This window comes from Neomonachus schauinslandi, chromosome 9 (genome assembly GCF_002201575.2).
Source record: "Neomonachus schauinslandi chromosome 9, ASM220157v2, whole genome shotgun sequence".
Taxonomy (NCBI): Eukaryota; Metazoa; Chordata; class Mammalia; order Carnivora; family Phocidae; genus Neomonachus; species Neomonachus schauinslandi.
The window spans coordinates 20,707,342-20,851,520 of record NC_058411.1 but is presented as its reverse complement, the minus strand read 5'-3'; the positions used below and the strand labels follow the sequence as shown (position 1 = coordinate 20,851,520).

The window sequence follows — 144,179 nt, the reverse complement described above, 5'->3', positions numbered from 1 at the left end:
GAAGTAATGCTTACAGTCATAAGAATCCTTGAGCTTATTCTTCATTCAACAGAACAAAAGAAACCACAGCTAAAGGAAATACAATGACGCCTGGGTGATCAGGGGGACGGCAGCCGAACTGAGGGCAGAGACGGGGGGGAAATATCCTAAGGAAAGGAGGAGCGTGGAGTTAATTGGGAGTGGAGGTGGGCAGTGAGTTTTAATTGGGGATATCCTGACATTCAAGGACTGTGAAACAAAAGGTTGGATATAGGAAATGCAGATCTGGGGCCTAGAGAAAAATCAGGGGTAGAAAGTTAGATTTGAGACACATACACACACACACACACACACACATCCAAAAGATGATACATGAAGCCAAGGGAAGGAACAGGTTATCAACGAAGGAAGAAAAAGACAGACAAAAGAAGATGGCTGAGTCCTGTAGCGTGCCTACCTATGGGGAAACAAAGAAGTGAGAAGGAAAAATGGGGACGCCCAAAGGGACAGAGCTAGACGGCGAGAGAATTAAGAGGAAAACCAGAGGCCTCTGGGGTCATGAAAGCAAGAGAACTCTCAAGAAGGTATGTTTCTCTAGTGTCCAATGTTGTGGAGAGACATTACGGGACTTGCATGGTCACTGCTGACCCTTAAGAAGATTAACTGGAGTGTTAGCTCCTTGAGGGATGGTCTATGCCCTTTGTCACCATATTCCCAAAGCTCAGGGCCAATGACACAGAAGGAAAGCAACAAGCATTTGTGGAACAGAGTAAAGCAGCTAGACTCGAAGCCCCATTGTAAAGAGTTAATAATGTACTGTGATTACAGTTTAAAGTTTAATGACTCTTAATACAACTTTGTACAGGAAGGCAAAAAATCACCAGTGCACACATTGTTAATCCCCATTACAAGTTTCTATGGAGGAAGCACTTTTCTTTTCACCTGGCACAAACTGAAACTCACCTCAGAGAAGGAACAAGAGGCTATTTCCTGGGATCTCCCCTGCCACAAATTCTCTGAATGACCACAGCAAAGTTGTAAAACCTTTCCATTTTTGTTTCCACATATTTATTAATTTGGAATTAATATAAATTCATTTGCAACCTTGAAAATACTTGAAAGACGGGAAATAGATTTAACTAGTCTCAAACCGTATGTGACTCTCACATGTCCAACAAAATTAAATGCCCAGCAGGTAAACACTGCTTCTGTGGAAGGGTTTATTCAGCATGCCTTCCCCCCTGTTTTAGCAAGATTAAAACTGGCCTGACATTTACCAAAAAAGCACCTCTTGGAAACCCAATCAAACCTTTAAGGGCTAAAAAATATCACCTTACATTTGTTTCCCATACAGAGATTAACTCTCTATCACTCTCAAGTTGTACTTTAAAGACAGAATAGTAATAACTCAGCAAATAGCTTTTGCCAGCTTACTCTGTACGGCCCTGTGCTGACGGCCTTCTGTGCATTATCTCAGCTGATCTTTGCAACCGCTCCGTGAGAGTGCTATTGTTAACACCCACTTCCAGAGGAAGAAACTGAAGCTTGGATCAGCTAACTTTCTCAAAGCTACACAGGCAGTAAGTGGTGAAGCTCGGCTTTAAACCCAGAATATATCACACATCCTCACAGGATCAATTTTCTCAGCTGTATAATATTCTGCTACATAAATGACATACAAAGACACATGATTTTTTTTTTTTAATTAGAAAGATTTTTAAAAATAGGAAATCATGAAACAGATAGCCAGCCTAGACAGGGACCAGATCCACAGGTTCCAAATGATGGACCTTTTACTACTAATGGACCCATCTGCCCTGTTCCCCTAAATGAGGGCAGTCAGTGCTGCGTGGGAAGAGAGGGCAGGGGGTACATGGCTGAAGGCTTAGACTCCCAGCTAAGGCCTGTCAGATCCATACACTAGAGACCACCTGTCCTATAGTGCTCCTCCCTCTTCTTCCACCTTTATTGGCCCCTATTTCTCTAAGGAAATAGTGGTAGGTTTGAATGTCTTAGGCTGGGTTCCTTAGACATCACAGCCTGAGACCAAGCTTCTAGGCCAGCGCTCTATGGCAATCCCAGGGAAGCTAGAGTTAGAAAAAGAAATGAGACAGTGAAATCAAATATAAAATGGCACAGGACCAGTCATGCCTTCACAAGAAACAAAACTTCTCACTGGTCATATTAGACACCCCCAGAGAGGCTGGTAGAGACTGCAGCCTCCCAAAAGTTTCCATCAAAGGGAGCAGTGCTCTGAGAGAAAGTATCTGCCACGTCCTGCCTGTTTCTTGTTCCCCACTGGGCCAAAGTTCATTCCATGGTGACCCAACTTCCCCCATACTTTTGGGGTGTACTGTCTGGCTCCTTCAGCAGCAGATGGGAAAGCCAGATCCCACGCCCTACAGGGTGATGCTCCGACTGAGTCCAAAAGTGGTGGGAGTAAGCCCAACATGGCCTTGGATGGTAGGATGGTATAGTCCAGCAGAGCCCGTCACCAAGGAAACCCAGAGGCAAGTGGGGCTAAGAGGATTTGAGGTGGTGCCCAAGAGGTGACCAACAAAGGAAGGTTAAATCTCGCCAGGAACCAGTACTGGTATGCAATCCCACATACACAGAAAATGGAAGAGATGACCTAATAAATGTTGGACTGTGGGTTATTTGTGCTCATGGAGCTTCTGCAGGTTCTTAGAATTCTCACTGCCACAGGACATCATCCGTTCACACATTTTTCGTTCATTCAGTAAGATTTCTTCAGCATCTGCTGTCGCTAGGCATGTTCTAGTGAAATTCTAGAGACAGAGGAGTGAGACTCAGACCTTGCCTTGAAGAGGGAGATAGGCAAACTAAACAGATAATCACAGTACGGTGTGATCAGGGTACCCCAGGAGAATCCAACAGTGCCATGAGCACACAGAGGAGTGGCACCTAGCCCGTCTTGGGGTCAGTGAAGAAAAACTGAGGGAAGGTGGTACCTGGGCAGGGGCTTGAAAGATGAACAGAAATTAGCTGGGGGCAGCGAAAAAGGAGATTCCAAGCAGTATGGCATCGATAACAACAGAACAAGACAATGCATCATGGTTAACTAGAGGGTGACATTCGACTTAGCCATGTTTAAACAGTGACATTACCATACAAAACCAGTTTGGGTACTGAAAAGTATGTGCAACAGACATCCTTGTCTCTTATATTCATCCCCAGAACTTCCCCCTCAGCTCCATTCTTGAACATCACTCATTACTGACCCCAACCCCTGGAGTATGTATGTATCAGAGATGGGGTAGGATCTGAAGATAAGAATAAGACATGGCATGAGGCGCAGATGAGTCTAAGAAATGAATTTTATGTTCAGGGATTGCCTGAGATTCAGGAGCGGTATTAGGAATGGGGCAGGAAGCCAGGATGGGGGTGATGCAGAGCTAGAATGTTTTGTACATGACTTAAAAACTTGAAGTGTAACAGTTTTTAATAAGTTCCCCCATGTAAAATGGCTATAATAAAATGTGATAGGTTCATACAAAGTCTACGAGATGAATGAAAGCATGTTGTATTTTCTAAACTATAAGCAGCTCAGTCTGACTGAAGAAATAAGCCTGGAGAATAGTAAGGCAAAAGGCTGGAAAGATGAGGCATCAGGTCAGACAGGGCCTTGTGAGCCATGCCAAGAAGGTTGGGTTTTGTCATAGGGTAATGGAGATCAATTAAACAATTTTAAACGAGGAAATGATATGATTCAATCGTATTTTAGAAAGATCATTCTGGAAGCAATGAGGAAGACAGACAGGAGGGTGGGAAGACCAGCTTGTAATCACAGTGATGAGGCATGGCAAGATGAGGGATAAAAAGGAAAGATGTTTTTTATGAGTCATTGAAAATGAAAGATCATCAAGACATGGGGATAAAGTCTATTTGAAGCTCATTTAGGTTGAGGGAGTAGTGATGTAGTAGGTGGATGAAAAAGATTAGTGGGGCGCCTGGGTGGCTCAGTCAGTTAAGCGTCTGCCTTCAGCTCGAGTCATGATCCCAGAGTCCCCGGATCGCGTCCTGCATTGGGCTCCCTGCTCAGTGGGGAGTCTGCTTCTCCCTCTGCCCTTCACCCTGCTTGTGCTCTCTCTCTCTCAAATAAATAAAATCTTCAAAAAAAGAAATGGAAAAGAAAAAGATCTTTAGAAAACTGGATACTTTTCTGGCCATTCACCATCCTTCAGAAGGACTTCATGGGGAGGAATGATTGAGGGGTGGTAGGATATGAGGAGTTCAGTTTTAAACCCAGTGAGTTTGATGGGCCTGTGGGACAACCACACTGAGATGTCTTAGGGTCTGTTAAACAGATCAAGAACTCAGAAGAAGAAAAATAAGTATTCATAACACAGATTGAAAGGTCACTGGAGCCATGGGTTTGGAGTAGGTCACCTAGAGAGAATGTACAACGGGAGGAGAAACAAGAAGCAAGGGTGTGAAGGTCAACATACACACACAGGGCATGAGATAAACGGACATTGGAGAGGTCACTGAGCATGCCTCCTCTGTCACCATCATGAAGGCCTGCACCAAATCCAACCTTCCATTGCAAAATCAACCTGGTTTACTTAGAACCCAGAGGAAGACCAGGTAAAAGAGATACTGTGTTCACTTCAACAAGCAAAGTCTTCAGGTGACACAGAGTTAGGGCAGCTGTACATGAGCTCAAGGACAGCTGAAAAGGGGAATGGGAGGCATTAGATAGAAATGCAGGGAGCATGCATTTCTGGACTTCAGCTCTCCAGCACTTGAAGAAGTGAAACCTTCCTCACCTTGCTGTAGTGTGGGCTTCTGTGGGTGCGCCTAAATTGTTTTCACACTGACACCAATACTCCCACTACATACACATGTCATACACATGTTAGAAACAGTTCTCTAGTTTGGGTCAAGGCCAAGATGTACAATTAAAACTTGAATGTCTCCCCCTAGAACTGCTCTTAATTTAAATGTAAAAGAAAAAAAAAAAAAGTATGGATCTCTGGATGTGTTTAAAGTATCATTTAAGCCAGAGACCCTCATGTCCAAGTAAATACACATACATGCAACATATTTACAATTTCGGGTGCTTCACAGACACCTTTGCCCAAGTTCCCTCCACGAATCCCCTAGGGGGTTCTTGGGCTCCCTGTGGAAAGCTCCACCCTAGAAAAATTTATCTAGCTCCTGTCACTTTCAGACTGTTCAAAACAAAACCAAATCATTCCAGAAGAGCAGAGCAGAAGGAAGCCAGGCGCTGTGGCTTCCACTGACCCTGAACTGATAATTCCTTATTTCCGTTTTCAGTAATGCAGAGGATATCTCCTTCCCTTTTCTAAGAATCCCTCCCCTCCAACTCCCCACCCCCAACAAAACAGACCACAGGCACATAAACCAAAACAACCCAGCCCAACGCTAAAAGTCAGGCCTCTCGGGGAGCAGCTACGGCAGGGCCCCAGGCTGACTGTGACATGATCCTCACGCAGCGGGCCCCCTTACAAACGAGAAACATCCCTAGTTCATGACTGCTGACGGGGGCAGGGGACAGGAAGGTGGCCACCCTGGGTGGGCTTGGCACGGTGCAAGAGGCGAGTAACTGTCTGCTGACTGAGGGCTGGCTCTGCTTTCCTAGTGAGGGTCTTGGGTTTCGATGGGTGACAGGTACTGTCGACACCCAGTACTTTTTTGGAGATTGTAAATTTAGAGAGCAGATAAGTTAGGACGTGTTACAACTTCTAGGACAAAATAATCTTCATTATAAAAATGCAACCCACTGGGCACATTTAAATGGTGACAACTCACCCACCTCCATGCTCCTGGTGAATTTCCCTTTTTTGCATCTATTTTTCTAATGTATATTTTATTATGAAAGGAATACACTCTCACTAAAGAAAACTTGGGAAATATAAAAAAAGTATAACTACTGCTGAACTTATGAAATGATGTGATTTATAAAAATTCCCTTTGCATGTACCTTTTTCAGCTTCCCAGGGACACTTCATTGTTTAAGGTGAGGCGTTCCTTTTTTTGGGGGGGTGCTTGTCACCACAGACAAATGGGACAGGATCTTTGACCTTGTGACTCTCTGAGCTCTCACCTCGTGGCCAAGAATTATTTATTCTATTGTTTTTTCCAAGTTGATGGAAATTTCCCACCGTTTATGCCTATTCTCTTCACTTCCTCAACCTGAAAGACCAGAAAGAAAAATTTAATCACTGGAAGCTCTTTCCTATTACTTTTTCTGCTTCAGTCCTCATACCACCCACCTCCATCTGGAGAAGTTTTCTCAAAAATTCTAGCAGGGATTTAGAAACCAACCACACCGTTACGTGTATTTGGTCCTGCCACCACTAATAGTTATATGTCTTCTGGTGGATGTCTCACTGACGGTAACTCTTGCAAAACAGAAAAGCCACAAGTTCAAAGCATATAAACCCATAAATGCAAACACAGCAGACATGCTAATTAGAGAATCCAGAGGAAGACTTCAGAATTTGATTCTCCCTGCCTCTGGATTCTTATTTCGCTCTGAGAGGGAGACTTTTTAAAAAGCAGATCCAGAATCATATTATTTGCTGAGTGAAATCAAGGCCTTGGGTGCATTTTCCAATCAAGTATAAAACTGGAATCTAAAACAGTAAGGAAGGGTCAGTTTAGTAGAGAAAAGCGAGAGCCTTCTCACCTGGCTCGCAGTGGCAAAGAGCACACATGAGGTTAGCATATACGATACTGAAAGGCTGTCATTGCCAGGATATCCATTTTTTCTGTGTTTCAGTTTTCGGGTCTCTGAATGCTTGTGTATCTGTGATTCACATACCAACTGCCGCATCCACGGGCCAGACTTGATTTCTGGATGAGGTGTTACAATTACAGAGAAAGCATACAAGGCTGACATATGTGTGCAGAATTTATTGCAGTATCTTCTTGACCTCTTTTGCTTTTAATAAGAACAAAAAAAAATAGCAGTATGGGTTAAATTGAAATGTGGTTTTCAGTTCAGGGGAAATGCAAAGGGCTTTAAAAATGCGTGAGCTGTCACCACTCCTCACATCCAACACGATGGACGAACAGTGAGAATTTTACTGTGATAAAACGATTAACAGCTTCATCACATTGATACAGCTGCACTCACTGAGCCCCCAAACCTCTGAAATGGGCATTTTTACTACCATTTCCCATCTCCAGATAAGGAAACTGAGACTCAGATGATAAGGCGCTTGCCCAAGGGCACAAGGGGAGGAAGGGGTCAAGTTGTATCTGACCCTAGTCTATTGACACTGAAGTCCAAGCATGACAGAGCTCAAGCAATAAACTCTCCAAAGGAAAACGCCAGCATCATAGTTCATTTCACACTAGAGAACGAAGAAAAGAACAAACCGGAAAAGGAGAGCTGGCTTGACTTTTCCACTGGAGCTAGAATGCCCCCAGGTTCAGCCCCACGGCCCCATCTCCCCTTAGGTCTGCTTTAATCCTTTCGCGGCTTTAGCTCCCATTTCCAGCCAGGGACCCCCACACAGATGTTTCCAGCCCTGACTTCTCCCCTGACTCTGATGCCCACTGAGCACCTTCACTTCCATGTTTAATAGGCCTCTCAAAAGTCACATATCCGTAACTGAATAGCTACTTTCCCTCCAAAGCTGCTCATCCAGAAGCCTTCCCCATCCAACACGATGGCAGCTCCATCTTTGCCATGGCCCTGGGTGACAGAAACATCAAGTCATCCTGGACCTCCCTCTTCCTCCTACACGGTTTCTCTCATGTTCATTTTACAAAAAGACACTGTGCAAACAGATTTCTCCCATGCTTAAGATGGCAAGCTCCCCTAATACATGAGATAAGACACCGTTTGTGTACGACCTGCCAGGAGCATCTCTCCTAAAGCAGTTAGGTGAACTTCATCCATCACAGCGCGGGCTACCAATGTACAATGATGTTCACCTACCACTTTTTATGGGCTACTTGATAAAACACTTATGTAACACTTCCTATCTCCCAGACATTGCTCTCAAAGTGCTTTACAACTAATGAATTCATCTAATCCTCCTAAGAACTCTCTGAAGCAAGCACCGTTATTATCTCCTTTCCATAGATAAGGAAACTAAGACACTGGGAAGTTAAACAGCTTGCCCAAGACCACACAGTTCAAACCTGGACAGTCTGGCTCTGGAGTCTGTCCTCTCAACCACTCACCACGCTCCATCCATGAAACAGACTTGTCCCCCTGGAAGTGCAGAAATGAACCTACTTTGCTTTCTTAGGGCTGGGGCCCACCTCTGCCAAGTTCCTGGCATTCTCTGTCCTCTTCAATGGAAAGTGGTAACCAAATGACAAGGGACCAAAGCCCCCCCCCCCCCCCCCCAGCACTGTGCTGTGACCAGCCAGGTCACCCAGCGGAGTCTACTATGTGACAGCAAATGACTCTGTCTCCTTGGAACTGCCTCCCCAAGGCCTGCTCAGGGTCAGGGACTGAACACTGACCAACAGCAGAGCAGGAGGGCTCCAGGAGTGTGATGGATGGTGCAGCTGAGACAGGGGGCCTGCTGTGGAGGCTACTGGGCCAATTAGGCTGCTGGTGAGTGCCTGGGATGTGCTGAATTTACTCAAATGGATCCTCCCAACACTCCCCACCCCCCTTTTAGATGTGACTCTCATACCAAATATATTAAGGAGAAAGAATTAGGTAGAAGAGAAGCAAGTGTGTGCCAACAGCCCTGCTGACAATGTGAACTGACAGCAAAAACAAGGATGGTTTTCCTTCTAGCAGGATCTCTGTGGGTGTGCTCAGAGTGCATGGACTGCCCCTGTTAACTCTTTAGAGCACTTTTCCTTTAGTTTCCAGATACAACAGTGACGAAGGGCACAGCTTCTAGAATTAGGAGGTTGCGGTGGGGTCAAAGCCCTATCTTCACGACAACCTCTGACAGGTTACTTAACCCCCGGTACTACTAATTCCCGACCTCACAGAGTTGAGGCGGAAATTAAGTGAGATAATGTGGAGTAAAACGCTAGCAGAAGACAGGGAACATAGCAAAACTCGATGAATGGTGGCTACTGAGAGTGATTTTGATAATTTCACTAATAAAAGTTGTTCATACCCTTCGACTATTTAGAGTCTTAAGTGGAAGGAAATGTAAGGACAAGGAGTGATGTAGAAAAAAATTAATACTTTATGTTTGGCCAAGGGTGGGAAAATACACAAATAAAACTGTATTTCTGACAGCTCTGGTTCACACGTTTAAATAACGTACAAACGAAAAAGCTCACCGGCTGTGGATCACCCTAGCCTTATCCACTTAACTATGGTATTATAATCTTTCTCCTTTAAAAATTCAAGTCAAGAAAGACAAATATATTTAGTTTCTAAAGCAAACAGAGGAATAAAATCTGTTTTCATTTAAAGCATCTCACTTTATTTTTTTTTTTTAAGCAATTAGCTAACTTCAAAGGGTAACCAACGGAGTGATTTTTTATCAGGCTGGCAAGGGTCTGGTGTCTCACTTCAAAGTTCGGGCAGATTGTAAGCCACTGATAGTCCTGCTATACTGGCTGGCATTTGGCCCAGAAAGTGCTGAGAAGGCCAGTTTGTTCAGATGGTGTGTGTGCACAGACCCACAGCACGAAAATGGCACCCCTTTCGGTGAGAGCCGGGGTTCAGCCTGCAAGAGAAGGGTGTGTAATTATCCCATCCCCAAATTAAAATCAACGAGGGTCTTTTGGGGTGCCAGCCGAGAGCCCCCATGGGACATAAGAGTAGATGGAGAAAGTCCTAATTAGGTGGAAGGGGCTCCGAGTGCTTAGTGCCCCCATTCTTATGAATATCTGTGAAGCAACTTAAACGGGACACCACCAAAAATCCGGGGAGGTGGGTCCAGTGCACACAGACGTGCCAGGGGATTCCTGCATGACTTGAAACAAGTTGCTTGACCTTCCCAGGTCATTTTGCAAGCAGAGTGAGACCAACCAACTGCGTGCCAGTCTGACAGAGTTTATGACGGGATTAGATTTTATTTATAAAGAGGTTTGACATCCTTAGCTCCATAGTGCTCTCCTATTAATAAAATGAACATGTTAAGAGCTCAAAGTAGAGTCCAGAGTTACTCATCTGCTCACAAATCACCAAATGGCTTCATTTTTCAGGATGTAATATGAGCCATCAGAACATTAGAATTAGATGATCACATGGCAGTCAAGAAAGGAAGACTTTAAGAAGTGGTCTACCTCAGACCTCCCTGTCCTCTCCTACTTGACTCCATCACTCCAGACACAGAAGTCTAGCCACAGACCTGGACAAGCTTGTACAGACTATCAGAGCCACAGTTCACCGGGGCCCATTCCCTAAAACCCACTGTGCCCACCGAAACCTTATTTCTACCTCCAATCAAGCGTGACTGCTCCTCTATGAACCTTCCCAGCCCAGCACAACCTCAGAAAGATTCCTCGTCTCTGAGTTCACAGCATGTGGTGCCCCCTTTGATTATACTATTGATCTCACTGTTATCTGACTACTAATTCTGTATAAACATTATGCCCTTTCTCCCTCAGATTAGAGGCTGTGTCGAAAGAATAAGCATTACACTTCTCTGAATTCCTAACATCTTCCCCAGAGCCTTGTACCCAGAAGATGCCCAATGCCATTCCCATGAAGCTGCCTTCAAAAGATTTTACTGGGCCATTAGCAATCTGCAAAGTAGCTTCACACTCATTATGAGGACACTGCACAAAGAACATTAACCTTCCCTTACCTGTTAGCAAAGCCACCTCAGAGCACAAGTCGGGGTTAGTCTGAGGCCAGCTGAGGCCATGGAGGTGTGCACAATGAACAAAAAAACTCAAGGAACTTTGAGTTTTCAATCCTGCCCTTCTATTATCTGTCTATAGATTTTTGGCCACTGTTTCTCATTAATCGCATTTCAGAAAACCAGCGATAGCACAAGAAATCTACCTCTTGACACTGCTAGAGATGTGAGAAAATATATATGACACATTAAATTTATTCAACATAAACAGAGAGAGGATACTATTTATGTAGTGGTTTAATGTGTATTTTTCTTAAATATCAAATTGCCAGATAAATGCTATTCCATGGGGGAAAGTAACACTTTCTAATGAATATGCTCAGCATTTTAGATCCCTCCTGGCTAGTTTAAGTGTCCCTTTCCCTCACTGACTCTCCTGCGGGCCTGGGGTTTGGTCTGCTACATATTTTGCAACTTTAGACCAAGCCTCCTGGAGACCTGAGATCGAGGGAGCTACAGAGTTTCACTGCAGAGCTGACCAAGGGGAGGCCAAGTCCACAGGAGGAAGTGGAACAACTGGCTTTTCCAAAATTACCTGGCGAGGAAACAGGCCAGCAGAGATGGCCTCAGGCCTCCTGGCTATAGGTCATGGCTCCAAACTTTCTCATCCACCTCTGGAGGTGTGCAGAATCCTCGGGCATTCTGCTGTTTCAGAAAGCACACCTTGTAAGTGTGGTTTGTCAAATCACAATTAGGGAAAGGGTCTTTTCAAATATTATTCACATCTCATTTTATAGTCCAGGGCCACCCTGACATTTCTTACTTGATACAAATTTCATGCTCATGTACTTCCTAGTACAGTCTATCCACAACCCAATGGACCGTTTTACTCTCATACCACCTCGAAACAAATACTGTAACCTGCTGGCCAGCACTCAAAATGCTGACTCTGAAAGTATGCCATGTATTCACATAGTGTGGGCAGGCATGTCACTGATTATCAGGACCCCGGCAGAGGTAACACTTCTTCCACATCCAGAATTGAGAAAAATAGAGTGACAAAGAAAACAAACCCTCACTGTGTTTTATTTCTTGTGTCATGTTGTACATGCCAACATATTTTCTCCTTCACGTCCACTCTTGGAATACTCTCTCATTACAGGAGCGGTGAGTCATTGTTGCGACCTGCTCCACCCATGAGTATAAGCTAAACTATGGACATCTTGAGTTCTCAGGGGGTTATTTATCTTGGGAAGGTTGATCACACTTTGCATGATCATATGGTACAGATGTTTATTCATGAAGATGACCTCAAGTGAAGCAAGAAATTTCTTGGTCTGACTATTTAAAAATTCAGCCAAATGTCCACCCAGTGGGCAAACCCCAGTTCCAGAAGAAATTAAAGCTGAGATGAGCAGAAGTGTGATGGATCAGGACTGATGTACGCTGACAGACTTGAGTGAGAGGTCTCGAGACAGACAAAATGGTCTGTGCTCACTGATGGTGGGTGGGGGGGCCAGGGAGTAATCAGGGCAGAATTACAAAGGGAGGGGATAAAGTAGCACTTATATGCTTCTTCTGTGAATCCAAGCTTCTTTCATTTCCTCTGAGTGAGAATTACATCCGCCATGTAATAAAAACCTAGAGACTCAGTCACTCTTACAGACCCCACTGTCACTGCCATCCTTCAGCAAATCTGCCAAATGGAGAATGCTGGGACCTTCCAGACTCCTCCTCCTTCCATTAGGCCCTGCTATTCAGGCCTTTCCCTCAACCACATCTTAATTTCTCCCTTTAGCACTGTGGTTTTCCAAGTGTGGACTCTGGACTGGCAGCATCAGCATCACCTGAGCGCTTGTCAGAAATGCTAATTCCCAGGTGCCACCCCAGACCTAATGATTAAGGAACTCTAGGGGTGGGATCCACAAATCTGTGTTTTCTCAAGGGCTCCGGGTGATTCTGAGGCACACTAGAGTTTGAGAACCGCAGCTTTAGATTACATTAAGATGAGAGAGCATGGGGGCACCTGGGTGGCTCAGTCGGTTAAGCGTCTGCCTTCGGCTCAGGTCATGATCCCAGAGTCCTGGGATCGAGCCTCACATCAGGCTCCCTGCTCAGTGGGGAGGCTGCTTCTCCCTCTCCCTCTGCCTGCTGCTCCCCTACTTGTGCTCTCTCTCTGTTAAATAAATAAATAAAATCTTAAAAAAAAAAAAGATGAGAGAGCATGTGCATTTTAGGAGAGGACTTACAAAGAAGGGAGTAATTTTCTAGCAGTGGAATCTCAAGTCATGTGACAGATAGTGAGAGATATTTAAGGCTGCTGAATTCATTCGGGCCCTTACCATCTCTCACTTTTAATCTCACCTATTTCAGTCTTCTCCCCACATTGCCACTAGAGACATGTGCTTGGCCTGAAAAATCTGACCATGTCAAACCCCAACTTAAAAACCCTTCAGTGGCTGCTCCATGCCCATAAGATAAAGTTCCAAACCCCTGGCACAGGACCCAGGGCCCTTCATCATCTGCCTCTGGGCCACCTCCCTGGCTGTTTCCTTCTGCACTTTCCCTCCTACTCAGCCATACCTCACTGTCTGCAGGAGGTTCGTATTTCCCCATCCCACTGACATGGGGTTTGGCTATGTGACTTACCTTGGCCAAGAGCATAAGAGTTGAAGTGATGTCTGCTGCTACTTCTGAGCAGATATTAAGTGCCATACTTTTGTTTTATCATGTTCTCTTTTTTCCCATTCCCATAAATAAGATCAGTATTGTCCCAAAAAGAGGCTGTTTCTTAAGCCTCAGTGGGGGGTGTGTGTGTCTCAGAATGAAAACAGATAAGGAGCAGAACCATAACTGACCTGCACTGGACTTGCAGCATAAGTGAGAAATAAGCCCTGTAAGTCACTGAGATTTGGGGGTTATTTGTTATTTTACTTAAGCTGACCATTACGGCACATTTGATCCCCCACATTCCCTCTGTCTGGAATGTCTTTCTCCTCTGTTCTACCCTTCCTTCCAATCCCACCTCAATCCTATCTGCACAAGAGATCTGCTCATCAATCTACACTCAGCTCAGGTGTTATCCCCTCAATCAAGTCTTTTTTCGTTCCTAAGTATAACTGATCAACTCCTACCTGTAGGATCCCCTTTGGATGCTACAGACCTGTAATTATGTCCTTGGAACTTTGCATTCATTAGCACCATCTTTAGAACAACTCCTCTTAAAAAAAAAAAAAAAAAATGAGCCGTCATTTTACAGAGTGGGAGACTTTGGCTCAGAAAAGCAAGGCAACTTGTCTACGTTTCCCAGCCACAGAAACAGTTTTCACCGAGTGTGGGTCTGGCTCTGAGCTCAGCAATCTTTCTCGTGCCCCACACACCTCCCTCCCTCCTCCATCAGCAAGCTTTCAGATCATCCCATTCTGGTGGAGAGAGTAAAAGTCTATTTATCAACATCTTAAAAGGTTGTGGAATTAATTTGACACTTGAAAGACTTGCATCTGGAAGTGGGCTTCTTACCCCCTGAGAAGATAATCACTTCCTCTAAGTGGATGGATTTATTCGAAGGCTCTTGGCAAAAGCACTAGGGTGCTTGCAGAACTGAAGCATTTTGTCTGTACCTTTCCCAGGTAGTGTGGTGTGCTAAGCCAGGCAGACTCCCACTGACACTGCCTTGGGAACCTTAGGAAAGGTCCTTTTGGGTTTGTCACAGGATAGGATGTTAAGGAGCAGAGGGTTCAGAATTCCAAGTAAGTCAGCTACATATTGATATTTTTCGGGAAATGAACAAGGAAAAGAACAAGGATAGAAAAGTGACACAGTGGCAAAGAACTGCACCAGACCACCCCGGTCAGACACCGGCATAACTGCCTAAAGTGGGAAGGGCAATTTTAGGTTTCTATGAGCTGCAGGCTCTTTGTTGTGCGGTTGGGCTTTTTATTTGTTTTTCTCCTCCTTTCCCACTCTTTAAACTTGTCTAAGGGAGGACTGGAAAGTATAAGAACCTTCAAATCCTCCCCCATCAGCCATACCAATCAAAGATGAGCAGTCAACAAAGTACCAAGATATTCTTCTCACACGACACTCATAACAATTTTTTCAAGATTACAAAGCTTTTCTCAGTTACTAATTGGAATCCATTTATCTCTTTCACCATTCCAATGGAGTTTTTTTTAATCCCTCAAAGGATGTATTACCTTTAAATGATACCATCAGAAACATTAATAATAGCATTTTTCCCCTTTGAGTTTAGAAAGCTGTTCAGAGCTCCAAATGGTCACTAGGCCAGTTAGGACACATCTGATTTACTCTTTAAAAGACCATCCACTTCGTATAACAAATAAGAGCCAGCATTTACTGGGTACTTAGCACTGGGCTCTGTGTTTTTCGGGCATTGGTTTATTTAATCCTCGAAAGGAAGCTATCGAGCAGGTGAAATCACTTATCGCCACCTTACAGATGAGGAGAGTGAGGCACATAGAGCATGAAGGATCTGCCTGAGAGAAAGGCTGTCTCTCCCTTTCAGAGGCCAGTAGCTGCACAAGACAACAGTTAATGATTCACCCACAGCCCTTAGGGAGCTCCTTTCAGTAGGGACAACACATGCACTTAACACATTCTCTTTCTCTCTCTCTCTCTTTCCCTCTCTCTCGGTCTCTCTCTATCTCTCATCTTCAACTCTTCTTCACCCAGCAAGAGGCGGGTGTCCAGCAAATTGCTTGGCAACGCGCGTAGGAAACTCCATCCAAAGCCCGGGTCTGCCGGGTCCAGGCCGCCTCTGGGCGCTGTCCAGCGGGCAGCGCGCCTGAGAGGCCAGGCAGGGGTCCTGTCTCCGGACACCCCGAAGGTGGGGCGGAACGCCAAGGCCGGGATTTCAGGGGGGGGGGGGGGGGAGGCACCGTCCCCAGGGACACCTGTTGTCGCCTCCCCACTCGGGCCAATAAAGATGTCGCGGGGACTCACATTTCAGGGAAGACACCCGTCCTCAAATAGTGTCCGCGTAGGGGTGAGGGGTTCGCAGGTGTCTTCCCCGACACCCCCCCACCTCGCCCACCTTGGGCGGGCTCACCTCACCCCCTCCCACCCCTCGACACCGCGGGCTGGTGGAAATGTCGCGCCTCCCCGGGGCTCCGACCGAGGAACGCGCGGAGGTGTGGGGGCCCGCGGGGCGAGGGGCAGGGCCCGAGGGGCGAGGGGCAGCACCCGCGGCGCTAGGACCTCGCGGGCGGCCCGCCCCCGCCCCCACCCCTCGCTCGCTCCACCTGCGGAGCCCCACCGGCCGGGCACGCTCGCCCTCCACCGCGGGACGCGGGCGCTGTTACCTGCGACGCCGCCTGCAGGCTCCCAAGTGTCGGCCGGAACGCCGCCGCGGTACAGCGAGCAGTGCTGGCCGGGGGATCCTCGCCCGGCCCCGCCGCTCTCGCTGCCCTCCCTCGCGGCCGCAGCGCCGCCGCCTGCTCCCGACTCTCTAGGCTAGCTCCGCGCCTGCCGGCTCCTGGCGCCGCTCCCGCCGCTCCTGATTGGCCGCGGCGCGCGCCTAAGCCGCGCCCTGATTGGGTGGCCGAGAGCCGGGGCGGTGGGATGGGCGGGGCGCAGCCTGGACCTGCTCCCGGTCCCCCCGGCGCCGCTGTCTCGCGTCCCTGCTGCACCTCCGGACCGAGACAGACACGAAACCGGGATCCTGCCCCTCTGCGCCGAGTGAGGCCGGTTGTGGAAGCACGCGATGGAGCGGAAAGTAGCACAAGTAGCGTGAGGGTGGCGGGGAGTGGGGATCGCCTTGGAGTCTCTCCCACACCCCATACCAAGGCTGGACGGCGGGGATCCTTGCTTCTCCGGCCTCACTCCTACATGGGGTTTTGACTTCGTGTTCATTTTTATACATTTTACTGAAAAAAAGGCGTAGGACGCAGGACAGTGGCTTGTAAACAGTGGGCGCCAAATTGTGTTTGTGGACTTAGGTTGGACTTGACGCACAAAAGTTCCCAATAGGGAAGCGACTTGTGCGAGGTCCTAATCGCGTTAACAAATTAGTAAGAGCGAGAAAGATGGTGAGATAGATCTTCATTTACAAGGACCTTAATACTTAGCTAGGGAGACAAGGCTAAATGATAATGGTAATTGTAATAATAATAATTATAATAATAATAACCCTAACTTTTCTATGGCACATATTGTTTGCCGGGCACTTTTCTAAGTGCTTTGCATATATTAATACATAAGTACAATAAACAGCTGATCTAAAGATGTCCACATGTCCTGTGAAACGTATGACCAAGTGACATCAGCCTAGAGTGTAAGAGATTTTCACCTGGAAGACACACCAGCAGTCATTCCACACTGCAGTTAAGAGGCGCAAGTTAGAACGGAGAGAGAGCATAGCGAATTAAAATTGTTCCTATCTTCCATTTCTTCTCCCATAGTTCTTTAGCCCTCCCAACATTTTGTCTCACCTGAACTGGGCCTTTCTAAAGAATAAGAAGAACCACTATAAATTCAGCGTTCTGCCAGAACTTTGTTTTACCACTCATAAAAGGAGCCCCCTCTAAGCATCCAGGTAACAGTGAGTAGAAAAAAGTAGCACAGTTTATATTTTAGCATCTTTGACTTTGGTTGCGCTAATACCTTGAAAACAAATATGTAACTATCTTCCTACAAGTATTTCCTCTAGTTCTATTCTCCTATGTTGACAGAACTCTAGAGGGAGAAATTTGGGTTGGTAGAGAAAGACCGGAGTGAAAACCAGCTTGACCGACTCTGAACAGCTTGATTTTTACCCTAGAGTAAGCTTAACGTCATTTACTTTGAGGAGCCCAGGACCCTAGAAGGAAATTAGCTCAGTTTTCCCAGTTTATTTCAATGGATGAGCGATCAGTTCACTCTATATTGAAAAGATGGACTGGCCTGGGTGGAGCCTCACCTGATGGGAACACCATAGCAAAATAGACTGTGTGAGGAAGGTTCTTATACCAGCATCCCTCTCCAAGCTTCAGAAGCACATGGAGACATCAGCCCATCATTCCAGTTGCTCACTTTTCATAGCTGTGGCTTTTGCCAAAGCAGAAGTTCCATTTGGATTGGTCACACTATCACTCCAAAGAAGAAAGGCTATTTTAGGTGGAGAACTATGTTGACCCAAGATAATTTCTTAGATCAACAGCCCTGGTTGCATCACACTAAACTTAGCCTTCTGAAGGATAAGTGAAAGAAGAATCTGGATTCCACTATAACTACCCTGGAATCTTCTCGTGGGCAGGAACTGTTTATGAATCTGTCTGTCCCCTATCTCATCTCGCAAAGTGTTTGCTTAGTTGTGCCTCCTGCATCACATTTCTTCTGTGGTGACTCCTATTTAGCACTCAAGACTCAACAAAAATGTCCTGTCCTCGGTGAGGCTTTCACTAACTGTCCCAGGCAAAGGTAGTGATCCCCTTGCCCCTGTTATATTCTCATTCCAGTACAAAGCAACAATATTCCAACTCGTTACCAATGCCTGGCCTAGTACATGGAACTCAGTAGCAAGTACTCAACAAACTGATTGACTAAAATTCCTTACAGGTAATAGAGTGGCATTAAGGAGACTGGGACCATATCCCTATGCCGTTCAACAGGGCATCCTCCAGTGCCAGGCTGGCTGGATATTTGATGGGAGTCAAAGTGATCATCTGCCCAGTCTAATAGTGAATAGGTAGTTTCTATATGTTAGGCACTGTCAGGTAAAGAGAAGAATAAGGTCTGAAATCTACACAAGATGAAATGATGCAGCTAATTTAGAAAATAGTTTGGTGGTTCTCAAAGAGTTAAACAGTTACCTTAAGACCCAGTAATTCTACTCCTTGGTACATACTCAAGAGAATTTAAAACATATGCCCATGCAGAAACTTGTACGTGAATATTCTTAGCAACATTATTTATAATAGCTATAAAATTGAAACAACCCAAATATCCACTAGCTGATGAATAGGTAAACAAAATGTGGTACATCCACACAATGGAATATTATTCAACCATAAAAAGGAATGAAGACTGATACATGCTACAAAATGGATGAACCTGGGAAATATTATGCTAAGTAAAAGAAGCCAGAAACAAAAGGCCACATATTGTATGTTTCCATTTAGATGAAATATCCAGAATAAGCAAATCTATATAGACTGAAAGCAGATTTGTGGTTGCCAAGGGGTCAGGGGAAGGAGAAATGGAGAGTGACTGCTGAGTGGATATGGGGTTTCCTTTTGGGTTGATGAAAATGTTCTGGAATTAAATAGTGGTTATGGGTGCAAAACTTTGTGAATATACTAAAAACCACCGAGTTGTAAAAAGCAAAACAAAACGTGCACACAGCAGGCATTCAGAGAGTTTGGAAACCATCAATGAAGAAAATGTTAGTTAAATCCTGAAGTGTTAGTAACCGACAGTGTAAAAGTGTAGAAGAACAGAAAAGCCTATAAAACACAGTTAAAAGTTGGCTTGTCTCACCTCCATGCTCCCACCGTCAGCAACCGAGAGGGGATTTACTCCATAGATCCGCATTGTCCAATCAAACATTCTATGCTAATGGAAATGTTCTTTATCTGAACTATCCAATTTGGAAGCCGCTAGCATATGTGGCTATTGGACATGTGAAATGTGGTTAGTACCACTGAAGAACTGAATTTTAATTGCATTTAAATTTAAATAGCCACATGTGGCTATTGGCTACTCTACTCTAAGTGTAGCTTTTGCTGGTTTAGAGGACTGAAGTCATCTTAACTGTCCATATGGAAAAATACTGGAGGGTATCGGAGTGGGAGAGTCAATGTCTTTATGTTCCCTAGCCTGACTCCAGCCTGTATCCACTAGAAATCCTTCAATAAGATCTCACCGCTCCCACCCTTCTCCCTTCTATGAACTCTTAATGAACTTCAGTCAATAATACAGCATTTAGTTTTGTTTTTATGGCAAGGTGCTTCCATTCCACAAATATTTAGGCACCACGCACCCTGTGGAATTCTGGGAAGAGGGACTGTAGACAACGTCAGCCAAATTCCAAAGCGTTGGTCTCAAGAAGGCAGGCAGGGAGAAGACACAAGAGAAATCCCTCATAAGGACCTGGCTCCTTACTTCCTTCCCTCCAGTATCCCCCCCCACACACACACACACACACTCTATTGAGTGGGAAATCTTGCTATTAGGATGCTGAAGTGATGTTGAAGAATCTTTATTTAGATTTCCTGTTTCCAAGCCAAGCCTTGCAACATCCTTAACTCCTTCAATACACCTTCGAGTTCATGTTGATCTTTCTCTTCTTTGAACTTTCACTGAATTTGAAATCGATAGAATGTAATGACTTTCTAAGTGTTCTTCCTTAATGTGGTGTCCCCACAGCAAGATTCATTTGTTGCACAAATGTTTATTGAGCTTCTGCTTATTTTTCTGCCAGAACAGTCCTAGGAGCTGTGGATAAAAAGAAAGATAGGGTCACTGGGAAGTTTAGAGCCTAATGAAGAGGCACACAAAGAAATTATTCTGCAAAGTTTGGCCTAAATGTGTAGGAAGTTTCATTGAAAGCCCAGGGCAAGGAGCAGCTGGGTGTACACAGAGAAATCAGGGAAGGTTTCTCAGAGGAGGTGACATTTAAGCTAAAGGAAATTGAAGGACGAGTAAGTTTTTAAAACATTTTTAAAAATGTAATTCATTTATACTGCCCACCTTCCAAAATTGTATTTGAGGTAGTATATTGGAAGTTTTGAGGACCAATGTTTGAAAGAATGAATTAACATCAAGATCCAGTTCAACATCTGTGACAGTGTTTTGCATTGCTAATAAGGGTACTAACTGGACGGTCATTCTTGCTGCCCTCAAGGCTTATTCCTGAGTGCAAAACAAAATAAATATAAGGCTCTCTGATCTCAAGGAATTCAAAATCTCTCTTCCTCTACTATTGCAATATCCTTCTTACCGGTCTCTTGTGTTTAATCTTATTTTCTTCTTTTCCAGTGTATCCCAAATCTCAGTCATTTGTGTCTCACTGTCACTAGTCTTTCCATATCCATGTATCATCTGCACTATCATGTACTTGTTTCTTTGCATTGGCTCTCCTCTAGCTCAGCTTCATTGAAAAGGAATTTTTATCTCATTATCATCCGTGAAAAACAAGTATCACTTGCCATAAATAGAATGTTAACCACAAAAATAGTACAATGAAAGTAAAACCGCATTATCTAATCTTAGCTGGCTATTGTTGGCTGCAAAAGTTCTGAGTTTGAGGCCCTGCTCTTTCTTTCATAAAGAGAAATATCAAGAGAGGTATTAAAGACATCAGCACCAAAGTGATCATTTCTCCTTAGCTAAATCAAACAGACTGAAAGAGAATTGCAAAAAGAATAACTCTCTCACTACCTGAGCTAATGAAATTTAATGTCCCTTTTCCATTCCACTTACAACCAGCTTCTGCACCAAATAAAGTCTGCTCATGCTGGGTACCACATATTTGTAAACACTGCTCTGATCCATCCTTCTCATAGGTATCAGAATGATCTAACTCAATGTGATTATTTCTCTCCCCTATTCAAAATCCTTCAATAGCTCTTCATTACCTAAGAAATCTTAGTTCCTTACCATGGGTTACAAGATCATCCTGGATCAGGCTTAGCCTACCTCTCTACCTTCAACTCTTATCCTCTTTAACTTTATTCCACCAATACAGAACTATTTGTAGTTCTCAGAGTGCACCATAGACCCTCATGTCTCTGTGCTATTCCCTCTACATGGCATGCTATTCCCCAACTACACCCACCTTATCATCTTTCATTTCCCTTCTGTGCTCATTTCTATTTATCTGCCTAGTACCCTACAAATACATAGACATACACACACGTGCACATAGCAAGACATATCAGCTCCAAATCACAACAGGATTCCTTCTAAAACACCTGCCTCTTTTTTTCTGGGGGATCTTCTTCCACTGCCTCACCCATGTGTCTCTGTCAGGCACCGACAAATTCTCACATGACTCCACGCCTCTTATCACAGCTGGTTGGTCTACAGGTAGTCCACTGAACCAAGGTGAGCCAGCCAAAGTTCCTGAGAATTTCCTATGAAGAGCAGAAAATTGGCATCACTCTTTCTCTGCTTTAAGATGCAGAGAGAAACAGGCAAACAAAGCAGAAAGAGATTCTCCACTCCATTTGTGCTACAGACCAGCTATTTCCTTGCCCCTCCTTCTTTCAGGACATTCACCTTTTCCTTTTATGTTGTGAAAGAGACCCAATATCTTTACAATTCAGTATTTTTCCTAAACTATTTTTAGTTGAGTTTGTTATTTATAACCAAGTATCCTAATACATTCCTAATCATCCTTGAAGTCCCAACACAAATGCTACTCTTTTGTGAAGCCTTCCCTGTCTCTTCCAAGCCAACAAAGGTGCCCCTTCTTTTATGCCTTCCTGCATCTTGTAACACTGGACCCAATTTCCAACAAGTATCTTTGTCATCTTGACATTTTTGTGTGAGAAATGGTGTTCTGTCTTCTTTGCCTGTTTTGATTATTCCATTTACCACCTGATGGGAAGGGAAACTTAGAACATGACAACCTATTGACACTGTGCCCTAAGTAAAGTCGATATTGAGTGAAAAAAGGGCTCTTAAGTTTCAGCTGTTCCACTATGAAGAATTTTTTTAAGCACATTGAATCCTAAGAAGAACTTTAAAAAACTGCCAACTGCAAGAACTCTCTTCCGCTGCTCAACCAGGATGGAACTAGAAATGCACCCCATAAACAGCAACCACCAAGGGGGAGATGGTACCTGGATATGCAGCAGAAAAGACTGAGGAACACACAGAGGGGAGATTCAGAGAAAGAAGGGAGGTCTGCAAGAGAAGGGACTGTAGGATCCTATCTGTCATTGAATCTCTGTGAATGAGAGGCAGGTCCATAAAGGAATGTTTTCCACCATCCATGAATGTCCATCTGTGATCGTACTTGGCCAAATAAGATTGAATTCTCTTAGGTAATTGACTGGACCTATGCACCTTTTCGAATGTTACTAGGCATCATGGGGTCATATCTGTTTGCATATTTATTTCTTTTCTAGACTGGAAGCTCCTTTTCAAAAGAGATTCTTTCAATCTCAGCATGTTGGTCATCAACGTCTAGCCCACTCTTGAGTTGGATGATTATAGCCTATATTTAAGTTAGGAATGCTTCCCAGCTGCAAGTATCAGAATAACCAGTTATAATGGTTCAAGCAGTAAAGACATGTAATTATCTGACATAAACAGTCTGGATGCTGGCAGCCCCAAGGTATGATGTTCCAGGACATCTAAAGGACCTAGGCTCTTTCTGTTCTTCCACCCTTGGCTTTTGGCTTTATCTTAGGCTGCTTGTCTTGTGAATGCAAGATGGTTGCCACAACTCCAGGTATCTCATCTTCAGAAAAGCATATACAAGAAAGGAAGAAAGTGGACTGAGCTGGGAGAGAAGTTTTCCTTTATCAGGGAGGAAAATCTTTCTCAAACACCCCTTCCTCCCCATCTGGTAAACCTCCCTTTATATCCCATTGGCTAGAAGTGAGCTGCATGGCCATCCCTAGCTGCAAGAGAGGCTGGCAAAACTAGTGCAGTCTAGGGCTTTTCCATAACTGTGAAAAGTACTTGTATTGCTCGCAGTATTGCCCTTAGGTAAATGGGGCACTGGCTTTCCCCACAATTTTCCTATTTGTTCTGGAGACTGGCTAGGGCTAACATGCTATCTAGTTGGGGTATCTTGAGCCTAGGCCAGGATCCAAATGTACCTCTTCCCTCATTACATTTCTTGCTTTGGGCACTCTTGGACCCTCTATTCTGCACATGGAATTGATGAGAGGCCCTGAAAAGCTCTTAGATTCATACCTATGGGATCTCTTTAGTAGCCCATGGCTGGATCCTCCATCCAGGAGAGTGACCTGGAGCATAGATTGCCTCACTGGCCTCTTTGTTACTTCCTTTGCAGGACTGCCCAAGATTGGGCTGCCAGAATGGTGCTGGCATGCTGATTTGGGGTGACTCTCACATCATACACAGGATGAATTTAGGGCTCTGGGTTACTGACAGTTCTCTGCCAAATGTTGGCTTAAACCTCATGTGTAGGCCATGCATTGGTCTTGACTGGCCATATTCCAACTGCAGTGCTGCTTCTGGTCTACCTGAGGGCACCTGGGGTGGGGGCAGGCATTCTTCACTCTGTGCTGTCACCCAGGGCAGTTACCCCATCCTCTCCATGGGTTTCCCACCAGGTTTTCAGGGGTGGTGAATCCCTCCCAGGGATTTCCAGCTCCACAATGCCAGCAGGCCCTTCTGATTGGGGTCCTCTCTTGCCTCTGACCGATGCAGTGACATCTTGCCCTCCCTGGTCAGTCTTCAGCCATGTAGATGAGGGATGTATGTTCCTGGTGCTCTTCTCATCCATCCTCTCCTCCCCACTAGGGGCAGTGTGTGCAGGCAGGGGTGTGGTCAACACTGAGAGAGATAGCATTCTAGGAATGCAGTGATTAGATATGTGGCGTTCAAGAGAAGACCTGGCTGGAAGATGTGTTTTCTACCTTGATAAGGTTGCTGTGAGAGTCAAATGAGATTGAACCCCTGAGTATCCTTTGTGATATATACAACTGCACACAGATATTATTTTTATTAGTTTTACTTGAAATATAAGAAAACTAAGAAGGAGGAAACTAAATGACCCCCCAAGATAAAGAGGCACCATGGGAATATTTTTGGGAGGGAAAACTGATTTTAGACAACCTGGGATTGACCCCCAGCTCTGCCTCCTCCCAGCTGTGGGATGCTAGTTTGGTTTCTGAGCCCTGGTTCCATTTTATAAAGTGGGGATAATAATATACCTACGTTGGAGGATTTGGGTGAGCATTGAATAAGGGGATGCTTATAAAGAACTTAGCACTGTTTCTGACATATAGTAGATACTTGATAAATATTAGCTATTATTCTTATTTTACTACACAGATATTTGTAGTAGAGCTACACATCTCCTGGGATACAGCCCTGCTCTGCACTAGAAGTAAATTACAAGAAAGCATTTTCAAAATGAGATTGACAGAGGGGCGCCTGGGTAACTCTCAGTTAAATGTCCACCTCTTGGTTTGATCTCAGGGTCGTGAGATTGAGCCCTGAGGGCTCCGTGCTCAGCATGAAGCCTGCTTGAGATTCTCTCCCCCTGCCCCTCCCCCCACTTGCAAGTGCATACTCTCTCTCTCTCTAAAATAAATAAAATCTTAAAAAAAAAAATGAGTTTGACAGAGGCTGCACCGATATGTTAGGGTATCTGGCATTTGAGAGACAGTATAGCAGGTGGGTGGGAGCACAGATTGAGAGCCAAGAGGCTTGGGTTTGAATCCTGACTCAGTCATGTAATAGTTGTAAGGCAAGTTGCTTAGCCTCTCTGTGTCTCAATTTCTTCACCTGTAAAATGGGAACTTGTGAGGGGTAAATTAAGGTACATTAAGTGTTTAGGATGGTGGGTGGCACATGGTATTAGAAATTATTCAATACTGGGGTGCCTGGGTGGCGCATCTGACTCTTGATTTCAGCTCGCGTCATGAACTCAGGGTCATGAGATGGAGCCCTATGTGGGGCTCACGCTGGGTGAGGAGCCTGCTTAAGATTCTCTGTCTCCTCCCTCCACATCTCCCCTGCCTTGCCCCCTCTCTAAAAAAACCCCAGAAATTATTCAGTACTATTAATATTATAATTCTGAATTCATTTAAAATTCAAAATAAAGTTTGTTCTTAAAAATCCCTATTGGCTATTATTTCAAGGGGCCTTGATTTTAGCAACTGGAAAAAAAGAATAGCACAGAGATACATCCCATGTCTATGTGCCATTGCCTATGCTGTCCCCTTTGCCTGAAATCCCTCCTTTTGACCCGTAAAACCACTATTCTCCCCTCCCCCCAGGGCCAGAGCTCATTCTCTCCTGCTCCCATCTCTCAAGTGGGACTGATGTCTCCTTTTTAGTCATCTATGTATTTCCTGACATTCCTGATAAATGTTTCTTAAATGGAAAGCTGAAAGAGAGTAAGGTGCATCATTTTAAACTCTTGTATTTTGCAGGCGAATGCAGAATTGTGATTCATCGTGGAACTGACATGCTTCCTGTCAGAGGATGAAGGGACTGGCGGAGGCCTTCAGGAGATGGTGCCTCTAAACCCCAGGGGGAAAACACGCGAAGAATAACAAACCATCCCATCTTTAACGAGAAAGAGCTCCAGCTCTCATGGCTGCAACAGTCAGGTAACGTGAACCAGAGTGGGCGGTAAGTCCAGGAAAGTTTTCATCTGAATCCCAGTTCTGCCATTCAGTGGCTGGTGGGCCTTCGAACCAAACATCTGAGCCTATTTTCTTACCTATAGAATGAGGGCAATACCAGCCTCAAGGGGGAACTTTAATGATGAAATGAGATAATGCAATGCCTGGCACGTAGAAAATGCTTAATGAACTGTTAAGTGAACGAATGGTGCTTTAAAACAAAACGGAACAGTACCATTATTGGCTGAAGCTACACGACCCTTAAAAGCACAGGGTTGCTTAACCTTGTACACAACTTGTCCTTCTCAAGCATATCGTTCCGCACATCGTCCAGGGCGGGGCCTTCACATGGCTTCTCAGACACTTAATCTGGGGCTAATCTGCAATCAAGAAGCCCAGGCAGGCGGAGATTTGGCAAACCCTTTCCCCAAGCCCTTCCCTTCTCCAGCTGGCTCAGAAAAGCTTCCATGGCAATGACAAGAACCTACTCCCTTTTATTGTTTTTTTTTTTTCCCAGTGATGGAGCAATCACATGATTTCAACAGGAAAAACAACTCTGGACTCAGAGACTGTTTGGATTGAGCCACAGACCTTCTGGTCTGAGTCCCTGGAGAGAAAAGACATTCAAGGCTGGTGGGATGGGGGACAAGCTGGCCAACACATGCTAATACCAGGCTGGCCAAATGAACAGGTTCTGTCTCAGGATCAAAAGCAATTCTTTTTTTTTTTTTTTAAAGATTTTATTTATTTATTTATTTGACAGAGTAAGAGAGGGAACACAAGCAGGGGGAGTGGGAGAGGGAGAAGCAGGCTTCCTGCAGAGTGGGGAGCCCCATGTGGGGCTCGATTCCAGGGCCCTGCGACCATGACCTGAGCTGAAGGCAGACGCTTAACCGACTGAGCCACCCAGGTGCCCCTCGAAAACAATTCTAACGAGGAGCTCATATTTCCTGAGTGCTGAGGACCAGGCACTTTACAGGTGTTGTCAAATTTAATCATCACAACACTCTAAAAGGAGAGTTCATTATCTTCATTCTATCAGTGAGGAGAATGAGGCTCTGAGAGGGGCCCCTGAGGAGCACACAGGAGTCAAGAGCTTTGCTAGCATTCCACACATTTTACAAGCCCCCAGAGCCTGTGTGTTATCTCCTGGCCCCACCAAACCCTAAAGAGCCCACAGATCTCCTGGGACCTGGGGGGCAGAAAAGCAAGTTCTGAATTACTAGGTCCAGGATGGGGCGTAAGACTCTGCATCTCTAACAGTCTTCCAGGGGATGCTACAGATCCAGGGACTTTAACTGCAGTACCCACTGGTCTTACCCCAGTGGTCTCCCACTTTGGCCGCACATTGGAATCACCTGGGAGCTTTCTAGGATGCCTAGACCTCATCCTAGACATTCCAATTTGATAGGGTACAGCTCTGCGCAGGACTGCCGAAACTCCCCGGTGACTGCTCAACGGCTGGTGGCCTCCGGGGCCCACCAGACCGCCCTTCGTTGAGGGGTCAGGGGGGGTACTTTCTGCAGGCTCCTGAGGCTCGGGGGTCACCCTGCGCTCCCCTTTCCCAGACACAGAGGCTCTAAGGCTGGGCTCTGAGGTCGCCCTTGCAATGGCCTGTCTCAGCAAACTCCCAGCCTAGGACGAGGCCAGAACGGCCACCTGTTTCCTTGAAATAGTTCGCAGCTGTGCTGGTGACCTCACCGCCCTGGCTCCGCCTCTGGCCAAGCTGCGATCCCGAAAGCCCTTTTCCCCAGTCCTGAATTCAGGGCGGCTTCGGGCTCCCCCGCGCGGCCGGGCCGGGGAGGGAGAAGAGCCCCTGGCGAGGCCGGAGCTGCGGCGGAGGACCTGGCCGCGCCGGCACCGGGGAACCCAAGGTGGCCGGGCTGTGAGCGCGGCGGGCAGCCTCGCCCGCGCCTCCCTCCCCAACACTTGGCAACGGATGAAATCACACGTTCTCCTCCCTTTCAATGATGTATAAACAAACAAACGTTGGAGTACCCAGGCGAAAACGGAAAGGATGTCTCCTCTTCCCCTTACGCTTCCCAGAGGCAACCACAGGTTTCGGTGGGGCTCATAGCCATCCAAACCTTTTGCTATGCATAAATATGTATATTTACACAGACACGTAATTACTGTGTTATAAACAAAAGTCACCATGTAATATTTTCCCAAACACTATCTTGGATATCTTTTCCATACATACACATACACACACACACACTCACACCCACATTATTTTAGTGTGTCTCAAACTTGTCTGGGAATCAGAATCTCCTGGGGGCACTTTTTAAACATACAGTCTCACCCCAGACCCGCTGAGTCAGAATTTCTCAGAGGGAGGCCTGAGGAGTTTTTAGGGATTTGTATTTTTAATAAGTGTCTTGGGTAGTTCTTTTTTTTTAAATTTTTAAACTTTTAGGGGCACCTGGCAGGCTCAGTTGGAAGAGCATAGAACTCTTGATCTCAGGGTCATGAGTTTGAGCCCCACGTTGGGTGTAGAGATTACTTAATTTTTTTAATTTTTAGAAGTTGAGATATAATTAACATATAACATTGTATTAATTTTAGGTACAACATTTCAGGTGATTCTTATGGAAAATGTCTTGCCTTTTTAATAGTTGTACATGTCCGATATAAGAATGTACCGTTGTTTAGTTATCAGTCCCCAGTTGTTGAACATTTAAGCTGTTTCCAGTATTTTCTTCAAACTATACACAATACTACAAACACAGGCACTATACAGGTACTCATGAGTGTGTTTCTGAAGGATAGTTTCCAAGGAGCAGAATAGCTAAATTTCAACCTTCCCCTGAAACTTCTTTTCCCATCTCATAGTGTTTATGTTTGAAACATGGAACCTCATAGCAGGACAGAAGTTGAAAACCTGCATGGTCAAGACCACCAAAAATATAATGTGAGTCACAGACATCATTTAAGATTTTTCAGTAACCACATTCATTTTAGTAATATATTTTATTTAATCTGATATATCAGAAGTATTATCCCAACATATAATCGAGTGAGAATTATTAATAAAATATTTTACATCTATTTTTTATGCTAAATCTTTGAAAATTGGTGTGAATTTTACCCTTGACAGCACACCTCACCTCAAACTAGCCACATTTCAAGTATTCAGCAGTCGCATGGGGCAAATGACTATTGTATTGGACAGTGCGGATCTAGATCTTTTATTTTACTGGGGAAATATTTAGGGGGGCAGGAAATGAACAGTTGTGTAGCATCTACAATGTACTCGTCCCTGAAGGGGCACTTAACATTCATTATTGTTAACTGAGGGGTGAGATTTTTGCAGAGGATTAAGCTGAATAATAGTTCAGGTTAAAGACATTCTCTCTTCAGAACAACCCTATGAAGAAGGCAGGGCATGGGTTATTAGGATGTCCATTGTTTCAACTCGAGGTTGATAATTTGTGTAGATCACAGAGCCACAAACACAGAGGAGGAACCAGAATCATGTCTTTAGATTTCAGAGCCTATGCTTTTTTTTTTTAATCCCACAGATATCTCCACGACCGTTGTTCAAAGTCCATTCTTACGTTAATGGTGAAGAGAGACCTAGCAACAAATTAAGAGAATTACGAGAAGTCACATCATCAATCTAAATAGTGTGCCGTTCTGTAGACTCGTGGTTAAAAACATGTATGCTGACGCCTCTTGGTGGAAGTCAGAGTTATTGCAAGCCACTGGTAAATGCGTCTGTGGGCCTTCCTAGTTCACGAACTGAATATACAAAAATATGACAACTATTAGTTAAAGGTTATTGAAATAAAAAAAATGGATTCCTTCTACTGGGAAAAGTTGGGAATCATTGATGTAGATCTTTTGTCTCACTGTCAGAGGGACGGTCACAAACTGAATAGTTTCAGGTTCTGTTTCGGATATCTTCTTTTTAAAAAAATTTTTAAAGTGTGTATGATTGTACTTGGTCATATCTCAGTTTCTAAGTTTACTAGTGGGTGTGTTAGTGTGTCTATTCTCTGGCTAGGGTGTCAGCTCCTCAAGGGAGAAAGACTTGGAACCCTTAATTTAAGGCTCTGGACATTCTGGGCACTTCAATGAATATTATTGATTGCCTGGGGAAAAAATGGGTTAAGAGCACAAAATAAATATGGTGTTTGTAATGGAATCTATTGATTCTGCCCGCCCTAAATCCTTTTCTTTGCCCCTCAAACCACACAGCCCTACTGAGGCTGTCAATCAGTACCCTGCTTCTGGCTGACGGGTGGGCCTAGAGATTTGGCTCTTTATAGAGTGACAGGGCTAATGCTTCATACAGCTGGGCTAACAATTTCAATTAGCTAGACCTTTAGTCTCTCTAATGTTTCAGCTTTTTCTAGTATGATTCTGAGACCTTCCTCCCCCACCCCCAGCCTAATGATAAATTCCTTTTTCATTATTTCCAGAATAAATCTAAAATATAATGTATTACATTTCCATTTAATTCTGCTTCCATTTGGAAATTTGAACAAGTTCTCATAAGCGTCAAAGGAATGGGAGACTTCTAGTTCTCAAACGTACAACCAGCTATTTTCCTCCAGAGATCAAAATGACAACTAACAACTAAATTGATAAGAATTGTCTTTTAAAATGTTATACTATGATTTGGTAATCCCCAAGGGTTTTGGACACCAGCAAGAGCTGTTAGGTGAGGACAAAGAGAAACCCTTTGTGAAGAAAGTGGATTGGCTTCAGACTGGTGCCTACTGAAGCTGGAAGACTAGAAGTTCAGCCTCCTGGTGCTGGAGCCACATTGTACCCCCTTTAGTTATTAACTATGATTGCAGCAGGCTGACATGGGGAATTAGGTCCTCCATTACCCAAGAGAGACCTATTGAGGTCAGCTGCCCCGCTAACCCTACAGGTCCTACCCCTTATGACTTCTCCCTCCCTACCAGCTCCATGCTCCTGACCCATCACAACCCCTCACTAACCCCAACACCACAACAGGAGGGGCTACATCCTGAGTTCCACCCACAGATCCTCAGACTGTGTCCCCATTCTCAGCAAGGATACATTGACTACAGAAAGATCTGGGTCCTTCCACCAAAGCTAAGGTGGCAGAACTGAGTTATTTTTGAAGACTATATTTGCAAGCACTAAAAAATCAAATACTGGGGCACCTGGGTGGCTCAGTCAGTTAAGCATCCGACTCTTAATTCCAACTCAGGTCATGATCTCAGGGTCGTGGGATCAAGCCTCAGATCGGGCTCCTCGCTTAGCAGGGAGTCTGCTGGAGATTCTCTTCCTCTCCCTCTGCCTCCACCCTCCACCCTGTGCTCTCACTCTCTAAAAAAATTTTTTTTAAATCTTTAAAAAAATCGAGTATTGGGGCACCTGGGTGGCTCAGTTGTTAAGCGTCTGCCTTCGGCTCAGGTCATGATCCCAGGGTCCTGGGATCGAGTCCCACATCAGGCTCCCTGCTCTTTGGGAGGCCTGCTTCTCCCTCCCCGCCCCGCCCCCCGCCACTTGTGTTCCCTCTCTTGCTCTCTCTCTCTCTGTCAAAATAAATAAATAAAATCTTATAAATAAATAAATAAATCGAGTATTGACAAATTCAAGGTGATATGACAATACCAACACAATGATGTCACCGCTTTTGACTGTGGAAAAGCTACCATATTCATAGTGATTCCACAACCTATGAAAAGAATGTCAGTGACCTCCATGGTTTTTTGGGTTTTGCTCATGATTTTATACAAGTTAATCATCAACAAAGTGCCCTAGTAGTGACTTTTGGACTAAGCCATGGGTTTTCATCAAGAGTGGAATCAGCGCTGAATGCATGAATCCATACTTAACACTTACTCAATACCTGTTGATGGCAACCTGATGAGTAAATTTAGAAAAGAGCTTAATGAGGCTTTATCCAAATGGGTGGCAACCTTAATGGCAGAAGGGGGAAGAATCCAGCACACTGCACATGTAAAGAGCTCCTCACTGGCTTATGATATTCCATGCCTAGGAAATGAGTCATTGAAGGCAAGAATGTTGGGGGAAGTTTTGGCTGCAGGATATTCACCAAACCAGGCAGGGACTCTTTGCCCAAGAACAGAAGTTACTGTGGCAAGTGTGAAAAGTCATTGTATAAAACCACAGTGGGGATTCACATCTGGCCATGTGGGAATTACCTGTGTGCTTAAGCAGAGAGATGAAAATGGGAAGTCCAGGAAGCTCCATTTTCGAGCTCGTCACAGAGTTTTCTTCCAGTTGGGGAGGTGTTATGGAAAACCCCACGGTGATAAAATCTGACTCCTGTGTTGTAGACACAGACAATGGGGACAAAAGCCACCTGTGGTTCTAGCAGGTCTTAAATCCAACTACTGCGACAACGATCCTTCGATTGGTGATGGATGTAAAAGGGGGACACTACTAGTTTTGCTAGCACTGTTTAAAGAAGATGTACAAAAAGTGTAAATGCTGTTACATTCAGATTTTTTGCTTTTTAAAAAAGATTTATTTATTTATTTGAGAGGGGGAGGGAGAGTGTGTGTGCACGTGCGTGGGAGCTCGAGTTGGAGGAGGGGCAGAAGGAGAGAATCTCAGGCTGACTCCCTGTGCAGTGCCAGTTGACATGGGGCTTCATCCCAGGACCCATGAGATCACGACCTGAGTGGAAACCAAGGGTCTCATGCTTAACCAATGGAACCACCTAGGTGCCCCCAGTTTTTTTTTTTTTTTTTTTTTTTGCTTTTAATGGAATGTTTGTATAAGCAACATAATCACATGGTTCAGGGTATACAGTCCAAAGTTTATCTCCCATCTCTGTCCTGTCATCATTCAGTTTTTTTCCTCTAAGCTCACCAATGTCACTAGGACCACATATATTTTTTCTCTTGTGGTAACTGAGGTACACACGCATGCATATACATTCTTCCTCTCCATTTTTACGAGAATAGCACCATTTTGTAAACATTCTGCTCCTTGCATTTTTCACTTAATATATTTTGGACATCTTGACATATTAATATGCAGAAGGGCTCCTCATTTTTTTGTGGCTACATAGTGTCATGTTCCTTGGGTGTGGCATAATTTGGTCAACCAGTTCTTACTGATGCACATTCACATGATTTCTCATCTTCTGCTGTTACCAGCCGTGCTGCAATCCCTTACACCACACATTCTCAACAGGGACCATATCACCCCTAAAGGGGTGTGAGTTTGTTCTTGGCAGGGGCAAAGAAATCTTCCTCTATTTATAAAGCACAGATATGCATAGTGTACATAAACACGTATTCAGTATATGTGTGGTATTAAAATTTTATGAGGGTGGAGGCAGGTGATTAGAGGAAGAACAAATCTACAATGGTTCCTTATGATACCAGCAACGAAACAAAGTGGAGAAACACTAAGACTGTCTCAGTCCCTGCTGTCAACAGGACATGGCACCTGACTTACACCTGGCATGGCCCATCTTCTGGAACTGAGCACGTTGATGTGGGAGCAAAGATGGGATGCCAGTAGCAGGAGGATGAGGGTGACTGTCTGATTTTAGTCCCCAGGCTGCTGGCATCTGGACCAGGCACATCCTCCTCAGAGCACAAGGACCCTGGGAGCCTCCCTTCGCCTGCCCTCAGGACATGGGATGGATGAATGAACACAGCATTCCAGTGACAACCTTGACTCTTTCTTGACTTATTCAAACATTTGAAATGTTAACATAGTTTTCTCTTGATTTTAGATTATCTAGATTTTAAGAAGTCCTCACAAATGTTGTCCCTCAGTCAAAGTCTATTTATTCCTCCCTGCTGATTTACTCATTCGGCACCAGTAACAGTTTAGGATAACCCTTAACCTCCCTTCGACATTCTTTGAGGAAAAGAGGCATGAAGGGGGAATGAATTTGCTAAGAGAGTAGAACTTAAATGTTCTCGCACACAAAAAGAGAGAGAGAGATCCATTTGTGAGGTGATGGATGTATTAATTAACTAGGTGGGGGATCCATTCCCAACGAATATGAATATCAAACCACCACCATGTACGCTTTAAATATCTTAGAATTGCATATGGCAATTATACGTCAACAAAGCTGAAATTGAAAAAAAAACAACAACCCCACAATTAAAAAAAATTATTGTGGGTCCTTCTCCAGTTCAGATCTGGTTAATACAGGAGAGCATTTCTCCCCTGAAGACATATGGGGCTCACACATAGGCGAACCTCCTTGTTTCCCTTGGATCCCCTTTCTGGGTCACACACAGAGATGAGGGAGCCATTTCCTTCACCACACCCAGCTGTTTCCTTTCTCAGTCTGTCAGACTTGTTTTCCTCCTAGCAAATGATTGCCACCCCTTGCCCAGCCTTCCTGGGGCTGAATCGGCTTCCTGCTTCTGACCTGCGTCTATTCTTTTCGTTCATCAGGAGCAGAGCCAGGTTGGAGGGCTGGCCAGTGGGGCGGATCCCTCAAGTCACAAGGGGCAAGAAAATGTCACCTAGATGCTAAAACCCACCCATAAAATGCAACCAACCGGACGAATGCTGTGTTTCCAAGAATTCCTCTCAAGGAGGGTGTACCCTGGAGCTGGAAGGGCTGCTTCAGGGAGTGTCCGGAGGGAGGGACAGGACCCCTCACCCACCCAGGGCACCTGCTCTGGGAGTCCTGGTGGCCACCAGCTGCCTTCCAGGGAAGAGGGTCCCTCTGACGTAGAGCATGTTTCTTGCATGAATTATGCACATTCAGGGTGAGCTGGACAGCTCAGGATGGTGAGGGGAGGCTGAGCTGCCTCCCACCTCTGCCTTCTCCACCTTCCACCCTGTTCTCTAAATGATTTTGAACAAATATTTATTTATTTATTTATTTATTTATTTATTTATTTATTTATTTAAAATATTTTATTTATTCATTTGAGAGAGACAGAGCGAGAGAGCCCAAGCAAGGGGAAAGGCAGAGGGAGAGGGAGAAGCAGGTTCCCTGCTGAGCAGGGAGCCCGATGTGGGGCCCCATCCCGGGACCTGGAGATCATGACCTGAGCCGAAGGCAGACATCTAACCATCTGAGCCACCCCTTGAGCAAACATTTAAAGAATATTAGTTTGATCTGGGTCCATGATTAGCCTACCCGTGGAGCCTAGGGGTCTCGATCTAGTTGTAATCAGTGTTCATATTTTCTAAGACATCCTTTCTTTGTTTGTTGGAAACATACATTTAAAAAGAGAAAAACGTGGGGCCCCTGAGTGGCTCAATCAGTTAAACGTCTACCTTTGGCTCAGGTCATGATCTGGGGGTCCTGGGATCGAGCCCCTCATTGGGTTCCCTGCTCAGTGGAGCCTGCTTCTCCCTCTCCCTCTGCCCCTCCCCCTGCTTGTGCTCTCTTGCGCTCTCTTTCTCTCTCTGTCAAATAAATAAATACAATCTTAAAAAAAAAAAAAAGAAAAAAAGTTTTCTAATAATCACTCAAGTCCCCGAAGCCATAAAGGAAAAGATTGATACATTTGACTCCACAACCAAAAACATGGTGACCAAAACCACCACGGCCACAGTCAACAAATATCAAAGTGGGGAAACACTGTGATTCATTTTACAGCAAGAGATTAATTACCTTAATATATAGGAAACTCATAAAAAATCAATAAGGATCCATAATCCCAATTGGAAAAGCAAGCAAATGACACGATAAATGGTCCACAGAGAAAGAATTGCATGACTCCTGGTACTCAGAGATGGTCATCTGCCCTCAAAAGAAATGCAAGCTAACAGTGAGAGGCTCTGTAGATTCTTATTGGGAAAATGAGATCATCTTATGTGGTCAACATTCTCCCTACCCATTCTGAGTTAACTGTACTGAGAGACACTTCCTGTGCACAAAGAGGTAAACTGAGGTAAGCTTAAAAATATGAGTTTATTTGAGGATAGCCGAGGAACTGCAATTCGGAACAAGCGAACTGTAGCAAGCTGCAGGTGAGTCCGTTGAGGGTTTGGGGTAGCTGTGTGTGTGGGCAGGGAATGGAAAGAGGGGAGACATCAGTTAAAGTCCGTTAAAATTAAAAAAAAAAAAATGGAGACCAGCTTTGAAAGCTTCCTGAGCAGACAAAACTAGTCCAGTGGCACAAACAAAGCTCAAGTCAGCCCCCTTTGTGGGACGAATCCAACCTAGTCATCTCCTGCTCATGCCTCTGGTAAAGCTTCCCAGGGTTGATATGAGACAATCTCCGATCAACTTCTCATCCAAGAAAATTCCAACATTATCACTTTCCTGTACATCAGGCCCTTCTGGGAAATCTATCTCTTAGTCCTTAAGTTTGGTCTTCCTGAGGGCACATGCGTGAGATTTTCCATTTTGTTTCTTCCCGTTCTGTTTTAGATTGAAATTGTTTCACACCCACAACAAGTGCCGGCTTCGGTCTCAGCTTCTCGTGGGTGTGGAAGGAATAAGACTGGAAGACGGAGGACAAGGAGGCTTCGGGAGGCAGCATACAGATGGACCTCTGGGAGCGGGTCTTTGCTTCCCATGTCCTTGTATCCAACAGCAGGGTAGAGAGGATGATGCATGGGGTTGCTGTCAGACAGCTTCTGTCTTCTGTTGCCTCAGTGTTTTAAAGAACAAAACAGCACAGGGGGGCAAGGAGACTGCATTGATGATGCCAAATAGAGGCCCAGATGATAAACACAGTGAATCTGGAGGGTGGAAAGATGACGGTGGGTGGGGGTGAAGGAGCACACTCAGTGCGCTTGAGGGCCCTATACATAGAGGCAGGTTGGCCTCCGTTTGAGAATCCAAGCTGTATTTGCTGAGGATCCAGCTTTGTCTCAGGATCTTCACAGGGAAGAACTCACTGAGAGCAGTCAAAGCATAAAGATATGTCCCAGGGACAGTGGACTAGAGATGGATGAGTACAGCCTGGGGTACAGCCTGGGGTCTGGACCTTGGTCTGTCCCTGTGTGCCAGCTTCCTGCGAGAGTCTGAGGGGCAGCTATAAATCTGGAGGTGCTGCTTCATGAATGTCTCTCTTCAGGGCAGAGCACATGGTGACGTTTCTTTGGAACCAATGAATGGAATGGGGCTAAGAGACACATTCTCCATGGGGAGTAACTCTGTGCACTTTGGGGCAGGGGCCCACACCATACAAAAGAAATATCACCCACCGAAGAAGACAGGAGACATTACTGGAGTTAGCAGGAGATTCCAAGACCATGTCTGAGTCTGCTTGGAGACTCTTAATAACTAAGTGGAAGGAATTTGAGATGGGTCCAGCGTTCTCACAGAGGGTGAGCTGGAGCCAAAGAAATAGTGTCAATGTGATAATGTTTTTACCTCTGGGGTGACAGTATCTGTAAAAACACAGTATTGGTTAGATAGGAGACCGGTAGAGTAAGAAGGGCCAGGTTGTTGGGATTCTGGCAGCAAGCTTGGGGAGGGCTTTAAACCTGTAATGGTGAGCTATGGAGGGTTCTTGAGCAGAGGAAATGCATGTCTCTTGTAAATTGTTTGAGGAAGATTAGTCTGGTATACGGGGGAGATCGAAGGGGAGGGGAGCAGAGATGACATGGAGATGCTAAATGGTAGGATTGGAAGATCTTAGCCAACATGGTAACAGTAGGAGTGAGAGGGTAGAGGGGGTGGGTCAGAGCACAGAGGAAGCGTCTGTTTTCAGATGGGGGTGTCTCTTCCGCCTCCAGCCCCTGCTTCCCCTTTTCTTGGCTGACTCCAACTTGTCCTCTACACTCCAGCCCTTCTTACAGGAAGTCCTCCCAGCTACCACCTCCCTCCACCACCCAGGAGGGGCAGGGTCACACATCCATCACCACCCACTCAGCCAGGAGGGGCGGGGCCACACGTCCATCACCACCCACTCAGCCAGGAGGGGCGGGGCCACACCTCCATCACCACCCACTCAGCCAGGAGGGGCGGGGCCACACCTCCATCACCACTCACTCAGCCAGGAGGAGTGGGGCCACACGTCCATCATCCCCCCTCCCCCAGGCAGGAGGGGCGGGGCCACACGTCCCCCTCCCCCAGCCAGGAGGGGCGGGGCCACATCTCCGTCACCCCCTCACCCACTGGGTTGAAAGTGTGGCCTGGTCTGTCCCCTCTCTGGACTGTGTGTCTCTCTTAAGGCAGTGAGCTTGATTTTTCAGTGTTACATAGTGTGCCCAACATGCATGTTATGTGTGCTTATGGGGCTAGAAAAGAGGGAAGAGTCTAAAATGCCTCATTGGTTCTAGTTTTTTTACTTTCCTTTTGTTTTTGTTATATCTTAATTTTTTCAGACATTATCTTAACAAGTAAAAGTAGTACTGATGTATGGGCAGCATAGGGATAGGGCAGTGATTCTCAACTTTTCAAAAACTACCATTCCCCAATGGAGCTTTTTTAAGATTATTTTTCTCCTAATTGTCTTCTTCCCAGCTCCCCATGAATAAAATCTTAATGCCACATATCCACTGTGTATCTGTGGAGGGTGACAACCCATCGTAATATCTAAGACTTTTTCACATACTCCTTCCCCCAACAACAAAAATTTTCCCCCTTTGGGGACCCTATTGAGAATACATGGTGTGGGGTGACTGCATTTGTTCCTTTGGGCTGTTGTAACAAGTCACCACAAACATGGTGGCTTAAAACAGCAGAGATTTATTGTCTGACTGTTCTGGAGCCGGGAGGTAGAAAACCAAGGTGTCGGCAGGGCTAGGCTCCCCCCAAGACTCTGGGGGGGGGGTGTGATATTGTTCCTTGGCCTCGTCTAGCTTCTGGTGACTCCGGGCACTTGCTGGCTCATGTCTGCGTCATTCCAATCTCTGTCTCCTCCTCACATGGACGCTCTCCTCTGTCTTCCCCTTTTATGTCAGTGCCAAGTCTCCTTCTGTCTTTCTCTCAGAAGGATTTAGGGCCTGCTCTGAAAATCCAGAATATCTCATCTGGAGATCCGTAACTTTTCCCAGAAAAAGGCCACATACACAGGTACCAGGGTTACGACATGAAAATGTCTTTTTGGAGCCACCATTGAACCTGCCACAGTGACTAAAATATTTTTAGGGGACGCATGCCTTGTGTCAGTGACACAAGCGAAAAAGCTCCGTGAACATTTCACACCTCACAGTGCTGGTCCGGTGTGGTTATTAAGGTTCTGCGGTGCTTCTAGCAGGTACAAGGATTTTGTTGGGGGAAGCAGGGGAGGATAGGCCCCTCACATTTCCCCCATCCCCAGAAAAGACCTCAGTTTTTCCTCCGCCCCCTTTGCTCAGGGGTAGCCCTTTGGTGCCCTCTCGTGGATCTTGTGGTAACTACAGAGTCTTAGTTCTCCGAGGAAAAGATTCAGATTTTAAAAGATTAGCTATGAGAGCCATAGAATAGCAATTAAACAACAGCAGAAGGGACTTGGGGCATCTACATTATAACCCAACACAACTTACGTCCACCCTCGGAGAAGCGGTGCTGGGCAGAGGACGCCGGTTGCGCTGTGGCTTCCGTACTCGTGTTTCCCGCTTTTCCATTTGCAAAGGGCTCTGTCCCTTCAGGGGGCTGCCTTCAGTATAGCGTCCTCCTGCCCTATGTTTGGAGCACAGCCACCCCTCTGGGGGGCCTCCACGGCCCGTGAAAGCACCCACTTGCTCTCCCTCCCCTGAGAGCCGTTTTCTAGCAGGGATTTCTCCTCCCTGTGTGGCAATGGGGAAGAACAGAGAGGGGGTGGGGGTGGGGAGCAGGGGACTCTGACTCCAAGTGGGTAAATCACACAATAATAAACCCTTCACATACATCTGCATTTAAGCAGGTTTTCTCAAGAGCTGACTGGATCTTAACTGTTTTTTAATAATGTTATTTTTAAGTCCATCCACAAATTCAAACATTAACCGAATTGATTTGTGTGTCAGGCATCATGCCAAGCTCGGGGCACACACTGGTGAGTCCGACGGAAATGGTGTCTGTCTACCTCGGATTTACCAACAGGGAGACCAAGATTGAACAACTGCTGTGGATAATCAATGATAAGTGCTGTAAAGGGAAAATACAGAGGGAGACACAGCAGGTGAGGCAGACTTGTGGGGCTAGGCAAGGAATTGAACAAAGCCGGGGATGAACACTGCGCATGCCCAAAGCCAGGGACGAATGCGCATGCACACGCTAACCTGCTGGCGCTATTAATCTTTTTCACCAGTTCAGCTATTTCAGGAAAAGGGATGTGGGAGGTCTAGTGCTAAATTTGGTTGTGAGCTCCTGGGGGCCATTTTTAAATGAAGTCCCCGAGGATGAGCCCGGTGTCTGATTCACCGTGTCACCCTGTCTCCCCACAATTAATAGCTGGAGTTGTATACAGAGAAGTTATCAAAAGCAAGTCAAACACCGACCTTTCCATAACCAACAGACTATTTGTTAAATTCAAAGGTTGCTGATGCCAGGAAGGAGAACAAATGTGTGATGATGGCGGCCCGTCTCCAAGATGGTTGTCATCAATTCCTTCTCACTCTGTCCGCCCATCTGATTCTCCACTGGGGGGGGGGGGGGGGGGGGGGGGGGGTGGCATCTATTCCTCTGCACCACACCCCATGGATCTGGGTTGGCCGAGGTGGCTCATTGACCCGTAGGATGCAGTGCAAATGATGTTGGGGACTTCCAAGGCCAGGTCCTAAGAAGTCTTGCAGCTCCACCCCAGCTCTTGAGGTACTCTGGGCCCCGAGACCCCCCACACGTGATGAGGGTGACACATGATGAGGCCGTCCCAGCCCAGGCACCAGGTGTGAGTGGAGGAGCTGTCTTGGATATTCTGGCCCTGGAAGATAACAAACAGAAGCTATTCAAGCCACCCCAACAGAGGCCCCAGACAGCGTGGAACAGAGATGAGCCAAGCTCCCTCCATGTGCTCTAGATGTTTTTTCATGACTTTAAATTGTAAAGCAGCAGTAGATGCCTGCGAACATGGCTTTAGCAACACATGCTGAAAATAGAACAGCATGTTAGCAGGGCCCAGAGTAAGGCTGACATGTGAACTGAAGAACGCTTCAAAATTTGGTTGTTAACATTTTCCTGTTCCCCACAGCACTGTGTTCACACCTCCACTCTAAACCTCCCCATGCTGCATTGAGGAGATAGCATAGCACACTACTTAAGAACTTGGGTTTTCTAGTGAAGACAGTCTCTTACGTGAATTCCAGTTTTATAACTTAAACTGAGTGGCCTCAAGCAAATGGCTTAGCCTAGACCTGTTTCCTCATCTGTTAAATGGGAATGACACACATAGAATCAACATCATGCAGTACTTCAGATTAAGTTCAATAATGCATGCAAAGCACTCAGTGCCTGTCATCTATTCACATTTGGTGGTCAGTCAATCAAATGGTGGTTGGTGGTGATCCCCAGAGCACAAGAGCCTGATCTTAACTCATCTTTAAATTCAATGTACATTTCAGTACCCGGGACATAGTGATTAATAAAGGCTGTTGCATGCATGACGAAGTGAAACCCTATGTTATAAGCTTTAAGACTGACCTTTTTTTTTTTTAAAGATTTTATTTATTTATTTGACAGAGAGAGAGATAGCGAGAGCAGGAACACAAGCAGGGGGAGTGGGAGAGGGAGAAGCAGGCTTCCCGCGGAGCAGGGAGCCCGACGCGGGGCTCGATCCCAGGACCCTGGGATCATGACCTGAGCCGAAGGCAGACGCTTAACGACTGAGCCACCCAGGTGCCCCAAGACTGACCTTTTTAACATATAGGATAACTTTGCCTGTAAATTATTTGGAGCCAAGCACTTTAGGGCATTTCTCTACCACAAAGTCCTGTAAGAATCAGGTGTCAGTGGAAAAATAACTCAATTCCATTGCTTTTGGCATTTGAGACCATCAAAGGCTGGACAGGACCTTAATGACCACCCCTTGCAACCTGTCTCATGGTGCATATGTAAAGTGAGTGGTTTGCCCTCGGCCACCCACCTGCTGTGGGGACAAGAGCCCAGTGCAGAACTCCTTCCCTGTTATGATGGAGTCCTTACCCTCTTGCTTTGCATTGCAGGGCCATTCGGTGTGGTCAGGACTGATCACTAATCTTTTCTACGAAGGGATGGTGCACCTCTGGAGAGGCAGTGGGAGAATCTGTCGGGAAGGCAAGAACCACCTTGTGGTGCGGGGGCCCTTTATGCATCTGTCCCACTTGTCAACATGACTCTTACACCAGAACAATGACTCATCAGTAAAAAGCCCCTTTTATTAGTAGTAAGTCGGCTGGGATGCAATTTAATTTTTGTGTAATTAAGTTTGGGGTTTCATCCTAGTTCTTGGGGCTTTCTTCTATTTCACTGCTTTCAGGCATAAATGTCCTGTTCCTAACTTATTTTACAGTGTCTGGTGAGACCTAATGATTCTTCTTTGGTTTAGCAAACCCGAAGACACAAAGTATCAGTTAAGTTATATAGTTTTAATTGCTTTTAAGTTTCAAATGAGTGAGACAACACAGATACCAAGTAAACAAACTTAAGGCTTCTTCAATTGCTTTTTTTTCTTGCCTTTGAACTCATAGAGGCTGCTGTTTGCAGCTCCAGTGTGGACAGTCCACTTAGAGCACCTTTTAAATTTAGTGTCAAAACAGGGACTATAGGAAAATCCTGCACTGTTTTCACCTCTGTGTTCTGGCAGCCAATTTCTGTGCATTGCTTAAGATGTCGCTAGCCAAAGAGCATTGTCCAAAGAGTATGGAAAAAGAAAATAACATATTTGTGTAGGTTGGAAAAATTCAAGTAAATTCTTTACTATAAGACCAGCTGGATGATTCCTCTACATTCACCACCACCCCCCCCCCGCCCCTTGCACAATCAGGATTAGTTTCTATTTGTTTTAAAAGATTTCATTTAGAACAAAAAATTCAATTAATGAAATTTTTCTAAGAAAAAAAACTACAGACAAGGGCCTGGGGTGGGTGGGTGAGCGGGGAAACCCAGATGTGCCAACTCTGAAACCCACAGCTGTGCTTTCAGATCTTGAAATAAATCTGTTTCCAAGAATGGAGGTTTCTGTTGTTCACATTTATATCTTGAATCATGCAAAAACATCAATGACGTCTTTAGGTTCCAAGTTCAAATCCTTATTTAGGATACTTGAACCTCATACCTAGCACTTACAAGACTTCTGAGATGTTCTTTTCAATCCTGACAGGCTAGTTCCATTGAGAGGTAGGGAGAAGGCAAAGGGAAACTGCGCTGAGCAACAATAGAAGATAATTATATGAATGTTCTGAAGTCAACTAGCTGACCACATTCTACGAGAAAAAATTATGTGGGGTTTTAAGAGTTTAATACACAATTCAGCATTAACACTAGGTCATGTTTAAAAGAAATTAATCCAGACCAAAAATATTTGGCCACTAGGAAAATCAAGAGTTTGGCTCAAAATGTAATACTAACAATAAATTACAAGGTTGGTAGAAGTTTCAGGATCCAATCATAAGATTAACCTGATGACTTTCTAAGTGGTGGCAGAAATGACATGGGAAGAATGTAAGACCCATAACACAACAGCACCTTCTTTTGAGCTGGTAGATTCTAAAGCTCATTTTTCCTTGCCTAAAAAGTTTTTTTTAATGGTTTCTACTACAGAAATTACTTCTAATTATTTACCTCCATGTATTCACGTATATGCTGTTACATAGTATTAGCAAATGTCAAGGCTAGTATAAGCAATCAAAATTACTATCTTAAAGGAAGTTAAAGGAGAGAGGCTGTTTCTCACCCAGTTGCAGACCGAGAACTTATTTTAGTGACTTCTCAGAAAGAGGCTAAGTGATAAATAGGCATCACACCAACCCCAAGTTGAATGGTCAAACTGCTGATGTTACAGCTCTGATGTCCAATTTCCCCACATTAATTATAGCCAGGGTCAGTCAAGGTCATGTGGGGTGGCTGATTGCACTCCCAGAAGCAAAATTTGAGATCCGATTTCTCACTTGCCACAATTTGCATCATCCAGACATTTTATCCAAGGATCTGATGCTTCAAAGCTGGAACATTTTAGCTCAATTTACCTTTTGAGTTGGCTGCTAGGAAGTTAGGGCCAGATTTGTAGCCTAACATGCATTTTATGTGCCAAGTTCACTCCTGGTTTAATGTTGTTTTTCACTTCTTTACCTAGAATTGTCTTAATCCATGTAAACTTCATCATTGTGGGTGGTTCTGTAAGCCCTCTCTTAAGAATTTTTTGGGACAAGGCAATGAATAAAACAAACTTGAGATTACATTTCACTATATATCACAGGCTAATTCAAGTCAAAGACCTCAGAAACTTAAAAAAGTGGTAATAGAGGGACACCTGGTTGGTTGGCTTTGCCAGTGAGCATGACTTTTGATCTCAGGGTCCTGAGTTTGAGCCCCACAATGGGTGTAGAGATTACTTAAAAAGTGGTAATAGGGTGAAATATGTTAAGGGGATTAAGAGGTACAAACTTCTAGTTTTAAGTCATGAGGATATAACGTACAACTACGGAATATAGCCAATAATATTGTAGTAACTTTTTATAATGACAGATGGTACCTAGACTTATTGTGGGGATTTTTAATGTTAAAAAAAAGGTAACATTTCTTAGCAAATTCATATTGTCCCTAAGGCAAAATTCAACTTATAAAAATCTGAATTTGGAGAGTTAAAAGTAAATGAAAGATGGATTCAAACTGCCCCAAATGAATGCTCCCAGAAGCTTCTAAAATTCCAGAAAGGTCCATCAAAAATGGAATCATTCAGATAAAAAAAAAAAAGTCTGACTGGAAAGGTGCTTGGTCATGGCACATTATGGCATACAGGATAACCAGAGGTGGATTCTTTATTTCACAAGTTTCAAGATACAGTACAAAACGAATCTGTACATCTCTCTATTAACAGGATTTGTTTACACAATTATATTACACTTCACCAGCCTTTATACCGTATTTAATTAAATACAAAATAAATTTACAAAAAAGTCTACCATGGTGTTCCTTCCAATGCCAGCTTATGGTCTTTTTAAACTTCTCCTAAATATTGATAGTGGTTATACCTTGATCGTATTGACATTATGATTTCTTTTTTTAAAATCAAAGAGACTAGTGTCAGCTTATCTGTCATTCCAGATAGGAAAAACAGTGCATGTGAGAGGCTTTCCTGCACATGACCAGGACATCCTTCTCATACACACAGAATTGGAAGTTTTGCTTCTGTAGTCACTTTAAAATACAAATCATTTTTACTTGGGATATTTTAGGTTTTCTTGAAATACGAAGTGAAAGGAGAAATTTAGCTTCAAGGACTACACACATTTAAAAAATCAGGTAGTGGCTCAGACAATATGGTGTTCAGAAACTATATTTTTCATTTATATGGGAGAGCAATGAGTGAGGAAAAAGATTTTCATGAAAACAGAAGTTTCTTTTACTTTATTTCTTGCATTCTTCTAGTCATAATATTGTGCAACACATATTAAATTCACTTCCAGAACAAATACTAGCTGTCATCGGGGCAAAGTAGCCCACATTGCTCTTCTTGGCAGGTAAAGGGGCTGTTTATCTGACACTGTTTGTTTTGTAATGTGCATGTGAAACATTAGTCCAAACCTCTGTAAAGGAAGTTTTTTGCAGATGGAGCTAGACAGTAATACACATGCTACACACATGAAGAGTTGTGGTCTCCATTTACAGGCTTGCATGCATACTTCCAAAACGCTGGCTTGAAGAACAAATGTAAGGAGCAAAGGAAGGAGGGAAAAATGAAGCAAAAAAAAAAAAAAATCCTATACAAAATACTTAAGTTTCCTGGAGGCAACAGCAGCTCCTTAATTAAATAAAGCATCCGATCATGGTCAGATCACAGTAGAAGTTTCTACAACTTCCCAATGGTACAGAGCTAGAAAAGCTTAGCAGTAAAACTTTCACAAATTAACCTTATATGCACAAGGGTAACAAATCCTCAAGCGTATTAAGGTAAATGATTCCAAAGTTAATCTCATTCAAGTGCTAAAATAATGAATTTGGGGGAAAAAAAAAAGGCTTTTACTTTTTCTGTGCCATTGAATATTAACCAAAAATAAGATAAGCCTTACTCAGAAAACAGAAACAAAAATTTCAAATAAAGAAAACAAAAAACCCAAACACCAATGCTACCTTTGTAACATAAAATAGAAGCAAACAGATGGTCTCAAAACTCTGAAAACAGTTGACTAACCACAAACCAAACGCAGGGGAGAATATAAGCCAAGTATTACTGTCGTCACCTTCAAAGGCAGGAAGACAGGCTAAAGGGGTCAGGAGACAGGCTACCACAGAGAAATGAAGCTGCACTTAATCTGCTAACTCTAAATTCTAACATTAAAACTCCTGAATCCCGGAGTTAGTTTAATGTCACTGACATTAACTAGCTTTAGTTACTGTCATTTTATTCAAATGGATGCCATTTGATTATGTAAGTATTGAGCATTATTTTAGGAGAAACACCAAACCCAGTTCCTACTTGCCTAGGTATTATGTCCCATGAACAGAGAAGAAAAAGGGAGCAAAGTATTTTGAGACAGTCGTAAGGACTGAAGTCACAAAGCCATAGAACAAAATTGTTTTAAATACACTGTTCAAATTTCCTGGAGCAAATGACCCAGGGGACAAGCAGGTGGTGGAAACAAGCCAGGAAGAGGCTATGTGGAATATCAGTAATAAAAAGGACAGGGCAGGTAGTGGTAACCTAGCAGGAAGTTTGTTATTGCATGAAGAACACGACTGCGCCTTCCCATCTGGCTTTAGGTAGTGCACGCTGCTTTACGAAATGTCTCTTCAAAGCACAAATGGAGGGAGGTAAAGCTAGAGATAAAAAATGTGGCTAAAGCAGAAATCAGGTGGATGGATGGTAGAGGGAGAGAAAGGGAAGTTCAGTCATCTTGGAGGGTTTTAAAACATTTAAATACATTAAGACAGTTCCTTCGAAATGAAACGTGGCCGCTCCCATGAACTCTACTCATCTTCGAAGGGTGGGGAGAAGTGGCAGTGGTAAAGACCAATATATTGTACCAACTGCACTCAAGTCTCTCTCTGCGTAAGAGGTCAAACTCATCTTTCTATTTAAGAGCTGCCCAAAGCAACAGGACGCTCTGGAGGGTCAAACTTCCTACCTTTCGGATACGCTCTTATACATATGGTTCTGTGGCCACCTCTTCAAATTTGGAAGCAATTATGTGGGAGTAAAGTTTGCTTACCAGGTTTCTCATAATACTCTAAAACACACACAAAGAGTGTACGACTTCACACTGAAAGCCTTCACATTCATTACAGACTCATTAAATCTAGTTCTAAATATAATCCCAACTTCAAAAACCAAAGTCTTACAACTCTACAGGTAATAAGCTCTTCAAGTTTTCTGGCAGATGAGGGATTATGGAAAAAATAGTAGAAAGGTTACTATAAACAGACTGAGGTCAGGAGGCATAGAAAGCCTGCTCAGATACCAACGTAGTCTCAGACTAGACATAGGCTGGTGAATACCACCATCTGACAATAAAAATACAAATTCGGTTTAAGTTTAAGTTCTTCATTTGCAGGATATGTGAAGTCCTTGATTTTCTTTGTATTGTTGCTGTGCTCCACACTATTTAACCAGGCAATTCTCAAGTGTCATAGCCTTGATTTTCCTACATTTACCAGTGGGAGGGTGGTGCATAGGACAGCTAAGGAAGTAGCTGACTTTCTACTGTAATAGAAAACTGCAGAAGTAAAAATCGACCTGAACAGTATAAACAGGCTTTGGCTTTCCTCAACCACTGAGTTTAATGCATCTTAAATTCTCTGAGTTTCAGTTTTATAATGGTAGTCACTGTATGCCACATCCTGGCAATAATATTTCAAATCTAAAGAATTCAGGAGGGTGAGATCTGTTCTTTTGCAGTAAGAAATGCAAAGTAAAATCCTGGGAACAAATGCTTCATCTTTCGGGGAAGTGTGTCTATCATCTCTGTACCCCACCCAGAGTTCTTTAATATGGTTTTCTAATTTCTCCCACTTAGTCCATCCTCTGGCTTCTGGATCAAGGCTCTGTATATTCAAAACAAACAAGCAAATTACACTAAGTGGGGGCAAATTCACATGTTAGCTCAAGAAGTCAGTTCACAATGTTTTATATATTCCATTCCAGAGAAGTGAAGTTCACATCAAACTCTTTAACACGCCTTTCAGTCTTTGAAGGAGAGACGTATGGTAGAAAGTATGACAATCACCAATAATAAGAAACCTCCCAGCCTTCCCTTTTAAAATAACCAATATGTTGAATATGTATACTTGCATGTGGATTGGTAAGTTTCTCAGTTATTGCAGTTCTGAAACGATCTGAAGACTTTTTTTGTTTTTTTTTACTTAAAAGGCAAGTTCTATTTTCAGACTTCCAAACATGTTAAGGTTAAACTTGCAACTAACTGTTTTTTCCTTTTTACAGTGATCAGTTTTTAGTGTTGATGCACAAGACCTTAAAGGTGGTTGATAGAAGAACTTATGCACATTGAGAGAGTGACCGAAAGGACCCAAGAAAGACAGCTGGGTACGGCAGACATTGAGTGTCTCATATGTTTCCAGAAAAAAAAGGGGGGGGGGCACTGAGAGTTGTTATTCCATACGGTACTGAAACAAACATTCAACTCAGTTTAGGTGAGAGTTACTTATCCCTGAAAATAAAGGCATCAGATTCTAAGCAGCTTTAGGAATTCAATGCTTCCTTGTGCCTCTTCCAGGAGGTGACCACTGATCCGAAGTCCTAAATCCAATGCAAGTGTTCTCCACAAACAATTTCCTTGGTTGTCACTGACCAAGGCTGGACACGGTGGCTGTTACTGTGGTGGCTGCTGCTCTGGTGGCCCCTCCTGCTGTGGTGGCACCGGCCGGGGCCCAGGAGGCCTGGGGACAGGCATGTCTTGGTGCTGCCTCTGCCTGTAAGCTATAACTGTTCCCAAGAGCAGTGCGATGATGGTCATGAGGTAAAGGTCCCACTCAGGTCCCAAAAGCTGGTCCATGTCAAGTTGGGTGAACATATCTCGAATCTTAACGAGAATAATATAAAAATCATTATGATCACCAGAATGTCAGAGAAGGAACTAGGAAAAAAGTTACATTGCAAATTAGAGATGAATACAGAACTTATTAAAGTCATTGGTTTTAGGAACACTTCGCAATGCAATTAAAAAAAAAAGTGGCTTTAAAAGCCTTCAACTGAAACTCAAAAAATAACATGTCTCAGGAACCGAATTTTGTAACAGTAGGTGATACAAAGTGTCTAACAGGGTTCCTTTCCATCAGTAATCCAACCCACTCATTTCCTACCATTTTTCACAGAAAATACTTGCAAGGAATACTGGGGACAGTGGAGAGCCAAGGTGGGGAATGATCGTATCTCGGCACGCCTGTCACCTAGTTGTGACGGCACCCTGCTGAGAAGCCCCGTTCTAACGACAGCAGGGGATTTCACGTCTTCTCTCGTGTAACTGATGATGCAAGGAATTCCAACGTTTAATAGCCGAATGACTAATGCTTTTTAATAGGATTTCACTAAATCTTTAACACCTGAATTTGAACTTAAAAGTTATGTTCTTCATCTATGATACTTCGTTTTAGTGTCACTTAAGAGAAGTCATTCCTGATATTTTCGGAGTGCTACCTACCTACGAAGGAAATAAACATGGGGTATAATCCTTTATACTGAAATAAAGTTATATTTAAAATGTCCCCGTAATATATATTTGTAGGTACAGGTGCTAAATTTTTCTGGAAAAAGATTATAAGAAACTATTAACTGTGTTTCCTGGGGTGGGACCTGTGATAGGAGATTTTGTGTTTTCTGTACCGTCTGACTTTCTCACTCCTATCATTCTCTTTTTTAGTTGGAATATCTATGTGGTAGGATTATGGAGCATTTTATTGTCTTCTTTATACTTCTGTATTAAAAAAACAACAAAGATCGAATAATGCATGACCAAATCCTGGACTATAATCAGCAGTTTCTTAGTCCTACAAACTGTGAGAGACAAGGGTCTGCAATAGCCCTGACAGAGAGAAACAGCAGGCTGCCATGCTGTTAGCTTTTCAATTAAAGGAACAAGGACTGTTTCCATTACTGGAGGGTACAGCATGCCTGGTTCATGCTATCAAGCAACTATAAATTTGCTATTACAAATGTATAAGCAATCAGGGGGACGGAGTCCGACACCTCCGGTCCTCCAGAGCACCATGCATGGAGGCCCTCGGCAGCACAGGATAGGGTTGCAAAAAGGAGCAGCATGGACTCCAGTTACATCTGTGTCACACAGGAGGAAAAGCCCGTTCTGGAATCGAATGCTGAAATGGCGTATCAACCTGTCCTAAAAGATCTTAACAAAAGGTTGAAATATCCTATCCTGGTCTGGAGTGAATTCAAGTTAAATAGCCCTTGTTTCTGCGTATGTTTTAGGACTTTTGGGGTTAAATACTTCATCAGGTATTATGAGGAAGTAGAGGTAAAGCAAATGTGAAACAGGAGAGCCCAAGAGCACCTACCCAGAAATACAGGTAACTTAGGTCAGTAGTTTTGAAAGGAATAGGGAACCCACCTCTTATCTGGGTGGGTTAGCTTAATTAAGTAGTTCAAGGTATTTTTACAGAACGAAGTTCTAGTGGTGTTTTAAACATGTTTTACACCAGCAGAAGAACCTGAAGTACAACAGCCTGGGCAGGTTCTCAGGTTCTACTTCTCCCTTTTTTAAAAATTCTCTTTTTAAGGGACTGGGCTGAGTCACTGCTGGGCAGTCATCGGATTTACTGTTTACTGAATTTAGTTAACTACTGTTTCAAATTGCCAAGTGTTGGTCTCAGTTTTCTCTAAACCAGAAGACACTTGCATCAATGAAAACTGCTTTAGCACCTGGAGCCACCATCCAGTGCTACCTGGAAACGTACTGCTCTGTGGCTACCTTCACCCCACACCCGATGCAATCTCCTGGTACTTCACCTGGGGGAAAAAGGGATAGGACCAGACACTGGCAGGACACTCCTCCCCTCTCCCCAAACTTTTTAGATACAAACCTCTGGACTGAGCAGCTTACATCATTTGTATTTTAATTACAAGAGGCATGGAGGGTCGCCTGGGTGGCTCAGTCAGTTGAGTGGCTAACTCTTGATTTCGGCTCAGGTCACAATCTCAGGGTCCTGGGCCTGAGCCCCACATCAGGCTCCACACTCAACGGGGAGTCTGCTTGAGGATTCTCTCCTTCTTCCCCTCTCCCAATTCGTGCATGCTATGCTAAAATAAATAAATCTTAAAAAAAAAAAAAAAAAGAGGCATGGAACACTTACATTTGTTTCCCGTATGTATTGCAAAAAATACACCACACCTAATTTGCATAGTGCTAGGAAGACTGGTACTTGTGCGTCTGGGCTGGCTTCAGCTGCCATGTCATAAAAACGTTTCGCAAGGTGAATATCCTAGAATATAGGCAATAAACCAAAATTCATCTCTTGTTAAAATAAGTAAAATAGTATTATTTAGCTTATACATTCGGGTATCAGTTTATATATTTAGAAGATTTATTTTACCTTTCAAGTTTTCATTTCAAAATTTCCCGTACCTAAAGGAAAAACCCAACCTGTAATTGGGTAGTATTTCTTTAATTATCTAACTGCTTAATTTTGAAAAATTTAACTGAAAAATTTTAAGATTTAGCTCATGTTCCTCCTGCCTGACATCCCATTTGCTGTGATGTGCTGCATACAGCTGCATCCCTATGCATAACACAGGTCAATCTTAAGATTTCCGGGGGCCACCTGTAAGTCTCATTTAATTTTTCTTAAAACTTCAGTCAGTATAAGCAATTTCTGGTTTCAGTTTGGAACAGTAATCTTCAAACCTAGTAACATGCTCATGATTTCTCAGAGGGTACTTGCATGGATAGTAAACCCATTCTGCATTTCCCTGCCTTAGACATATTTCTGTAAAAGGTGAAAGAAGTCATTATGAATTCTGGCCCAGACTGGAGTGTTCTGCATGCAGATAAAAGCAGAACGGCACAGTGGGACGTTGTGAAATTTTCATTTTACAACCTCACTTTTTCTATGCCCTGACTATTGTCAAAGAACAACCAAGCTCCAAGGAAAGAATTCCATAAGACCCAGGAAAGGAAGGTTAACATTAAAAAGGACTTTTTCCACATAGTTCAATATAAGCAGTTACTTTCAGCTGTTCCCTAAACTATCCCTAGGGTGTGTCATTAGTTAAAAAGAAGGTTCTCTTCTGTTACTAACACTAAAAAGTATAGTTAGTCTGGTTTTTAAAAAAGTGTAACAAGTTTTTTTTTGGACTGCCACATTTTTCAAGATCATGGATCAAACTTTATGTGATAACATTGACTTCTGTGCGGATCATTTAATAGGGTAATTAAATCTTATCAATTACATCCTGAATTATTTATTCCATATAATCAATCCTCATTTAATCCTTAATATTTTTCTAACTGTACTAGATGCTGAACTGAATAGTTTTTAGTAGTATGAATGCTTCTTTCTTTAAAAAATGGGAAGAAATAGGAAAAGGTGATCATAATGTCTTACAAAAACTAATGGAATCATTCTGATTTTTATACATGGTTATTCTTAAAAGTTGCATCCCATAGTTCCCTACCCCCATTCTTATCAAAGAAATACTATGCTTTTTATCATAGTCTTTATTCACAAGAATTTATATAAGCTATACATTATATTACAAATTAAATTATGAGAAGGCACACTGATTAATTTTCTCAGCTTCTAATCTATTACAAAAACAGAGTTGTTACTTTAATTTTGATTGCTTTTAGTAAATTATAATGAAGTGTATCCCATAAAAACCATAACTTATGTGCAATCTTTGTGTTAGTCATCAAAAACATATTAATTTCATTTGAATTAAAAAAGTGAAGTCAGACTTGTTGACAGAAGCCAAGTCTGATCTGGCTGACTGGTCTGACAACCAAGAGAGGCTTCAGTAACTTGATAACATGGCAGAATCTTCCCCAAGCTGAATGCACTCTGCCTGCAGTTCTAGAGTCTTGATAAAACTATATTCAAGTACCTAATATTAATATAAATGCAAAATATAAAAATTTACATATGGGAATTAAAAAAATTAATATTCAAATGTGGTAAAATAAAAGGCACTTGGACAAAAAATAGTGCATTAGCAAAATGAAAATGAACAACTTGACCTTAAGCACATTAGGTCAATAAAGTGTCTCTAAGTGACAGAGTAAGGAATATAATTAGTTATTTGATAAATCTTGCTAAAGCCTTTCGGCACTTCACCCAGGAACTGAGAAAGTGAATGACTCCAGTGACCAGGGAATAAATACATCTTTTGCAAGTCTCTAGTTTCCAACTCCTTGCTTTCAACAAGACTGAAGGGGGACCTAACTAAGTTGTCAGTGACAGATCACTGAAAATAATTTTAATGACAGATCACTCTGATTTTTGGCACATGTTATAGACTAAATGTTTGCGTCCCCCCTAAATTTCTTTGTGGAAACTCTACTCCCTCCTGCGATGGTTGGGATTAGGAGGTGAGGTCTCTGAGAGGTTACCAGGATTAGATGAGGTTACAAGGGCAGAGCTCTCATGAATGGGATTAGCATCCTTAAAAGAGTCTCTAAGTGCTTGCTGCTCCTTTCCTGCTCTCTCCTCAGGTTAAGGACAAAAGCCAGAAGACAGCTCTCTCTGGCCCAGGAAGCAGGGCCTCACCAGACACCAAATCCGCTGCCACCGTGTACTGCAACTTCTTGGCCTCTAGAACTGTGAGAAATCCTGTTATTTAAGCCGTCCAATCTATGGCATTCTGTTACAGTAGCCCAAAAGAGACAGCATGTAACTCTAAAGCAGTTTAAAGAATTAAGTGACCTTGCTATAAGATTCCTCCTTTTCGTATATACTTGTTTATATGAACAATATTCCATACATTTATAAAAATGAAAAATGAAATTAATGCTAAATCTACTCAATGATGCTTAAACTAATTTTTAAAAGATGCTGCATTCATCTCATTAAATGATGCATTTTCAGTAATCACAAAAGTAAAATTTTTGTGAAATTTGTAGTATTATGTTGATTTATTCATCACTGTATTGATAATTAACCAACTATGACTAATAATATCTCATGAACTTTTCTTAACACTTAGAGCCTATAATCATAGGAAATAAAATTTAAAATTTGAATTTAACATACTTTGTTTCAGATAAGTATGATCAAATGATCAGTAAAATATCTAAGCACTAAAAACATTACATTAGTATGGGATATATGGGAATAATGGACTGAAAATATGAATTCAGGAAGAAAAGGAAAAGATACCATTTTCATTTAATAAATTTGCTGTGTATTTAAAAAATTAATAATGAGGGTATTATATTAAAATTTTGGTATTTAGAGTAATTTAGTCATTTTTTATAAAGTGTTGGTGCTTAAAATAGCTAGAATTTAGACACTTTGGAGCTTATGATGATAATTTTTAATGTCAAATTAAACATGTACAGGAGAACACACAGCTTTTCAAAATCCTCTTAAGGGCATAGAGGCAAACCAAAGGTCTAAAGAATCTTAGACTGTAGGGGCGCCTGGGTGGCTCAGTTGGTTAAGCGACTGCCTTCGGCTCAGGTCATGATCCTGGAGTCCTGGGATCGAGTCCTGCATCGGGCTCCCTGCTCAGCAGGGAGTCTGCTTCTCCCTCTGACCCTCCTCCCTCTCCTGCTCTCTGTCTCTCATTCTCTCTCTCAAATAAATAAATAAAATCTTAAAAAAAAAAAAAAAGTTATCTTTAAAAAAAAAAAGAATGTTAGACTGTATTAGGAAGGCATTAGACTCAGAAATACATTTATCAGTAGCAAACATCTTAATTTATTTTGAAATAATTTAGAAACAATAGAATTTGGCTGAAGATGGACAGATAGTTTCTCAAGCAAGGAGTTACCGATCGAGGCAGCACTGCATTTCCATTTTAATGAATGTTTTTGGCTTACTATCTTAAATATAGCAGTGTGTGTTTGATGATGAAAGAGATGCAAGGATGGGCTTCTGAAATATTACAAAACTGTCTTATAACTTAGTACCTAAAATGTGAGCACATTCCAAAGAAAGCCTATTTTCTATAAAAATGTAGACGATTCCCCCAAATCAGTTACACCATTCAAACATTTGTTTTGAAGCCACACTCACCTGTTTAATGCCTAGTCCCTTCTCATGCATATATCCCAGATTAAACATAGCCTGGGCACTGTGTTGCTGCTCAGATGCTAGACGATAATGAATAAATGCGGTCTCGTAGTCTACGTCAGTGCCAAAGCCATAGAAATGGTAGTCTCCAAGCTTAATTCTAGCCACGGTATAGCCTTGAACAAAAATTAAATGCAGAACTGCCAGTAAGTCAAGCGTGTTTAAAACAGACCAAACTGTTATTTCTCCTCCTGTTTATATGCTTACATAAAACGGAATTTTAATTTGTAGTACATAAACTTTACAACTAATCCTTCAACCAAGCTATAAAGTCAATAAAGACTTAAACTAGAGGTGTTGCTCTTCTGAGAAAGGCTTTGTAATAGTCAGGGAGAGGTAAAACAAGGTGGGTGGTAATCCCTACTTCATGATAATACTCTTCAAAATGGGCATGTTCTAATCTATCTGCCATTTACACTGTAAAGTAGTAGTTCAACTGGACCACTGTTCGGGTTTGAAGAAGGGACAGCCAGGCAATGTTGAAAGGAGCATGTGTGAGAAAGAAATACTCAAAAAAAGGGGTTTTAGACTAGTATTTTATTATATATTCTATTCGATTCTCATTTTACACAGAATATTGGCCTCACACTAAAAATCAAAGAGTAAACCATAACATGATATAAATGTCCAGTACAAAGACCTCACAATTCAATTTAGAAACCCAGAGACTAGAATTGCCATTTTAAAAATAAATAAATCATGATGCAAACAAGTTAAGCAATATTGTGGGTCTGTCTGCTTAATTTTAAGTTGACGAATGACATTATTTAGTTTTTTGTGGGAGGTAAGAAAACAAAACGGAGACAGTAAAGGAGGTCCCGGGGTGAAACTCTTCCCTAGAAGGTAGCGGTCACTCACCTTGAGAGGCGGCCCTGTTCCAGTGCAGCAAAGCTCTGGGGTAAGTCTCGTTCTCCCCCACAATGGTTGCTTCCCCTATGGGGAAGATGAAGTAAATACAAATCAGGCACTTAAGAAAGACAGGCACTAGACTGTTAGGGTTCATTTATAAGCCAGAGTGGCTATGTAGAACATAATTTAAACAAGAATTGGGATATGGCAAATATTAAATGAAAAAAGCACTGTATTGACATTAAACTAGTATTAGAATAAAATACCGAGTTCAAAGGAATCACTGCCTCTATCCAGGACACACTACTTCCCTGCAACATGTTGTATCCACAGAACTAAGAAGGAGACTAACTACTGAGCTGCTTCTATGGACCTACGTACTGCTGGAAAAACAATGTTGTTATATCTGCTGTATTTTGGAAGATGGATTTGTGAAACGAATGGCAAATCGATTTCTACTGTCAACTCTAACATATAACACCAACTTGGCTGGCTTAGGGAGCTGAGGGAAATTACTCACGTGTTGTTAAGGTCAATTTACAACAATAAAGAAGTTTTTCTTTGTGCCTTTTCGCTTTAAGCATGAACAGGTGACCTGACGTGAGCCTCTGTATTCTAAAGGCAAGGCAGGACGGCAGTGAACCTTACTCTGATCGAGAATGAAGGCTGCATTGCTCTGCGCCACTTCATAGCCCTGTTCGGCCAGCAGGAGGTACTGGATCACGGCAGCGTTGTAGTCGCCGTCTTTATAGCTGTTATAGGCCATCATAAGCCTCTCGGACCAGCGGCCTCGTTCACAGACATTCTTAAACAACTGTGAGAACAGGGGGGAAAAAAACCCGTAACAAAATAAGGAACATATGCCAGAAAATCAGTTTTGCACTTTGGCTATAAGTGACTGTGGGGCTACCTCTCTGCATCACTGGTAGCTTTATTAAATACATACACAAGTCCGGGATTTTATTTGAAGTTTTCAGTTAGTCTTTAGAAGAGGTTTATAAAAATAACAGTAAACAATTATATATCATTACCCTTGCCAGGCACTGTTCTAGTGCTTGCTTTATGTACAGTAGGTACAGAGTTTCCCTTAGAGCTCCCATGAGGTCATGGGGGCCACTCCATGAGATAAGTCCTATTAAGTGCCCCGTTTCACAACCAAGGAAACTGAAGCACAGAGCAGTTTGGAAATTGTGCCAAGCATTCATCAAATGCCACTGTGAAGTGCCAGTTGTGAAAGAGCTAAAAGGAAAAGCTCCCTTTGGGAGACATCAGCATTCCCCTTTACAACATTCATTCAACACAGACTTTTTTGGTGTTGTTTCAGATGCTTTCTAGGTGCTAAAGAAACTGCAGACACCACCACCTGTCCTCATAGATGCAGATTCTAGTGGGGAGAGACACATGAGATAAAGAAGCATGACAGTGACACACAGGCCCTGAGTCTTCCCTCACTGTATCAAAACTAATAGGTTGAGTCTGTTTCTACTTGAGAAAAAATCATGCAAAAAAAGCAGAATTAAAATGACAGATTTTCCTCTTGAGGAAATTAATTTCCTGTGTACAAGTCAGTAGAAAAGCCCTTACCTCCACTGCAGTGTGACACGATCGCATCACACCTGTGCCGCTGGCGTGCATCTGGGCTAGGTTATAGAAAGCCAAGATGTGGCCTCCCTGAGAAGCTAAATTAAAATACTTCAAGGCCTGTTTATAATCCCTCTTGACTCCAATGCCATCTGTAAGGAAAATCACACGAAAGGTCAGAAATAGTCTTAAATTTAGCTGAAGCACCAGAGAAGCCTTAAATAATGAGTAAAATCAAATGAAATTCAGAATTCTTACTCAGGAAAGATGTGAATCCTACTAATGCAGATTAGTATATTATACAGATTAACATAATTTACAATGAAAAACAAGATGCACAATCATTGAATTGGGAGAATATTAATCAGCCAGAATGCGAGAGCTCTCGTTTATCACAGTGGCATCTGGTGGAAAATTAGTAATTTAGCTGTCGGTGTACACAGCATTTAATGCCAACGTTACTTACTATAGTACATAGAGCCAAGCTGCAGTTGCCCATCCACCCAGCCTTGTTCAGCAGCTTTCTGGAAATACTTTAGTGCCAGATCATAATTCTGTAGGAAAAGAGGTCACATGGTCACACGATGAGAAAACTCAAAAGGTTGATATACTCAGAAGTTAGTCATTCATTAAAAAGTTAAAAAAACACATATAAGATATTCTCAAAGAGCCATTAAAAAGACTACCTTCTAATTTTTTTATAATATACAGATGGTAGTCTATGTCACAGAGGAGTTAATATATTTAAGACTGTGAACAATCTGTATGTTCACTCTCAGAAAGCCTACATAACGCTAGTTCTGGTTCTTTGGAGAAACCTTGGAACACAAGACCAGGACTTAAGAAACACTCTTATCTTTCCTATTAACCAACAAATCTTTTTTAAACTTCAATTTTTCTAACATTAAAAAAGGAAAATTATTTTCTCCTTATTCATTCTTTCCCTGTGTAGCTTATCAAGCACTATCTGATTATTAGATTTCAAATATCATAACTATCCTCTGAGAAAAATTAAAACAAAGATCACTACTGAATTCTAGTGTCCTAAAATGACTAGAAGGAATCAACTTGAGAACACACTACTGTCTTCTGTGCCAGGGAACACCTACAGATTGGAATCCTAAACCTAACTCTTCATGGCAGGCCCAAATTAAATACATTTTACTTGGAGAGATCATAGAGAAGAGGGCAGCAATGAGAATCTCGGGGCATCCAACGTGAGGAAGTAGTACAGAAGAATGAGAAGCAATGGCCTAGGAAAACCAAGAGAACTTGCAGAATTCCAGGGAAGAGTTCAAGTGACATAGAATCAAAAAGTCAATAGGAGTTGACATTTGGGAAGTTACTGGTGACCTGCAGAGAGCAGTTACATGAAGCAGAAGCCTGACTGCTGAGACCTGAAGAGTGAGTGGTGGCCACTAATATAGTTCATTGTTTGGAGAAACCTGGCTTTGTAGTGACGGACTGGAGAGAAGAGAGGTAGTAGCTAGAAGGGCAAAGAATAGAACAGAAAGCTTTTGTCCTTTTAAATGGGAGGGACAAGCACTTTCTCAGGCTCGAGTGAAGAAGTAGGGAGGGAGAAGTCTTGGAGAGATGGAAGCATAGGTAGGGCAGACAGCACAGACAGAATGAGAACTAGCTTCACATCTTTAGCGGAAAGTGTCAGAGACAGAGCCATTAGAAGAAGGCAGTTAGTATGGAGGGTGCTGGGTACTCAGAGAACAGGAAAAGGTTCAGCTCTAGACAGAAAGGAAGGATTTCAACCCGGCTGGAAGCTAGCTAGTTATACTTCCCTACCTCACCAGCTGACTGCTTGTTTAAGTCAGAATGTTAAGACTGAAAACTTACAACTTGAACTCCTCTCCCATAGAGGTAAGCCATTCCGAGTCCACTCTGTCCTACTGGGTTTCCCTGCAAACCAGAGACAAAAGAGGGAAAGGACTCATTAAAAAACAAAAAAACCCCCAAAAAACAGCCAAGAATAAATGACTACCAAAGAAATGAGTTACAAGCATATTCAAAAAATGTCTTTGCATTTTTTCAACTCAAAATTCTCCTTCCCAGCAGGCTAAATGTAATAATGACTTTCAGAGTATTGGGGGGTCTTCAGTAATTTGCTGAAAAAGAGGAAACAGTACATTTATCTAGAATTAAATTTTGGTGACTTATCTTATGACCATCTGTTCCATGAGTTTATGATAGAACACATGACTAATGTAGTTCTTCTTCTTAAAATTAAAAGTAGGTCACTTTTTGGGTAGTTTTTCATTGGTAACTTCCCTCCCCAATAAAGAAGGAAGATGCCATGGTGGAAAGTCAACCACCATGTAAAACAGCAATATTGGGATCAGGTGGCAAAATACACTTAAGATTACTGGAGTGTCACAGAACAAAGATAATCATTGTTTTGAGATCTGAAAGAGAAAAATCTAAAATTCAACCTAAACTTGGACGGACAGGGCCATCTTTTAAAAAGTGTCAGAGCACTCCCTTGGGAAATACTCAACTGACATTTGGAACTGAAGTAGTATGTAGCTGGCGAGGAGATAAGCATACACAATGGAGGCATATAGGGTCTTAAATATTCATATGTAGTTTTCTCTGGGCCAAAGAAAGCCTAAGTTTTATATTTATGATTATCGAAAGTACCCAGTTATGTAAGTTTTAAACCTCAAGTTGCAAAACAAATAGGGCAAATTATAATAACTCTCAATTGCATTACTAAAATCAGTATTTCCCTGATGAGGAAACTTCTCAATGAAATTGAAACAGAGGCTTGATACTCAATAATTTGCCCCCCCCCCAATAAATTACTTTTTACTGGAAAGTTTTTTTTTCTAGCCAGTCCATTCCCATGAATCACATTTACATAAGTGCTTTCAATAATTTGAGGCATGAGTTGGTTAACACTAATCTTTCAGTATAATAGACTTATTTATTAAAATAATAATAATATGGCACATATTTCAATACACTGAATCATGAGGTCTTACCATGTCAGCAGCTTTCTTAAAGTAGTGAAGAGCTGTCTCATTACTCTGTGGTACAATATCACTTCCCTCTGAATACATCTGGAAAACAGAGCCTAATTTTATTAAGCACTATACCCCTCTCACCTATAATGTATTTCTCTCTCATCTCATTCTGGTTTTTGTTAGATATCATGAAATCTTTGAACAGTTTAAAATTCGCCATATGACATTTTAGATTTAAAAGCAAAACCTTAAAAGTAAACAATATTATTATATCTTCTTTGCCATAACAAATTTGACTTTTTTACAAATGTGAATATATTAAAATCAGTTCACAGATCAATCTCAGGGGAGAAAACCTTTAACTCAAGGTGAATCTTTTCTCTCACTCTATCCCAGGGCAGTCAAATGGTTGTTGAGTTGCTTGGGGTCAGTGCAAGAGAAAGGGGTGCTGTTGGCAATGCCCACTTCCCTCTCTCTTCCACCATGACTTCCTCAGGGTAAGATACAGGATAGGTCTTAAGTTCAGGAAAAGAAATAACTAAAAGGTTATTTTAAAAGGTTTCAAGCACTGAATGATTAGAGTACCAGGTACAGAACATGATAAAATGGCCAAGAGAAAGAAGAACAGAATGACTGAGACTGTTTTCATCCACGTATACATTAAGAAAACGGAAATGGAAATCTTTTTTTGAGATAGGGTTAATTAGGAATTCAGAGCAAGAATTGAAAGGGCTAGAATGGAAAGTTCTTAAAGGCTTAACAAAAACAGATGGGGAATACTAATTTCGATGCTATAATAGTTGGGATGTCTACATGTACGGTTCTCAGGCCCCAAATAACTGGTTGTGATTATGTGGCAAATACTGATGAGATTTTTTTCTATTTGTAAGAACCTTTGTGACAGATTTATTCTACCTGAGCATCCTAACCTTAGGATTTGGTTATGGATGTAAATATCCACTGATGTATACTGTATTTGTTTTCAAAATAATGAAAAAGGAAGTTCTGAAACGGTGCCATGTCACATGGAATCTACTTGTTAGGTCTCCAGACTTCGGTGTTTCCTCGCTTAGAAAAGAACCACACTGACAGGTGAGTGATGGCTGTCACACTGAGGATGATTAAAGCCTGCAGACAAATGCTGACAAACTCTAGTGGCCTCTACTCAGCACAGAAGAAAACAGGCAATTATGACAGACTTAGCAAAAAAAAAAACTACTGCACAGCAAAAAGAAAAAAATCCCTCATTATTGTGTATGATACACACAAAGTAGGAGCTCAGTGATAGCTAATTTCAACAGAAAATTAACATACTGATGAGGAAATGCTGTTTCCCTTATGTTACCTAAGAAAATGCCTCGAAATCACTTACCTTACCACAAGACACAATATCCTTGTATTGGAAATTTTATTTCCAGTTTATTTTTGGTAAACTGTAGATTGTAACTACAACATGTTTATTTTTTTTTTAAGATTTATGAAAAATAGAAAAAAATTTTATTTTTGTTGTTGTTTTTGTTTTTATTATGTTATGTTAGTCACCATACAGTACATCATTAGTTTTTGATGGAGTGTTCCATGATTCATTGTTTGCGTGTAATACCCAGTACTCCATGCAATATGTGCCCTCATTAATACCCATCCCCCCACCCCTCTCCCTCTAAAACCCTGTTTGTTTCTTGGCGTTCTTATTCTCTCATGATTCATCTCCCCCTCCAATTTCCCCCCTTCATTTTCCCCTTCCTTCTCCTAATGTCCTCCATGCTATTCCTTATATTCCACATATAAGTGGAACCATATGATAATTGACTTTCTCTGCTTGACTTATTTCACTTAGCATAATCTTCCTCTAGTCCCATCCATGTTGATGCAAAAGTTGGGTATTCATCCTTTCTGATGGCTGAGTAATATTCCATTGTATATATGGACCACATCCTCTTTATCCATTCATCTGTTGAAGGGCATCTCGGCTCTTTCCACAGTTTGGTTATTGTGGACATTGCTGCTATGAACACTGCAGTGCATATGTCCCTTCTTTTCACTACATCTATATCCAGTAGTGCAATTGCTGAATCATAGGGTAGCTCTATTTTTAATTTTTTGAGGCACCTCCACACTGTTTTCCAAAGTGGCTGTACCAACTTGCATTCCCACCAACAGTGTAAGAGGGTTCTCCTTTCTCCACAACCTCTCCAACATTTGTTGTTTCTTGCCTTGTCAATTTTTGCCATTCTAACTGGTGTAAGGTGGTATTTCAGTGTGGTTTTGATCTGAATTTTCCTGATGGCTAATGATGATGAATATTTTTTCCTGTGTCTGTTAGCCATTTGTATGTCTTCTTTTAGGAAGTGTCTTCTCCCCATTTTTTGACTTATTTGTTTTTTGGGGGTTGAGTCTGACAACATGTGCTTATTATGCAAACACCTCTTGCGATTATGTAATACATTCACAGAACATACAGTACCTTTCCCAAGAAGGCCATCGCATGTGAATTGCCAGCATTAGCTGCTAAATTGAAGTAGTCAAATGCTCTCTGTGAGAAAAGAATTTATTAAAATAATTAGTTTTTACAGAATCTGCCTTTGGCTTTTAACCAAAATAATCATTTTGGAACATTTAAAAAATCTTGTACTATGGCAGTATCTCAGTTTAAATAGCAGCATGACATCTCTTGGTTGCTCAAGGTACCCATCCCTCTTCACGCCTAATCCACCACTGAATCCTGTAACTTTCACCACCAAATTCTGTTTGAATCCACCCACGATCCTCCACGACCACAATTCTAGGCTAAGTTACATTATCTCCCCCCGAACTTCTGGAACACTCCCCTACTTGGTCTCCTGCCTTTAGTCTTCGGTCACCCAAAGCAACAGTTCAAAACACTTAATATGCTGGTCCTTACAGCCCCTCGAAGTCTTGCAGGGGCTATACTGGCGTGATCAGACACTGTTTACCTCAGTACTGTTCAGCTTGCCCTCTGCACTCTGGTCCTTCCTGCCTCAGGACCTACACACATACCCCTCTTTCTGGCCTGGAATGATCTTACCTCCAGGCTCGACTTAAATGTCATCCATTTCTCCTCAGAGACAACTGCCACCTCCCACTTATTAACCTGTTATGGACCCTTTCATTCTCCTTAATAACAACAATCACAATTTATTACATGTCTTTTGGTGTGATTATTTAAAAAAAATACCTAGGGGCGCCTGGGTGGCTCAGTTGGTTAAGCGACTGCCTTCAGCTCAGGTCATGATCCTGGAGTCCCGGGATCGAGTCCCGCATCGGGCTCCCTGCTCGGCAGGGAGTCTGCTTCTCCCTCTGACCCTCCTCCCTCTCGTGCTCTCTGTCTCTCATTCTCTCTCTCTCTCAAATAAATAAATAAAATCTTTAAAAAAAAAAACAAAAACCTAATATTCTAGTTCTATTAAACTTGACGCTCTGTAAGGACAAAAAGACCAAAGCTATTTTGTCTAGCATTGTATTCTGAATGCCTAGCAGTGAATAGGCACATAGCAGGCACACGAACTATTGATGAATTAATGCAGTTATATACTGGGAACTCCTTTTATTCCTTCTGAGAAGCTGGTGAAAAAATTTATTGTTGTGTAGGCATTTCACAAGTAAGCAGCATACACCAAGGATATCCCAAAACTTGTATAAAAGGTATGCAGCAAACTTGTCATCCGGAATTATCTCACCTGACATTTTTATTAGCCAGTTCATCTGGCCTAATGACATACATTTGAATGACCTAAAGATAATGAAAGCAGTCAAAATGCCATCTGAATTAAAAAAAAACAAACCATGGGTATTTGGTATAGTTTTAAGTGACAAGTGTATTTTATGATCTACTTCTTAAAGCTGATGAGATATGGAAATGAAATAACCTTAATTAGAATGTTTAACTGTTATGGCAGAATAACATTTATCAAGAACTCATTATGTGCTAGGCATCGTCAGGTGCTGGGAATAAAGTGGCAAAGTCCGTGTTCTTTTGCAACTTAAGTTCTAGCAGAGGAAAAAGCTTAATTACATAATTGGCAAATTTACAATGGGTAAGGGCCATAAATACACATTTTCAGAAATTTTAACTGTGGTACATGACCTATTCCTGGAGTGGGGTTAGGAGACTAGAGAAACATTTTAGGGGAAGAGATTGGAGATGAATTCTGGAGGATGAGTAGGAATTAGCTACGTAAAGAAAGGAGGTGGGATAATATTCACTCTAGACAGAGGGACTAGCATTCCAGAAATACTGAGATAGTTTCTTCATATTTTCAAAGACCTGAGAAAAGGTAAATGTGCCTGTGACTCAGAAAGCAAGGGGCTGGGAAGGGAAACAGAGACTGGTACAAATCCTGGAAATCATGTTAAATAAAGGTTTTGGTTTTTAAGCAACTGATAATCATGGACCACTCGAGTTTTAAGCAAGGGAACCACAGAATTAGGTGTGTGGTTTACAAACATAGGCTGCTGCTTAGGAAATGCAAGCAGGAGATGACTACAAGTGGCAGGTGTACTGACGGATACAAGGGAAGAGATGAGCAAGATTTAGTGCATAAAGCACACAAAAGCTGGGTACAGATCTGACTGCTATAGTTGTATACTCCTAATTTCTCACAAACTCAACAATGACTTTTCCTCGGTTCCATGAAATTTTTTTTTTTTCAAAGATTTTATTTATTTATTCATGGGTGGGGAGGGAGAATCAGGCTCCCCAAGGAGCAGGGAGCTGGATGCGAGGCTTGATTCCAGAACCCTGGAATCATGACCTGAGCCAAAGGCAGACATGTAACCAACTGAGCCACCCAGACACCCCTGAAATATTTTCTAATAGGAGTTTTAAGACATACTTCTACTACATAACCATAGGAAACCAAGATACTGTGTATGTATTTTTGGGAATATTGAGAACTAGGTTTCAGAATTTAAAAAACCCTTCCCACAACTATGAGGTATAATCACATTTTTAGTCTTCAGTTTTCTCAGGGGTTAGATGGATCTTGAAAGATCATTTGTGATGACTAAGTAACATGAACTTGATATTGTCATTGATAAAAAATACATCTAGAGCACTGTTTCTTTCTACAACGTGAAGTACAAAGCCCTGGGAACAAGAAAGTTACCTGATGATTTTGTTCTACTCCACGCCCTCCGTGCAGATGCAGTTGTCCCAGACCAACCTGAATATTAACAAAAATGAGCAAAAGTAAATGGTAGCATCTGGTGTGTCATTAAATTAGACCAGTAAGAAATCATTTGGTCATAAAAACACTTCTCTTCAGAATTCAAAAAAGTGAAGACTTAAGTCTTAACTCCTGAAGATATTACTCTACTTAAACCTACATTTTTTAAAAACTGAAAATGCCTGCTTTTAATTACAAGGTATCTTTCTGAAATAAAGATGAAATAAAGGCAATTTCAGGCAAACCAAAACTGAATTTGTCACCAATGAACTCACTCTGAAGGAAATACTAAAGGATTTTTTTTTTTTTAAGATTTTATTTATTCACTTAAAAGAGAGAGAGACAGCGAGAGAGGGAACACAAGCAGGGGGAGTGGGAGGGGGAGAAGCAGGCTTCCCGCCAAGCAGGGAGCCCAATGCGGGGCTCGGTCCCAGGACCCTGGGATCATGACCTGAGCCGAAGGCAGACGCTTAACGACTGAGCCACCCAGGCCCCCCTTAAAGGATGTTCTTTAGAAGGAAGGAAAATTATCCTGGGAAGCCTTTCAGTAAGAAATAAAGAGGAATGGAAAGTTAAACTTATAGGGGGAGCCTGGGTGGCTTAGTCGTTAAGCATCTGCCTTTGGCTCAGGTCATGATCCCAGGGTCCTGGGATCGAGCCCCACATCGGGCTCCCTGCTCCGCAGGAAGCCTGCTTATCCCCCTCCCACTCCCCCTGCTTGTGTTCCCTCTCTCGCTGTCTCTCTCTCTCTGTCAAATAAATAAATAAAATCTTTAAAAAAAGAAAGTTAAACTTATGAATAAATCTAATTATATGGACTGTATACAAGAATAATATCTTGCAGGATCCAAAAATATATAGAATTATAACACATACAGAGTACTCTAAAGTTTGCATTGTCCAAGAAATGGTAAAAGTGCTCATTCATACTAGACTTTGATAAAAGAGTAGTAAAACAAAGTCCAACTATCACCTTAGTAGAGGGGAGGAGGTACAACACCAAAACACTGAAACCAAGAGAATGTAAGAAAAGACACATAAAGAAGCATGGAAAAGCAAAATGAAAGAAAGCAAGCAACATAGAAAATGTAAACACAAATATTCATTACTTTCAATTAAAAGACTGTCAGAATGGATAAAAAAAAAGTAAAAGTAGTCCGATGATGCTTCCAAGAGACATACCTTAAACATGAGATGAATACAAAAGATAGAAAAGATATTCCATGTAAATACTAACCAAAAGAAAGTGGCATAGCTGGCTAGTACCAGACAAAGTACAATTTAAAGCAAAAAACATTTCTGGAGATAAAAGAGGACATTTCATGATATACAAGCTAGTTTAACAAAAAGATAACAGTATTAAGTCTATATGCAATCTACATGGCCTAACATACATAAATCAAAATTGATAGAAATACAAGAAGACACAGACATATGCACACCAAGGGGGCAATTTAAACAATACTGTCTCAGCACTGGACAGAAAAAGCAGACAAATTCAGTAAGGATTCACAAGATTTGAACAACAGGATTAAGAAACATAACTCAATTGACACATAAAGAACACTATACCCAAAGACTGTAAAATTTATATTCTCTTGGGCGCCTGGGTGGCTCAGTTGGTTAAGCGACTGCCTTCGGCTCAGGTCATGATCCTGGAGTCCCGGGATCGAGTCCCGCATCCGGCTCCCTGCTCAGCAGGGAGTCTGCTTCTCCCTCTGACCCTCCCCCCTCTCATGCTGTCTCTCATTCTCTCTCTCTCAAATAAATAAATAAAAATTAAAAAAAAAATTTATATTCTCTTTAGCACACGAAATTTGCCCAAACAATGGATCATAAAGCAAGTCTCAGGAAATCCCACACAAATGAAATCATACATAGCAGATTCTTATTTTATTTAGATGCAGGCTCCCCGCTGAGCAGGGAGCCCAACATGGGGTTCGATCCCAGCACCCTGGGATCATGCCCTGAGCTGAAGGCAGACGCTTAACCAACTGAGCCACCCAGGCGCCCCAGGGAGAGGGAATCTTAAGGAGATTCTGCAATGAGCATGAAGCCCGACACAGTGCTTGATCTCACAACCTGAGCAAAAACCAGGAGTCAGATGCTTAACTGACTGTGCCTCCCAGGTGCCCCATACAGAGAATATTCTGACCACAGTGGATTAAGCTAGAAATCAACACAAAGGGTAAGTAATAAATCTCCCATTTATATGAAAACTAAGCAATGCACTTCTAAAATTACACATGGGTCAGAAGAATCACAATGAATATTAGAGCTAAATATCATGAAAACTATGACAGCAGGGAAATGTATTCTATCACATATCAAGATCTATAAAGTTATAGAAATTTAAGACAGTACTGATGCACAAGACATGCAAGAGAATATGCACAGAGCATTATTTGCAATCGCCCAGATCTGGGAAGAGTAAAATGGGTAAATAAGCTGTGGGATTTTTATACAATGAAATACTACAGGGCAACGTAAATGAATGAATTTCAGCTACATGAAAACACATGGATTGATTTCATAAACATAATGCTGAGCAAAAGAAGCTGATACCAAAAAATGCTGTATGATTTTTTTTTTTAACGTAAAATTCAAAACCAGGACAAACTGATCCATAGTGGTAGAAGTCAGCTCAGAGGGCAACCCACCGGGCGGGCGGGGGCCGCTGCTGGGATGCTAGCTATGCTTCACAGGAGGCTCACCTGGTGCTCAATCAGGGGGCTGCAGGCTTCCGATTTATATACTTTTCTGTATTAAGGTTGCAATTCAAGTAGTAAAAAGAACAAAATGATATACTATACCACATATGGATTTTTTTAGCTTGAGTTTTCCACTGAATACACTAAAGTCAGCTTTCCATAGTAAGTAGTATTCTACATAATTTTTAATGGTTGCATAAAATTCCATACATGGAAGTGTCATAATTGAGCTAAATAATTCCCTATTTTGGGGCTTTTAGATAGTTTTGAATTTTAACTGGCCTCTGATGTAAAAGACAGATGTTTAATTAGACAAGATAACTTCATTAAAATTTCTATGAGCTAAGATTTGGATCTTTCACTATAGTTTTTTTTTTTTTAAATCATAAGATTCCCTTCTGTTAAGTCTTAAAATCAATTGTTTTCAAAAAGTATCTAATACTCGGGCGCCTGGGTGGCTCAGTTGGTTAGGCGACTGCCTTCGGCTCAGGTCATGATCCTGGAGTCCCTGGATCGAGTCCCGCATCGGGCTCCCTGCTCAGCGAGGAGCCTGCTTCTCCCTCTGACCCTCCCCCCTCTCATGTACTCTCTCTCTCTCTCATTCTCGCTCTCTCAAATAAATAAATAAATCTTTAAAAAAAAAAAAAAAAAAAAAGTATCTAATACTCATGTCTCTATGTGTCTAAATCAGAAAAGACCTGTAAACTGCATAGAAAAAAAGGGAAATGTTGAAGTCCTCTTTTTTATTTCAGGACTATCAAATAACAAATTATACACGGTACTTTGATGGATATACCATTACAATTTACATTGAACAAGGTTATTTCTGTCCTTGACCTTGAGGAAATTATGGTCTAAGATGAGCAAAGGAAACATGAACAGTAAACGGCTCTGAAGGGCATCTGAAATTCCAAATGTTCCAGAGACTTTTTGTTGAAAGAAAGTGGCAGTTTTCATCCTTGGTGACTCCAATAAGTCACCAAGGATGACTTGGTGACTTCATCATCAATAATGACTTCATCATCAAGACACTGCTCTGTTCAAGCAGTGGTTTCCAACCATGGTGCAATCGCCTGGCCAGCTTCTATGAACTATCAATGCCTAGCCTACATCCTCGATGCATCCAAATGGAAATGTCTTGACAGTATGAGACTCTTGGTAGTTTTAAAAATAATGCTACTCAGGTGATTCTAATATGTAGTTAATAACGGCTCAGAGCAATGGAAATGTTTCTTATGGATGTAAGTGCTTGCCCGACGACTGTTACAACGCAGTGACAAACATCATGAGATGTTAAACACATACCTGCGCTTGTACATCACCTTTTTCTGCTAGGAACTGATAGTATTGAATCAAATCTTCTTCCAGCATTCCACTATTCATTCCTGGATTTTCCACCTCGTCAGGCAGCCGTATTCTCTGTACTACTGAGCCTCCTGTCAGCGAGATATCACTAGCAACTAAACAGGGCGATGAAGTAATAACATGGAGGAAGGTCAGAAGGATTGTTCCACAGAAGGAAGTAGAATTTCAGCTGCCAAACACTTACAGACACTATGCTAACAGTAATCTATAGATTACAAAATAGTAATCTATACAGACCCAGCGTTTTCCACATAATATTTAGTAAGTGGAATCCAAAGTGTACACGTATGCGTGCGCACATGCGCGCGCACACACAAAGGAGATCTTAGTCAACTAGTGTAAAGATCATTCCACTTAAGAGTCATCATGATTATTTCAAGTAGTACAACAAAAACAGATGTATTTGAAGTTAATTCCATTCTGTTTTCTGTTTCTTCTGATAAGGTGAAAGGCAAAAAAAATAGATACCATGATTGGCAACAAGACGATAGTGAGTCAGTGCTGATTCGCAACTCTGGAGGACTCCGATGCCAGCCCAGTACCGATAACCCTGTGAGACAAGCTCCAGTGAGAAGACTGCAGGTTCACACGCTTCACTGGCATTCTTGTCGGAATGAATGAAGCCACCCGCGCTCAGGACGTACTTCTGCAGTCCCTTGATCCCAGTATATTACCACCTCGTTTATCCTGAGTTTTAGGTTCTGAGGTAATTTATTCAGCAACCCCAAAAACCAGACTATAGGTAAGAACTAGGAAATAATGAAGTTCCCAAAGAAATCAAAATAGATGCCATGAACTTTATGGATGAAATGTGCACATCTCACGTGCAAGAGAAAATTACTTAGGTTCTTGCTTAGAACACATTCTAATCCTATTTTAAACCTGATTTTAACAAAAATGGGTTAATCTACCAAACGAGGAAAGAAGCAACAAATGAGCAAAATAGGGAAGATGAGAGACTACTAGGAGCAGGCACAGTAACATGAGCAAAAAATGATTTCAGACTGAGGAGGAAGATAGCTAACTATAAAGAACAGAACAAAAAAAAGTAGAGCTCTCTTGAGTCATTCAGCACAGACTTAAAAGAACTTTACAATCTTTAACAATCCTTAGGGCACTACTGTATAATAATGTGTATAATATTTAATGTTCTTATTCTGTAGTCACTATTCAAGAAGATTGGTAAATAAAAAAAAAGATATTGGTCAGAAATATTTAACATACTTTTTAAAAAATTTTTTTTAAATTTTATTTTATTATGTTAATCACCATACATTACATCATTAGTTTTTGATGTAGTGTTCCATGATTCATTGTTTGCATATAACACCCAGTGCTCCATTCAATACGTGCCCTCTTTAATACCCATCACCAGACTAACCCATCCCCCCACCCCCTCCCCTCTAGAACCCACAGTTTGTTTCTCAGAGTCCATAGTCTCTCATGGTTCGTCTCCCCCTCCGATTTCCCCCCCTTCATTTTTCCCTTCCTACCATCTTTTTCTTTTCTTTTTTTTTTTTTTTAACATATAATGTATTATTTGTTTCAGAGGTACAGGTCTGTGATTCAACAGTATGACACAATTCACAGCGCTCACCATAGCACATACCCTCCCCAATGTAACATATTTTTGCCATATAAAAATATGCTTTAAATTTCTGGAAAATTGATCTAAAAGGAACTTTTCATTTACTGTTTGAGGAATAAATGTTACCTACCATAGACGAAAAAAGCCAATGGGAAAAAAACCTTCAAAATTAGTGAGGAATGTTTCAGAAAGTTGGAGCAACATCCTTGTTTTTCACTGGCTTAAACTACTTCAGCAGTTTACGTCTGTACAGATGAGGTCCAAGTTCCTTGGCGTGACATACAGACCATTTACGTGATTCCTGATAAGTTTCCTGATGTTCTACTCTCCAGCCACACTAAAGAGCCTGTATTTTCTTGCAAGCACCACATTCCCTCATCACTATCCTTCTGCATATATTGCTCCTGCTGTCTGAATGCCCTTCCACTTCTATTCATACTCACTGCTATTTATCCTCAAGAATTACTTTAGTTACTTCTTTCCTCAGAAGTATCTCCTTTAACCTCTCCTTCCAACACCAGTGTGGGTTAAGTGCCTTTCTAGCTGATTCCTGTAACAATCTCCTTATTTGTATAAATTTAAATGTAAAACATAAATCAATTTTCAATGTAAAATCTGTGATAACCAAAGAAATGATTTTGACAAACATTTCCAACTTACGGAAAATAAAAAAAGAGCCATTTATCACAAGGGCAATCAGCCAAAGTCATCATTTCAAAGAAAAACTGTGGACTGTGCAAATTTTCATCCATGTGTAGATGCAAGTGTTGTACCCATTAACAAGAATTTGAAAAATGTTCAACTGAATATTTGATCTTATTGAATATAAGTGCATCTCATTCATGAAAGCTAGAAAAGCTATGGCCCCTCATGAACCAGAAATTCTGCTCCTCAATGTTACTAAAGTCTTACTTACCAAAACCATGTGCGCTATTAGGTTGCCCCCGAGAGCTCCAAAAGTATAATATACGAGGGCCTGGGAAAGAACAAAATATGCTTAAGTGAACACAGGCACACATTGACCCAATTCAAATGGTAGTATACAATAAAATTTTAATAATATTACCTTTGCCTGACTTGAATTAACACCAAGTCCAGAGGCATAGAGAAAGCCAAGAGCCTGAAATAAAATGATAAAAGTAAGAATTCTTCCCTAGTGGAAGTTTATCCACAGACATAGTTTTATGAACAATGAAAAGATGCAAGAATCTTTAGATCTTGAAAGACTTGAACAATCCAATGTACAACTGTGGTTAATTAAGGAGCCTCAGAAATGCATTCAAGGTTTTACAAATTACACAATGAAATACAACTAAACAAATCAAAAAGTTTAGCTTGAAGATTAAAGACAGGCTTAATAAAATATTAATTACAAAACCAAAGCTGAACACACTTAAGCATGGCTTTTCCTTTATCTTGATCAACAGCTATTATGAGAACCAAAAAACCCCTATATCATCACATCAACGCATTACCTATCAAAGGAGAATACACAATGAAAATAGTAAGAGGCTACCAAGATAAACATCCTAGCAATAAAAAGGGGCGGCAAGGGTCATGTTGAAGGGGCAACAGAGAAAGGTCACTTCACAATGCTGAAGCACACACAATTTTTCATTACAAAAACCCCCAAAACAAAAAACTACAACCAAGCAAACAATACATTGATAAGGTTCTACCTTTGCCCACTGAGGACCATCCTTGAAGACATGAAAGTAAAAGCTAAAGTCAGAAAGGCAGGTGTATCATGTGCCAGCATTCATCAAAATCCATGAGCTCTTCTACATTTCCCAGCCACTCCCTGTCCCCGCCCCGCCCCCTCCCCGCCCTTGTACTTGGGTAGGGTCACGTGCTTAGGACGTGGCAAAGAGTGATGCAAGCCATTTTTAGGACTGGCCATTAAAAACTTTACAGAAGGGGCGCCGGGTGGCTCTGTTGTTAAGGACCTTCGGCTCAGGTCATGATCCCGGGGTCCTGGGATCGAGCCCCACATGGGGCTCTCTGCTTGGCGGGAAGCCTGCTTCTCCCTCCCCCACTCCCCCTGCTTGTGTTCCCTCTCTGTGTCTCTGTCAAATAAATAAATAAAATCTTCAAAAAAAACACAACAAACTTTATAGAAAATCCTCCAGCCCTCTCTTCTCCCTTCATGATGGCTCAAAAGCCCCATGTTTCAGATGGTACAGCTATGTGGCAGAAGTGGCCCTTGACTGAGTCAGCACTGGGAAGAGAGTGACATAGGCAGGGGAACCACATCGACCCTGGTGTGAACAAGGGGTAACTCTTTGTAGTGTTGAGCCAGTGTGATCCTGGGGCTATGTCTGTTACATCAGCTAGAATTAATTACCATGGAGAGAGCGCTTTGCAATATGCCATATAAAGCACTATGGCACTGTGGGGTGCTATTACTAGAGGGGAACGATGCCTGAGAAGTACAACCATTCTTAGAGCCAAATGTGTCTGCAGAATAAAGAATGTGTGTGTGAATTTATAAAATCTGACTTACAAAAAGAAGGGAAAAAAAGCTTTGAAAACAAAGGGGGAACAATTAAGATATAACCTGTTTATAAATTAAACCAAAACTGTAAGAGTTGCAGACTGGGTAGATATTCAGTCCTATAGAAAACAATGGTCACGGGGCACGTGGGTGGCTCAGTCGTTAAGCGTCTGCCTTGGGCTCAGGTCATGATCCCAGGGTCCTGGGATCGAGCCCCGCATCGGGCTCCTTGCTTGGCAGGGAGCCTGCTTCTCCCTCTCCCACTCCCCCTGCTCATGTTCCTGCTCTATCAAATAAATAAGTAAAATCTTTAAAAAAAAAAAAAAAAAGGTCACAATTCCTGTTATTGTTCAAACAGTCTAAAAACAGACTTCCGCTAACCGTGACTAGAAATTTTATATTTAAGCAAATCCCACACCTCCGATAAACCTGAATTACTGAGAGCACTTAAAAATAAATGTGGTGGCCTTCTAAATCCAGGTGTCAATCTTACTATTACCCATGCGATCAAGCAGAGAATATTTATCAATTGGTGTGATGTGATATGGGATGCAGAACATCCCCTTATAAGGCTGTCTGAGCCAAAAATACTTGACTTTAGTTCATCAGCCTTTAGCTGTGATATCCTCTATGGGAAATACAAATGATGAAGACCCCAAATAAAGGACAAAAGGAAGAAGCAAACAGACAAACTAAGAAGGCCATTTTGCAGAACAACTGGCCCTATCTCAGGCACAGACAAGAAAGAAAGGCAGGGACGCTGCTAGCATTAACGACCAAACAGAAGGTGTAGTCCTGGACTGGATAGTGCTTTGGACAAAACAGGGATAAAGGAAATGTTTTGGTTCTATGCCTTATGAAGACAGTCTGGGTGTTACATCTACTGGACTGGAATGATGAGGGCTATTTATCAAAAGAGCAAGGAAGGGAAGAGTAGACAGTGACATCTCATTTTAATAAGAAGTTCACATGTATAAATACACAAAGAGAAAGGTCAAGAAGGATGTGCATGCATTAACATGTTACCAATGTTCAGGTCTGTGTGGTACAGATATGATGTTTTCTTTCTTAGTTTTTTTTTTTTTGTATTTCTAGTTTCTTATAATGAACATGTACTGCTTCTGTAATAAAATATATTTTTTAAAAAAACACCAAGATTACCAAAAGCTGGAGCATCTGAACTTTGGAAAAAAGGCAACGGGGAGTGATTTCAGATAAAAAAATAATTACCTTTATGTTTCATTCTGTACAGATTGAATTTGGAAAACTACAAGTATAATTGTGGTAAGATGCAGCTGCAAAAATGCCTTAGGTGACCACAAGTGTTCTCACCCTGAGGAAGAAGACTGTCTGAGAAGATTGGTAAAATGATCTGCCACAGGATTAGTATTTAAAGCCATTTTACCTTCCAGCCTTACTTGTTCAGGGAAGGCAGAGTATAAAGAGTAAACTACTGTGAAAATAAACAAGTGCTGTGTGCCAAGAGATTCTGCAATGAAAGTACACTTACAGTTTGTCCCTTAGGAGAGCCTTCTTCAGTCAGTTTCTCAAACATCTCTTTAGCTGCCTGGATATTCTGTGTCAGGTAATCACCAAACAAAAGAGCATATGACACTCTCTCCACAGCCTTGGTATGATTCATGCCTGCTGCCTTTTGAAGATACCGATATGCTCTTTAAACATAAGCAATTAAAACAAAAACAAACACATTAGCAATATTTTGGAACTCGCATTAAAATTTTTACAGAATCTGGGGTGCCTGGCTGGCTCAGTTCGAAAAGCGTGTGACTCTTGATCTCGGGGTCGTGAGTTTGAACCCCACTTTGGGTGTAGAGATTACTTAAATAAAAAAAAAGACTTAAAATAATTTTTGTTTTTTTTCTTTTACAAAATCTACTAAAATGCAGAATAAAGAATTTTCTTATTCTACACAATCCCTCTGATATTTGATTTCCACTAAATTATGTTACTTATATATGTAGAAAACATTCTGGGCTACTTTTCTTTTTATGTAAGGTACCAGTTCTGTTATTCCAATATTTTAGAACAGTCTAAGAATGAGAGAGAATTATAATAATGTAGTATCTAGTAAATAATCCAATGATAACCACTGCAATTTTCTTTTAAAATCTTTGCACAGACTATAACAAAAGTGAGCTGAAATTAAGGGACATAAAATGTTAAAAGACAGTCAACTGAACTTTATGTTCTTTCCAAATTCCTAAATTCTAGTGTTTGTCTGCAAGATAATTACAAAGCAAAAACAAAAAAACACCTGACAACAATTCCTTTTGTTTTATGTCATTTTGAATTCTGAATAGTACACATATTCTTGGCTCTTAGAAACTATTATAAATTTTAATTATTTCCATTTTGCTTATCGTTCATTCTTGTGATGAGTATTTATAATCTTTTTAGCCCGAAGAGCTGAAATCCGATAGAAGTAATGCCCCAATGTCTATAGGTCATATCAGGTTTTCTTATAATACAGCCTAAAAAAATCCTCTGTCTTCGGCAGTGCGCTTAAACAAGTACTTAGTGCTTTTTATCTCAGTAATGGCCTAAGTCAGGGGAAGAATGGACTGGCAGTGCTACCTACTCTCTTTTCTGGCTTTTCTTGTTGCTTCCGTTGAGGATTTTCATCCCTGTCTGGTACATCATTTCCGCTTCCTGCATCTGCCGCCGTTTAGCGGCTTCTTCTTCAGCTAAAAAGAAAATGTCAGATGCTTTTAAATCGATTTTAATTTTAAACCAATTATTTATTAAACATCAGTATATATTCTTTCCTCTGGGTAGTTACCAATACAGTGATATGTCACTATTTTGCAGTCTGATTTTAAGGACACATGCTTTTATGTGTGGCCTTATCTGACTCAAGTTAAGACTTTTTAAAAAAACAATAAAACTCATTAAAATCACTTCCTTGTAAAGAAAGCTGTATCAACCTGTTTTTGGAAAGTGCTTTTCTGCTAGTAATTCTAAAACTTTTTATATAAGTCAACTAAAATTCCAGTAGAGCCTTATGATTATATGCAAAGGTGAGCTAAAATTGAAGAACAAGAGAACAATAAAAAAACGTGGCTATTAAGGAGGGTACATACTGCATGGAGCACTGGGTGTTATACGAAAACAATGGATCGTGGATCACCACATCAAAAACCAATGATGTATTGTATGGTGACTAACATAATAAAATTTAAAAAAAAAACAAACAAAAAAACAATAGTTAGGGGTGCCTGAGTGGCTCAGCTGTTAAGCGTCTGCCTTTGCCTCAGGTCATGATCCCAGGGTCCTGGGATCAAGCCCCGCATGGGGCTCCCTGCTCAGCGGGAAGCCTGGTTCTCCCTCTCCCACTCCCCCTGCTTGTGTTCCCTCTCTTGCTATGTCTCTCTGTCAAATAAATAAATAAAAAATCTTTAAAAACAAAACAAAACAAAAAAATAGTCAGAAAAAATACTGTTGTAGTCAAAGGACACTTTAGCCTCACCAAAAAGGCTGTGTCTTTACAAGGAGAAAATATGTGACTAATTACATAATGAAAAATTAGTTGAAAAAAAGGATTTTTATTAAATATAGATTTTGACTTAATAGTCAGATTCTGTTTTTTCCTATGTACTGATACAACACTGAAAATCATAGCATTAGATTTCCCCAAAATCATTTTGCTACTGTTAGAAAGCATTTTAACAGAAATCTAAAACTCATCAAGAGACATTTGAATATTTCATTAGGAGTTATTTATAGAAATAGAAGTGACTTCTTCTTGTAATATAAAAACAAAATTTGATGTATTAAACAGGAGTACCTAATTGTACTGGCCCACATCCAAAGATGGACTATATTTGACTATCTCTAAGGAATGCCTAAATATTCTATCAGAGCCATTATTTTGAAAATGTCATCTGGTATCAAAAGAGGTATGTTCAAGATTTTCTTTGTTCTTTAACAGAAAGTTCTTCCCCAAAACATAGCTTGCCTTCAGAGGCAAAACTGACATTAACATTTAGGGCAGTTAAATATACTGTATCTGTCAAATATTACTTTAGCACAGAACATTTCACTCAAAGTATTTTAGGAAAAGTTTTCAATTAGCAATAATCGCACCTCGGATAAACCTCATTGGTTACGATACTGCCACTGCGCAAAGCTCAATCAAAGTATTTTAATAATGGAATATTATGCAGCCATCAAAAGGAATGAGATCTTGCCATTTGCAACGACGTGGATGGAACTGGAGGGTATTATGCTGAGCGAAATAAGTCAAACAGAGAAAGACATGTATCATATGACCTCACTGATAGGAGGAATTCTTAATCTCAGGAAACAAACTGAGGGTTGCTGGAATGGGGGGTGGGCTGGGAGGGATGGGGTGACTGGGTGATAGACACTGGGGAGGGTATGTGCTCTGGTAAGCGCTGTGAATTGTGCAAGACTGTTGAATCTCAGATCTGTACCTATGAAACAAATAATGCAATATATGTTAAGAAAAATAAAAAGATAGCAGGAGGGGAAGAATGAAGCAGGGGAAATCGGAGGGGTAGACGAACCATGAGACGATGGACTCTGAAAAACAAACTGAGGGTTCTAGAGGGGAGGGGGGTGGGAGGATGGGTTAGCCTGGTGATGGGTATTGAGGAGGGCACGTTCTGCATTGAGCACTGGGTGTTATGCACAAACAATGAATCATGGAACACTACATCTAAAACTAATGATGTAATGTATGGGGATTAACATAACAATAAAAAAATTTTAAAAAAAGGTATTATCTATTTTTCTTCTAAGTACTATTAATTAACCTCAGCATAATGTTCTGTTTTTATTGCCAAAAAACGTTTTACATTAATTAATTTAGCAGCCTGCCTGAAGGTTTGCAGAACAACCTGTGCACACCAACAGAAAATCATCTCTAAATAAAACACGAGTGTGATAAACTGGCCAAGTGATAGCCTGGAAGTGAGTATACTGCATGCTTCCTGCTCTTAAGTCCATTCTTTAAGACTATATCTATACCATTGACGGGGACCACTTCTGACCAAGGTGGGGAAAGGATGGCTAGAAAAAGGCCTTAAAAATGTTGTCCTAGACATAAAGCAATGTGGACATGCCTCCTACTGAGCAATACTTACTTTCACAAAAGCCCCACTTTTCATCTGCCTTGTAGTCATAGGTTGTAGCACACCACAATCTACCATCTTCCCTCCCATCTGATGTACATTCGTCATACTCCTTATCCAGGAACAGAAAAGGGAAGTGGCAGGGCTCCCCATGTGCTGTGCCTTCAATGGCGGTCAGAGCTGAAAAGAAAAGAAAAAACTCTAAACATGAATAGCACTTCTGGTATCCATGGATTTAATACTGTCAATTCTAATGATCAGAATTTGAAGACAAAAATACATGATTTGAAATGGGGAACATGAAAGAGTCAGCATCAATTTTCTTTAGGATGACTTAAGGATAGGTCAACTTAGTGAACATGGCTGGCTTAGTGTACATGGCAGCTCTGCATCTAGCTTAGAATTTCTGAAGGTCTTAAGATCTGATAAAGCTTAGGGGCACCTGGGTGGCTCAGTCATTAAGCGTCTGCCTTCGGCTCAGGTCATGATCCCAGGGTCCTGGGATCGAACCCTGCATCGGGCTCCCTGCTCAGTGGGGAGCCTGCTTCTCCCTCTCCCACTCCCCCTGCTTGTGTTCCCTCTCTCGCTGTGTCTCTCTCTGTCAAATAAATAAAATCCTAAAAAAAAAAAAAAAAAGATCTGATAAAGCTTAGAATGTTATGAGTCTACCGTAAAACTCCTGGCTAACTAGTGTGCAAAAATAAGGCAAATGCAACCAGATCAATTCCACTGCTCAGCACAATTCCCCTTTTTTCTATCTGAATGTTATAGTCAGTTTCTTTAATAGTATAAAGCTATACAGGGAAAATGCTCCCCCAGGTAAAGTTCACCACTCACATACACTTCAGCATTTTATCAGAGCACATATGATATCTGCTGAGGTTCCATACTCTTGTCCCACTAGACCCTGAGCTTGTTAAAAGTAGAGGCCATATCTCTAATTTGTTCTTAAGCTCTTTCTATCTTCTAGGTGCTCGGAATTATGCCAGGTGCTGGAACAAGGTGGAACAGAGGTCTCTGCTCTATACACCTTAGCACCTCTCCTGTCGGGAACTGAGGTTTACCACTGAACTTCACGGGCGTGTAGGAGTAGAGGGTGGATGAATTGCTTCAGGGTGGGGTGGCAGAAGTACTGTAGACAGGGAACCATGTGTGCTAAGAATCAAATGAAAGACAGCATAGCACTTTAGAAAAAAATACAAAAAGTTCAATACGTTAGAACATGCAGTGTGAGTGCCCACAAAGAAGCTAGACTATGAATGTCCTGATAAATCTGATTAAGGAGTTTGGACTTTATCCTGAGAACAATGGAAACTCACTTAAGAGTTTTAAACAGGAGTGATATGCTCATACTTACATTTTTATTAAGGGAGTGGACAACGGAATAGAGAAAAGGCTGGATGCAAGGCGACCAGTTTACAAGTTGTGACATTAGTCTAACTGAGAGGTAATGGTAGCCTGAAGAGGATAATGGAATGAAAGAAGTGGATGTACTCAAGTGATGCTAAGGAAGTACATATGGTACCACTTCCTGATTGACTAGATGTGCAGATGATAGGGGAGGAGTCATGGAAGGTTCCCAGGTATTAAGGCTTCAGGAAGTGAGGGGATGGCTGTCCTTACTAGGAGAACACTAAAGGAGGAGTTGGTTACTGGGTAGGGATGAAACGGATCAGGGTAGAGACAAGTTAAGCTTTGATCCTGCTACATTCAAAGTGGTTTTAACAAACAAAACCAAAAACAAGATGTCTTAGACATCTTTTCAGCTGTGGTCAAAGAGGAAGTTCTCCAGTTCAGAGACTGGAAGCCAAGAGTACACATAAGAATACCAAGTGAGAAGTACATGAGAAGACCAGAAGGCCACTGTTGAGCCCAGAACCATACACGGTTAAGTGTGAGTACATGTCAACTTCCACGGGTTGCTTTTACATGGAGAACGTAATCAGGCAGCAGAGCTTAGTGATTAAGAGTACAGATTCTGGAGACAGAATGCCTGATTCAAACCCTACCACTTACTAGCTGTACACTCTGAGCAAATTCCTTAATCTCTCCCCTTATCTGTAAAATTATCTACAGATAACTTCCTTATCTACAAATAGGGATAAGAGTCCTTGCTGCAGAGCATTACTCACAAAGATGAACTGAAATAGTACACCTAAAGGACCCACCATGGTGTCTGCCACGTAAGGTAATAGGCCTTCAAGAGATGACACTGCGACTATCACAGGAGCTCCTGCTCTGAAAGCGCAGGAAATGGACGCTCCTTCTTGCCTGTGCAAAGAACTCATACTAATTTGAAAACTATTTTCCGTAAGTTATGAAAGGCAAAATTAATTTCAAACTGTTTGGCACCAGGTAAATGTCATTCACCATCCTGGTAATCACTGACCAGAAGAGGCATACTTTGATTTGTCTATGTTTATAAGAAACGATCTTTAGTACAAAAAAGCAAAGTACCCTTTAGCAACCACCTCAGAGGGGTCATTTTAACTACAAAGTCTGAAAAACGGCTCTCCTATGCACTGCTACTAGATTCAGGTTTGCTTGAGAAAAATAGTACCTGTAAAATAGCAGTTTGTAAATCTGAATTTCAAATTAAAATAGAATAGTTTAAAAGAATATTTGATTTTTTTTTTAAGATTTTATTTATTTATCAGAGAAAGACACAGCGAGAGAAGGAACACAAGCAGGGGAAGTGGGAGAGGGAGAAGCAGGCTTCCCACTGAGCAGGGAGCCCGATTCAATGCGGGGTTCGATCCCAGGACTGGGATCATGACCTGAGCTGAAGGCAGACGCTTAAGGACTGAGCCATGCATGTGCCCCAATTTTTTTTTTTTTTGATAATAGAAATTTTTGTCTTAAAAACAAATAGCTTGCCGTAAGAGTCCTAGTTTGCGAAAACTTTCTAAGTGGTGCAAATATAAGGATTCTCTTTCATGTGATGAACTATACAGCAGCAAAGAAACTGGAAAGAATGCAAAGGTTTTTGGCAACAAAAGGTTTTAACCTACTACTGATTCAGCACTAACTTAAGTGGGAAGAACCCCCAGGGTGCCATGGTTCACCAATTTAGTGAGAGTGAATCTTGGTCTAAAGAATGTGTTTATTAGTAAGTAACTAGAAAGACAATTTGTATCTCTCAGGTATCTTCTCCAAGCAAAATCACAACAGGGAAATTACTACTGCCTTTTAAACTTGTTTTAAAGTCTTCTAAAAGTTACTGACTTTGACTTGCCAGTTCCAAGTCAATTATCTCAAGTAGATAGTCCTCACAATAGTGTTAATTTCAGTTTTCTTTTCATGGAGAAATTCTGCAAGAATTTCAAAGCTATCTTTTTAAAAACTGCCACAAAAATAGCACCAGCTTTAAAAACCATGGTAATCACTGCTCTGGCACAATGAAGCTGACTGATCATGCAATTTAAGTTCATGATAGCCAGCAGTCAAACCTGACTCTAAAAATGAAAGGGGGAAAAATGTGTCATTAACTCAATTTTGCACCTTCCTGTAAAAACTCACAGTTCTAGATAAGGAATCATATTTTGACCCTGCAATAATGACACAATACCACAATCTATTTAAACCCTGACAGTAAGATTTTTATAACTTATGTTATATGAGAATTTGTAATAATTAACAGACTACTTTATATTTAAACTAGTAAAGAATTGCTCTTGCAAAGTTAGTAAAAATCATTCAAGAAAGTTAGAAAAAGTTAAAAAAAAAAAAAAAAAAAGAACAACCCAAACAACAACCCCAAACCTGAAGTTATTCAGTGCTGGCCAGATTATAGGTAAATGGGGACTTTCATACTGCTGATAGGAGTATCAATTAGTACAACCTCTTAAAGAGGGACCCTTAGGAATACCTATTAGAATTTATACCGTCCATACTTTGGATCACATTTTTCCACTTCTAAGATATTTAACTTGTAGAAATGCTCCCATAAGGATACAAAGAGATATGTATAAGACTGTATTTGTGTATAAAGATATAAAACCAACAAGCACTCAAAGGTCTGTCAACAGGAGACTGGTTAAATCAGCTACAGTGCAGCCATTACACAGAAACCTGGTATAGACGGGAGCAGGGGATCAAAAGACTGGGTGTCAGGAAGCCTTGTATTTCAAGATCTGGCAGATTCCAGAAAGCCAACAGCTAAGTGATGAAAGCATTTTCAGTGTAGGAAAAAATATGTGAGAGGTCAGAAAGATGAGGAACAAGAACTGACCAGGTATTCAGCAAAGAGAATGTGACTGGAGCAGAGTGGATTTAGAGGTCTTGAGGGGACCAGAGCATCCTGACAGTGGGATGAGAGAATGGGAAGAGAGGAAGTGAAATTAGTGAATACAGACAACTCTTTCAAAGAGCGGTAATATTAAAGGGGTGTAGGGAAGTTGGGTGGTTGCTGGAGGGGGTTTTGGTTTTTAAAATATAACCTATTACAGCATGTCTGATGCTATGGAAAGAATCCAAGAGAGAGGGAACAGCATAAACGTTGCCATATGAACTGAATGAAATGTCCTGGGAATTGTGACACTATCTTTTCCTCATTTTCTAATGGTAAGGTCAAAAAACAAAACAAAACAGAACAAAACAAAACCCAAAAAGTCAACTTAATGATCCATAAAAACAAAGGCAAGGGACTAATTAGCTTTGCAAATTTCTCACCTTAGGAGCTTTTACACTGCCAATAAAGTCTGATATTGTACCTCTAAGTTTAGATGAGTGTTCTGTTAATAAGAAAACTACTTAATCACGCTGCTTGTTTGAAGCAATTTTGTACTTCTAAACATACAATGGTAAGTAACATTTTAGTTAAATGTATTTGTAGTAAATAGCTGAAATACAATCATTTAATGTTAAAAAGCTATCAACCTCACCAACTGTCATATAGCGTTCATCAATTTTAGTCAACACCAAGATAAAAACTCAACCAACCAACCATCAGCAAAAATCCCCAAAGTTTAAGAACAAAACATAAGATGATTCAAAGTAAACTATACCTGAGATAAAGCAAATGGTATAGGCCAAATAAAGAGGTATTTATTGTGGAAATATGGGATAGCAATCTCTTTGGGAAGATACCAATGTTATATAATTTGCTACAAGAGATTACTTTCACTCAGTGCTGAGAATTATTAACTACAGTTGAGAAAATATGAGGGAAGGAAGGAGAAACAAGCAGATTAAATGCAGGGAGGCCTTGCTTTAAGGAATAAAACCTAATTTTCAGAAGAAGAGTGAAATGTAGTAATATGGAGAATGATCAAACATTAAGATCAGAGTTTACAAGCTCACTTCTCTCTGTGAGAAATAACTAATCATTTTAAAGTAGAAACAGAAGCAAGCACTGGCCTATGTGCCCAGAAGAAAGTGACAAGCTTCATGACACTTACGTGACAGGCGCTATCAGAAACCAGATACAGTGAAACTTGCTCAGGAAAACTGCTATTTAAGAAGAGTGAGCTTCTCTGAATAATGGCTTTAAAGACTGTTCTTAGAGTTTCAAATGCCCCTGGTAGGGTACTTTTCCACAAGGATGGTCTCCTAAAGGAGTTTTCTTGCACAAATAATTTCTTGTACAACCATACAAAATAAAAGAAACAACAACAAAATCTTTTCATTAAAGTCAGCACCTGTTATAGGGAATGGCCTGTTTCCTTAACCATTTATCTTCTGTTAAATCTCATCACTAAATTAAGGTTTGTTTATTCCCAGCCACCCCCATGCGAGTGACAGTGAGGTAGCAATGCCATCTTATTACTCAACCACCTTGCTTATTTCAGAACCCAATTTAAGCATGATTTAGTTAAGTTTAAACTCAGTTCCTTTTGTGCTACTCAAAATAGAGCAAGAGGCTCATTATTTGACTTAATTTTTCATGACTATCTGGATAACGTGTTTATTGTAGCAAAGACAATCCAAGCAATAGGAAAGTATACAAAATTAAAGAAAAATTACTGTCATCTTTAGCTACCACCACAAATTCCCTTTTTTCTCCTGAAGTAACGACGGCTGGTAAAAAAGTAGTTAATTTTCCTTCTCACTTGCAAATATATGGGGGAAAAAAAAAAGGCTTTTCTTTCACAAAAGGGACCTGTGATGGTTAATTGTGTCAACCTGGCTGGGCCACAGTGCCCAGATATTTGGTCAAACATTATTCCGGATGTTTCTGTGAAGGTGTTTGGGGAGGATATTAGCATTTAAATCAATGGACTCTGAGTAAAGCAGATTACCCTCCATAATGTGGGCGGGCCTCATTCAATTAGTTGAAGGCCTAACAGAACGAAGACTGACCTCCCTTGACCAAGAAGTAATTCTGCCAGCAGACAGCCTTTGGTTCTCTTTCTCTGGAGAACCCTGACCAATACAAGGATCATACTAAGTGAATTATTTGCAGTGTGACATTTCACTTAACACTATCATTGTTCCAGGTGGTGGACTGCAGATTGGCTGTCAATTCTTAACCCTTTCCTCACCTTCTGTAGAGCTAGGGATGGTCAAGTGATTGTCTTGGTAGTTTTACTAGTGACTCCTGTGGGAGGCTTCTGCCCTTCTGATGCAGGTATCAGTTTTTCCTGAAAACCCAGGACCTGGAGGCACAGCCATCACCAGGTGTGACCAAATGGAACAAACATGAAGATGAAGCTAATTTACTAAGGAGACTGAATAGGAGAGAAAGGAGCTGGAGTCCTTGATGGCAAGAGTCCTGAACTATGGAACCAAAATAAACCTCTGCTTTTGCCACTATTTGATGGGTTTTGTTATCTGCAATAATAATGTCCCTTTTAAAACAACTATGAGTATTCTACATAGGAAACACCACAATGTAATAATTTCCCCTCCTAATGGCCATTTATTTTTTTTTTTTCCTTAATTTTTTTTTTAAGATTTTTATTTATTTGACAGAGAGAGACACAGCGAGAGAGGGAACACAAGCAGGGGGAGTGGGAGAGGGAGAAGCAGGCTTCCTGCCGAGCAGGGAGCCCGATGTAGGGCTCGATCCCAGGACCCTGGGATCATAACCTGAGCTGAAGGCAGACGCTTAACGACTGAGCCACCCAGGCGCCCCTATTCATTAATTTTCAAAAAAAAGTTTACTGGGATGATGTGCAGAAAACAGTAATCACAGGCATAGCTGTTAATCCTTTGAAAAGTGGGCCCTTGGCTAGAATCTGGGAACTTACATTTTGGGAGCGTTCCCACTACCCTAATAGTAGTGACTCATTGTGCCTAAACTGTACAATGTGGTTTACCTTCAACATGTGTTTTTCTTCTGGGGGCCTGCAATTTTGGTACATGCCAGGCCGAGGGTGATTATATGACTAGTCTCCATTAAAAACTCCAAGCACTGGGTCTCTAATGAGCTTCCCTAGAAGATAACATTTCCCATGTGTTGTCACTTGTGCTAAGGGAATTAAGTACATCCTCTATGATTCCCTGGAAGAGGACTGCTGGAAACTTGCATTTTGTGTCCTCTGCACTTTGCCCCATGCTGATTTTGCTTTGTACCTTTTGCTACGATAACCCAAAGCTGTGAGTAGAACTCCATGCTGAGTCATCCCAGCAAATCATGGACCCTGGGGAGGTCTTGGGGACCCCTGAAGTCAGTTGGCATCAGAAGTAGGATTAGCTAGGATGACCCTGACTCATGGTGAAATTACTGTTTGGGAAAGGAAGGGTAGGGGACAGAGTATGATGAATCTTCGGTGGCCACCTAGTTACAGGGTCATCCACGGTATGCAGCAGCAGCTGAGCTGCTAACTGTTGTAAGAAGTAAAAGTTACCTGTGGAACCTGAAAATGACAGATCCAACTCTGGGAGAGCAAGCTAGTTGCTTTTGGCCATGGTGGCTAAAGTGATGTCTTTGGGTTTTATTTTCTCCTCCAGACAGGAGAAAGGGCCTCCAAATTCCCAAAGGTGAATGGGCCAAAAATGTTATAAATTTACAGTGCTCTCTCCTCCAAGTGAGGTAGAGGGGCAGGATGGGGGTAAGTGGAGTAAAACTAGGTCCTAATGATGTAGAAATGATGTTGGGGTTCGGAGCCCACGGCCAAGAAAGAATTCTTGAGACGTCTTTGGTGCAAAAAGGTGGTTTTATTAAAGCATGGGGACAGGACAGGAAAGAAATGCACTGGCATTATGAGGAGCGCCTGATTACAGCCCAACTTTCAAGTTGGGTGGGGGGGGGGTTAGGGATAGCCTAAGTCTCTAAGGAATTTTGGAAGCAAAGTTTCCAGGACCTTGAGGGGGCTAGCTATTGTAGGGAAAAAGTCATTTATTACTGTCTAATAAAACCTTAGTCATGAGACCCTTCAGATGTATATCGGTGGGCCATATGCTTGGGAGATGATTGCCAACATGTATCTTGAGGGATAGAGATAAAGGAAGTTTCCAAAGGAATTTTTAAATGTTAAAGTAGACTTACAGGATCCTGGAGGGTTGGGCTAAGATTGCCTTTTGCCCTTAGCAAAGTATTACGATCAAGACAGCTGAGTTCCTAGAAGAATGTCACTCTGCCTGTTTTAAGGGCTTGTGAATGGGCTGTTAAGTAGTAAGGAAATTTAATTTTTCTTTTGCCTTTGTTTCCCACATCACGAGGGCTGAAGCAAAATTTTGGATAAAGCAGAAAGAAAAGGGAAGAAGGCTGCACTCCAGCAGTTTTTTTTTTTCAGTCTAGCTGCTCTTGCCATGGCCTCCCCCACTCCCCTTCCTCCCCTTGCATTCCAGCCAGGATCTTCCCTGGTAGCTGTAACGTTAACAAATGATGAATTTACTTCCTGGCAGTTCAAGTAAATTTGCAATAAGAAAAAAAAAAAAAGGGATTCTTTTAGTGGCTTTGTATTTCGTGGCTATCACAACTGGATGCATGATAAAAATTGGTACATAATGTTAAATGCTTATAATTCCATATATGCCTGAGGAATCGTCCTGATCAGGGGAAGCCGCAAAAAAGAAATGTGTTAGTGGGACAAACTTCCTTGCTTTTTGCCACCAGTGGGCGGGTTGGAATTTAAATGCTTGAGTATTGGGAACAGAACAAGTCTCTGTAATTCCTGGGTTTTCCTATAGAAAATATGGATGTTTGCTTAGTGGAGTCTCTGTAAAAAGGGAGACAATAAGAAAAAGGTGATCTACAGGTGGAAACACACTTTTGAAGCTCTAAAGAGTAGGTTTTAGTTGGCTAGTGAGTGCTTCTGAAGGCAGAGGTCTGACCTTAGAGCCTGATGTGCAGGCCTGTGTGTATGTGCGCGTGCGTGCATATGTGTGTGTAGGGAGGGAGGAAGAGAGACAGACAGACAGAAAGAGAGAGCTTGTGTACGGTAGTGCGAGCCCAAGACTGACAAGACAAAAGGTATGGCACGGCCTTGCATGCTACTTGGAGTTTCTGGCCCTGCAGCACCTTTGCTGCTGAAAAAAAGCCTTTGGCTGCTTAAAAATCCTGAATTCACAGATCCTATTTGCTTGAACTTGATTCGAAGCTAAAACCTGATGCTATCTGGGACAGGCTTCCAGCCTCGGTATGAGCTGGACCTAACTGAGAGCAGCCATAGGCTCAATAAACAGAACTCAGACGCTGTGGCCTCTGCACATCAGGCCACCTCTCTATGGGGCCCCATACTGTGAGGAAAATCGTGGATGCCTGGCTGGATTGGGTCAAAGACAAATGTTCACAGGAAAGGGCTTGTTCTCTGATGGGACCACCTGAAATCAAGCTGACTGGCTGTGTATTTCTGAATCAGAGACTGACCACATTCTTAACTTGTGACTATTGTCCGAAGCTGTCCTTTGGGAGAGGATACATCACAGGGACTATGATCCTCTATTTGCTCCTGACAGGTCGAGTGACAGAGGGACTTCCAGCCCCTGTGGAGCAGGTCTTAACTTGTGCCTGGCTCTCCTGATAAGATGCCATCTCCAACAAGGGACTGATTACCTGACTGCTTCCCTCACCTCTCTCTCTCTCTTATGCACATGCCTTAGTGCAATCTGATTATTCAATGCAGCTGTCCTCCGAGGGGGTTGATCTTTTCTAGGCCGCTTACTGGATAAGTGATTAGGGTGGAAGAGGTGGGAGGTGACGTAAACCCATTTTGAAATTTTTTGAAAATTCAGGATTTTTGTCCTGACCAATTTTTGAACATGATGTTTTTCTGGTTCAGCTGTATAAAAATGCTTTTCTGTGAAGATGTTTTGCCCCTCTTATACAGAACCCCTCCAAGCAAAAGGTCTGGATGAGAGTAGGGGATGACTGAGAAAATAAAAAATTATGATTAGTGAATGCAAATACTGATTTTGTAACAACCAAGGAAAATAAACTGAAACCCCCGCATCTGGAGAGGCATGAGTGAGGCGAGAAGAAATGATGGTGTTTTTTGCAACTACTTCTGGAAGCTTCTTCCCCTTCCTGAAGGAAAACTCTCCATGCACCTTTCCAAGCTGTTGAGAGTGCTCTGCATTCAGACTGCGGAGCCTGTGCTCCATACTAGACAGGGCTGACTATGAGGCAGCAGGAGGTGGCCCAGCCCCTGCACTTGCCATGCAGAAAACCTCCAGATGTTGTCCACACTCATGAGGTGGATGAACTGGTGTCACACGGACAACAAAACTGTTTGGAACTGACTGGCAGTCCCTCTGACACTAAAAACTGAACTAAATTACTTGGATTGGAAACCCTAGGACAAGATGCCCATGGCAGGAGGCCACATCATCCTGCCTAACCTATGTCTTGCTTGGGTCGCCCCAATGATGGTAAACTCTTTGTTTCCAGGGTTACCACACGTGCCCTCTGGGACTATAGTTCTGTATGTGCACCCTATCACAACACTGCCTCAGCTTCAACTTACTGGCCTGTTGTGCTGGGCCTGAACTGATGGCTTAAGGCTAGGTAAAAAAGGTTAATATAGATATTTAAGGAGGAAGCCATCTGGCCTTTATGATTAATGGGACTTGTTAATTGGCTAAGTGCAGGACTCATGAAGGGCAAAACTGAAATCAATACTGCAGATTGGTCTCATTCTATTGTCCGGGTCTTACTGAGAGTAACTTTGCCATAAAGACAAGATGGCCAATGACCAAAGGGGTAGACTGTGCAGAGAAGAGTTCACATAGCAGGCTTAAACTTCTGTCCTTGAAAAGGCTTATAAGGTTAGCCCTTGGCTGGTGTCTGGGAACTTAAGATTTTGGAAGGGTTCCCACTACCCTGTTATGAGTGACTCATCCCAACTGTACAAACAATATGGTTTATGGTCAACACCTGCTTTCCTTGAGCAAGTCTGCAAATTTGGTATGTGCTAGGCACAGACTGCCTACATGACCAGCCCCCTACAATGACTCCAAGTATTAGGTCTCTAATCGATTTCCCTGGTAGACAGCATGTCACATGTGTTGTCACAACTTGTTACTGGGGAAATTAAATATGTTCTGTGTGACTCCCCAGAGAGAGGACCTTTGGAAGCTTGCATCCAGTTTTCCCCAGACTTCACCCATGTATCTTTCTCTTTATTGATTTTGCTTTGTGTTCTTTTGCTGTAATAAATCATAGCCCTAAATATGACTATATGCTCAGTCCTGCGAGTCTCATGGAGAATCATCGAGCTGCAGGTGTGGTCCTGGGGATCTCAGACACAGTTGGAAATAAGTGTGAAACAGTCAACAAACAGCAAAAGGCAAGTGTGGCTGGAGCCATGTGAGTGAAGGGAAGTGGCAGAAGATATCAGAGAGATAGGAAGCACTTGATCATGTAAGGCCTTGTTTAGATTTTATTCTGAATGTGACAGGAAGCCACTGGAGGCTCTGAACAGGAAGGGACACTGGTCTGGCTGCTGCTAAGAGAACTGCCATAAGGGGGGAAAGGGGGAAAGCAGGGACACCAAGCAGGAAGTTCTTAAAGACATGAGACTCTTCAACTGCCCTTGGGTGGTTCAGATCTGCTTCAGAAAGGAGAAACTTACGTTCATCTTTAAGGATGAGTAGAAATATGATAACCTTGGGCAAAGGGTTGAGGAAGGTATTCCAAACAGCAGGAAGAACTTGTACAAAGACCTAGAGGCATAAACTGCATGGTGTATTTGAAGATTGGTGAAGAGTCTGATATAGCTGTAAGAGGGTCTTGGGCAGAGCTGCGGGAGATGAAGTCACAGAGGCCAGCAGGCATGCCGCACACGGAAGGCTTTGGGAATCATGCTAAGGAGTTTGTGCTTCATCTCACAGGCAAATAGGGAGATAATGGAGGGCTGTAAATAGGGGAGTTATGGATCAAATCTGGGTTTTAGGAAGATCAATATAGCAGAGATATGGATGAGAGGCCAATAAAGGAAGCAAGTCTAGAAGTAACTGTCATAGTACCCAATTCTAATGTAGTTGGGACTGCACAAACTTAAAGCCATGCATATGTAACTTATGTTATATATAAACAGAGAGAGGTGACATGATCAAATCATGTTAGAAACATGCTGATCAAAGACCTCCTCGCAAACATCTAAAGGTATTTACTCCCAGGAGGGTTCTCCTTACCTATGGAACGCTTTAGCAGGATGGATGTGGTGTGTCTAGACTGCTCACCGTACATAAACCTGGGATGTATGTATTTATGAGGAATGCTTCCTAGAAAATATCACACAAGCTATACAATTATCAGGGAATAAACTGGAGATAATTCGTAATGGAAATAGCTCCCTTTCATGGAAGTGACATTCCATATGCATCATTTAGAGGCCTCGTATGTAATCTGGGCCAGGGTGCATCCTAATTGACGTAAGCAGGACCTGGGAGTAGCCCTGGCAGTCATGGACTTTCAACATTTTACCTGTGTCTTGTGATAATTATATCTCTGAAGATATTAGTCAAGTTTGGTACTGGGTAAGATCTCTGAGTCTTCTGAGTTCACAATTTGTCAATCTGACATACTGGGTTTTCTCACAATATTTAATTCGAACTGGAAGAACCAGGATGAATGATACATTTCCTAACCGTATTCACCAAAAAGAGTGACCAGTACTGACAAGTCAGTTGCAATGCATATCCCTGGTGCCTAGACTGTAGTGTCTAAATGCAATTTCCCACTAAAAGGAATTTGGGTTTTTTGTTTTTTGAGAAATGGCTGATTCATTTCTGGGTTAGGAAATTTGTAAGATGAATTTAAGACATCCCATCTTGCCTAAAAAGAAACAAGTTTAAAAGTCACCTACGATATTATGCTAAGCAAAGTAAGTCAATCAGAGAAAGACATGTATCATATGCTCTCACTGATATGAGGAATTCTTAATCTCAGGAAACAAACTGAGGGTTGCTGGAGTGTGGGGGTGGCAGGGATGGGGTGGCTGGGTGATAGACACTGGGGAGGGTATGTGCTATGGTGAGCGCTGTGAATTGTGTAAGACTGATGGATCACAGACCTGTACCTCTGAAACAAATAATACATTATATGTTAAAAAAAAAAAAAAGAAGAAGATAGTAGGAAGGGTAAAATGAAGGGGGGGTAGAAATCGGAGAGGGAGACAAACCATGAGAGACTATGGACTCTGAGAAACAAACTGAGGGTTCTAGAGGGGAGGGGGGGGGGGGGATGGGTTAGCCTGGTGATGGGTATTAAAGATGGCACGTATTGAATGGAGCACTGGGTGTTATACGCAAACAATGAATCATGGAACACCACATCAAAAAAAAAAAATTCATTAAAAAAAAGAGACAAAAAAAAGTCACCTATGATTAGTCCAAAAGAATGGACTTAAAGGGACTCTTGGTATGCAAAAATGGGATAACGTGAGCAATGAAAAAGAAGGACTGCAATTGCGTGAAGCAAACATATGTGAAACCCATGGATCTGGAATGATGCTCAGAAGCAAAGCAAACAGAAACAGACAAACAAAAATGTACTTACTGGCCTCCTTTGGAGGTTGCTAGAGTACCAAATTATTTGAAAATATTTCAAGGGAAAGAACCAAGCATCTATCCTGCTTTTAAGGACTGTGTTTCAGGGTAACCAATTAGTTGACGAGGGAAAGTTTTTCTTTATAAAATAATCCCAGGTAACAAATGCAGGAGAAATTATACATTAGAAAGCCATCACTTTGCAATTCCTAGTGAAATAATGGGCCCAGACAACAAACAAAACGGTTTTCACAATCTCTAGGTGAAAGGTCAGTGAGGAACTTCTGAATGGCTGGATCAGACTGACACCACCCAGCTTCACTGATCAATTACTAGAAGTGGGACAATCAGATACTCTACATGCCTCCGGATGTAATGTAATAGGAAGTATACAGTACTCTATGAGATAATCTCAATGAAAAACCAGAGCTAAATCTACTCAGCCTCTAGAGTTAACTTCCAGTTTACAGACTAGACAGCAGATGGTGGAACAAGTTCAATGACATTACAAGGATACGACCAGTTAGATGTACATGTGGGAAACTGGATAGCACAAAGGACATTATTTCTTTACCAAATAAAATGAAATAAAAAACAAGGGATAGAGAACTGTTATAGATTAAGAAAAACCTAAGATCTTAGTGTGGATACTAACTCAAACAAATCAGTTCTAAAAAGATATCTGAACCAACAGGGAATACTGCAGAGACTGGGGATTGGGTGATTAAAGAATAATCGTTAATTTTGTGGGTGTTAAAATACCACTGTGATTTTGTTGGGGAAAAAAAGCCGTATTTTTAGAGATACATACACAGGTGGAATAACAAGGAATTTGCTGTAAATACTCTAAGAAAGAAAAGAGTAGATTCGTATGGGGTGGCAGAGATGCAGCAAGAATAAGAGTGTGGATGGCCGCTGACCCTGGGTGATGGGCAAGGGGGTCATTACACCCTCCACTTTTGTGCACATTTTGAAGTCTCCCTCATAAAAAAATAAAAAAGAACGAATTAAACTATAATATTTGGCAAAAATTTAAAAATAGTAATACATACTTGGCTGAGGCGCAGGAAAAGGAGTCGTTTCAAAGGAAGCAAGCAGAATTACTTTTCTGAAGAACAATTTAACAGTATGGGATCAAATGTCTTTTAAAATTTTACATTCAGTCCAGCAAATTTACTTTAAAAAACTAATTCTCAGAAAATTTTCATAGATGTGCACAAGGATACATCTAAAATGATCTCTCAGAAAAAAAAAAAAAATTTTGTAAGAAAAAATTGTAAACAATCTATTTCTAATTTATGGTATATTTACATGTAAATTTTTAAAGTTTTATTTACTTAAGTAATCTCTATGTCCACCGTGGGGCTTGGACTCATGACCCCAAGATCAAGAGTCACATGCTCCTCCGAATTAGCCAGCCAGGTGCTCCTACCTGTAAAATTTTTTTATAGCCATAAAATTGTAAAAGAATACTAAATGATAGGGGAAAATGTTCAAGACAAACTGTTAAGCACGAAACGCAGGCTGTAAAATAGCATATACATTTTGACCCAATTTAGTCTTCTTAAAACTATACATTTAGAGAAGAGCCTGAAAAGAGTTTTCTCCATCATGTTAACAGCTGTGTTGTCTAGCTGATGGGATTAAGGTACTTTTAATTTTTTTAGACATGGTTTTTCTATTCATGGGTATGGATATTTGTAATAAAAAAAATTCTAATTTTGAAAAAAGATTATATTTTTGAAAGGTAAAATCTGGATCAATTTCCAAAAGTGGCTAGTAACAGAGTAATAAGTGGGTATCGTAGTGATCTTTGAAATAATAAACAAAATAACAGAAGGTTGGTGGGACAGGGCGGAGTGGATTAATAATTCTTAGAAAGATAGCTATTTAGCGCACACTATTATGAGAAAGAGCAAGTTTTAAATTTAAAAAGAGGGTGTCAAGAAGGTAAAAGTTAGAAGGGGATCAAAGTTTATGTAAGCTTCAGTTAGATAAACACCTACATCAATTTCCTAGGGTGATTGGGAAGGTTATTGTAGTAAAAATCCTAACACAATTCTGAAAATAACTGAAAATAACCAGAGCAGCATATTAGATAATCTTTCTTGAGCTTCCATTTTGTGTACCACTTGGGCAGATAATTACATACTGGAGTACAAAAAGAGGATGTTAGGATATTAATATAATAATGCAATTTTGATTATCAAATTCAGCTTATGTAACTTGGATCAAAACTGTTGTGAATAACTTTGATATATAAAAATCTAGAAAATCATAAACTATTACACTCCACACATTATATGTGGTTCACAGTCAATAAAACCAGACTTCTGCATCTTTCTACATTTGTTTAAAATTTCAGTTGTCTCCTTCCTAAATTAGGCAAAAGCAAGGAAAATGTCCAGGCTACCTTGTTTCCGTACTTTCGTTGGTTCTTCATAGTCCTTGTTTTCTGGATTCGGAGATTCTAGAAAGCTGATCTCTTCTGCGACACTTTCCCCTTCTTGGCTCTTGAGGCTGTCTTCCTCTTCTTGAACTGGTGATTCTAATTCTGATTCTTCGGAATCAAGAAATATCTGACCAGCAACTACTCTGCCTGCTGTGTTGTGGTCCTTTACCGACTCATCTGATGGCAAAGAAGTCTGAAAATATAAAATATTTTTAGTTTTCAAAAAGTATCAGGACTGTCTCCCATCCAATTTGACCATTACTTTTACTAATCCAGATATATCTCCTTCAGCTGTGAATGTGCCATACTTGCTCATCTCTCTAAAGTTTGTTATGTGTTCATCACATGCCTTCACCACTTGCCTAACCTGACTCTTTCTTCCAATTTCAACTTAGATGTTATTTCCCCCAGGAAGCATTCCTTAACTCCTGAAGCCTGGATTAGGGTCCCTTACAAACTCCCGACATAGCTTATACTTTCCCTTATGATAGCCCTGTACTACAACTTTCTGTTTATCTATATTCCCTCAAATCCAGAGATCAGAGATCATAACTGAATGGTCTCCTTGGATACATCATCAGCCTTATTCACTCAACCAAACAATTTAAATGTATCAACTCTACAGATTTATAAAAATTGATAGAAGTGGAAACAAATGGCAGAGGTTAAGTCTTCAAAATTTAAAAAAACTAAAAATTAAAAAAAGGAATAAAATCAATCTCTCACTAGGCAGTAAGAATGTTACAGCCTTCAGGCTCTTACACACACAGCACATTCGAGTTAAAATTAAACCTAATAACCAACACTCTGAATGAAAATATTTATTATTCTGTCTCCTACAGGTCAGTGATTCCCCCCTCCCCCCCCCGGAAGAACTAGTGTATTGATACCAGCTATGTTTTTCTTTCTTTTTTTTTTCTTAATCCAATTCTGTTGCTCAAAAGATAGATTTCATATCCTAAGACACATAATTCATGCTTTTAAATTGGGCATCAAATACTGGCCAATGCAAATTTTAGTACACACCTTGGAATCTAAGGATTCATCTTGACTGCCTTCTTCATCTGTAAAGAAATTTTAAGACAATTTCATCATCCTTCTTGTTGGAAATCACAGGTACTGTTAAAGCACTTGATAAATACAACAAATAATAATCAGACACTTGATATATATATCTAGAACTATCTAAAAAATGGTTGTATTCAACAACTGTACAGAAAAGATTAGGTAAAAGGAAAACAAGGGGTTAGATGGGGTAGTTCTTCCTCTTTCTCCAGGGAAGGCACTAGCTTCATCTGTTATTCGGGTGAGAAGACCGGGTGAGAAGACCGACTACCACCACCACCATCACCACCACCAAAACCAGGCAATTCTTCAGATACCATCCAATTCTTCTGTTCGTATTTAGTCTACTACTGAGTTACTAAACTTATAAAAATAAATCTCTGATTTTGTGGTTCAGGGTTCCACCTATTATTTTCCTCTGCTCAGAATCTGGAGTTACAGAGCTTATTTTAGTGCTGATTAGCATTTTACTGTTCACTGAGACTACTAAAGATGGACACTAACAATTATTATTATGTGACAGTAGAGTTGCCAGACTAAGATACTTAGGATTTGTGTTCTACTCTACTGAAGAGTTAACCAGATAAAAGCAAAAAGTAGCATCATACCATCATGTACTTACTCACATGAGATTTATTAAGAAATCAGTATCTCATATTAAATAAACAATGAATCCAGCCCCTGGCTGCACCTTTCTTCCAAATTCTTATCTGCTGCTTTGGCTTTGTCCAATTATGTTAATTTTCCTTCTATTACTCTGTGTTTTTCTACTACTTCTATTCTGGCTAATTGTTATTCTTTTTCCTGTTCTTACACAAATACATTGAACACCGTGTCCATACACATGTTTGGTTATTGTATTCCTGGCCAGTTTAGAAACAACAACAACTGTTAGATGATCTCTCGGTTTCCTTCTTACTCTTAAAATGATCTGATTTTATCCAGGAGTGAGCTTCAGTTATAAGCTCATAAGCTATATGAGAAATTAATCAGAAGACAAAATGCTATAAAACCCTGTGCTTTTTACCAGAAAATTTGGTGTTATGGTTGCCATTTATCTTTACTTCATATGGTTACATCCTAAATATTATTCATAACTTGTAACTCTTTCAAGCACAACAAAAACATGCTTTGGAGTTTGTATTATCAAAACAGTGAGCTAACTTTAAGAAGTATAACTAATTCATTATGTATAAAATATACAACACTATTTCATAGTATTTGTTTCTTTTGAATATTTGAGAAAACTACTCTACTAGTGAGGTTTTGCTATATAAGAAAAGTGCTGTCAATTCAAAGAACACTTAAACTATAGCTAGTTTCACATTTACTACTTTTAGACTACCTTCCAAATATGTTTTATTTCTGATGGGTAGGGAAGAGAAGGGTACAGCATGTATTAGTCCCACAGTACCCATTAGCATCTAGGTAGTGATGGCACTTAATTAACACTCATCCTTCATGCTAACTTCTTCACAAGTTTTACCCAAAGCCCAAATTCTAACATACGGTTCAAATTCCATTCTCAGCAGACCTTTGGATAAAGGAAAAAAAAATTCATCTCTATTACATATCAAAGTTGTATGTGTGGATGTGTTTAAATAATCACAAATATTAACTAGTTAATATATTAAGAACAGATGTTAAATGTGTAAATTATGTATACAGTATGTCCCCAAACTTTAGATGAGCCAGAACTCTTAAATCACTAATCACTAAATCATGAAATTTAGTACCTCACAACAGGTCACATAAGCAGCAAATAAGTATATAACACAGATACCTATAAATAAATTTGAAGACATATACATTTGAGACACTACAAGCTATTACACATTCGAGTAGCAAAATGTGTTTTTGAACTCCAAGAGACAACGGAAACCTGTGACATCAGGGTTATTTCACGTGAATTGCATCATGCTTCTGTCTCTCCTCTCTTCAAACTAGGGATATATGCTAAGGTTACTGGTAAATAAAAGAATTCTCTCTCATTTACTAAACTGGGAAAGTCAACTCCAGATGGTAGTCTTAAAGCATAAGCTATTTTCTCTTTCACTGATATATCCATTCACATAACATTTATAGAAGTTGCTTATAATCTATATGTAGTAGTCAGATAATAAAGACACTGAAGTTATGCATAAACAAAAAGAAAATAATAATGCTTTTAGCAGAACACGGACATCAAGAAAAAAATGCAAAAGAATTCAATGAAAAGTTATAGATTTCTCATTCAACAGTATGACATCCAAAATATAATGGTTTACGTTACGTTAGTAATTGTATACTTTCCTCTGAAAAAGACCAACTTTCATTTTTATTATATCAGCCAACCAAACTGCAAAAAATACCAGGGATATTCTTTCAGGGAAAAGTAATCATCACAAATTCATTTTCCGATTTGTCATGTAAACTAAACAGACTGATAGACCTTCAAACACAGAAAGTCCTAAGAGTTTGGTGAAAAGAGAGCAGACATCCTGTTCTCTGCTTTACCACTGAATCTGTGCAGATCCTACAATACTCCTGATTTTTAATTACTCCAAATCGAGGGCTGGAGAGCTAAGTTCAACACCTGGCTTCATTACATATTAATTTTATACACATGGTTCAATATAGCAAGCTTGGTCAGCCTCCTCTTTCTCAACCTGTCAAAAGAGAATAATACCATCTGTCCTGTTGACTCACAATAATGTTTTAAGGAACAAAAGAACAGTGAAATTAAACATCATCTACAATCTGAAATTTACTCTTTGAATATCTGATAATAGAACTATTACCTGAAATGCTTAGCAGTGGACCTAATTTAAAAGATTCTGTAACACTGTTTGGCATAAAGGAAAAAAAAAAAACCATTTGTCTCTTCCTGCTGAAAATAAGAAAACAAGTATTTCTAAGTGAGAAAACTTACAGCATTTTTCATTATTGAGGAAATGGAGAAATATCTTTTTAACCTCCTCCTTTATTTATTCACAGGAAAAACATTTTGAATAAAAGTGTTGTATTTTTATATGCCTCTAAAACAAGATATGAAATAATAGCTACTAACAGTGATAGGATCAAGATTCCCTTTGTTGGCTGATGGTACCTGGTAAATATGCAACTTGCTTTGGTAACCACTAACATTGAAACTTTAAGTCAGTGCAAAATTATGGCCAAGACTTGATTTTTAAATAGGAGCAAATCTTTAAACTAATACTGAGGCTGACTTCCTGTATACATAAGCAATTTAATGAATAAAAAAAAGTCAACTGAAAATCCATGTACTCAATTTCTAAAACTTTACCTCACCTAAGAGTTTTACTAGGATTGCACTTCACGTGAGCACAGTAGTGCCTTTATTACCTATCAGCATGCACATCTCTGCTGTTTTAGTTCTGGCTAAGTATGGATTCTGCCTCTGCCAGAGAAATGCTTTGGCACAGGTGCTACGATGGAAATCAGAGCAGACATTTTTTGAACCCAGTCCTCTGCTTACATCAACACAATCCGAAGATTTAACACTTCAGTGTTAGTAATCCGCTATTATAACATCCCAAGAATCCCAACTGTTGATTAAATGACTTCTTCAAGTACCATCTCCACTGACCTGAAGCTCTTAAGTATACGAAATCTAGTTAACGGAAGACACAGGAAAATGTTTGTAGGGCTTTAATTTTCTTTAAATTCTGCAAATTGAATTCAGAGGGATACTTACTATGTTCTTTAACGAGTCATTCTTACACTTTAGTGTGAAGAATTACTTGTGAAGCTTGCTGAACTACAGATGCCCCGACCTGTTCCAGACCTAAAACTGCATGTTTAACAAACTCCTAAGAGGAATTCTGATGCATGTGGTCTATGGCCCATCAGGTACTCTATCCATTACACTCAACAGTTTCATTTCATACTTCCTTCGGTCAAATAATTGCTAACAGTGCTTTAAGAGCTAGGTAGAGTTTTGGAGATTTGGTCATGAATGCAAACCATTACTAAAAAGGGGGAAGGCAGACCTCAAAGCATGATGTTGGCAGTAAAGTAACTAGCATATGCTTGTTGCTTTTGAAATGGTATCTCAAACCACAATATGGATAGAATTTTAGGTTTAGACCTCTTATTTTAGAAACAGAATGACGTTACGGCATTGACTTACAACTAGGACAGATAATTTGGGGATTCAAATAGCCATCTGGGAAATTTTCTGTTGGGGAAAAAAAAAAAAAAAGAGAGAGTTGACATTTATACCCTGCCTTGTTCCAAAAAAATTTAAAGCCACAGAACAGCTATCTTGTTAACTAAACTGATTAAAATTCAAAAGCTTTACTGTACTGTTTCTTCACAAACACTAAGTGCTTCTTTATCAACACTTTCAAAATAAAAGTTTTCTGATGTAGGCAGACTGAACTATTAAAAAAGAAAAATACATTTCCGAACCACAGTATTAATCTGCTAACTGGAAAATCAATTCAAAAGCACATGAATTTATATATCTATACAAAACATGAAAATCAGCTGCTATACATTTTAAATTTATAGGGACCAAGATTTTCTCAAAAAATCACAAAGTTATATTAAACAAACATGGGGCAACTCAGAAACACTGTGACGAGATAAACACCACTTTCCCGGGGATATTTCCTAAAAAGGGATAGAGAGTGGACATAGTTACATCAAAAGTCTTCATTTTTAAATAGACAAAGAGACAAGGGGCCACCTCAGGTGCTAAGCCAACCCACCAAACCACTGTCAACGTCCCGGTTTTGATGGACCTGGCTCTGCTCAGTGATAACCCCAGGTGTGTCAATTACTTAATTTACAAATCCCAAGCACATAATCTGTTTGAGAGTTGAGGAAGTTCCAGTAAGGCTCAGGTGTCATTGCGGATCTAAGCCAGCTGTCGGGATTCATCCCCACAGAGTCAATTCCTCATTCGCGAGGAGTCGCGTAAAGTTTGTTAAGTGAGGAGAGGTGTGGGCAGGGTGACCGCCCCTTCTCTTCCTCCCCTTTCTAGCTCCCTAAACACCCCCTCTAGCCCAGGCCAGCCAAAGCCCGAGGAATGACAGCGAGTGACAGGCTAGTGCGAGGTGTGACCAGAGAGAGTGGAGTCTCCAGCTTGAGCCCCCACGGCCCTGCCCCGGGACGGAGGCCGGGGGGTGGGGGGGCGGTGGCTCCCGGCCTCCAGTCCGAGGGGGCGGATACTGACCCGAGGACGCCGAGGCCGAGCCCAGCAGCACCGCACAGAGCAGCAGCGTCAGCCCAACTCGGACCCGCATTCTGCTCTCGCGGCCGCTGCCACCCCCTGGAGCTGTCTCTTTCGCCTCTGCCACCACCGACTCAGCCACCGCCGCCGCCTTGCCGCTGCTCTTCCTGCTCTGGTCTCCTTCCTCCGCCCCTTCCCAGGCCTCCCTGCCCTAGTGCGGAGCCAATCCTCGCCCGCCGCCTCGGGCTCTGTGCCCAATCTCCGCAGTCTTCCCGCCCACCTTATTGCCCCGCCCCCGAGGTCAGGCATTGACCAATCATTTTGTGAGATTCCCACACCGGCTTTCCCGGTTGGACCACGGCCTCACGACATGGCCCCAGCTAATTGGTAGATCCTGGGTTCAACCATCCCGGAAACAGACCGTGAGTCCAGGGCCGGGAAGAAAAGAAAGTAACTCAGGACTACAATTCCCACAATGCACTTTATGGGCCTCTTTCGAAGTGTGCTCTCGGAAAACGTATCCCATTATGGAGCAAGATTTAAAAAAGTGCAGGTGGCTGTTGAAATCAAGAGAACTTGGCTTAGGTAACACCTTGGCTAGACGTTAGCTCAAGCCTACGAACCCACAGCCTATTTTTTTTTTTTGAGCCAATATATATATACACGCACACACACACACATATATATCAAGGAACACACATTATAAGGTTAAGAGTTTGTAATGTGTTAAGCTCTTCTTCCTCTTTGTTTTTTTGTTTTTTGTTTTTAGAAAATTTGAATTGGACAGAGTGATATCAACACTTAGGAAAAATACAACATCTAGACTGAGTTCGAAGTATTTTTTTTGAATTTAGATAAAACAATGCCGTATATATAGGGAAACCAGGATGGAACTCACTACCCCTCCTCCTTTCCTTATAAAACAAAAGGAAATAAACCCGCATCCGGTGCAGATCATTTCAATGCTAGTATTCATTTTTAGGAGGGCCACCAAGTAATCATCTGGAAAACGTGCCAACAGCCTTTGCAAAAACCCTTTCAAGCCTTTGTCCTTATCCCTCTCTTTTTGTGAGTTACACTGTTCTCTTCCTCGGTGACTTGAGTTCCGGAGGCTGGAGTAATGTATTTGGAGACAAAGGTGATGGCCATTGCATTGCAGACAACGAAATAGTCTTTTGTATTAAGTACCACCTCCGGGCATGCTCCCACTGGGTAGCAGGCAGTGGCTTGGTTTTCCAGCCCCTTCATCAAATTGTGTAATTCTCTTTTCCCTAGCATCCACCCACCCTCAGCTCAGTCCTGAGTTGAAATCAGTCCTCAGCTCAGTTTGAGGTCAGGGTTCTGGACAAGTCCACACGAGCCACATATCTTAATACCTCCAGGCATTTTCTTCTATCTTTTTTGATAGAAAATCCTCTTTTTCAGGATGAGAATAAAAAAACTAACTGCTAACAACAACAACAACAACAACAACAACAACCCTGCAAAACCCAAAAAGCTAACTGCTATTCCACATTCACATCAGAAGGGATGAAGGAAAATATCGTCCTGTTATTCTCCTGCTACCTCCTTGGCATTCATCTCTATTTCTGTCACTAACAGTGTTTCCTCAGAGTTCCTTTGATTTTAAATCATAGAGTAAATCCTGGTATATTTTTCTCCCTTTTTCATCTTATCAATCATCACATCCTAACAATTTGAGCTATATAATTACTCTTTTATTATTACTTTTTAAAGATTTTTTTTTTTTAAGCAATCTCTACAGCCAAAGTGAGGCTTGAATTCACAACCCCGAGATCAAGAGTTGCATGCTCAGGGAGCCTGGGTGGCTCATTTGGTTAAGGGTCTGCCTTGGGCTCAGGTCATGATCCCAGGGTCCTGGGACGGAGCCCCACATCAGGCTCTCTGTTCAGCGGGGAGTCTGCTTCTTCCTCTCCCTCTGCCACTCCTCCTGCTTGTATTCTCTCTTTCTCTGTGTCAAACAAATAGATAAAATCTTAAAAAAAAAAAGTTGCATGCTCTACTGGCCAGGTGCCCCTGTCATTGTGAGCATTTTTCTCTTTCTCATTGAAAACTTCCCTACTGGGGGTCTCATTTTCCCTTACCTGCCTGATGCACCTGAGTTCTAGCTATATTCACCAACCTCACTCTTTTCATTCTCACCAAAGCCACATAGAGCCAGATTAATTTTGCTTTTAAAATTAAATTTCAATTCAGTTCAAATTAAATTAAAATTCCTATTCAAAAATTTTCAATGACTGCCTTTGTCATAGAATCAAAAAATGTTTGAACTTCTGACAAAATAGGAACTTGGGCTGACAGTTCTACTTTATTGGGGAAGTACTGGGAAGAAATTTCTGCCTTCTACAAGAGAAGCAGTTATTATCTGATTGATAAACTAGGGAATGTTCACTGCTTGAGACTCAGCTTGTTTTTTCATCTTTTTCTTTCCCAAGTGCTTCTTATATTTAAGGCCCTGTGCTAAGTGCTGCATGAACACATTTCCCACTTCTCTGACTGCTTTTCTGATATCCACATGAACACACTCACACTCTTCCCTTGTCATAGGCTCCTTTACTGTCTCCCTATGGCCCTTGCTTTCTCTGAGCCACAACCATGGCATCCTGCCCATTTTCACTTGTGTTTCATCTTGGCTGAGCCTCTTCTCTGACCAGGCCAGTTCTCGTTATTCTTTATTTTTCTAAGTGTTTACAGAACATTCACAAACTTGCCTTTTAAGTGGGATGCAAACTTTCTATGGCCAGAGACAACTACATAATTCAGTATATAGGTGTATAGCAATGGACTTGCCATCTATTAGCACTAGATAATTTTTGTCAATTGATAGATATGTCTTACTTATCAAGTATTTTAATAATAAGATTTTGAAAGTACTTGCTGTTATAAGTTTAATCTTTTTTTTTCAAGAAAAGATTTTATTTAACTATTGAGAGAGAGAGTGAGAACAGGGGGAGGGGCAGAGGAAGAGGGAGAGAGAGAATCTCAAGCAGACTCTGCTGAGCGTGATCTCATAATCCTGAGATCACAACCTGAGGCGAAATCAAGAGTCAGACACCTGAGCCACCCAGGCACCCCAAGTTGTAAGTTTAATCTTAAAATATCTTACAGGGAAATATTAAGGAACGTTTGCATCCCTAGTATACAGGAAATTTACTTCACTCTTCTGCACCTCTGTAAAATAAGTATATTAATAATATTCTCTTCACCAGGTCTGTTGTGAGGTTCATATCTCAAAAGAGATATGGAGGAAAAAAAGTACTTCTTTAATTATAGAATGTTCTACAAATATTATTTCTTATTGATTGCTTGGTTGAAGCAAAGAAGGAAATCAAAATATTAGTTTGTATAAAGACTAATACAATTAGTTTTATTCCCTTAATATGAAAAAGGTTTAGAGCTGCTAGAGTTATTGTCTTTAGCCAACAATGAGTAATGGATATCTTATGAGAATACTCATAGAACCTTGACTTTTTGGGGGAAATTCCAAGTCTGCAAAGCAGGTCTAGAACATGGTGTGGGAAAACCAAATTTATTTTTTCAGCCTGCTAGACTGCATGATGATTAATTAGTGAAAAGGTTGTGAGTTCTGCATGGCCTTATCTAGTCCAGGCATACATTCCTCATGGTTTCCTGCCAACAGTCCCAGTTAAATTTATGTACTCACTGTACTTGTACAAAATGTTAATATTATTTATTAATTTATAGACTTCTTTAATATTTGCTCAGCTGTCTGTATTCTGTTTAACTTGTCCATATCAGTGTTCTGTGTCACTGTCATAAATTTCCAAGTTGCAGAAAACCTGTTTGCTCTGCATTACAACACAGCATAAACCTCCATGGAGGTAAATTATAAGTGCCTCTTCATGCAGATGACACTGAGGTGACCTTATTCCATTGACATTAATCAAGCAACCAGCATATATTAAGAACCTCCTGAAAATGCTGAGGACATAAATCCAGTGTGCTCTTTGCTTAAGGATGGTAAGACAACCCCTAGAGCCTTTTCCTGAGAATGCAGTGATTGTCACTAACTCTAGTCAAGTATATCCTTTCCTGTGCTATTCTTAGGCATCTATTTGGTTGGCCATGTGCGCAGGCTGTCAGCACTTGTACCAACCTATCTGCCAGGGCAGGATTAGGGAGAGACAAGAAGCAGGATATTTTCCCCCTTAGAACTTAAGAGAAGCATGTACTTTCTTTGATATAGATGAGGTGCCTTAAAGCCCTTATTTTTGTGTTTATATCTCACAGATAAATGAAAATTGAAATCCTTGCACCGTATCATGAGATAGAACCTGGCATCTCCTCATGCACATTCTGAGCTCCTTCAGTAAATGGACAATGGTTTTATACTTCATTGTATTAACTATAATTCCAGGGTTGTAAATAGCAGGTACATAGTTAGTAATCAAATAAGCTTTGAATGTATATGTAACTTTGTATAGTTATACTCGTCATAAAGATCAGAGTATAGATCCCAACTGCAGAGCACAGTATTTAAAATACCTAAGCTTTGAAGCTGATAGAATGAATAGGTGTGGTGTGTGTGTGTGTTCAGGCTCTACCAACTTCATTGGTAGAAGTGACATTTACTTTGGAGGTGTATATCGTTTCTAAGCAGTGTGGACTCATGCCAATTAAAAGGAAAGGCCAGGACACCTTTATACCCTGAATAAATGGACAGGCATCTTTTGGTCTAAGTTTTTCATAGATTGTTAACTACTACTTCTGGAGAAAGACTGGATTAAAGCTATATTTCAATAAAAGCTTGATTAAGTGGACCTCATAAGGTGGAGATACACAGCTTAGAGCTCCATTAAATTCAGAGTACTTAACTCCTGAATAGATGGCAATGTATTCAATCAGTGAATGCTGGGTTAAGAACATTACAGTCTGGGGTGCCTGGGTGGCTCAGTCATTTAAGCATCTGCCTTCAGTTCAGGTCATGATCCCAGTTCTGGGATCGAGCCCCACATCAGGCTCTGCTCAGCGGGGAGCCTGCTTCTCTCTCTCCCTCTGCCCACTGTTCTGCTTACTTGTGCTCTCTCTCTCTCTGTCAAATAAATAAATTAAAAAAAAAAAAAAGAACATGAGGATAGCCATTACGTCTTCCTTCCTTCCTTCAACAAATATTTTCTGGGCACTGTCAATGCCCTTCAGCCAAAGACCACTAAGGACACACCTATAGTTGAAAACATTAGGTTTAGTACTTCCTGCAATGAGGAAGAACACCACACGGTGTGTCTCAGGAAGGGAGCTTTAGAAAGAACCTAGTATAGAATTTGGGCTTTGGTTGGGTAATTGGTGGGAGGATCCAGGGAAGCTGGGTTTGCTCTAAATTGGATGCGGTTAGAAGTACCCCCAGTTTCCATGATTTGGTAGAAATCAGTCAGTAAACCCTACCTTAAAGGAGAGGAGACTAGAATGAAGATAAAGCTATCATTGGTGAAGAAACAGTAGTTACCTATTTTAGCCAAGAGAGGAAGTGTTTGGTACTTCATGAGTGGCACAGGGAACTTGTTTCTGTTTGTGCTTAAATAAAATTGTGACATGGTTTGCTTTGTCTCAGAGTAACCTGTCTGTGGTTGGTATTCTGAGATTATTTATGTCCAAGAGGGGAATCGCATGGCCTGGTTGTGAGTGCCAAGCCTGCTCCTGATTGTCAGGGGCTACTGTTTGTTTTTCTTTCTCTGAAAACGAATGGGAGACACACGGGGTTCTTGGTGCTGGGGATTCAGCAATCGGTAAAATAGACCAAAATCATAGTGTTCATTCTTAGCCAGGGGAGAAAGAGAATAAAATAAATAAGTAAATGATAATTTATTGGAAGGTGACAAGTACTATAAAGAAAAAACAATCAAGGAAGGGGCCATAGGGTGTTGGAGGGTGTGTGGGGACCACCATTTAAATTTAAGCAGGGAGGTCCGGGAAGGCTTCCCTGTAAAGCTCACATTTGAGCAGAGACTTATAGTGATGAGGAGTGAGCCGTGAAGATGTGGGAGTGGATCTAGTCTTTCTGACAGGTTTACGGTGATATCTCATTGGGGTTTTGATATGTGTAACATCTAAAAGAAATATAACACTGTAGGTTAATTACACATGAATTAAAAAATAAAAAATAAAAAAAATGTGGGCGTGAAGAGCCTTCCAGAATAAGGAGCAGCCCTGATAAATGTTCCAAGGCAAGAACATGTCTATTATGCTCCAGGGACAGCGAGGAGCCCTGTGGATGCTGAAGCGATTGAGGGAGGAGATGGTGGAAGAGAGAGAGGAGGGCACGTCAGAGAAGTGTCTGGGGCCAGATGGTTTAAGGATTTTAGGTCAATATTAAGGCATAGTCAGAATGCTACTTCTTATGACTCTGAGACTGGCTATCTTGAAGTGTGGCTTGGTTAATGGCCCAGAGCCTTCCCCTCTCCTGCATGAGAATGAGCAAATGATTGCATAAACCCCTTTATTAATAGTTTGGATATAATGATAAAGTAACCAATGAAAACAGTTGTACTCAAAAGTTTGATTCAGCAAAAGTTCACATCACTGGTTAGAAATTGAGATGGAAATGCAAAATTAAGACTGTAAGATCCTAAGAGAAGGATCTTCAGATAAGGACCCTCAAAATATTCAAACAATATTATTGTAAATACAAGTCACTTGGAAGTAAGTTTAGAAAACATTTTTGATGCAAAATAAGGGTTTTGATCATTTCTCATTCTTGAATAGGCTCCCGGCTATGCCATGTTGATTGCACATAAATCCAACTTGAAGGGCTGCATTGACAAAAAAGAAATATATGTGTTCTGTATCTATTAAAATATACATTAATAAGTACATATTTCATATATGCATGAAAAGCATGTGTATGCACTGGTACACATGTATATAATAAAACAACTGAAAAAATTTGCAGGCATGATGCTTCTTTATTCCTACATGTGTTAGTATTTCCTGAAAACAAAAAATTCTCTAACATAGCCACAGAATTGTCACCAAAGTTAGAAAGTTAACACTGATTCAATACTGTCATCTCCAGACTTTATTCATATTGTGCTAATTTGCCACAATGATGTCCCTTCTAACAGTAGAAAATCCAAGATCATCAGGTCCATCCAGTTTGTCACATCTCATTACTGTCCTTTAACCTGAAACAGTGCCTGAAGGTGTGTGTGTGTGTGTGTTTGTGCGTTCCTGAACCTCTTGATACCAATAATTCTTAAGTGTATAAACAAGTTATTTCATAGAATGTACCGTAACGTCAATTTGTGTCATGATTAGATTCAGGTTACGCACATTTGGTGAGACCATCACAGAAATGATGCTGAATTCTTAGGAGAGCATGTCAGGAGCCAAATGCTATTGGTTATTCCAAATCCCGGCAATGATAATGTTGGTCAATTGGTTAAGGAGGTGTTTCCACTGCATTGACTTTTGTAATTAATATGTATCTTGAAGAAGATACTGTGAGATTATGTAAATATCTCATTATTCCTTAAACATTCACCCACTAGTTTTACCATGTATAGTCATGATTCTTGCCTGAATCAATAATTACTATGACGGTTGCCAAAAGGTGATTTTCTATATTCTATCATTCCTTCTACATTTATTATTAGCTTTCCAATGCAGGCAGAGCTTTTTCTTATTTATTTATTCATTTAATTGATTACATTGTTATAGACTCATGCGTTCTTTACTCAATAGCTTATAAAAATCCTTACTATCATCATTATTATTTTAAAAGATTTTGTTTATTTATTTGACAGAGAGAGACACAGCGAGAGGGAACACAGGCAGGGGGAGTGGGAGAGGGAGAAGCAGGCTTCCTGCGGAGCAGGGACCGATGCAGGGCTCGATCCGAGGACCCTGAGATGACCTGAGCTGAAGGCAGACGCTTGATGACTGAGCCACCCAGGCGCCCCTATCATTATTATTCTGATGCTCAGATTATCTCAGATTTAGCCAATGGGTGCCTCTTCAAACTGACTTCTGTATCTTTTTGAGCACATCCTCACACTTTTGCACTATGTATATTTTTTCTACTTTCCCTGAACCAGTCCTAAATCAGCCATTTCTCCAAGCCCGCCTGCTTTCTTTCAGTGGAGAATGGTGTTTGTATTCTAGGAGTACTCATTACTACTGGGGTGTTAATGTTTCTGAAATCTCTTAGCAGACAGAGCTGGGAAGTGTGTATGTGTGTGCGTGTGTGTGTGTGTGTACATATCTGTTTGTGTATAAGAATGCATGCACACATTTGTAATACACATATACATAACCACACATATCTATATCCATTTCAATATCTATTTATCTCTTTCTCTATATTAAAATCTCTGAGAAAAAGAATGAATGAGCCACAGAGAAAATAGGAGAAAATAGGAGAAAATATTTGCAACACTATATTTTATTTTATTATTGTTATGTTAATCCCCATACATTACATCATTAGTTTTAGATGTAGTGTTCCATGATTCATTGTTTGTGCATAACACCCAGTGCTCAATGCAGAACGTGCCCTCCTCAATACCCATCACCAGGCTAACCCATCCTCCCACCCCCCTCCCCTCTAGAACCCTCAGTTTGTTTTTCAGAGTCCATCGTCTCTCATGGTTCGTCTACCCCTTCGATGTCCCCCCCCTTCATTCTTCCCCTCCTGCTACATTCTTCTTCTTCTTTTTTTTTTCTTTCTTAACATATATTGCATTATTTGTTTCAGAGGTACAGATCTGAGATTCAACAGTCTTGCAACACTATATTTTAAAGGGAACTTGTGTCCAAAATTTATGAAGAACTCAATAATAAACACATAATGAATATATTATTTAAAACTATGCAGGCTATCAGCATAGACACAAGATAAATAAGAATTAAGTAACATGAACAACATAAATATGATGTAACTAATGTATATTATAAATATATTAATGTAATAAATAGAAATACAAAATACTATAATAAATATACAAATACAATGAAACACAATAATAAAAATACCAAAAAAAAAAAAAAGGGAAAAGATTTGAACATACCCTTGCAAGGAAAACAGGTAAGTAGAAAATAAGCACATGAAAAGGTGTTCAACATCATTAGTCATCAAGGAAATGTAAATTAAAATCACAACGAAATATCACTCCCACTAAATGGCTAAACTTTGAAACAATGACAGATGTTGATGAGGATGTAGAGCAGCTGGAACTGGTAGGGCTATAAAAGGGTATAACCGCTGAATAAAATTTTTAACCATAGTTCTTGTACATGTAAACACATACCTACGCTGTAACCTAATGTTCTCATTCTTAAGTACTTGCTCAGGAGCGATGAAATCATACGTACACAAATGTCTTCTGTAATAATGTTCATAGTAACTAAATTCATAATAGGGAAGGTCTTAGAAAAACAAACAATGGAATACTACTTGGCCACAAAAAGGAAAGAATTACTGATACGCGCATATCATGCTTGAATCTCAAAAACATTTTGCTGAGTGAAAGAAACCAGACCAAAGATTTTATTTATTTATTTGACAGAGCACATCTTTTATGATTTCATTCCTATGGAGCTCAAGGACAGTTGCAACTAACCTGTAGAGATAGCATTCAGAATAGCAGTTTCTTGGGGGTGAGGGTGGGAAGGGGAAAATGGATGGAAACGGGCAGGAGGGAACTTTTGGATAATGGAAATCTTCTATAGTCCAGTTAGCACGTGGGTCACACAAGTGACAGATACACACCTGTCAAAACTCATAGACCCATGCCCTCAAGACCCATGCATTTTAATGTATGTATATGATACCTCGTGGCAGGCAGAATAATGCACCCCCCAAAATGTTCCTAATTCCCAAACCTGTGCGTATGGTACCTTTGAAGGCATAGGACTTTGCTGATGTAATTAAATTACGGGTCTTGAGATGGGACGATTCCCCTGGATTATCCAGATGAGTCCTACATGTAATCGTGCGCATTCTTACAAGAGGGAGGCAGGAAGGTCAAAGTCAGAAAGAGAAGGTATGATGACAGAGACAGGGCTTGGAGTGATGCTGTTACTAAAAGGGGACCATGAGCCAAAGAACGTAGAAAGCCTCTAGAAGCTAGGGACAGCAAAGAATCCATTCTTTGCTGGAGCCTCCAGAAGGAACACAGACAGCCCTACCAACTTCTTGATTTTAGCCCTGGAAAGTCCATTTTTGGACTTTCGACATTCAAACTGTAAGATGATAAATTTGTGTCGTTTTAAGTCACTAAGTTTGTAATAAGCAGCAATAGGAAACTAAGATATATAGGCATACCTCATTTTATTGCGTTTCACAGGTATTGCATTTTTGACAAGGTGAAGGCTTGTGGCAACCCAGCATGGATCAAGTTTATCGGCACCATTTTCCCAACAGCATTTGCTCACTTCTTGTCTCTGTGTTACATTTTGGTAATTCTCGCAATATTTCAAACTTCTTCATTGTGCACTCACAATGTGCCTCTTGTATTTGTTACAATGATCTGTGATCAGGGACTACATCTCACCGAAAGCTCAGGGCTGGTTAGGATCTTTTAGCAAGAAAAGATTTTTAAATTAAGGTATGCACATTTTTTTTTTCTACAACATATGCCTTTGCACTCTTAGTAGACTACAGTATAGTGTAAACATAACTTACAGGCACTGCGAAACCAAAAAATTCATTTGACTCACTTTATTGCAATGTTTGCTTTATTGTGACCTTCCCTTCATTGCAGTTCTGGAACCGAAACTGCAATATGCCTGGACTTCATTTTGGAAAAAAGTATTAAAAAACACACTTAAGTGAGCAGTCCCTTGTGCTACAAAAATAAATAAACAAATAAATAAAAAATGTAAAAAAAGCCATGTCGTGGAACAGACCTGAGCCCTACTGTGGATTGTGCCCTCTGCCTGTTCAGCAGTTCAGCCGCCATAGAAACGTTGGCAAGTTCTGTAACATCCCTGAGGCTCAGTTTCTTAATCTACAAAATCAGGATTGTTAAACCTGGCTTATCTCTCAGAACTGTCATGAAGATTAAAAGCAATACCGTAAGAAAGCAGCCTAACAACCAAAGACTGCAAAGTAAAGCCTCATTATGATGCTGGACTTTTTATCCAGCATCGATGCATACATGACCGAGTTGGGAAGGCAGCTTGAATTCTGTCCCTCATGTGAAAGATAACTCCAGGAGAGGGGTGAAGGTCATCTGCAGTGCTTATCAGGCTGTCCTTGTTCATTATTTTTTAAAAATAACTTTTTGTTTGGAAATAGTTTAAGACTCAGAAATTGCAAAAATATGTTCCTGTTCATTTTCAAAGAGTTGACAGCCCATTTCTTTCTATTTATTGCATTGCTACTGGGATTCTGGAAGTTTCCTTATTTCACTGAGATCTAATGGTAAGAACTCAGGTTTGTGTGCACTCACTATGTGCCTAGCTCTGTGGCAGCACTTCACGTATGTCCTTATCCTGTAAGCTTCTGCCAGTAATAATACAAAGGAGAAACTCTAGTTATCCTTATTTTTGTGGGCAAAGAAACCAAGGCATAGAAATGTTTAGAAACTTGCCCTGGTCTGCAGCTCAGAATGTGGATCCAGTATTTCAGCCTGGCACCTGACTTCAGGGCCAAGCACAAAAGTGGAGGAGGAAGAGGAGGAAGTCCATCCTTGAGTCACAGAATAACTCAGAGACATTTTTATATTTCACACAATATGCATGCAAGGGGGAGGGCATGCATACGTACGAGGGAGGGATTCTTATGCTGAGTCAGGAAATAAAGACAAAACAGGATTTATGAAAAAGAAAGAGAAGGGAGAAAAAAGCTGGAGACTCAAAACAGTGAGCATTTTTAGCAATTTTTCAGTACTGATTAGCCGGCAACTAAGAAAAGGTCAACCTGGGTATTCTGTTCTTGAGTGGTCCTTCTAAAGGTCAAACAACTTTTTCAATTTTTTATTGATTCTCCAGAAAACTTTGGGAGGTTATTTGGCGAGCAAGGGAGACAGGTTCCCCCATTAAAGAGGGCCAGGTTCCTTTGTCAGTTCCTCATTAATTGGCCAGATCCCCACCATTTCCCTCTTATCAGAATTTCTCATTTGTCAGGCTTAAGGACTGAGTTCATTATTTAATAACAATTGAATTTATTTTGAAGTCCTGGCAATTCATGTTGCTTAATGTTTCCTGGAAGTTCTGCTTCCGTTCTATTTCTATGGTCACCGTCCTGGTCATAGCCCTCATAATTTCATGTCCCATAAACTTGTTGATGAGATTATCGTTAGACTCAGTTTCCTCAATCTCTCTGGCTCAAAAAGTCACAAGGATTTCCTATAACCTTGGGCAGTGAATTCAAACTCCCCTGTGTGGCTACCAAGCATCTTTCCCCCCCCCCCTCCTCTCCAATTCTATTTTTCCCTTTCCCCCTAATACATATGTATAAGTCAGCTGAGGCTGTTGTAACAAAATACCACAGACTGGGTGGCTTTGAGAAAAGGAATTTATTTCTCTCGGTTCTGAAGACTAGAAGCCTGAGATCAGTGTGGTCAGGCTCCAGCGAAAGCTTTCTTGCAGATAGCTGCCTTTTGCTGGTTCCTGTGTCCATCGCAGTGAGAGAGAGAGTGAGCATGCTGTTGGGTTCTGGTGCCTCTTCTTTTAAGGACAGTAACCCCACCAAAGGGCTCCACCCTCATGACCCCATTTGGGAGGAGATTACCATCTCCAAATACCATCACATGGCAGGTGAGGGCTTCCACATGTGAATCTGGGACGGGGTGGGGGGCGTACACAATTCAGTCTATGGAAACATAGATTCTGTTTCAGATGCTGTTATACTTGCTTTAATCCCGCTGGTTCCTTCCCTGTAGTTGGATTGCTTGCCTTTATTGTCTGATAATCTTCCTTTTCAAAACCCAGTCCTGAATTCTGAGAAGCACAGTTCCAGTTTAATCCTTCTTTGGTTGGACTTTCTCCCTTTTCATAAAATATTCCTTTGTGGCATTTTAGTTTGTATATATTTGATCTCAAGTGCTTTTGCTATATATTTGTATTCTAAAATTACGATTGGGTTATAGTTAGGCAAGTGCCATGTTTTGAAGAATAAGTACTGCTATAAAGAGAATCTCTTTATTATGAAAAAATTTTGACAGTCTAACTAATGGGCTACCTACCTATCTTTAACACTATAAGACTCCATTATAAGCAAGAGCCGGGGCGGGGGTGGCTGTGGGAAGCACAGTAACTGAGAGTTGATTGTGGCAAGATTTAGAATCATAGGATTTTCAAGCCTTTTTCTCTCATATTACATGTTTGAAAACCCCATGCCTTGAAAAGTGACTTGTTTAAGATCACATAGGTAGGTAATGGTGATGATATAGACCCAGATCTCTTGGTTTCCATTCTATGGTTTGTTTATTAAAATGTAATTTTTCATTGGAGACCTAGTTGGGTCTATTAGTTTTCTGTTGGTGCTTAACAAATTATGACAAATTTAGCAGCTTAAGACACACATTTATTATCCCATAGCTTCCATGTCAGGAGTCTCAGCACAGGGGAAATGAATCCTCTGCTCAAGGGTCTCACAAGGCTGCAACTAAGGTGTTTGAGAGCTGGGAGTCCTCCTCCAGGTTCATGTGAATATTGGCGGAATTCATTTCCTTGAAGCTATAAAAATCATGGCAACAAACTCATTGCTTCTTCAAGGCCAGCAGGAGAGAAAGAGAGTCTGTTGCTTCAAATCTCTGGATGGTAAACCCTCTTTTAAATGGCTTACCTGACTAGGTCAGATCCTCCCAGGATAATCTCCCTTTTGATTAACTCAGAGGCAACTGATTAGGGGCCTTATATTTAAGAATCTCTTCACTTGTGTCATATAATGTAACCTAATTGTGGAAGGGACAGAGATCATATTTGAAGGTCTCGCCCACACTGTAGGTTAGACAGTTATACTGGGTATGTACATTGTGTTAATTTTTAGAAATTAAGAAAAGCAGCAACAGAGAAAAACAAAGTCGTTTCTGGTTTGGTTTTCTGAATAAAACACCATGATGTGTTTCTTTCTAGGTATTTGTTCTTGTTGCTGTCCCATACTCCCCTTGGGTTTTTTTTTTTTTTTCATACTTTAAAAATAGGGTCATACAGTATATATAACTAAATCTGATACTTTATTCATTTGGTATTATTTTGCAAGAATCTTTACATGTTGTTATATATCACCCCCACAGACATACTTTTTTCCTTTACTAACCATGTCTTTTCAGTGGGGGGAAAATGGAAAATGTAAATAAGCAAAAAGGGAAAACAAATCAACTCAAGTTGCAATATTCAGAATTAAGCCTTAGTAACATTTTGTGTTACATACTTCCAGATTTTTTGTCTTGGTCTGAGTATATGAGTATACTCACATATATTTCAAGATGGAGAAAATTTTTTTTACCTTATGTCTTAGCATTCAAATTTCCCTTTGGGGGAGGTGTCACATTATTGAAGAAAAATATTCTGATAATTGGTGCAAAGAGGCAGCAGGACCTGCAATTGCTCTACTCTCCTCGAATCCTTCCAGCTCTGGGGGTCTTGAGCTTCATGGAGAAGGGCTCTGGCTTCTGGAGGATGTCATTGTATTAGTTTGCCAGGGCCGCCATAACAAAATACCACAGACTGGGTGGCTTAAGCAACAGAGATGTGTTTTCTCACAGTTCTGAAAGTTAGAAGTTTGAGATCAATGTGTTGGTGGGGTTGCTTTCTTCTGAGCTTCTCTCTTTGGCCAGTAGATGGCATCTTCTCTCTATGTCTTCGTCTTCCCTTGGTGTGTGTGTTCGGATTCTAATTTCCTCTTCTAATAGGGATACCAGCCATATGGGATTAGGGCCCACCCTAATAAGTAATTTTAACTTAATTATCTTGTTAAAGACACTATCTCCAAATATGGTCACATGCTGAGGTGCTAGGGTGTATTAGTCAGGGTTCTCTGGAAATGGAAAAACAGAACCAATAAGTCACACATATATAAAATATATAGTATAATATATAATATAAGTAGGATATAAGTGTATATATAGATACATGTGTATAAATACCTATATATACACTTATAGATATATCCTATTTTTATTGTATTAATTATAATATATTATAATAAAATATATTGTTTATATTATATATATGATAATTTATATATACATAAAAGGAGATTTATTATAAGGAATTGGCTCATGCAGTTATGGAGGTTGAGAAGTCCCAGGATCTGCCCCCTAGAAGCTGGAGATCCAGGATAGGCAAGAGTGTAATTATAGTCTGAGTCTAAAGGCCTGAGAACTAGGGGAGCCGCTCCATGGGCTAAATGTCAGTTCAAGGGCAAGAGAAGACTGATGTTTCAGCTCAAGCAGGCAGGCAGGAAGAGAATTTGTCCCTTCCACTTTTCGTTCTGTTCAGGCCCTCAGCCTATTGGATGATGCCCACCCAAGGGTGTTCATCTACTTTGCTGAGTCTACCCATTCAAGTGCTAATCTTGTCCTGAAACAACCACACAGACACATCCATGAATAATGTTTAATCTGGGCATCCTGTGACCCAGTCAAGATACATAAAATTAACCATCATGTGGGAGTGAGGATTTCAACATATGAATTTGGGGGTAGCACAGTTCAGCGCATAGCAATGATCAAAGTCAGAGCCACAAGAACTGACGCAGGTTTAGCCTGTCACTGTGGACCCCAGCTCATTTGTGTGGGCTCCAGCACATCCTTCTTTCCCCATTTTACTTCATCTTCCCTTCCTGCCTGTCTGCCCTGTGGACTTCAACTTCCAATATCAGATGCAAAGACAGAGTATTTAATCAACTCCCACAAATGTGTAATATCAGACCTCTGTAACAAATATCTATAATATATATAAATACCCACATTTGAAATCTGCTTCTCTGATTGAACCCTGACTGATACAGCAGGACAGAGGCAGAACACCAGGGAGAAGAGCCTGAGGGGCAGGGAGGACAAAGGAGCCTAAATTCAGATCCACCCTCCCCTGCCCCCTCCCATGTTCCTTCTTGAGCATGGGAGGAAACTTCATACTGCACCAGGGTAGACAATTAGAGGGGTCAAAGACTTTTTTTTTTTTAAAGAGAGAGAGAGAGAGTGCACGCAAGAGCAGGGGAAGGGGCAGAGGGAGAAGGTGAGAAAGAATCTTAAGCAGGCTCCAAGCTCAGCACAGAGCCCGACGTGGGACTTGATCTCACAACCCTGAGATCATAACCTGAGCCAAAATCAAGAGTCCGACCTTAAACAACTGAACCACGCAGGCGCCCCGCCCCCTTTTTTTAGAGGGGGGGGGAAGTCTTTTAAAGTATTAGTTGATACACTATTTTATAACTGCTAGGAATAGCTGTCATTCTTCTTCATTTCATAGCTAAAGGAAAGAGCATCCATAGCCCTGGGAACAATTTATAGGGTGAGACAAAGATGTCAAGTTCATGATTTCTATCACTCCAACGTAAGGCAGGATAGATTTTGATGTGACACAGAGAAAAGAATTTATTTTCCTATTCGAGCAATAGGAAGGAAGAGAGAGGTCAAAGAAGCCCCTAATTGCTTCAGCAGAACTGATGAGTGGCCATAAGGGGAGGAGGAAGAGTGCTCTCCACGATCCACCGTCCCTCTCCCCACACAGACCTGTCCTGCTGTTGTGTGTGCCTGTGTGGGGTGGGCTGCTGGCCGTCAGGCGGAATGTCCAGGGCTGCTCTAACCAAATACCATAAAGTGGGAGACTCATCAACAATAGGAATTTATTATTTCTCACAGTTCTGGAGGCTGGAAGGATCTGAATGTTCTTACGTGCCCAAGGAGAGGGAAAGTGGAACCTGAGAACCAGCAGGCTGGTTGCCGGGAACAGAGAGGGTGGACAGCCATAAAATACGTGGCTGAAGTCTCATAGAATCTTCCGTGTCACAGGGCCAACCTGTGAGCCAGGTCGGCATGGGGAGCCACTGCTGGGCTCAGAGAACAGTGCAGGAGATCAGGGACCAGGAATGCCTCCCCACCCCCACCCCCCCATGATGCCGCTTTGTGATGTCAACTTCCCCGGAATTTAAGATGTCCTCTGGGATGGGAGCGGGGGAGGGGTGACTAGATCTTGGACTGGTTCAGTTTTCAAGTGGAGGCGACCAAAACAAAACCAAAGCAACCAGAAACATTTGCTTTATTAGACTAAAGAAAACGTAACCCCTAATAGATGAAATTAAATTGCCTGCTATTACTAAAGGGGCTGGAACGGAGTTGAGAAATTAAAATGAATTGTATTGCAGTTTATTCGGGGCTGTGACGATGGACGTGCACACCTGGTATGTCCTCAGTCGGCCTGACGATCCTTACCATGACCTGAAAATCAAAAGCGTGGTTCTTTTGTTGCCTCCTACTTTCCAGGGGAGCGGGATCTCAGACACACCCTTCCAGGTCCCGTCCCAGACTGCGGAGCGCTCGGCCTGGGGCTCTTGATGGCCTCAGGCGCCCCCTGGTGGTCGTTGCTTGATACGGCTCCCCGCTCCGGGTGGGAGGGAAGAGGGCTCCTTCACCCAGTCTGATTCAGTCACGGTGGCTCATAGGGAAAATGGCCTGAGGTTCCCAAGTTTATGGATGGCTCTTGGTGACATACACATAGCTATTTCCTGCAAAGTATGTCCATGGCATCAGGATGGCTGAGGCAAGATGAATCAGTGCCCGGACAGGTCTCTCCTAGGACAGTCTGAGCCCTGGGATGATCGTGTCACAAAACCACCTTCCCCTTCTCTATGGTGAGTGTCTTCTTAGCTTCTCCTTTCCTGCTGGGAGGCCTGATATGAGGCCATTTTGTCCTTCTGATATATTCTATTACATTAAAAAATGTATAAACTTTTAATCTTAGGACAGTTTTAGATTTACAGAAAAGTTTGTGAAGATAGCAGCGTTCCCATATATTCTGTACCCAGTTTCCCCTATTAGTGACATCTTACAATCCTTTTTTTTAAAAGATCTTGTTTATTTATTTGAGAGAGAGAGCAATCGAGAGAGAGCACGAACCAGGGGTGGGGGAAGGAGGGGCAGAGGCAGAGAGAGAAGCAGACTCTGGGCTGAGCAGGGAGCCCGCCCGATACTGGGCTTGATCCCAGGACCTGGGATCACGACCTGAGCCAAAGGCAGACACCCAACGGACTGAGCCATCCAGGTGCCCCAACATCCTACATTCCTAAGGGACATTTGTCACAACAGATAAGCCAGTATTGATACACTTTTGTTAACTAAAGTCCATACTTTATTCAGCTTTCCTTTTTTACCTAATGTCCTTTTTCTGTGCCAGGATCCCGCCCAAGGTACCACATTACATTTAATCATGTCTCTTTAGGCACCTCTGGTCTGTGACAGCTTCTCAGATCTTCCTTGCTTTTGATGAGAATGACAATTTTGAGGGATACTGGTAGGGTATTTTGCCGAATGTCTCTCAGTTGGGACTTGACTGGACTGAGGTGATGGGTTTGGTGAGGAAGACCACGGAGGGGAAGGGCCCTCTCCATCATGTCATATCAAGGGTACATATGACCGATATGACTCATTACTGTTGATGTTGACCTTGATCACTTGGCTGAGGCAGTGTACATCAGGTTTCTCTGCAATAAAATTCTCTATTTCCCCCTTTCCATGCTGTACTCTTAGGAAGGACATCACCATACACAGCCCGGTTCCATCACTTTTGAATCTCGGTGAGAGAAAGCCCATGTCTCCAACGGTTACCGTGTTTCTCAGAGCCAGTCCATAAGCAATTTATTATTTGTGGTATAAGGCACATTAAAAATTAGAAAATATTAGTAAAAAATGCTTTAAGAACTTCATGGCAATTCAAATTGTTATAGCCTCAGCAGAGAAGCTTCCCAAAACTGGAATTAAAAAAACCATCTAAGAACTTCAATGACCCAAGAAAAAAATCACATAATTGGGCACTACTGTCAATAGAACAGAAAATTTGTGGAAAATCTGATTAAACAACATAATTAGAGATATTGCTAAAATTAAGGCAAGAAAAATAAATATTTTGGAATTCATGTGTAATTTGTAAATTATGAATGTCTGTATGACTCACCCAGACTCGACCACAACAGAACACCCAGGCATGTGCAATAATAATTAAATTCAGCTGTCTGATATTTGCCCACTTGCAGTTAGATAATTGTAGCTTTGCACATTTTTTGTGAAGATGTGTCTGTTTTGACAGAAGGATAGAACATATTTTGCTTAATTTATAAGTTGTAGTTTGTTAGAGACATGATTTATGGGCCTCCCTTTGTACTCATGCCCTGAGCCCTGAAATGCTAGGGGCAGGCCTGGTAGGTGCGTCTGTTGGTGTCTGTTAGTGGAGGAACACAAACTTGGCACTCAGCATTGCCACTGGAAAGCTTTCTCCCTGCCTACCTTGGTATCTATTTAGATTCTATATTTTTTAATGTATCTTAATAAAACTGGAGGAAGATCTAGTGGGTTACAGCTGATGGGTTAGAAGTACATGGAACAACCTGGGCTTGCGACAGGCACCTGAAGCAGAATTGGGGTGGGGGGCAGTCTTGTGGGAATGAGCCCTTCACCTGAGGGATCTGGTGCTGTCTCCAGGTAGAGTGTGTCAGAGTTGAGTTAAATTGTAGAACACTCAGCTGGGGTCACAGTATTGCTTGGGTGGGGACCCCAGTCTCCCCATGTCAGAAGTGCAGCACGTGTGGTAGCTTTGTGAGAGTAGAGAAGGAACTCAGCAGGACTGAGGTTTTTCTTACTCACTTGGTTATATTCCATGGCACTTACTCCGGTTTGCAGTGAACTTTTAATTTATATATTATCTGTTTAACATTTGTTTTCCTTGATGAGGTTTGAGGAAGATAATAAATTTCACCTTCTTCCTTCTCCGGGTTCAGAGTCAATTAAGAAATAAGACACAGGAGTCAGACAGAGATAAAACATTGGCATTATTACTGGTAACGAAACTACTCCAACAACTTTGCTCCTTGCTGATGTTCATGACTCGTTCAAAGAGACATGCCTTAGTTTTTGTGAGTTTGACTAGGTCCTTGGAGGATATACACGATACTCACAATCCCCCGTTCCCCACTTTTTTCAGGAGGCATTGTAAACAATTCTGGGGATTAAAAAATTAATCACAATCTCTTTATATTTATTTTTATTTATTTATTTAGAGAGTGTGAGTGGAGCATGGGTGGGGGGTGTGGGTGGTGAGGGGCAGAGGGAGAGGGAGAGAGAGAATCTTCAGCATGCTCCACACCCAGTGCGGAGCCTGCCCACGGGGCTCAATCTCACATCCCTTAGATCATCACCTGAGCTGAAACCAAGAGTTGGCCACTTAACCCATTGAGCCACCCAGGCGCTCGAATCGCAATCTCTTATAATGAAAACAGTTGCCATGTGGCATGTGGGGAATAGAATTGCAAGACAGAGGCCATGAGCATCTGGACCCCCAGCAGGACAGGGGTGGGAGATGATGGACAGTGTGTGCACAGAGCCTGCATGTACGTGGGTGCAATAAATGGGGGTGCATGCATAGTGCATGCACTCTTTCTCAGAGTGTTGGGCTGGGGGTGATGGAGACAGATATTTCAGGGGAAAATCACCTAATATCCCAGAGTCCTGAGCCTATAGGCACCCTGGAATCTCTGGCTTAACAGGGAGACCTCGATTTTTCACTCCTTTTGAAAGGATACTTTGCAGGCGCCTGGGTGGCTCAGTCGTTAAGCGTCTGCCTTCGGCTCAGGTCATGATCCCAGAGTCCTGGGATAGAGTCCCACATCGGGCTCCCTGCTCGGCAGGAGGCCTGCTTCTCCCTCTCCCACTCCCCCTGCTTGTGTTCCTGCTCTCGCTATCTCTCTCTCTGTCAAATAAATAAAATCTTAAAAAAAAAAAAAAAAAAGAAAGGATACTTTGCAAGGGGGAGATTGTGTGAGGTTGCCAGGGGCCGTGAACTGGGAGAGATAAGAAGGGATGGAGAGAAATAAATCGGGGTAACTCAGAATACTCAGAGTAGAAAGTTTATATATTCATTGAAAGTTAAGTAAAGAAAGCCACATTAATGCCTATACTGAGACTGTGGGCTGGGATGTGTCAGCCCTTGCTGAGCCCAGGAGGTGACCAGGTGGGAGGTGAGCCTGCCAGGTGCATTTGTGGAAGGTAAATTAGAGGGAGGAGTTGAAGGAAGATGTGAGAAGGCTTGCCTGGCATATAGATCAGAGGCAAAGAAATACAAAGGTGGTTACCTCTCAAGGAGAAGCTCAGGATCCCGCAGCACCCCTGAAGGGCTGCTGTTAGTGGGACAAGCTAACAGCTTGTTGTACTCAAATGGGAGTTGAGTAAATAACCATTGCTAGAAGGAATGTAAACAAAAACTGCCCTTTAGGCCTGATGGCCAGGCAGCCGCCCACAAAAGAGCATTTCTTGTGTTTGAAGCTAAAGAAACAATGGTTCAAGTTCAAGGTTATGTGCAGTTTTAACTGATTGCTCAGTAGGGTTGACTTTAAAAGGGCATCTTTACACACAACCAAAATGACCCAAATAAGGCAATCACGCAGAAGCTAAGTAAGCCATTCTGTCCACATGGGGCATCCCAGCCGTTCATTATTTATCTAGTTTTGCTTTAGATCCCAGTTTTTACTAGGACTATTGTAGGAAACGTAATAAATCCAACCTTAGGACAGAGTGGCCTTTAAACATGTAGGTAGCAGTCAAGCAAATTAACTGTCTTGTGCAAATTTGTGGGCAGGTAGCTGGGAAGATGGAGCTGAGTTTGCAAACCTGCAGCTTCCAAAGCCATTGATTTTGAAGGCTAAAGGGTTACCTAGGATGGCGATTTACTTTGACTTTTTTAAAAGGGAAGTTTAGGGCTAGTTTGGGCCTTTGATATCTTCTAATCTTACCCTTTCATTTTAGAAAAGATAACAGACCCATAGAGGTCAGAGTTTTTGCTTAAGATGACAACACCTAGTTAGCGGTCAACCAGGATTCCAATAACTTGAAGGTGTGCTCTGATAAGACCGGAATATGGGGTATCTAAGTTTGTGGGGTATGTGTGACAAGCTAGTCAGCAGGGTCTCCTGAGGGTACCTTCAAATCCCTCAACCCACTTGTCCCCATGCATAGGTCTCATGGGAATCTCTGGCTCCCCGGACAGCCATGGGGATAACTTGAAGGAGCCCCTAGGACTATCAGTGAGTCCTGCATGAATGGCTTCCTGCATGAATGAACTTCCGTCCACCACCACCGCGTGGTCTCTGGCTGCCTGCAGTGGCCAGTGGGCTAGGTGGACAGCAGAGGCTTTTGTGCTATTTTCTTTCCTTAGCAATTTCTCCGGAAGAGAGCTGATACACAGGCCAGTGACACTTGGGGATGGGAGGATTCAGCTTTGTAGACTCAGACATCACATTTGAGAAGGGGAAGTTCAGTGCATCCTGCCGTTGATCAACTAAGTCTGCAAGACCGACCTCCTGCTTACCCCCTTCTCATGGCCTCTTTTTAGGCAGGAACATCTTTAGGCTTTAACTCACTACCAAAGTCACCTCCTCTGTCCCTCTCTGCTATACTTTGGAGGCCTTTCAGAAAGATGCTTCCTCCTGTAAGAGAGAAAGAAACATCCAGGGATATCAAAGAGCTGATGGCCAAAGGGAGAATATAAAGCAATGATGTCAGTTTTCCTTCCATTTCAAACCCAATCCCAAAGCTATGTTATGCTAGTGCACACAGCATTATTCAATAGATCTTTGTTGATTGGATGAATACATTTGCAGTAACAAAGAGAAGATTGAGATTTCAGAACACGGTGGGGTATGTTTAACATTGATTCTCTGATCTTGGAGAAAAGAAAACAGAAAGGCAATTTTCATCTAATTTCAATCAGAATATTCTGGAGATGAAAGGGATCTTAGTGATTATTTGGTTTCTTTGTTGTTTTACAAATAGGAATTGAATGACTTGCATTTCTTGCTATCTGAACCTTGGTTCAATAACATATACTCAAATATTTCCCTTTTTTGAATTGACTGTAATATATATTGGATCGATGCTCAAACTGGTCTTCCCTCAAATTTCCCATTCCCTGCTCACGTTTCCTGAATGTTTGGTTGTAGAGTGGTTCAGTAAGCTGGGAAATAGGTGGTAGCTTTGGGGTCTTAATGCCTTAATCCTAAATCTTGCCATTCCTAAATGGGCCCCTTGACGGTTACAAAAACTGCCTGAGGTTTGGATTAATAAATACTGACAATGTTGTTGCCAGGGCTGTTTTGAGGAGTGCAGTTATAAAAAGTTCAGCACGCAGACCCCACCCCCTTCTTCTTTTTTTTTTTTAAAGCTATTACATGCTACTTGCTATTAATTTATATAATCTAGAATGTTAATAACCAAGACCCATGCTCCAAAACACTGCCCAGCAAATAGATGCAGGATGGCAGTGCAGTTCCAGCTCTTAGAGAAGTGAAAGGAAAGGCAGAAAAGTGGCCACAAGGCTTTAGGCTCATCATTAAAACTGTGGAAGCCTCGCCGCAGCCTGAACCACGTTTGGCACATAGTAGTAGGTTCTTAATAAATACTTGTTAAGTGATGAATGCGTAAATCTATAAAAAGAGGGTGCTTTTAAATAATGAGCTAAAAACTGTATCAGAACGAGTCTTAACTTTGCCCTGCTTGAGCACCATCCAATGATATGTGTGCATAGCAGGCAGTCAACAAGTGATATATACTATACATTGTTGCAAAGCTGTAATTGCTACTTCTCTCATTCATCCATTGAACAAACATTTAGTGAGTATCCACTACCTGTAAGACACTAGAGATATAACTCTGAACAAATTATGCTTGATAATAATCATATAGGAGAGCGTATGGTCTTCGGAATTGGACATACCTGGGTCCGGTTATGCTCTTACTACATGGGCATACTAATTTCTCTGAGGCTCGCTTTTCTCATCTGTAATGTGGGGATATTAGTAGTATCTGTGACATTTACAAAGTCACAGAAGGTGGTCAGTATACATTTATTACTAGCAGTGTCAGCAGGGTAGGAAGTTTTCCCCAGGACTGTTTCAGATGCTATGGCATTTCCCCACGAGAGGGCGGCATAACCACATATTTGGAACCTGTCTTTCTCCCCCCCCCCCCCCCCACAGATGGTTCTCAGCACTCAACACAGTGCTACTTTCCTATTGTTGAGTTTAACGCAACACTTAAAGGCCCAAATAGCTTAGTATAATATTTTAAAAGTGGCAGGTTCTAACCTCCAGGCTTCTATTCAACTGGGTATTGATAGGAACGATCAATTAAGCGTTCTACACTCCAGATGTTGAGAATATTTTTGCAATTAGGACTCAGCTGGATCTGAATTTTTGAGTCTTAAAAATTAGGCCAAGTGGTCTAAAAGCATCAAGCTGTCCTTGCCTATATCCAGAATTTCATGGAATTGGCCAAGTGTTAGATTTAGGCCTCCTGGCTGCCATTTGAGATTCGGATTAATTCTATACACTGTCTGAGACATGCTACTAGAGAGAAGCTACGAAGATGCCATCTTTCATTCCACGAATACTTATTGTGGACAACCTATTGTGGATAGAAAACGATATGCACCTGCACTGTTCTAGGTGTTGACCCTCCAGCAGGAGATTGAAAAAAGACAACATAAGGCATTATTGCTGTCATTAAGCAATATATCAAATGTATCAAATTCCTAAATGGAAAGTAACAGGAAAGCAGCCGCCAATGTGCTGAAACAATAGGGTGGGGCTGCTGGCTCTTGCATCAGGCCTTGTAACTGACTATTGCAGATCCCTTTGTTGGAGTGGCCCAGCATGGGCCCTTGCTGGTGGCTGATGCCCTGGACCGATGTGACATCCCAGCAGTGAACATTTGCATTAGTGATTCTAAATCTTCACGCCATGACGCACAGGTGTATTACTGGGAACTGTAAGGAGTAAATAAGGGGACATTTGCTATTACTGTGGATCTTAGCATGGAAATCAGGCAGCCCTAACTGTAGCCTCCTTTATCCTCCTATGAGTCATTCTCATTTCATTTTGTTCCCTCCTTCTGTTAGGATGGCAGAAACTTCATTTAGTCATTTTGTGTCTCTAATTCTGGGGTGGGTGGTGCAGCAGGGGGCAGAGTGTGGTGTGAAGACACTGGTGTGTGCACAGAGGCAATCCTTTAAGCCCTGGATGTCATCTGGGTTGTGGGCATCTGTTGAGAAGTCAATTACTCATCTGGTCCATGGTTATCAGTTCACTCAGGTTGCCAAGGAGACATCCATCCTCTCTCCCACAAGTTTCAGAATCATTAGCTCATTTTCCTACTTCCTGTGCCTTTCGGGGCACAGAGATTGCTTTATTCCACTCTGTGAAGCTGCTGTGGCCCTGTCTAGTTGTTCCAGAAACACCAGGCAGCTCTTCATTCTCTGAATCTTGCTGCCTCCCAGGGTTCTTCCCTAAGAGTGGGGAGCCTCTTTCCTGCTCTCTGATGCCTCATCTCAAGCCTACCTGGAGATTTCAGTGTCTCCCTGGGATTGGCCCAAAGTGGTCCTTCCCCAGCTTCTATGATCTCATTGCCTCCCCTGAGGCTTTCTATCTCAAGCTTGGGACAATCTTTTAAATTTAGGAGTGGGAGGGATCCTTGCTCTTTTCTTCATGATTTCTCTCTAAACACCTGTACCCCAAATTCTCTTTTTTTCACCTAATGCCTGGTCTTTTGGAAACACCAAAATCTAGCATGAATCCTGAAGGCTGTTTGATTTTTCCCCTTGCTGTGTCTCTGTGCCTCCCTTCTCCCCACAAAACAAATCTAGGCTAACCTCGGGAATGGGCTGGAGGAGAAGGATAGAAACGTGAAAATGGATATAGAGAAAAAATATTGGTTAACATTTCAAATACATTATCCTGCCATACCAATAATAAAGTACCAACATTTGTGAATGATTTATCTTTTTTTTTTTAAAGATTTTATTTATTTATTTGAGAGAGCGAGAATGAGAGAGAGTACATGAGAGGGGGGAGGGTCAGAGGGAGAAGCAGGCTCCTCGCTGAGCAGGGAGCCCGATGCGGGACTCGATCCCGGGACTCCAGGATCATGACCTGAGCTGAAGGCAGTCGCTTAACCAACTGAGCCACCCAGGTGCCCGATTTATCTTTTTTATAAATTGGAGTGGTTTCAAGGTTATCCATACAATAACTTCCATCCCATTGTTCCTTTGGATTTTCAGTTTGATCATTGCTTCCTCAGGGAAGGGTCTCCCGACCTACCCTCTTTTATGCTCTCATAGCACTGTTTTTCTCCCTCTCATAACACTTACTCTCATTTTTAAAAATTGTGGGAAAGTACAAATGACAAAATTTGCTATCTTTGCCATATTTAAGCAACAGTCCAGTGGCATTAAATACATTCACATCACTGTGGCCCTGTGACCACGAATGCATCCACAGAATTCTTTTCATCTTACAAACCCAGAATTGATTTAACCTTTTGTGATTCTTGGATGAATGTTTGCCTGCTTCATGAGGATCTAGGCTCCATGACAGTTCAGCCTGTGCTCTGTTCTCCTCATCACTATATTTTAATGTCTGGCACAGTGTGTCCCAGAGAGCAATTGCTCACCCAGTACTTACTGAATGAGGGGGTGGTTCTTACTTGCTTTCCCTTATATGCATTCTTTTTTTTTTTTTTAAAGATTTTATTTATTTATTTGAGAGAGAGAGAATGAGAGAGAGAGAACACATGAGAGGGGATAGGGTCAGAGGACGAAGCAGACTCCCTGCCGAGCAGGGAGCCCGATGCGGGACTCGATCCAGGGACTCCAGGATCATGACCTGAGCCGAAGGCAGTCGCTTAACCAACTGAGCCACCCAGGCGCCCCTCTTATATGCATTCTTGAGTAGGAGAGAAAGGAAATAGGTACTGCTAGTGTGCCAGGAACTTCTTGCAACCCTGGGTGCACGTGGGAGTATGTTGTATAATTTAACAACATCTAGAGAAATTTGGGGTTAACATGGTAGACTCACATTGCATTGCTTCCCCAAAACCCAGTGAAATAATTGTAAAAGCAAACACAAACAAAAAACAGTCACCAAAGGAGGAAAGAGACCTAATATAGATCAATAAACTTAAAACAAAAAAACTAGCTACTGTGGAGACATTTGGAAGATGCTGGAACAGAGTAGAATCCCAGGCTGGCTTGGACACTCTCTACAAGCCAGACTCTCTAGAAGATAAGATAAGCCAGAGGCTGTAAAATTCTGAGAAGTCTTACGAATCACCCCAATATGAAGAGAAGGAAACTGTGTAAACTGACCTTATATTTTTCTTGGTCTGACTGAGAGAGAGTGGGAATGGAACCTGGAAGAAAGAGGAGAGTGGGCTTGTGGGTAGCTCCATGGTTTGGCATGAAACTGAAGGAACCCACTGAAGTGCAAGGTGTCTCGCTATGCGAATGAGATACACACATTGCCAAAGGGTGACCCTTTGGACAGTGCAAATACCAAGACAGTAGAAGAGAGAGCAGGATTCAGTTTCCTAACCAGAGCTGCCCTGCCCACCACCATCTCCGGTGAGCTGTCCCATCTGTATCTTGGACAGGAATCTAAGCTGGTTTCGGATACAGTGGGAAGAGAGTCAAGAAGTCAGCCCAACACATCGGACCAGCTAGGAAGTCTGTTCAGGGCTGTCGAGCATAAACAAAATATAAATGGCATGGCAGCAATGCAACCTGCTCCAGCAAAAGATACAACAAACCACAAACCAAAGTGAGTAAGCAAGAAGTATATTACACAGAATCTGTTTTAGAAAAAAACATAAGGGACAGAAGAAAATTCTTTGCAATTGCTTTATGTTATAGAACAATTTGACCTTATAAGAGAACACATATAATAAATCAATAACTCAAAGATAATGAAACAATAGAGTATACTCAAAGAGTTAGGGAAGCCTGTGGAATTCAACTCAAGAACTAAATGAGGTCACTATGGAACTAATAATTAGGAACAGCAAAGAAAAATATTTAAACATCACTGAAAGTTGAATTATTAATATAGAAAGGCTTGAGACAATCTTGGTAAGTATAATTAAAAAGACAAAAATTAAAGCAATCAAATGGAAGCTAATAGAGGTAAAATGGAGAAAAACAAATCACCATAAAAGTAGGGGGTGTCTCTGAAGATATAGTCAAGGAAAAAATGAAGTAACTGTTCTCTGAATTGAAGACAAAACTGAGTCTGCAAATCCAAAGGACATACTATACTATGTTCTAGAAAAATTAGAAGCATAAAGCTCAACACTAAGACATATTTTAGTTAAGAAGCAATTCTTTAGGAATCTAGAGAGAAAGAGCAAGTCCTCTACAAGGAGAAAAACAAATAAACAAACATACAAACAAACAAACAACAGGCTGGTCTCAGGTTTTCCCACAGTATTTAATGGCAGAAGACAATGGAACCAGAGCTCTAAAGTCTTGTTGGGGAAACATTTGACTTTGAATCCTTTTACCTGTCTAAGATGGCGTCGAGGTGTAAAGGGATGTTGAAACACAAGAATTTAACGAATACAGCACCTGTATGATCTTCGTGGTGGAAAAAAAAACTACATGTAGGTAAAGCTAACCACTTCATGTGTGAATGAAAATACAGAATACAGGAATGGAGAATCCCTGGCAAATATTGCGTGGAATACCGAATTCATATAAATGTAGAATTCATGGTAAACAGCTATGAGAATTAAAGGGTAAAGAACAAAGTGTGAAGGCCTTAAGCACGAACAATGTAAAAATGATAATATAACTAGCAAACATCAGGAAGGGGGGATGGGAAGATGTGTGAGAAGATGGAATGCTTCATCTTTCATGGCAAATAGCGAGTGAAGAGAAACTTGTACCAAAATTAGTAGATTTAAAAAAGACTTGCAATCCTCAGATGTCTTTTAATAAAGTAATTTCTTAACCTCAGAGATATGTTTTTTTTTTTTTTAAGAGTGCACGCATGTGAGAGAGGGGTGAGAAAGAGAGAGAGAGAGAGAGAGAGAGAGAGAGAATGACCGGGGGCGGGGAGGGAGGGGCAAAGGGAGAGAATCTCAAGCAGATTCCGTGATGGGTGCTCGATCCCAGGACCCTGAGACTGAGCTGAAACCAAGAGTTGGATGCTTAACCGACTGAGCCACTCAAGCATCCCTGGAGATATCCTTTTAAAAACATTTTTTTTTTTTTAAGCAAGGAAACATTTATTTGATGTTCAACAGTTCCTGTTGTTTCACTGTAGTTTCTTCTACTTTTGTAAACTCAAAGTAAAATTCAAATTAATACTTTTTTCTTTTTTTTATTCTTATGTTGATCCCCTACATTACATCATTAGTTTTAGATGTAGTGTTCCATGATTCGTTGTTTGTGCATAACACCCAGTGCTCCATGCAGAATGTGCCCTCCTCAATACCCACCACCAGGCTAACCCATCCTCCCACCCCCCTCCCCTCTAGAACCCTCAGTTTGTTTTTCAGAGTCCATCGTCTCTCATGGTTCGTCTACCCCTCCCGATTTCCCCCGCTTCATTCTTCCCCTCCTGCTACCTTCTTCTTCTTCTTCTTTTTTTTTTTTTCTTAACATATATTGCATTATTTGTTTCAGAGGTACAGATCTGAGATTCAACAGTCTTGCACAATTCACAGCGCTTACCAGAGCACATACCCTCCCCAGTGTCTATCACCCAGTCACCCCATCCCTCCCACCCCACCCCCCACTCCAGCAACCCTCAGTTTGTTTCCTGAGATTAAGAATTCCTCATATCAGTGAGATCATATGATACATGTCTTTCTCTGTTTGACTTATTTCGCTCAGCATAATACCCTCCAGTTCCATCCAGTCGTTGCAAATGGCAAGATCTCATTCCTTTTGATGGCTGCATAATATTCCATTGTATATATATACCACATCTTCTTTATCCATTCATCTGTTTTTTTTTTTTTTAAGATTTTATTTATTTATTTGAAACAGAGAGAATGAGAGACAGAGAGCATGAGAGGGAGGAGGGTCAGAGGGAGAAGCAGACTCCCCGCCGAGCAGGGAGCCCGATGCAGGACTCGATCCCGGGACTCCAGGATCATGACCCGAGCCGAAGGCAGTCGCTTAACCAACTGAGCCACCCAGGCGCCCTATCCATTCATCTGTTGATGGACATCTTGGCTCTTTCCACAGTTTGGCTATTGTGGACATTGCTGCTATAGACATCGGGGTGCACATACCCTTTCAGATCCCTACTTTTGTATCTTTGGGGTAAATACCCAGTAGTGCAATTGCTGGATCATACGGTAGCTCTATTTTCAACTTTTTGAGGAACCTCCATACTGTTTTCCAGAGTGGCTGCACCAGCTTGCATTCCCACCAACAGTGTAGGAGGGTTCCCCTTTCTCCGCATCCCCGCCAACATCTGTCGTTTCCTGACTTGTTAATTTTAGCCATTCTGACTGGTATAAAGTGGTATCTCATTGAGGTTTTGATTTGGATTTCCCTGATGCCCAGTGATATTGAGCACTTTTTCATGGGTCTGTTGGCCATTTGGATGTCTTCTTTGGAAAAATGTCTGTTCATGTCTTCTGCCCATTTCTTGATTGGATTCTTTGTTCTTTGGGTGTTGAGTTTGATGAGTTCTTTATAGATTTTGGATACTAGCCCTTTATCTGATATGTCATTTGCAAATATCTTCTCCCATTCTGTCGGTTGTCTTTTGGTTTTGTTGACTGTTTCCTTTGCTGTGCAAAAGCTTTTTATCTTGATGAAGTCCCAATAGTTCATTTTTGCCCTTGCTTCCCTTGCATTTGGCGATGTTTCTAGGAAGAAGTTGCTGCTGCTGAGGTCAAAGAGGTTGCTGCCTGTGTTCTCCTTTAGGATTTTGATGGACTCCTGTCTCACATTTAGGTCTTTCAACCATTTGGAGTCTATTTTTGTGTGTGGTGTAAGGAAATGGTCCAGTTTCATTCTTCTACATGTAGCTATCCAATTTTCCCAACACCATTTGTTGAAGAGACTGTCTTTTTTCCATTGGACATTCTTTCCTGCTTTGTCGAAGATTAGTTGACCATAGAGTTGAGGGTCCATTTCTGGGCTCTCTATTCTGTTCCACTGATCTATGTGTCTGTTTTTGTGCCAGTACCATGCTGTCTTGATGATGACAGCTTTGTAATAGAGCTGGAAGTCTGGAATTGTGATGCCGCCAGCTTTGCTTTTCTTTTTCAACATTCCTCTGGCTATGCGGGGTCTTTTCTGGTTCCATACAAATTTTAGGATTATTTGTTCCATTTCTTTGAAAAAAGTGGATGGTATTTTGATGGGGATTGCATTGAATGTGTAGATTGCTCTAGGTAGCATTGACATCTTCACAATATTTGTTCTTCCAATCCATGAGCATGGAACATTTTTCCATTTCTTTGTGTCTTCCTCAATTTCTTTCATGAGTATTTTATAGTTTTCTGAGTACAGATCCTTTGTCTCTTTGGTTAGATTTATTCCTAGGTATCTTATGGTTTTGGGTGCAATTGTAAATGGGATCGACTCCTTAATTTCTCTTTCTTCTGTCTTGTTGTTGGTGTATAGGAATGCCACTGATTTCTGTGCATTGATTTTATATCCTGCCACTTGACTGAATTCCTGTATGAGTTCTAGCAGTTTTGGGGTGGAGTCTTTGGGGTTTTCCACATAAAGTATCATATCATCTGCAAAGAGTGAGAGTTTGACTTCTTCTTTGCCGATTTGGATGCCTTTGATTTCTTTTTGTTGTCTGAGTGCTGTGGCTAGGACTTCCAATACTATGTTGAATAGCAGTGGTGATAGTGGACATCCCCCACCGCGTTCCTGACCTTAGGGGGAAAGCTCTAAGTTTTTCCCCATTGAGAATGATATTCGCTGTAGGTTTTTCGTAGATGGCTTTTATGATATTGAGGTATGTACCCTCTATGCCTATACTCTGAAGAGTTTTGATCAAGAAAGGATGCTGTACTTTGTCAAATGCTTTTTCTGCATCTCTTGAGAGGATCATATGATTCTTGTTCTTTCTTTTGTTAATGTATTGTATCACGTTGATTGATTTGCGGATGTTGAACCAACCTTGCAGCCCAGGGATAAATCCCACTTGGTCGTGGTGAATAATCCTTGTAATGTACTGTTGGATCCTATTGGCTAGTATTTTGGTGAGAATTTTTGCATCCATGCTCATCAGGGATATTGGTCTGTAATTCTCCTTTTTGATGGGGTCTTTGTCTGGTTTTGGGATCAAGGTAATGCTGGCCTCATAAAATGAGCTTGGAAGTTTTCCTTCCATTTCTATTTTTTGGAACAATTTCAGAATATTAGGTATTAATTCTTCTTGAAATGTTTGGTAGAATTCCCCTGGGAAGCCATCTGGCCTTGGGCTTTTGTGTTTTGGGAGATTTTTGATGACTGCTTCAATTTCCTTAGTGGTTATAGGTCTGTTCAGGTTTTCTATTTCATCCTGGTTCAGTTTTGGTAGTTGATACATCTCTAGGAATGCATCCATTTCTTCCAGGTTATCTAATTTGCTGGCATAGAGTTGTTCATAATATGTTCTTATAATTGTTTGTATTTCTTTGGTGTTGGTTGTGATCTCCCCTCTTTCATTCATGATTTTGTTGATTTGGGTCATTTCTCTTTTCTTTTTGGTAAGTCTGGCCAGGGGTTTATCAATCTTGTTAATTCTTTCAAAGAACCAGCTCCTAGTTTCGTTGATCTGTTCTACTGTTCTTTTAGTTTCTATTTCATTGATTTCTGCTCTGATCTTTATTATTTCTCTTCTCCTGCTGGGTTTAGGAGTTTATTTGCTGTTCTTTGTCCAGCTCCTTTAGGTGTAGGGTTAGGTTGTGTACTTGAGACCTTTCTTGTTTCTTGAGAAAGGCTTGTATTGCTATATACTTTCCTCTTAGGACTGCCTTTGCTGCATCCCAAAGATTTTGAACAGTTGTGTTTTCATTTTCATTGGTTTCCATGTATTTTTTTAATTCTTCTTTAATTTCCTGGTTGACCCATTCATTCTTCAGTAGGATGCTCTTTAGCCTCCATGTATTTGAGTTCTTTCCGACTTTCCTCTTGTGATTGAGTTCTAGTTTCAAAGCATTGTGGTCTGAAAATAGGCAGGGAATGATCCCAATCTTTTGGTACCTGTTGAGACCTGATTTATGACCTAGGATGTGATCGATTCTGGAGAATGTTCCATGGGGACTAGAGAAGAATGTGTATTCCATTGCTTTGGGATGGAATGTTCTGAATATGTCTGTGAAGTCCATTTGGTCCAGTGTGTCATTTAAAGTCTTTATTTCCTTGTTGATCTTTTGCTTAGATGCTCTGTCCATTTCAGTGAGGGGGGTGTTAAAGTCCCCCACTATTATTGTATTGTTGTCGATGTGTTTCTTTGCTTTTGTTATTAATTGCCTTATATAATTGGCTGCTCCCATGTTAGGGGCATAGATATTTACAATTGTTAGATCTTCTTGTTGGAGAGACCCTTTAAGTAGGATATAATGTCCTTCCTCATCTCTTATTACAGTCTTTGGTTTAAAATCTAATTTGTCTGATATAAGGATTGCCACCCCAGCTTTCTTTTGGTGTCCATTAGCATGGTAAATGGTTTTCCACCCCCTCACTTTCAATCTGGGGGTGTCTTTGGTTCTAAAATGAGTCTCTTGCAGACAGCATATCGATGGGTCTTGTTTTTTAATCCAGTATGATAGCCTGTGTCTTTTGATTGGGGCATTTAGCCCATTTACATTCAGGGTAACTATTGAAAGATAGGAATTTAGTGCCATTGTATTGCCTGTAAGGTGACTGTTACCGTATATTGTCTGTGTTCCTTTCTGGTCTATGTTGCTTTTAGGGTCTCTCTTTGCTTAGAGGATCCCTTTCAAGATTTCTTGTAGGGCTGGTTTTGTATTTGCAAATTCCTTTAGTTTCTGTTTGTCCTGGAAGCTTTTTATCTCTCCTTCTATTTTCAATGACAGCCTAGCTGGATAGAGTATTCTTGGCTGCATATTTTTCTCATTTAGTGCTCTGAATATATCCTGCCAGTCCTTTCTGGCCTGCCAGGTCTCTGTGGATAGGTCTGTTGCCAATCTAATGTTTCTACCATTGTAGGTTACATATCTCTTCTCCTGAGCTGCTTTCAGGATTTTCTCTTTGTCTGTGAGACTCGTAAGTTTTACTATTAGATGTCGGGGTGTTGACCTATTTTTATTGATTTTGAGAGGGGTTCTCTGTGCTTCCTGAATTTTGATGCCTGTTTCCTTCCCCAAATTAGGGAAGTTCTCTGCTATAATTTGCTCCATTATACCTTCTGCCCCTCTCTCTCTTTCTTCTTCTTCTGGGATCCCAATTATTCTAATGTTGTTTCGTCTTATGGTATCACTTATCTCTTGAATTCTGCCCTCGCTAATGTTGTTTCGTCTTATGGTATCGCTTATCTCTCGAATTCTGCCCTCATGATCCAGTAGTTGTTTATCTCTCTTTTTCTCAGCTTCTTTATTTTCCATCATTTGGTCTTCTATATTACTGATTCTCTCTTCTGCCTCATTTATCCTAGCAGTTAGTGCCCCCATTTTTGATTGCACCTCATTAATAGCCTTTTTGATTTCTACTTGGTTAGATTTTAGTTCTTTTACTTCTCCAGAAAGGGTTTCTCTAATAACTTCCATATTTTTTTCAAGCCCAGCTAGTATCTTTAAAGTGATGATTCTGAACTCCATATCTGACATCGTACTAATGTCCGTATTGAGTAGGTCCCTGGCAGTCGGTACTACCTCTTGTTCTTTTTGTTGAGGTGAGTTTTTCTGTCTTGTCATTTTGTGCAGAGGAGAATAGATTAATGAGAGAACAAAATGCTAGCAGAGTAACAACGTCCCCAGAAAATATACTCTAAACAAATCAGAAAAGACCTGAAGCAGTGGAAAAAGAAACGGAAAGAGAGAAAAAAGAAAAAGAAAAAAAAGAAAAAGAAAAAGATAAAGATAAAAACAAACAAAAGAAAACAACAAAAAACCAGAATGTGATCAAATATGATCAGGCTGGTATATAGATCAGTGCCACACACTAGATTTGGGGTGTATTTTGGTCTGTTAGAAGAAAGTGCCTCCCAAAATTTCAAAGAAAGAAAAACTTATATATGTACAAAAATAAGGGTTGATATGATGAAGGGATGGAATATGACTGTAAAGATGGAAATTATAAAAAATTTTATAAAAGGAATTGATAAGAAGTTGTTTGAAAAAAGAAAGAAGAGGATTTAAAAGAAAAAAGAAAAAAAAGGGAGAGAATGTGCTCAGGCAGGGGAGTAGAAAAAACCATATACTAGAGATTTAGGGTATATTTTAATCTGTTAGAAGAAACTATCTCAAAATTTTAAAGAGAGAACAACTTATATATATAAGCCAAAAATACGGGTAACTACTATGAAGGGATAGAATAGGACTCTAAAAATGAAAAATAAAAATGTTTTTTTAAAAAAAGGGATTGATAAGATGTTGGTTGAAAAAGGGAAAAAGAAAAATTCAAAAAGAAAAAAAGAAAAAAAGACAGTTAAAAATAATTAACTTTGAAAGACTAAAGAATCATGGTAAAAAAGCCATGAATTCTTTTTTTTTTTTAAAGATTTTATTTATTTATTTGAGAGAGCGAGAGTGAGAGAGAGCAAGCACATGAGAGGGGGTAGGGTCAGAGGGAGAAGCAGACTCCCCGCCGAGCAGGGAGCCCGATGTGGGACTCGATCCCGGGACTCCAGGATCATGACCTGAGCCGAAGGCAGTCGCTTAACCAACTGAGCCACCCAGGCGCCCAAAGCCATGAATTCTATGTGCAGTATTCCCCTAGCGCTGGAGTTCTGCCGTTCTCATTGATCGGTAAACTTGGTCTTGGCTGGCTGTTCTCACTGATCTTCTGGGGAGGGGCCTGTTGCCGTGGTTTCCAAATGTCTCTGCCGGAAGCGGAATTGCCCCGCCCTTGCCGGTCCAGGCTAGGTAATCTGCTTGGGTTTGCTCTCCGGGGCTTTTGTTCCCTGCGAGCTTTCCGTACAGCTTTGGAGGCGGAGAGTGAAAGTGGCGGCCTCCCAATCTCCGCCGCGGAGGAGCCGAGAACTTGGGGCCCGCTCCTCAGTGCGCCCCCAGAGAAAAGCCGTCAGTCACTCCCGTCTCCCCGGTCTCTGGCCACACTCCGTGCTCACCTGGCCTGTGACCGCGCGTTTCTATCTCTGGCACCCGACCCCGGGTGGAGTCTCCAAACCCAGCAGATCCCTGCGGTGCACACCTGCGCGGCTCCTCCCAGAGGAGGAAGGTGAGTCTCCCCGGATCTGCCGCTTGTTGGGTCCCTGCTGGAGGAGCAGGGGCCCGACTGTGCTGCGGATCCCAGTTTATGGCAACCCCGAGCTGAGAGCCCGCGCCTGGGCTCCGCCTCTGCAGCTGGCTTCCCTGCTCCGTTACCTGGGAGCTCTGCCACACTCAGGCACCCCCGGTCTTTCTGTGACCCGTGGGTCCTGAGACCACACTGTCCCGGAGGTTTCCACCCCCCGCTTAGCCACCAGAGTGACGTCCCTCAGCGGAGCAGACTCTTAAAAGTTCTGATTTTGTGCTCCGCGGCTCTCTCACTTGCCAGAAGCAGCCGACGGAGGCCCCTCCCCCGCCATCTATCCTCCCGAATATTGCCTCAGATTCACTTCTCCGCACGTCCTACCTTCCAGAAAGTGGTCGCTTTTCTGATGAGAGAGTTGTTGCTATTCTTTTCTTCGATCTCCTGTTGAGTTTGTAGGTGTTCAGAGTGGTTTGATCCCTATCCAGCTGAATTCCTGAGAGGAGACGAAATCCAGGTCTCCTACTTCTCCGCCATCTTGCTCCGCCCCCCCCCAAATTAATACTTTTTAATGAAAAAATGCACACATAAGAATAACCACATTTTAATAAATGCAGTTTCCCTCTCTTTCTCTATTTATCTGTCTTTTTTTTTCTGTGTGTAGGCATTGAAAGACATGTCTGATCATTTTAACTTAATACGAACAGTTATTCCTGGCTGTGGGATTTTAATTTTTTTTTTTTAATCTTTGGCTTCGTGTTTTCTATATTATTTACATTTTTATAATAGACATGTAGCATTTTGACCAAAATGAGTGATTTTTAAATTTAAAAACCAAAGAAAAGAGTGGAGGTCAAAATGATATATTAATAGTGGTCAACTCTAGGTGGGTGGAAATTGGGTGATTGTTACATTTTTGCTTTGTACTTTTCTGGATTTTTTTTTAGTTTTCAAAACATTTGTAGAGAGGAAAATAAAAAGAAGGATAAATCAAGAATATCTGCTTCATGTCAAATGAATAGCAGTCATGCTGGCCTCATTTATGGGCTGCCTAAGAAATTTAGGGACAGGTTGATAGAAGAACTGGCTGGCCAGAATGGGTTGTAGGATCTGTCATAATAAGCTGCAGGACGACAAGCTGGTGTGACACATGGCCACTCTTGGGTGGTCTAGGAAGAAAAGTGACAGGGTCTGGGTACTGGGAGTCTCTTTTGAGGGACTAGGAGAATTGCAGAAATTTCAAGAGAACAGTCAGACCTATTCATCATTGCATAGACTTAAATATGCCATGACTCAATTTTCCCCTTGAAGCATAACACCTAGTAAAGTCTGGGAACACTTATAGGTGTTAATTTTTTCATTGACTTTGTAATGGAATTTTATTTTACTTATTAAGCATCTGACACAGAGAGAAATACATCAGTGAAAGCCAGTGAAACAATAAAAGTTTTATAGCAAAAATAAGAGCAGATTTTTTTATATTATTAGGAAGACGATATGATATATAAACAATAGGTAAGACATGAAAGTAGTATGGCAAAGAAGTAGCTGCATAATGTCCTAACCAGGCTGGTCTGATCCTTTACTTGATGCTCTAGACCGGCAGGCATGGCAAAGGCGAAAGAGCATGAAGTTTAATGTCAAATCCCCACTCCTCCACCTACAATTTTCTTCTCCGGGAAGTGGAGAGACTAAGGCCGAAGTTGGGTTTGATTCAGATGACGTGTGTGTAAAGCACGATGAATGGTTTAGTGGAGGTAATTACCACTGGAGCATGTTGATGAGCAGGACAAACCTCTTCCTCTTCTCTGGAGTGACCATCGGCTAGCTGTTCCTTGAAAGGTGCTGCTTTTATTTCCAACTTGACTGTTACCAACCTGTACAGAAAGTCCCCCACAAAATTAAGCATGAATTAAGCTTTACTAAGAGGGGGGGTGGATGTTGTAGTTGATGGCTTGGAAACCGTAAGAGAAGAGCATGCCTGTGAGGCCCGCATGTTAATCTCGTGTGCAGAGAGCTGGAGGGACCACAGAGAGGAGCTGGTCCAGCATCCTCACTTTCTGGGTAAAGACACTGAAATCCAGAGGGGTGAAGGCTGGCTTAGGCTCATACCTCCACTTTGGCTACCAGGGGAGTTTGAATGGAGGGACTAGCTTATGGAGAAGCACAGAAGGTCAGAAACTAGATTGGGGAAAAAGAGTTGACTCTGAATGACCTCATAGTGACCTCATTTAGTTCTTGAGTTGAATTCCACAGGCTTCCCTAACTCTTTGAGTATACTCTATTGTTTCATTATCTTTGAGTTATTGATTTATTATATGTGTTCTCTTATAAGGTCAAATTGTTCTATAACATAAAGCAACCGACCCGCCCCTGCCCCCCCACCCCCCCACCGGCAGAGCCCATGGGCCATTCATCAGGATGCTATGATTCCAGCAGTGTGTGTGTCCTTGGGCTGAGAGGGTCCCTCCTTGTTCCCAGGGAAGCCTTGCCGTCTTTTCTCCTCTCCTTGGTTCATCTGAGGATGAGCACACTGTCTAATTCTAGAAGCCTCATTGGTCAATAGCTGTTACCTGTGATGTGTTCACAGAAGATACCTGAACATTCTTGGACTGCAAAGAAGACCGTGTTGAGGGATAAAGTCAGAGCTGGACCCAGGAGGGCTCCTGGATCCAGAAGCGAGGGGCCACGGGCCAGGCACTGGTGGGCAGTGAAGGAGTTGGGGGGCAGCGCAGTCAGGAATGAAGGTAGGTCACTGTTCAGTTGTTGTGGTCTAACCTGGAGGGGTTTACTTCCAGACCCTGAGAAGGAGCCCCTCAATGATGAAGTAGTGCAGAGAAGACACAGGTCCATGGAAACTTGGGAACAGGTGGGGCTTACAGTTATTGCCTCTTCTTCTGAGACATAGGTCTTTAGCCTGAAGTCAGCAGATTTGGCCGACCTTTTTCCTTGGGTGGGGATTGAAAGTCTGTATCTTGGGAGTATGTGCTTCTTTCAAGATGAGCCCCGGGACAGGGCGTGGACAGGGCTGGGCTGAGATTTGTGCTTTGCCGCATTTTTCTGTTCAGCCCCTTACCCGCCTCCTTTCTGCTCACTCTTCTTTTCTCCAGGGTCTTTCTATTTGCAAAATTGAGAAAGCACACATTTAGCAACTCCAGGAGAACAGAACAAAGATACTCTATGAAAAAGAGACATGATCTCATAGAAGTGGGATGTTTATTTACCGCAGCCCTGGAGAAGTTCAATCTAAGGGCACCATTTTAATGCCGATGAGACAAACACCTGTGGGGAACCTGGATGCTTAAAATAAATTAGGGCTCAAGATTGGTCATTGCCTTGGGGCTCTAAAGTCTGAAGGAACTAGCACAGATTTAAAGACAAACTCTCAAAGTTACTTTTTCCTCACCATTGACTTTAATTTTTAAATTTTTGCTGTTTTTTTTTTTTTTTTTCTGAACTTTTTATATTTGGATAGAGGGAGGAGAATGTTCTTGGGGAGTCAGGAGAATTGGGTTAAAACTAGTAGCTACGGACGTCGGGTGTTAGTGAATCTCAGAGAGAGTCACAGTGGAAGAAGGTGGGTGTGGACTTGGGGACCTTGCTTATCTTCAGGACCATTTTCCCCAGAATCTACCTGTCTCTTACCTTATTCCTGTTTTGTCCTCCTGCTATGGCTGTGGTAAGTCCACTAGCCTCTCTGTCTTTTACATGTTGAGCTAAAGATTCCTATAAACAAGGTCCCCTCCTAGCTCTTGAGGAAACAGTCTGTTGTTAGGCTCAACACACAGTCGGTGCTCAGATATTCATTAAAGTAATAAGTAAATAAATTCTAGGTTTAACACAGAGAAACTGAGGCTCAGAAACCTACGCATTCACTGTCCAAAGTTACCCCCTAGCAAGTAGCAGAACTTAAAGTCTGGCTAAAGTCAGGGAAAATGCACATAAAAATAGTCAACAAGTGGATGCAGGGTATTGTCCACGTCACATGATTAGTACTCACAGGGTGGGCAATGTGGCCTGAAGCCATCAGTAAGACTTCCTGGAAAAGATGGGGCTTGGCTTGAAAACGAAACAGTGGGAAAGTGGGAGGGAGAGGAGCAGGGTGTCTCAAGCAGGAGGTAAGCTTTGAGGCAAGGCCAAGGAGCAGTAAGGTTTGTGGATTATTTAGGGAACACCTGGGAGATCAGTTTGGCTGAAGAAGTCTGAGTAGAGGTGCTGTGGCAGATGAGGCTGGAGAAGATAGCAAATGCCAGGCTGGGAAGCACTGGCCATCTTTGTCATTTGCATCTTCCTGGTTTTTGATTCCCTGGATGAAGCAGACCCTTGGGTGCATGCACTGCTCATATGCCCCCTTCAGGACTAAGCATGCATTTCCCTAGCTGCCAGGAATGTTGCCAGCTGTGTGCCCATAGTTGAGTCCCTCCCCGAAAAGGAACTGCCTCATTCAATGTTGAGCTCCCTCTATTCATGACTAGTTGATGTGGGGGTACAAAGGCCCAGTCCCCTTACTCCAAGGTGGGCAAGATTTATTTATTTATTTGCGAGAGAGAGAGAGGGAGCAAGGGGAGGGCAGAGAGAGAGGGAGAGAGAGAGAATCTCAAGCAGACTCCCCACTGAGTGCAGAGCCTGGCACCAGGCTTGATCTCACGACCTTGAGATCATGACCTGAGCTAAAATGAAGAGCCAGATGCTCAACCGACTGAGACACACAGGTGGCCCCAAGGTGGGCATACTCTGAAGAGCCAGCTCAGCTTCAGAGCTCCTGTGTAATGGGCCTCGGTCTCTGTCCCCATTCAACGTCTCCCTCTGATCAGTTCTGCTCCTCACCCCTTGCAGGCACAGTTCAGCAGAGCACTACCCGTATGCTTTCTGCATGGAAATCTACTGTCTCAGGGTTGTTCCCTAGGAGACCTGGCTTAAGCCCATTGAGACACAAGTCTTTCTAGGAAGCAGCCTCTACAAAAACTGATTGCACAAGAAAAGCCCCATTGCCAGTGGCAGGTGGAGTCACGCTAGCCCTGGGCCTGCTGGAATTGTGTAATCATTAGAACTCTGCCAGCGGTGAGCTGGGATGGGACAGGAGTGAGGGAGAACACTGGTGGTTCAACAACTCAGGCACAGGGAAGTTCTGGGGGAAGTGGTAATGATAAGGACTTCTAATTGAATAGCTCTTGCTGGGGGGAGCTATTGATGCCCTGGTGAAGGACTGAGGATGATCGATGACCAGTTGAAGTCACTGACCAGTGAAAGCTAGAGGTTCTCCTTGGTAGATGTAAATACTCTTTACTCTTGCAGCTGAAGGGCAGAAAAAACTAAAGAGAAGGCTCAGTATTTAATGATAAGAACTGTGGATCTGGGCGCCTGGGTGGCTCAGATGGTTAAGCGTCTGCCTTCGGCTCAGGTCATGATCTCAGGGTCCTGGGATCGAGTCCCGCATCAGGCTCCCTGCTCCTTGGGAGCCTGCTTCTCCCTCTGCCTCTCTCTGTCTCTAATGAATAAATAAATAAAATCTTTAAAAAAAAAAAAAAGAAGAAGAAGAACTGTGGATCTCCCGAGAAGGTTGAAATCACAGCCCAGCAGGTTTACCTCACCAGGTCATGACCCTGATTGGGAGGAAAGAGGACTCTGACATTTGGGATGGGGACGTCTGAGCTGATGCACTCAGAATTTTTTTTAATCCTCAGAAACCCCTGAACCATCTGGGTCTGCGTAAGTGGCTGACTCTGTCCTGCAATAATCTGAGGCTTCAGGGGTTGAAATCTGGGACTAGGAAGTCTATAATAAGACTAGAAATGAGGGGAAGGGTGTGGGAGATGATGGGAAGAAATGAAGTTTGTGTTCCAGGAGTCTAATGCTCCAATGGCTACTGGAGTAGGAGGCGATGTAATACATTGATGAATAAGGTATTGTAATAGAAATAAATACATTTTGTTTATGTGCAGACTAAGTGTAGTAAATCTCACATGTCCTCAAGATAGAATGTATTTTTCTCTTTCTTATTTTCCAATTTCCATTTTCAGTTTTATGTCATGAAATAATAATAATAACAATTCTTACAACAGTGATTACACTAATAAATAACATTGTGTATTAGTGCATGGAATGAAGAATGTAGATTATAAATAATAATAGTTTATGACACTGTCTCTACTCACCCTTTCTATTCTCTCAGCAAGGTGCTTGGGGATCTTGAGAATCTACCAAATACCC

General features: G+C 41.6%; 1 protein-coding gene and 1 pseudogene across 1 annotated transcript; both read right to left on the bottom strand.

The window, feature by feature from the left end:
* Nucleotides 1-44,696: 44,696 nt before the first annotated feature.
* On the bottom strand, nucleotides 44,697-101,779 carry SEL1L (SEL1L adaptor subunit of ERAD E3 ubiquitin ligase). The gene is made up of 21 exons (XM_021679804.2): nucleotides 101,619-101,779; nucleotides 96,398-96,435; nucleotides 95,333-95,564; nucleotides 79,057-79,224; nucleotides 76,530-76,635; nucleotides 75,441-75,603; nucleotides 72,503-72,556; nucleotides 72,353-72,412; nucleotides 70,317-70,398; nucleotides 69,789-69,943; nucleotides 65,713-65,769; nucleotides 63,051-63,119; nucleotides 60,605-60,682; nucleotides 59,460-59,522; nucleotides 58,078-58,165; nucleotides 57,615-57,763; nucleotides 56,679-56,844; nucleotides 56,040-56,114; nucleotides 55,125-55,297; nucleotides 51,243-51,371; nucleotides 44,697-48,958 (listed from the first exon to the last, which is right to left on the bottom strand). The coding sequence occupies exons 1-21, from the start codon at nucleotides 101,686-101,688 to the stop codon at nucleotides 48,749-48,751; spliced, it is 2,385 nt and encodes a 794-aa protein (XP_021535479.1). The 5' UTR covers nucleotides 101,689-101,779; the 3' UTR covers nucleotides 44,697-48,748.
* On the bottom strand, nucleotides 77,949-78,079 carry LOC123325975 (annotated as a pseudogene).
* Nucleotides 101,780-144,179: the final 42,400 nt, after the last annotated feature.

Excerpts from the sequence above, each read along its gene's own strand:
- SEL1L (XM_021679804.2), bottom strand. The coding sequence starts at position 101,688 with ATGCGGGTCCGAGTTGGGCTGACGCTGCTGCTCTGTGCGGTGCTGCTG. Across the intron at positions 79,225-95,332 it reads AACGAAAGTACGGAAACAAG|CTCTGACCGCCATTGAAGGC; the intron begins GTAGCCTGGACA and ends TTTTCTTTTCAG. Across the intron at positions 72,557-75,440 it reads GCTCTCCTAAGGGACAAACT|GCTCTTGGCTTTCTCTATGC; the intron begins GTAAGTGTACTT and ends ATTTTATTTCAG.